Here is a 121,742-nt window from a genome sequence, read left to right on the forward strand (position 1 = left end):
TCGGCCGCCGCCATCCTCCGTCCTCCGCGTCGACCGTCGTCGTCCTTAGCCCTCCACGCCTGTCATCGTCGTCGCTAGTGCCGACTGCGTCGCCTGCCGTCGCGCCGCAATCCGCCCACGTCGCGCCGCTGTTCCCGACCGCGGTGCTGCAGGCCGCCGCCGTCGCCGCTGCTCACCGTGCCAGCCAGCGACGCCATCGACTCCGGTCATCATCGCCGTCGCCCGGCCTCCGGTCGCCATCGCAGTCGCTTGTGCCAGTCGTTGGCCCTCGTCGTCGTTGTGCCACGTCGCCTCACCTCTCTCGCCGCGCCGTGCTGCATGTCGTTCGGCTGCCTAGCCCTGCTGCCATCCGCCGCTACCGGAGCTCGCCGCTGCTATTAGAGCTCGCCGCCACCGGCCAGCGAAGCCGTCGGTCTCTGATCCCTGTTGCTGTGCCGTTCTGCCGTGAGAGAAGGAGAAAGCAAGCACCGGGAGGAAGGAAAGAAAGAAAAAGAACAGAAAGTAAGGAGAAAGAAGAGGAAGGAAAGAAAGAAAGGAAATAAAAAAGGAAAGGAGGAAGAATGAGATTTTTCAGGATTTCGCCGAATATGTCGTCAGTTCGTGATTCACGCAGCGAGGGTAATGCCTTTGTAATCCCTAGATGCTTAGCGGTAGCTTGGCGGTTAAATTTGCCATTGGACGCGAGAGTGGAAGCTTGACTATCTAGCCACGAGAGTAAATTTGAAGGCTGGCAAGGAGTGGAGTCAGTTCTGGCTTTGTGTTTTATAGCGACGGTCGTAGGTCTCGTCGATATTGTTCTAGTGGCGCGATCTTTTTCGATTTGCAGAAACGATTTAGGAGAAAGTTCAAAGCAGTGTACTATCTAGTAGGTTTTTCCTCAACGCAGTAACTAAATTATCGGTTTTTGACCTACTTAGAGTAAGATGTCGCCTAAGTCGTAAATGCAAGGTTGTAGAAAATTCCCTGAAGATGCTTCAGTTGCAATCCCTTGCTATCGTTGGTTAAGCGGAACGAGCGTTACGGCTCGATCAGCAAGCAACCTCGGGTGTTAGTTGAATTCCTAAGAAAAAGGTAGAATCGGGATTTTGGGGTTCGGCTAGAGAGAAGTTCCGACATCCAACGTTTAGTCATGTGGTCGTTTGGGACAACTTCTAAGTACGATCCTGTTTCTCAGGTTTTGGAAGCGTAGGTGCTAGCGGTGTAAAACCGACTTCTTGCCATGGTTAAGGCAAGTGCATTTCAAACCCATGATTGCTTTGCTTTGACCCGTTCTATTACCTGCCTTTCTTCCACTAGCTTCCTACGGCATTATTGGCTTCCTACCCATCTTTGCCATTTGCACCCACCATTGACCGTCGCTGAAGAACACTGCTTCCGCCGGATCTGATGGAGGCGGTAGAGGACACCTACGTGGAGGCCGCGATCCTATGGCTGGCGCAAACCATCCTGACGAGCCTCTTTGCTGGCAAGCTGGAGGCGTGGCTTCGCCAAGTTGGGCTCGCCGACGACACCGAGAAGCTCAAGTATGAGATCGAGAGGGTCGAGACGGTGGTTGCTGCTGGGAAGGGGAGGGCGACCGGGAACAAGCTGCTGGCCCGATGTCTCTGCCGTCTCAAGGAGCTGATGTATGATGCTGACGACGTGGTCGACGAGCTCGACTACTACAGGCTCAAACACCAGGTCGAAGGAGGTATATATACATCGATCCTTGCCTTGTGATATAATAAACGTACGCGCCTCGCACCACGGTATTAATTTCCCTTTTCTTGGTGCAGATCCGACTGCTTGTGCTACTGAGCCCGAAAGCACGGACGGACATGGAGCAGAGCAAGCAGATGGATCGAGGTATAATCCGGACACGATGAGTAGCAGCGGTGGCAAAAAACGATCCAAGGCGTGGGGAGAATTCCGTATCACAGAAGAGGTCGACGGAAAGCCAGCGAAAGCAGAGTGTATCCACTGCCACACAGTGGTTAGATGCGAGACTAGTAAAGGGACATCAGTCCTGCACAATCATCTCAAGAGTGACAGTTGCAAGAGAAAACGTGCAGCGATCGAACAAACGCCGAACCCAAGGTACTACTTAGCTTGACGATCCATGCAGAATTCATATCCTTGTATTGCCGCAGCACAAAAATAATGAACTTGCAATGTTTTTATTCCAACGAAGGACCCCAGCACAATACATCCATGCACAAACATCACTCATCTCGCATACACCGTTCAGTGCGCTCAAACCTAAACACAATCTCAACCAATTACACTTGTTAACAATTACTCATCACAACAGCTAGATCATCCCCATCATCTCACGTCCAAAAAGCAGCACGAAAACAACACCTTAGGATATGCGTAAAAGTTTTTTCCCCCTATAAAAGCAATAGAATTTTTTTATTTAAACTATGCCAGCCAATGCTGCTCTGAATTTCGGTTATGAACTTTTAATAACCAGCCAACGATCATTTTCCTCCTGTAGTGCCGGTGATGGTGCACAAAATGGGGCCACTGTTTCGATTCATGATTCAGACAGCAGAAAAAGAAAGAGAATTGATGAGGCGTCAGCACACAACACGGCAGCTAACAAAAACCCCAGGAACAAGGCCGAATTCTGCAATAGAATCGAACAAACGACTAATCAGTTAAAAGAGGCTATCAGTGAGGTTCAGAAGCTATATGGATCAGACTCCGTTGCAAGTACGAATGTCTGTAAGAACACAGCTGCAGATCCGCGCCGAAGAACATCAAGTCTTGTTCAACGCAAAATGTATGGGAGACTTGCTGAGAAGGACTCCATCATGAAGCTGATGACAGAAGACAAATCTGACAGTGTACTTGTTTTGCCTATTGTAGGCATTGGAGGAATCGGGAAGACAGCTCTTGCTCAACAAATATACAATGACCCAACTGTGAAAAGCCAGTTTGACCACAGGATATGGGCTTGGGTGTCTAACAATGTAGATGAAGTGAGACTCACAAGGGAGATGTTAGACTTTGTTTCTAAAGAAAAGCATGAAGGAATAAGCAGCTTGGCCAAACTTCAGGAGATCTTGGAGAGTCATGTCACATCAAATAGGTTTCTACTTATTTTGGATGATGTCTGGGGCACCATGGATGAGCACACATGGAACAAACTGTTGGCTCCATTGAAGTCTGACAATGCGAAGGGCAATGTGATTATTGTGACCACTAGACAAATATCTATTGCAAAAAGAATAGGCACAGTTGAACCGATTAAGTTAGGTGGTTTACAGGATGATGATTTCTGGTTATTATTTAGAGCATGTGCATTTGGTGATGACAAATACGAAGGACATCCAAGTCTAAACATCATCTGTCGGCAAATAGCAAAGAAGTTACAGGGTTACCCATTAGCAGCAGAAACTGCAGGGATGCTATTAAGAGAGCATCTTACCATTGACCATTGGAGTAACATTCTAAAGAATGAAAACTGGAAATCCCTAAAACTCAATGGAGGCATCATGCCTGCTTTGAAGCTCAGCTATGATTACCTACCTCACCAGTTACAACATTGCTTCAGGTATTGTTGTCTGTTCCCCAAGGATCATCACTTTGGTGGAGCGGAGTTAGTCCGAATTTGGATTTCACAAGGATTTGTGGATGGTAGCCGTACCAGTAAAAGTCTAGAGGACACAGGGAATGACTATTTGGCTCATTTGGTGAACTCAAGCTTCTTTGAGCAAGTCAAATGTTACCGGCATTCTCAGGAATGCTTTATCATGCATGGTCTTCTGCATGATTTAGCATGGCAGGTTTCAAGAGCTGAATTCGGGACTATAGATGGCTGCGACCGTGAAGAAATCTTACCAACTGTGCGCCATCTATCAATAGTTACTGATTCTGCTTTTTCTCATGAAAAAATGGAAGAAAAGCCGCTGCAGGTTGAATCTGTGAGAAAGCTGAGGTCCTTGATAGTAATTGGCAATTATGACCCGTCTTTTTTCAGATACTTCCAGAATATGTTCAAACAAGCAGAAAATTTACGTTTGCTGCAAATCTCTGCAACTTATGTTGATTTTGTTTCTTTCCTGCACAATTTGGAATATCGTACCCATCTTCGCTACCTAAAACTTGAGAACAAAGGGAGCGGCGAAGCTTTGCCAATATCTCTGAGCAAGTTTTACCATCTTGAAGTATTAGATACTGGACACCCAACTATAGTTCATGGTATGAATGATCTTGTCAGCATGAGGTATCTTGTTGTGACAAAGAGAGCATACTCTTCTGTTACTAGTGTTGGTGAAATGAGCAATCATCAAGATGTGCTGAATATCACGGATCAAAATTCTAGCTGCTCTGAGATAACACAACTTCAATCCATGAACAAGCTTGTACAACTTGGTGTGTTTCAACTCGAAAATGTCAGTAGTGCCGAGGCTTATGGGCCAAAACTTAGAGATAAACAACACTTGCAAAAGCTGCACTTGTTTTGGAACGATACTTTGTCACAGGATGGATATGCTAGTGACACAAGCTTTGAACCTTTTGGGGACATAGAAACAGAAGAGGACAGATCGCCAATTGATGATATTAACAATGACCAAAGTTCTGAACCTTCTGCAGACACAGCAAGAGAGGTGCTTGAGGGCCTTGAACCACATCGCAACCTAAAGCATCTACAGATTTCTGGGTACAGCGGTGCTACCTCCCCAGGTTGGCTTGGTACTTCAGTTTCCTGTTTGCAGACGCTTCATCTCGAGGATTGTGGAGAATGGCAAATACTTCCATCTCTGGGAAGGCTATCGTTTCTTACAAAATTGAAGTTAAGGAAAATGCAGAAAGTAACAGAACTATCGATTCCTTCACTGGAGGGGCTGGTGCTGATTGAAATGCCACAGTTAGAGAGATGTTCCTGCAATTCCGTGAGGGATTTCAACTCTGCTTTAAGGATACTGAAAATCCAGAGATGCCGTGTACTGAAGGCCTTTCCCCTCTTCGAGAGCTGCAAGGAACACAAAATCGAGAAGAAATCATGGTTGTCCCATCTTAGCGAGCTTACCATCCATGATTGTCCTCATTTAACGATATCAAATCCTCTACCACCTTCAAGTAGCGGTTGTAAATTATCCATCGCGAGAGTTTCAACACTTCCAACGATGAAGGGATCATCCAATGGAAAATTGATAATTGGAGCGGACTCTTACGATGGAGAATTTGATAAGGATTCCGATGGACTGACAAACCTGGACGACAAAATTGTGTCATTCCATAATCTGAGGGACCTGACTCGCTTGCAAATAGCAGGGTGTCAAAATCTATCGTCTATTTCACTCGAAGGTTTCAGGCAACTCATCAGCTTAAGGAGTTTGGAAATAGTCAACTGCAGAAAACTTTTCTCTTTAGTTGTTCTGGCAGAGCATACCCATGAATACATGGCAGACGCAAATTTCATTGCCCTCCCATCTCTCAAGCATCTCAGTATTGATTCATGTGGAATAACCGGGATGTGGCTAACTGTGATACTAAAACATGTATCACGATTAGAGGAGTTGCATTTAGATAATCTGAATATATCAGGGCTATTGATAGAAGGAAAAGAGAGTGGTTTATCACATCTTGAGGAATTGAGTATTATTCGTTGTAGATCGCTCACCGCGCTAGAGGGTTTGGATTCCTGCACAGTACTGGAGGGATTGAATATTTATGATTGTGATTCGCTCACCGCGCTAGAGGGCTTGAATTGCTGCACAGCACTAGAGCAATTGGATATTAGTGGTTGTAATTCTCTCACCGCGCTAGAGGGTTTGGGTTCCTGCACAGCACTGGAGAGATTGTATATTTATGATTGTGATTCGCTCACCGTGCTAAAGGGCTTGGATTCCTGCACAGCACTGGAGGAATTGGATATTGGTAGTTGTAATTCGCTCACCGCGCTAGAGGGCTTGCAATCCCTCCTAAAAAAACTACAAATATGGGAGAACCAAAGTTTGAAATGTCTACAGCTGGATTCCTGCACAGTTCTGGAGGAATTGGGTATTAGTGGTTGTAATTCTCTCACCACGCTAGAGGGCTTGGATTCCTGCACAACACTGGAAGAGATTAAGATTAATAAATGTGGATCTCTCACCGCGCTAGAGGGCTTGGATTCCTGCACAGCACTAGAGAGATTGTGTATTTATGATTGTGATTCGCTCACCGCGCTAGAGGGCTTGCAATCCCGTCTAAAAAAACTACAAATATGGGACAACCAAAGTTTGAAATGTCTACAACTGGATTCCTGCACAGCACTGGAGGAATTGGATATTAATGGTTGTAATTCGCTCACCGCGCTAGAGGGCTTGCAATCCCTTGGCGGTCTCAGGTATTTGAAATTATCGGTCTGCCCTGGTTTACCTCAATGTTTGGAGCATCTGTCAAGGCAGGGCTATGAGCTGTACCCTCAACTGGAAAGGCTTCAGATCGATGACTACTCTTTCCTTACTAAGTCATTCTGCAAGCACCTCACTTCCCTCCAACGCCTACAATTCAACGCTTTGTTCAGCCAAGTTACGAAACTAACAGATGAGCAGGAGAGTGCGCTTCGGCTCCTCACGTCCCTCCAGGAGCTCGATTTTTGGAATTGCCGGGGTTTAGCAGATCTTCCTGTGGGTCTCCACAGCCTTCCCTCCCTCAAGAGGTTGAAGATCTCCAATTGTGGGAGTATCTCAAGACTGCCACAAATGGGCCTCCCACCTACGCTGGAAGAGTTGGATGTTAGCTGGTGCAGCGATGAGCTATCTGAGCAATGCAGAAAGCTAGCAACAAGCAAGCTAAAGGTCAAAATTGATTACTGATTACAGGGTGGTACATGAACTGATTACTGGGTGGCTTGTTAAGCACACGTTTCTACCTGAGCAGCAGGTATGCTTCTACCGTTGATCATATTATCTTCGGGCTTTGCATATCCTCAGTGAGGTTAAAGCAAGAGAGAGCGCTTCAGCTCCTCACGTCCCTGCAAGAGCTCCGATTTGAGTGTTGCTACAAACTCGCAGATCTTCCCGCGGGTCTGCACAGCCTTGCCTCCCTCAAGAGGTTGAAGATCGTAAATTGCCGGAGTATCGCAAGACTGCCACAAATGGGCCTCCCACCTACGCTGGAAGAGTTGGATGTTAGCTGGTGCAGCGATGAGCTAACTGAGCAATGCAGGATGCTAGCAAGCAAGCTAAAGGTCAAAATTAACGGGAAATATGTGTGTATATATATATATATATATTGAGCAATTTTGATTGGTTGATTGATGTACCATAGCATGCATTACTCTTGCGTTAGTGAGCCGTGGCCGAGTATATGGCAACGAGCGAATCGGAGTTATCGTATGTGCGTCTCAACGCCCTTCGCAGAGAGGAGTCCAGAAGAGCGCACGGACGCATGCAAGGCGCGGACTCACTTAGCATAGGCTTGTGTTACGATCTAACATAGATGTGTGGATATATATGGAGATAATTCGAGATTGAGTTCACTGGAACCTCGCCGCCACTCCGCCGGCCAAACCGGTTCGATCCTAACAATATTCTTACCTCTTATCCAAGCCAATTCCCCTGTTTTAACAGAATGTAACCTTGCTCCCTAAGCCATTATGGGATGCTCATTTTGCCACCCACTCAGAGCCCATATAAACTGAGTTGGGCTTATGGTCCTGTTTGAATCTCCTTTGCTTTGACACGCGTGAAGCTGCTTCCACCTCCTTTTCCCCTGGTCTTGCTGCTCACTGGTAGCCTCCTTCAGGCTCACGACAGCTTGCTACAGGAGCTACACGATTCTCCCCGAATGCTGAGATTCTTCCTGCTTAGCTGTTTGTAACACCCCGGGGACCAAAACAAGCTCGGAGGGTCACTTAGGCCAACCTACAAAATCTGCCGAAAGCTAAGGGAAAAATTTTAGCAGCACCTCCCCTAAAAGTGGAGGTATAACAGGCAACAACACCAGACAGAACAGATATAGAATATCACACTAGCAAAATAAAGATCCTGGCAACGAGGTACAAGCCTCGACCAAACAACTGAACCACCATCAAACTCATTATATACATTACAGAGCAAAAGACAATATCTAACAGGGCATCAAGAGAGAAGGTAAACATGCAGGCGACGTGTAGCTACCCACCCCGCAAGCGATTGACACCTCAAAAGGGACCTGGAAAGAAAGCACGGGTGAGATTCGAAAATCTCAGCAAGTGAAAGGTACTTTGCAAAAGCTATTAGCCACAGATGAATGTGCTAACAATTCTAAATAGAAACTAGTAATGAAACAGACCGCCAACACTAGGAGAAACAATTATGACTAAGCAAGTCCAACGATAACATTAATCATTTAACATTCGGTTGGTATAAGCCTTCAGAGCTGCATATATATCTATATACAAGCTAATTAAAGGAAATAAGATTTGATGCAAATAACCCATTGAATGTCATAAGAAGACATAACCATGCACATGACATGCTCTCCCCACCCTTACCCCTCCTCGGGTAACGTAAGGGTGTGCACCGTACCCCTTCTCGGGTAACATACGGTACTGTACCGGTACAGTCGCGGCCAGAAGACGGCGACAAACTTCCAATGCATGAGATGAATATGTATGACGTGCTTCAAGCATACTATCATAACTCCCGGAATATGCTTGAGACTTCGAAATAAAACATTGCATTAAACAATAATGAACAACTGCATAATGGCATATCGTGCTTACTGCACTTCATAAATCCATCATCGAGTAAACTTCTGGAAACATAAACAACATAGTAACCATCTCATAATCAGTTATTCAGATTAGATGAATGCATTGTAATTAAGGAATGTGGGCAATCCAATAAGAGGTTAAAGCGTAGCCATTCACTACAATCACTTGCCTTTACCAACGATGAAGCCGGGCACTAGTCGTGACGTGAGGTCGCACCACCTGAACAAACACACCATTAATACAAAGATGCCACAACGACGAAAAAGAAGAGGACGCACGCTAATACGCCAAAAGCACCTAAACCAATTACCGAAAAGGAATAACGTCAACGCCATCGGTACGCCTATATTTCGGAAAACTATACAGAAAACTGTATCACATGAAATGATATACTATTTCCAATTCAGAGTCGAACCAAAGCTCTCACTAATTAGACTTTGCTCCGATGAACGAAAAGAATACTTCGACTCGGATATCGTATCTTCGAATCAATAACAATTATCGAAACGAAACAGACTATTGATCACATGAAATAATACGACAGGAATTGATTGATTTGATTTAATCCAACCACAAACGTCCAGAAATTACCGAGAAATCACCTGCGAAGGATTGACGATGAATCCGACGAAAAACCGAAAATTTCCAAAAAATTTTCCTCTTTTTTTTTTCTTCTTCTCTTTTTTTTTTCTTCTTTCTTTTCTCCTTTTTCCCTTCTCTTTCCTGGCTTCTCTCCCGCGCTGCTCTGCTTGTTTTCTCTCTCTCAGCTGCTAGCACAGAGGCACGGCGGCCGGCTTGCTTGCCTGCACGGCAGCACGACGGCGCATGGCCACGGCAGCGGCAGCGGCGGCCCGGCGCACGGCTCCGAGAGCGGCAGCAGCGCGATGCGCAGGCGCAGAGCACGGCGACAGCAGGGGCCGGAGCGACGGCGCACGGCAGCGGCGCGCGCACGCAGCAGCGGTGGCGGCGCGCAGGCCGGCGACGGCAGGACAGCGAGCAGCACACACAGCGCACAACGGAGAGAGAGAGAGAAAAAAACGCGAGCACAAGAAGTGTCTGGATGGATCGAGCGATCCATCCGATACTTATCTTCCCGTTTTTTTTTTATTTTATTTTTTAAACAACGAACGGTCTAAATTGATTGAGCTCGCTACGGGTCTCACAGTGCCCGGAACGAACATATGAATAGCAAAATGGGTTCGTCTCGACAAGATGAACGCAACCACGGTCTCCGATCGTCCATACGAGCAACGGATCAAAAAGTCCAATTTTGTCAACTCTCTCTTCTTTTTTCTCAAAATAAATTGGTATTACACTGTTGCAGCGCGAGCCAACTAAGCGACCCAACTGAGCAAATTCTAGCAAGCAGCTAAAGGTCAAAATTGACGGGAAATATTGTAGTCTCGTCCTCCGTTAAAAAACCCAAAAATAGGGCTATTCTACCGGAACAAATGGAAAAAAAGGAAACATAAAAACCAAAAAGTGTGTAACTTCCTGCGTACATTTAAAAAATAGCTAAAAATTCACTTCTTTTAAAAAATCTAATTATTTAAACTAACATAAAATCAAAAAATATATGTTTTAAATATATGTTATTTAAACTAACATAAGTCTAGATCATCCCTTAAAAATGGGCTTTTCCATCTTAAAATAAATCTAATTATACTTTGTCATTGCTATTATGCTTCTTCTCCTAACAAGTTTATAGGTTATGAGGGATGATAGCAAGAGTCCGGGATTGTGCCAGTTTATATATACCGGCAGAGCATCAACCTCCATGAAGGCAGCATACATCACAAGCACGCTCTAGTATCTAGAAGAAATGGACTTCCTGGTTGCCCTCATGAAGATCGTCGACCTGATTTCCCAGGCCCTCGGCAACGTGGAGAAGCTGCCGGCGGCCCTGATCACGAGCGGCATCATCGTCCAAGCCGTGGCAGCGCTCGCACTCTCCATCTTCAAGGCTCCCGGAGGTATTTTTCTGCACCACGGCAAGGCGCCCTTCTACCTGTACTACAGCATTCTCATCGCCGTGGTGATCTTCGGGTTCGTGGAGGCGTCTGTCGGCTTTTGGGTGTCCGGTGACCTGATCCGCCGCTGCGCCGTCGGGAAGACATGTAATACCGAATTTTTGAAAGAGAAAAAAAAAGTTTTGACCAAAAAGTTGACTTTTGATCTGTTACTCGTATGGACGATCGGAGACCGTGGTTGCGTTCATCTCGTCGAGACGAACTCATTTTGCTATTCATATGTCCGTTCCGGGCACTTTGTGACCCGTAACAAGTCCAATATATTTAGACCGTTCGTTGTTTAAAAATAAAAAATAAAAAAAAGATAAGTACCGGATGGATCGGCCCTCAACCCGATCCATCCAGACTCTTCTCGCATACGCCGCTCGCGCTCTCTCTCTCTCTCTCTCTCTCCCCCCGTCGCCACGCCGTGCTGTCTCCACCGGCTCGCCGCGCCTCTGCGCCGCGTGCCTGCGCCGTCGCGCGCCTGTGAGCCAGGCACCGCTGCAGTCCGCCGCGCCGGCCGCTCGCTGGTGCCGTGCGACGCCGTCGCCGCTGCTGTGCGCGCCGCTGCCACTCGCCGCCGTGCGCCGCTGCGCTGCTGCTACTCGCCGGCGCCACCGCCTGCTGTGCAAGCCGGCGCCGTGCCTCTGTGCTAGCCGCTATGCGAGGAAGCAAGCAGCCGGCCGGGAGAGAAGACAGGAAGAAGAAGCCAGGAAAGAGAAAAGAAGAAAGGAGAAAAGAAAAGAGAAGAAAAAAGAAAAAGGGGAAAGTTGAAAATTTTGTAATTTTGTTGGATTTGTCGTCAATCCTTCGAAGGTGGTGCGACCTCACGTCACGACTAGTGCCCGGCTTCATCATCGGTAAAGGCAAGTGATTGTAGCGAATGGCTACGCTTTAACCTCTTATTGGGTTGCCTACTTCTTTAATTACAATGCATTTATCTAATCTGAATAACTGATTATGAGCTGGTTACTATGTTGTTTACGTTTCCAAGAGTTTACTCGATGATTGATTTATGAAGTGCAGTAAGCACGATATGCCATTCTGCAGTTGTTCATTATTGTTTTATGCAATGTTTTTTTTGAAGTCTCAAGCATATTCCGGGAGTTATGTTAGTTATGCTTGAAGCACGTCATACATATACATCTCATGCATTGGAAGTTTGTCGTCGTCTTCTGGCCGCGACCGTACCGGTACAGCACTGTATGTCACCCGAGGAGGGGTACGGTGCACACCCTTACGTTACCCGAGGAGGGGTAAGGGTGAGGAGAGCATGTCATGTGCATGGTTATGTCTTCTTATGAAATTCAATGGGTTATTCGCATCAAATCTTATTTCCTTTAGTTAGCTTGTATATACATATATATACGGCTCTGAAGGCTTATACCAACCGAATGTTAAAATGATTAATGTTATCGTTGGACTTGCTTAGTCATAATTGTTTCTCCTAGTGTTGGCGGTCTGTTTCATTACTAGTTTCTATTTAGAATTGTTAGCACATTCAACTGTGGCTAAATAGCTTTTTGTTAAAGTACCTTTCTCTTGCTGAGATTTTCGAATCTCATCCGTGCTTTCTTTCCAGGTTCCTTTTGAGGTGTCAATCGCTTGCAGGATGGGTAGCTACACGTCGCCTGCGCGTTCACCTTCTCTCTTGGGCTAAACTCGATGTCCTGTTAGATATTGTCTTTTGCCCTGTAATGTATATAGTGAGTTTGATGGTGGTTCAGTTGTTTGGTCGAGGCTTGTACCTCGTTTGCTAGGATCTTTATTTTGCTAGTGTGATATTCTATATCTGTTCTGTCTGATTTGTTGTTGCCTGTTATACCTCCACTTTCAGGGGAGGTGCTGCTGAAATTTTTCCCTCAGCTTTCGGCAGATTTTGTAGGTTGGCTTAAGTGACCTTCCGGGCTTGTTTTGGTCCCCGGGGTGTTACAGTTGGTATCAGAGCCTAGGCTTTAGGTCCTAGGTAATTAAATTCTAAAACTGACACACGTGCACCTGTAGGATGGGTTTGGTTATATTTTCATCGCATGCGCCTGTTTACATATGTCTGTATGCTGATTTGTTCCTTAAGTGTTGTTGTTGAATGCTGAGCTTTTGGGTGTGATTTGTAGATGCCGCCAAAGGTTCGTGGTCGTCGATCTGGTCGTGGAGGGCGGGGAGGATGTGGTCGCACGACGGCGCCAGGGGGTGGCGATGCGCGGTCGGTGGCTGAGTCGTCCGTGCCAGAGGGAGGAGGTCAGGTTGACCTGGTTGCTGCCATTAGAGAGATGCAAGAGGTGGTGATGAGGACGCTTGGGCAGGGCCAGGGTCAGGCTGCGGGCGCTGGTCGCACCGCTATGGCGCCCAGGACTGCTGCCGCTAGGCGTGGCAGTGGCATGATGCTGCGAGACTGGGTCGGGTTGAAGCTCGACAGCTTCGATGGGTCTGGCAGTCCAATCCAGGCAGCGGATTGGTTGGCCTATATGGTGAAGCAAGTTGAGGCTTTTGAGGTGGGGATGCAGGGCAGTGTGCGTTTTGTGACTCAGCTGCTGAAGGGAGAGGCTTAGATTTGCTGGGATAGTGTGTTGGCTTCCAGGTCCGTGGTATTGGGCAGTCCTTCTTGGGAGGAGTTTGCTCGCCAGTACGAGAGACGGTTCTACCCTGCCGCTTTCCTCGACAAGATGCATATCAAGCTGGAACAGTTCACTCAGGACATGAGGTCAGTGATAGAGTATGATTTTTGCTGGTCATGCTGGTCTTCCTGTGCAGGAAATTGATCAGGCCGTGGTGGTTAACTCACTGCGTGGCCTTATCTCTAGTTGCAAGGTCTGTCCAGGTTGTCTTGTATTCTTAGTTGATGAGGAGTTCGTTGTGAATCTGGTGGTGATTCCCTTGGAGCCATTCGATGTCATTCTTGGCATAGACTGGCTATCTCAGTACCGGGCAGTGATCGATTGTTCATGGAAGACCATCACCTTGAAGACGCCGTCTGGACGAGAGGTGATCTTTCAGGGGAGTGCTATCCAGCACACTCTCTCGTTCCTGTGCTGAATGTTTCCAGATCGTAAGATGTTGAAATCTGGGATTCTTTGGTCGTTGGTGCAGAAGTAGAGGTGCACTTGGAGAATATCCCAGTTGTTTGTCAGTACCCTGATATTTTTCCTAGTGAACTTCCAGGATTGCCACCTGAGTGGGAAGCAATGTGTCGCATTGAGCTAGTCCCTAGTACGAGGCCGATCTATAAGACCCCGTACCGGATGGCTCCAGTTGAGCAAGTGGAGTTGAAGAAGCAGCTAGATGAGCTCCTGGCTAAGGGCTTTGTTAGGCCGAGCACATCTCCTTGGGCTGCTCCGGTCTTATTTGTGGAAAAGAAGGATGGCACCAAGAGGCTTTGTGTGGACTATCGGACGCTTAATCAAGTCACCATTAAGAACAAATATCCTATACCTCGCATTGATGTTCTCTTTGATCAGTTGAAAGGTGCTAAGGTATTCTCAAAAATTGATCTGCAGTAGGGTTACCATCAATTGCGGATCAGAGAGGAGGATATTGAGAAGACGGCTTTCAGCACGAGGTATGGACATTTCGAGTTTGTAGTTATGTCCTTTGGACTAACGAATGCTCCTGCTGCTTTTATGGAGGCAATGAACAGGATGTTTCATGAGTACCTTGATGTCTTTGTGGTGGTTTTCATCGATGATATCCTTGTCTATTCGAAGACTAAGGAGGAGCACGCTGTGCATCTTGGCTTGGTATTGGATACTCTTCAGAAGAACAAGTTTTATGCAAAACTCAAGAAGTGTGCTTTTTGGTTATCCGAAGTGGGTTTCCTTGGGCATGTTATCAATGAGAATGGTATCACCGTTGACCCAAAGAATGTTGCATCAGTGGTCAAATGGCGGAGGCCGGTCAGTGTGACTGTGGTCAGAAGTTTCCTTGGGCTTGCAGGCTATTATCGGCGTTTCGTGCAAGATTTCTCCATCATTGCTAAGCCAATGACCAGGCTCACTCAGAAGGGGTTCCTTTTACTTCGACTGATGAGTGTGAGGCATGCTTCCAAATGTTAAAGAATAAGTTGGTTAATGCACCTATTCTTTCTTTGCCAGTGAGTGGCAAGCACTACACCGTGTACATAGATGCTTCCCGGATTGGTTTGGGTTGTGTGCTGATGCAGGAGGGCCGTGTCATTGCTTATGCTTCCAGGCAGTTGAAGTCTCATCAGCAGAATTATCCCACTCATGATCTTGAATTAGCTGCGGTTGTCTTTGCATTGAAAACTTGGAGGCACTACCTTTATGGGGAGTCATGCGGCATCTTTACCGATCATAAGAGTCTCAAGTACATCTTCACTCAGCGAGAGCTGAATTTGAGGCAACGTAGATGGCTAGAGTTAATAAAGGACTATGATCTGGCGATTCAGTACCATCCAGGCAAGGCTAATGTGGTGGCCGATGCTTTAAGCAGGACAGGTGTCCCTAGTACGGTGATGTCTTTGATCTCAGAGTTTGAGCGGATGCAGATATCTTTCTGTTTCGCCGGTGTTGCGCAAGAGGAGACACAAATGATCATTCAGACTGCCATATCCGAGCGTGTTCGTGAGGCTCAGCAGCATGATCGGCTCCTTTCTAGTGTAAAGAAGAGGATCTCAGAGGGCCGGTCCCGAGAGTTCAGTTTAGACGAGGATGGTGTAGTTCGTTTCAGAGGCCGTCTTTGTGTGCCCCAGAAGTCCGAGGTGAAGGCAAATATCCTTCATGAGGCTCACCGGACGCCATACTCTGTGCATCCGGGTGAGACTAAGATGTACCGTGATTTGAAGCAGCTCTTTTGGTGGAAGCGTATGAGGGTTGACATTGCTAAGTATGTTGCTTCTTGTGGTGTGTGCCAGCAGGTGAAGGCCGAGCATAAGCGGCCTGCCGGTTTGTTGCAGCCTTTACCAGTTCCCGAGTGGAAATGGGAGTGTGTCGCAATGGACTTTGTGATTGGCTTGCCTCGCTCTCCTCGTGGTCGAGACGCTATATGGATTGTCTTGGACAGGCTACTAAGTCCGCGCACTTTATTCCCATGAAGACGACTAACTCTGCGCAGGATTTGGCTCTCTTGTATATTAGGGAAGTGGTTAGATTGCATGGAGTGCCAAAGTCGATTGTTTCGGATCGGGACTCCAAGTTTGTATCTCACTTTTGGCAGAGCTTGCAGAGTGCTTTGGGCACGAAGCTCACTCTTAGCACAGCTTTCCACCCTCAGACGGACGGTCAGTCAGAGCGGACAATCCAGACACTAGAGGATATGTTGCGTGCCTGCGTTTTGTCTTGGAAGGGCAGTTGGGAGGACCATCTAGCTTTAGTTGAGTTTGCTTACAACAACAGCTTTCAAGCAAGTATCAAGATGGCTCCTTTCGAGGATTTATATGGTCAAAAGTGTGTTTCTCCTCTTTGTTGGAATGCGGTGGGCGAGAAATCTTTGCTTGGTCCAGACTTTGTTCAGCAGACCTCAGAAAAGGTGCAGGAGATTCGCTAGAATCTGTTGGCTGCGCAGAGCCGATAGAAGAGCTATGCTGATATTCGACGTCGTGATCTGGAGTTTGCTGTTGGAGATCTCGTGCTTCTCAGGGTATCGCCGATCAGGGGCATTGTTCGCTTTGGTACCACCGGGAAGCTCAGCCCGCGGTACATTGGTCCGTTTCCGATTGTGACTCGTGTTGGTAGTTTGGCCTATCGTCTGGAGTTGCCGGACTCGATGAGGGGAGTGCATAATGTGTTCCATGTTTCTATGCTACGAAAATATCTCCACGACCCTGAGCATAAGATCGATTTGGAGTCTATCACGGTGGAACAAGATCTCACCGTGGAGTGTCATCCGGTGTGCATCTTGGACTCATCTGAGCGAGTCATGCGGAGGAGGACCATCAAGTATGTGAAGGTCCTTTGGTCAAATCAGACTGAATGTGAGGCAACATGGGAACTTGAGGATCAAGTAAGTATCCCGAGCTCTTCGGAGCTGGTGAGTATTGTTGCTTATCATCGTTTATGTTTTGTTGCCCTCTCTTATCGTAGAATCGGAGTGGCAGAATTCGGGGACGAATTCCTCTAATGGGGGGGGGGGGGAATGTAATACCGAATTTTTGAAAGAGAAAAAAAAAGTTTTGACCAAAAAGTTGACTTTTGATCCGTTACTCGTATGGATGATCGGAGACCGTGGTTGCGTTCATCTCGTCAAGACGAACCCATTTTGCTATTCATATGTCCGTTCCGGGCACTTTGTGACCCGTAGCAAGCCCAATATATTGAGACCGTTCGTTGTTTAAAAATAAAAAATAAAAAAGGATAAGTACCGGATGGATCGGCCCTCAACCCGATCCATCCAAACTCTTCTCGCGTACGCTGCTCTCTCTCTCTCCCCCCCCCCCCCCCCGTCGCCACGCCGTGCTGTCTCCGCCAGCTCGCCGCGCCTCTGCGCCGAATGCCTGCGCCGTCGCGCGCTTGCGAGCTGGGCACCGCTGCCGTCCGCACCGCCGGCCGCTCGCCCCTCGCCGGTGCCGTGCGACACCGTCGCCGCTGCTGTGCGCGCCGCTGCCACTCGCCGCCGTGCGCCGCTGCGCTGCTGCTGCTGCTCGCCGGCGCCACCGCCTGCCATGCAAGCCGGCGCTGTGCCTCTGTGCTAGCCGCTGTGCGAGGAAGCAAGCAGCCGGCCGGGAGAGAAGCCAGGAAAGAGAAAAGAAGAAAGGAGAAAAGAAAAGAGAAGAAAAAAGAAAAAGGGAAAAGTTGGAAAAGTTGGAAATTTCGTAATTTTGTCGGATTCGTCGTCAATCCTTCGAAGGTGGTGCGACCTCACGTCACGACTAGTGCCCGGCTTCATCGTTGGTAAAGGCAAGTGATTGTAGCGAATGACTACGCTTTAACCTCTTATTAGGTTGCCTACATTCTTTAATTACAATGCATTCATCTAATCTTAATTACAATAACTGTGGCTAAATAGCCTTCGGGATGGACCTTCTGGGCTTGTTTTGGTCCCCGGGGTGTTACAGTACAATCATGTGGATTTTGATCTTACCAATAGTCCTTGTGGCTGGGCTTGGAGGCTTTGGCATCCTGAAATAGTAGTTAGTCGCAACCACAGTTGCATGTTGTATTCCGTTTCAGTTTTACTTACCAATTTCTCATACTGTTGCGAGCATAAGGTTTCAAGTGTTTCTCCAGGACAATTGTAGTGTGGTCTGTATGTGAGGTTTGGATTATTACGCTGTAATAATTATTCAAGAGAAAAATATTTTGCTTCAGATGTGGTGTGTAGCGATTTGGAGCACGAGGGAGGCGCGGGCGAGGGGAAGCTGGCCTAGGTGGCCGAGGAATATCATGGCCACCCGGAGCAGGCCAATGGGCACGGACGCGGCCAGGAGTAGCACGACGGTGCGCCGGAGTGCGGCGCGGAGGAGGTCCGTTCGCCCCGCGATGAACGCCTGGCCGCAGACGGGGTCCATCCCGAAGGCGAGGCCTGAGAGAACGGAGTAGCCGGTGATGTTGGCGAGAAGCCGAGCGCGAGGGAGCCGCCGACGAGGGGAAGCTGGCCGAGGAATACCATGGACACCAGGGAGCGCAGGTAGAACAGGATCCCGGATCCGCCGCCGCCCCCGCAGATCCGCCGCCGTCGCCCGTGCTGGGACCAGAGCAAGACGTATTCCATGAGAGCTTGCAGTGGTAGCGCCTCTTTGGATGTCCCGAATCCACTGCTGGTCATGAAGAGCTTGCGCGACCGTTCGAGTTCGAATAACGCGGGTGGTGACCAACGCGTATAGCGCAAGCACGAGGGCTTGGATTGATTTCCGACCAAACCAATTGTCCAACCAGAAGAGGGCACGGTCGCCACTGCCAAGGTGGTGCACTTAGACGGAGGCGTTGAAGAGAGCATGAATCTTCAGGTAATTTTTCTGCTGATGTGAAGCAGTTATGTTAGTGGTAGTTCGGTATGCATTCAGAAGTATAGTTAGTACACGCGTATGAGAGCTATAACAATGCACTTTGGAGTTTGGAGATTGGAACTCCAGCTGCCATGTTATAAACGTACCAGAGCACCATGTTGTGACTGGTTGAACTCGTATCTCTCTGCCGTCAGAGATCAGGGAGAACTAATCAACAAACAGCTAGTTTGTGCATAAATCTGAACAAGCGAGCGTGCAATCTGTTGTGCCGTAGCTGATTACTACTGCTTCTCTTCGTCCTGATACGAGTGATGCGGCCTCTCTCCAAATTATGCCATCTTGCACGTTATTACTTCACAGTTTGCTCCGGATTCGGTTTCTGCGTGATGGAAGATCAGGACAACTAATCACTAATCCTGCTGCTACCAGTGCTTTGCTTATCATTTATTATTGCTGCACTTTGCGTGAGTGACTATGCTCTTTTTTGACCTTCGTAGGTTCTATTTGGACAAGAGGGGCAAACCCGGATGACATTGCTCGGGTTCGGTTCGGTTTAAGCCAGGACATGCTCAGGTCGCTCTCGCTTACTTCAGACTTTCTGTTGGCTTCACTATCATATTCATCTCCATGTGTCCTGCACTGCAAAACGCTAAATGCCAACCGTTCGGGTTGGGTTTGTTCTTCGGATTGGGCCTACTTCCCTTTGACATCCATATCTGGAGATCGATCTTGACGACGACGGCAGAAACTGTCGCATCAGCTCATTCGTTATTTTCTTAATTAGCGCCCCGGGACCTTGCGTGTCTCCATTTGAGAGAAAAGGCAACTTCGTAGAAAACGCAATCCAATATGTGAGAGACCCGGGAATCAGGAATGGTTTTGGTCTTCGGATTTTCGGACTCAGCGTCGCTGTTCGCGTCCTAGTTCCTCTGAAAATGATGTATTTACAAGTGATCAAATTTAAAGTGTCTTTGAATTTAATGCAAAAATTAGACAACGGGCATGGTTGAATGTCTTAAAAATGGGCTTTTCCATCTTAAAATAAATATAATTATACTTTGTCATTGCTATTATGCTTCTTCCCTTTAACAAATTTATAGGTTATGAGGGATGATAGCAAGAGTCCGGGTTCGGTTTCTGCGTGACGGAGAGAACAGGACAACTAATCACTAATCCTCTTGCTGCCAGTGTTTTGCTTATAATATATTATTGCTGCACTTGCGTGTGTGACTATGCTCTTTTTTCACTAAGTGGGGCAAACCCGGTTACCCGGACGACATTGCTCGGGTTCGGTTCGGTTTAAGCCAGGAGATGGCCAGGTCGCTATCTCTTGGTTCAGACTTTTAGTTGCGTTCACTATTCATATTCGTCTCCATGTGTCATATTCAATGCAAAACGCTACTAGATGCCAGTACCTCGGGTTCGGTTCGGTTTGTTCTTCGGATTGGGCCAGTCATATATATACATCCACCTCCATGAAGGCAGCAGCCCCCTACCTCTCCCACCACCATTTTCCAAGCTCAAACCAAACCAGTTCTCTGATACACCACAAGCACGCTCTAGTATCTACCAGAAATGAACTTCCTGACTGCCCTCATGAAGATAGTCGACCTGATCTCCCAGGCCCTCGGCAACGTGGAGAAGCTGCCGGCGGCCCTGATCACGAGCGGAATCGTCCAAGCCGTGGCAGCGCTCGCACTCTCCATCTTCAAGGCTCCCGGAGGTATTTTTCTGCACCACGGCAAGGCGCCCTTCTACCTATACTACAGCATTCTCATCGCCGTGGTGATCTTCGGGTTCGTGGAGGCGTCTGTCGGCTTTTGGGTGTCCGGTGACCTGGTCCGCCGCTGCGCCGTCGGGAAGACAATCATGTGGATTTCGATCTTACCAATAGTCCTTGTGGCTGGGCTTGGAGGCTTTGGCACTCTGAAATAGTAGTTAGTCGCAGCCACAGTTGCATGTTGTATTCTGAATTCAGTTCCACTTACTAATTTCTCATACTGTTGTGAGTGTAAAGCAAAACACAGTTGTACTGTGCGAGCATGAGGTTTCAGGTGTTTCTTCCACTTGCAGTGTGGTCTGTAAGTCAGGATTGGGTTATTATGCTGTAATAATTATTCAAGAGAAAAATATTTTGCTTCAGATGTGGTGTGCCTTGTGTTTGCCTCTCTCTCGTCACAAATGCTGCACTGGTCTCTTCTACAAGAGCATAAAAAAGAATTTGTTCTATCTTGGCTCAATCATATTTTACCTATCAAGCTCTGAATCATATCCGAATGGGCTTATTTCCTTTTATATACTACACAAATCATATCGCTTGCAAGCAGAGGTAAGTTACACACCTGCGTTTTATCATCCACCAATTATTTTAGCCCTCCAAAAAATCTCAAGGTGAACTGAATTAGGCTTTGGTTGTTATTGTTGCTACTTGTTAGTACTTTCTAACGAGTGCATATACTTACGAAGGCTGACAGAGGTGGTTCACACATGGATCGAGCTCAGAGAGATGCACATCATCGTTCGGTTTCGGTTTCGGTTTCGGTTTCAGAACAGGGAACAAAGACGTCTTAATCGCTCAAATCTGTCTTCTAATACTAGTACGTGTTTACTCCTTTTACTATTCCCGCAGTTGCCTTTGCCTTGAACTTTGATAGGGAGTTCTCCAAGAGCGTTTTTGACAAAATTGATCGGGTTCGGTTTCGGTTTGGGTGGAAAGTGCCTATCGCTGTTGTAATATGTGTTCGCTTCACTTTTTTGACGAAATTGTTCGCAGGCTTGGGGGTTTGGTCATCAGCCTCTGTTGCCTGTATTAATTTTGCATCGTGTTGTGATGGCATACCGAAGTTCAGTTGTTTTTTTAGAGAGAACGAAGTTCATTTGTTGCTGTGATGTGAGGTTGAGGTTTCATGCGTTTCCACTTGTCTGAGGCCATTCAAGAGAATTTTATTGGATTCTGGTGTGGTTTGATATATGAATCGATGTGGATTGTCTTGTGTTTTCGTGTTTCAAGTCAGAAATGCTGTATTTGTCCCTCCTACGAGCATAAAGAAGGCATCAGTTGTACTTTTGACTACCCTTGTTTTACGTCGTGCTCAGAATTATGACTGAAACAGATGAACGAGGTAATCGAGAACAACAAAGAATTTCTCTTTATAAGAGGGGGGAAACATATCGCTTGCAAGCTGAGGTAGGCTTGCCGATAAAAACTTTCGATACGGAGCTCGGATGCGGTTTCGGTTTCGGATTAAAGATGTCTTAATCGGTTCGTCGTCTTTGTCACTTGACTGATGCATGCATCTGCCTCTGTTTGACTACAGAGGTTGGTGTGAAAAGGTTGCCAGAACCGTGATAACAGCGTTCGGGTTTTGGTTAAGTCTCGGTTTCTCAGTCATTATACGCGTCCTAGTTCCCTTAATTTTTGAAAGTTATGGTATTTCCATGAACGAAATGTCGTGTCCAACAAAAGAAAGGATACAAGGTATCTATCTCAACTCTCAGAGGACTAATTTAAGAAACCCAACAAAAAGAGCAAATGTTAAGGGCGCATCTATACAAAGCAATTACTAGCGTGCAAAAGTTTTTTTAAAAAAAAATAACTACAAGCCTGCTAGTAGCATAATTCGCAGAATGAAGGAGATCATTTAGGTCTCCGAGTCACATCAATCGGTCGCGCTCAGAGTTGTGCGCGCAACCACGAAGATGAAGTGAAGAAATCACTTCGGGTTCGGGAAACCGAGATGCTCGGTTTTCCGATTAACCGTGCTCGGATAATCGGTTGTCTAATTGTCTTAAGCACACGCCAAAGTGAAGGAGGCATGTTAAAAAAAATCAGCTGCCTGCATATAAAGTGCCTGCACTCCCCTACCTCTCGTATCACCATCGTAGCGTTGAGAGCCGCTCCTCTGACACACCAGCAGAGATACAAGAGATGGAGTTCCTGGCTGTCCTCATCAACATGGTGAGCTTAATCTCAGAGGGCTGCCGCAACGTGGAGAAGCTGCCGGCAGCTCTGACCTCGAGCGGAGTTGTCCAAGCTGCGGCGGCGCTCTCACTCGTCATCTACAAGTCTCCGCCAGGTATCTTCCTCGACCATGGCAAGGCGCCCTTATACTTATATTACGGCATTCTCGTTGCCGTAATTATCTTTGGATTTATAGAGGCATCTGCGGGTTTCTATGTGTCCGGCGACCTGACTGACCGGCGCCGGCGCGCCATCAGTATGACGATCCTGTAGGTTTCTATTTTACCCATTGTCCTTGTGGCTGGGCTTGGAGGCTTTGTCATCGTGAAATAGTATTAGTTAGTTGTAGGCTTGTAGCCACTGTTGTAGACGTGTATCAAAATTCAGTTGTGTTGTGTGAGTGACCATGAGATGCTTCTTTCTCTTGTAGTCTGGTCTTTATCTGATGTTCAGGTTATTATGTTGTAATGTAACTATTAAATGAGAAAGAAAATTTTTGGGTTCTAATGTGGTTTGTCTTGTATTTTTACATCCCTGTTTAATAATAAATCGGTTATATTTTTGTCCATTGTTTACTTCTCCCGCTGAAAATCAAGGCTGAAGCAGAGCAAAGGAGATAATTTAGAACAATAGACGTGCTATAAGTAAAGAATACATCAGTGTCGGATAATTACACCAACCGCGAAGCACGATAATTACAGAAATCAGCCAGAGAAACACACACAAAAGCTTGACTTCCTCTTCCATTTTGCGGAGCAAGACATATCTTTTCATTCAGGTTCAGAAAACAGAGCCAGAAAAAATTCGAAACTCGAAAGGCTGATTATTTGGCTGATTATTTTTCTTTTTCTTGTCAACAGAAGGATACATATACACCTGAAGATAGAATGTGCTTTTTCATAACAACTTGGTTCAAATAAGATTATCCAAACTAGCGCATCAACTTGTGTGAGTGTGTGACTGCACAGACTAGAAATTTAGCTTACGGCTGAATTATAGATATTTGTGTTAATAACGGTTGTATGCTAAGATACATCAGCTATTTATATTTAAATATTAGAATGTAAAATATAAATATAATTTTTGTTCATAATATTGTTTTAATTTTTTAATATTTGATTACACGCATATTTAATTGACATATTTTAATTGATTTGAAAAAGTGTGTTGATTGCTAGCGTAACTAAGTTAGAGTTTGCTGACGTAACCTTGTTGGACAAACGGTATCTACAACCAAAAAAATAATAAGGAAAGGCAAGTCACGAATTAGTCTTGGGACTGGACTCTATGATTTATTTTTTTAATTTTCTATATTGTTTCGTCTGTTTGTTGATCCATAGTTACAGTTAGTTAATCAATCAATTCGACGGTCGGATGTTTTGCTTTTTTATAGAAATGTTTATGATTTTCTTAGGATTAATATGAAGATATCAAAAAGAGCCTCTAATTAGTAAATATAAGATTTGATTGTTGACCATCAAAAATGCTCTGTGATAACGATAATGCGCCACACTCTCGCTTCTCAGCCTCTGATATGATAAACAGACAAGACCAATTTGATGAGATTGAACCTAATTATACCTGGTTCTGTCAAGAATCGGGATGGACCAGCGAGTAGGCTGCTAGTTTTTTAAGATCTCAATACGCGAGCCTGAGATGGTCCCAATATGTGGTTAGTTTGATTTTGTACTGATCATCTTAAGAAACCACTAATGCATGTAATTTAGCATGACAGGTTGCTGTATTGTGTTGAACTACTGGTACGTAATCATGGACGAGTTTGTTGATGGAATTGACGGACATCCTCAGACCATTTCGTCGCATCGCCATTTAATCAACAACCATTTGGGTGATGCTTCTCATAAAAATATTTCATCTGTATTAGTACTAACTAGTCGATAAATTCGTGCACTTGTACGAGCTAGTAATTTTGTGCTCGGTCAATCAGTTGTCTTGTTGTCGCACACGCCAAAGTGAAGTAGGAATCAGCAGTTAATTAAAACGCGAGAGCACATGCTTTCGAAGGCTGACAACAGCAGTGTTCTGTGTCTCAGACTTGTGCGTGCAACCACGACGGGAAACCGTGATGCTCAGTTTTCGGTTCGGTTCGGTTTCGGGAAACCAAAGTGAAGTAGTCAGCCACGTCCAGTGCCTTATATATGCAGCAGCGCGTGTTCATCCCCGGAAGCAAAACAACCAGAGCTCCCCACCTCTCCCATCACCGTTCTCCAAGCTCAAATCGAGAGCCGCTGCTCTGACACACTAGCAGAGATACAAGTGATGGAGCTCCTGGCTGTCCTCATCAGCATGGTGCGCTTGATCTCAGAGGCCTGCCGCAACGGGGAGAAGCTGCCGGCGGCTCTGATCTTGAGCGGAGTCGTCCAAGCTGCAGCGGCGCTAGCACTCGCCATTTTCAAGGCTCCGGGAGGTATCTTTCTTGACTATGGTAAGGCGCCTTTCTACTTATATTACGGTATTCTCGTTGCCATAATTATCTTTGGATTCATGGAGGCGTCTACAGGATTCTATGTGTCAGGCAACCTAACTGATCGGCGCTCCATCGGTATGACGATCATGTGGGTTTCTATTTTACCCATTGTCCTTGTGGCTGGGCTTGGAGGCTTTGTCATCGTGAAATAGTAGTAGTTAGTCGTAGGCTAGTAGCCACTGTTGTATGTTATATGTATTGAATATTGATTTCACATACTTATTATGAACGTGTACCGAAATTCAGTTGTGCTTTGTGAGTGACCATGAGATGCTTCTTTCTCTTGTAATATGGTCTCTATCTGAGGTATAGGTTACTATTTTGTAATGTTACTATTAAATGAGAAAGTTTTTTCTTGGGTTCTAATGTGATTTGTCTTGTATGTTTACATCTCTTTTCACTAATGGATCAGTTATAATTTCGTCCATTGTTTACTTCTCCCGCTGAAAATCAGGGCCGAAGCAGAGCAAAGGAGATAATTTAGAACAATTGACGTGCTATAAGGAAAGAATACATCAGTGTCGGATAATTACACCAACCGCTTCGAGCACGATAATTACAGAAATCAGTCAGAGAAACACACACAAAAGCTTGACTTCCTCTCTTCCATTTTGCAGAGCAAGACACATCTTTCCATTCAGGTTCAGAAAGCAGAGCCAGAAAAAATTCGAAACTCGAAAGGCTGATTATTTTTCTTTTTCTTGAAGAATTGAAGATAGGATGTGCTTTTCATAACAAATTGGTTCAAATAAGATTATCCAAATTTAATTGTTGACCATGCAAATATGCTCTGTGACAACAATAATGCACCACTCTCGCTTCTCAGCCTCTGATATGATAAACAGACCAGACCAATATGATGAGATTGAACCAAATTATATCTGGTTCTGTCAAGAATTGGGATGAACCAGCGAGCAGGCTGCTAGTTTTTGTAGATCTCAATACGCGAGCCACAGATGGTACCTGTATGTGGAGCTAGCTGGTTAGTTTGAATATCTACTGATCATCTTAAGAAGAGACTAATGCATGTAATTCAGCATGACAGGCTGCTGTGTTGTGTTGAATTACTGGTATGTAATTATGGACGAGTTTGTTAATGGAATTGAAGTACATCCTCAGAACATTTCGTCGCATCGCCATTTGCGCAAATCAACAACCATTTGGATGACGCTTCTCGCAAAAATATTTCATCTGTGTTAGTACTAACTAGTCGATCGATCAACCCATGCACTGGTACGAGCTGGTAATTTTTTAGAGATACGTTAATGCTGAAATTTTGCAAAAATGTTACTCGCATGTTCAATATTTAGGATATGGGAAAGTAGAATTTTTGTAATGATACTTTATGGTTTGCCATACAGAAATCGGAATTGGCAGCACAAAACGCAGTTGCTTCCGCTGATGGATGTTCGTGTGGTGTGTACGATCAGATACACGCGTACAACGGTGCAACGATTCAGAAAAAAGGGCCGAGGCCTGCCGATAAAAACTTTCCATATCCTTCCACGTGGCGATCGATGCCTAGCCGGGGTGCGGTTTCGGTTTCGGATTAAAGGTGTCTTAATCAGTTCATCATCTTTGTTACTTGACTGATGCACGCATCTGCCTCCGTTTAACTACAGAGGTTGTTGATGTGAAAAGTTGCCAGAACAGTGATAGCAGCGTTCGGGTCGTTATACGCGTCCTTAAAGCGCGAGAGCACATGCTTTCGAAGGCTGACAACAGCAGTGTTCTGCGTCTCAGATTTGTGCGCGCAACCACGACGGGGCCGTCAATCGGTCGCGCTCAGAATTTTGCTCGGTTTTCCCTTCGGGTTCGGGAAACCGAGATGCTCGGTTTTCATGTCGGGTTCGGGAGCCCGAGATGATCGTTTTTCCGGTTTCCCGTGCTCGGTTGTCTTAAGCACACGCCAAAGTCAGAGTGTTGTCTGAAGCAAATCAGTGCCGGAGCAGAGCAAAAGAGATTTAGAATAATAGACGTGCTGTAACGAAAGAATACATCAGTGTAGGATAATCACACCAACCGTCTGAAGCACGATAATTACAGAAATCAGCCAGAGAAAACACAGATAGCATCATAGATAAGCAGGTAGAATGCAAGAGTTGGGCTTGAGCCGCACAACTCGTGATCGCCGTGGCAGGTGGGCAATATGGCATGGCTCAGGTATTTATACCACCAACAGAACAAACCTATGCGACTATGATTGATCTAATTCGTTAGGAAAACGATGACTTATGACAGCGACAAGTGACACCAACAAAACTATGAATCAGCATGGTAGGTTACAGGAGCAGGCTAGGCTATGCAGATTGCAGTCACAACAGCAGGAAGGTAAAGGCAGGTATATACGAAAGAAACAGAAATTTAAAGTTAGATCGTCATTTTCTTATTTTATACTTATAAAATATTTGCTAAAAAATACTTTAATGAGTCTACCCGTGCTATTTGCTTATGTCACTTGCTAGTTAGAACAATAGATGTGCTATAGGGAAATAATGCATCGGTCTATTTATTTTTTATCTTATCTAAAATCAAACTATGGTATCATCTCTGACGTATCATATTTTTTAATTTTAAATTTATAATTGATATTATCGCACCTAATATTTATATTTTTTTACAATCCACGTGCACTTTTGCTAGTACTTAGAATAGTCCTGATCGGGCGGTTGTACAATTGTATTGCATGCACTTCGATACCATCCGAACGTCTGATCGCAGGTCGACCGGCTCAGTTCCAGGTCGACTAGGCCCAACTTAGCTTAACTCGTCATTTGAATGGGCTGGGCCAATGGACATAATTCGCTTTGGCTGGTAAACCCCACTCCCTTCCCCTCCCCTTCCAGTCGACCCCCCTTCTCTCTTCGACGCCACGACGACGCGGCCCTCTCAGTCGTGGACATACCCGTGCAGCAACATGTATACTTGGCATTGCTGCTCGCGGGCTCCACGTTCCATTATTGGCTTCCTACCCATCTTCGCCATCTGCTTCCTCCAGCGACCACCGCTGAAGAACACTGCTTCCTCCGGATCTGATGGAGGCGGTAGAGGACACCTACGTGGAGGCCGCGATCCTATGGCTGGCGCAAACCATCCTGGCGAGCCTCCTTGCTGGCAAGCTGGAGGCGTGGCTTCGCCAAGTTGGGCTCGCCGACGACACCGAGAAGCTCAGGTATGAGATCCTGAGGGTCGAGACGGTGGTTGCTGCTGGGAAGGGGAGGGCGACCGGGAACAAGCTGCTGGCCCGATGTCTCTGCCGTCTCAAGGAGCTGATGTATGATGCTGACGACGTGGTCGACGAGCTCGACTACTACAGGCTCAAACACCAGGTCGAAGGAGGTATATATACATCGATCCTTGCCTTGTGATACAAAAAACGCACGCGCCTCGCACCACGGTATTAATTTCCCTTTTCTTGGTGCAGATCCGACTGCTTGTGCTACTGAGCCCGAAAGCACGGACGGACTTCAGCAGCAGCAGGTCGAAAGAGGTAGTGTGTGTGTGTGTGTATAGATAGATAGATCCTTGTGGTAATAAACACGCCACGCACCACGGCCTTAGTTTCCCATGTTCTTTGCTGCAGTTACGCTTGCTCGCGCTATCGAGCCCGAAGGCACGGTTGGAGATGGATCGAGGGACAACGCTGGTACATCGAGTAGGAGCGACCGCAAAAAACGGTCCAAGGCATGGAAAGACTTTATTGTTGTTACAGAAGACGCTGACGGAAAGCCAAAGACAGCGCAGTGTATCCACTGCGACGCAAAGCTTGGATGCGACCCTCGTAACGGGACATCAGTTTTGCGCAATCATTCCAAGAGTGACAGTTGCAAGAGAAAACGTGCAGCAAGTGAACAACCGTCAAACCCTTCATTTTCCTCCTGTAGTGCCGGTGATGGTGCACAAAATGGGGCCACTGTTTCGATTCATGATTCAGACAGCAGAAAAAGAAAGAGAATTGATGAGGCGTCAGCACACAACACGGCAGCTAACAAAAACCCCTGGAACAAGGCCGAATTCTGCAATAGAATCGAACAAACGACCAATCAGTTAAAAGAGGCTATCAGTGAGGTTCAGAAGCTATATGGATCAGACTCCGTTGCAAGTACGAATGTCTGTAAGAACACAGCTGCAGATCCGCGCCGAAGAACATCAAGTCTTGTTCAACGCAAAATGTATGGGAGACTTGCTGAGAAGGACTCCATCATGAAGCTGATGACAGAAGACAAATCTGACAGTGTACTTGTTTTGCCTATTGTAGGCATTGGAGGAATCGGGAAGACAGCTCTTGCTCAACACATATACAATGACCCAACTGTGAAAAGCCAGTTTGACCACAGGATATGGGTTTGGGTGTCTAACAGTGTAGATGAAGTGAGACTCGCAAGGGAGATGTTAGACTTTGTTTCTGAAGAAAAGCATGAAGGAATAAGCAGCTTGGCCAAACTTCAGGAGATCTTGCAGAGTCATGTCACATCAAATAGGTTTCTACTTATTTTGGATGATGTCTGGGGCAACATGGATGAGCACACATGGAGCAAACTGTTGGCTCCATTGAAGTCTGACAATGCGAAGGGCAATGTCATTATTGTGACCACTAGACAAATATCTATTGCAAAAAGAATAGGCACAGTTGAACCGATTAAGTTAGATGGTTTACAGGATTATAATTTCTGGTTATTATTTAGAGCATGTGCATTTGGTGATGACAAATACGAAGGACATCCAAGTCTAAACATCATCGGTTGGCAAATAGCAAAGAAGTTACAGGGTAACCCATTAGCAGCAGAAACTGCAGGGATGCTATTAAGAGAGCATCTTATCATTGACCATTGGAGTAACATTCTAAAGAATGAAAACTGGAAATCCCTAAAACTCAATGGAGGCATCATGCCTGCTTTGAAGCTTAGCTATGATTACCTACCTGACCACTTACAACATTGCTTCAGGTATTGTTGTCTGTTCCCCAAGGATCATCACTTTGGTGGAGTGGAGTTAGTCCGAATTTGGATTTCACAAGGATTTGTGGATAGTAGCCATACCAGTAAAAGTTTAGAGGACACAGGGAATAACTATTTGGCTGATTTGATGGACTCGAGCTTGTTTGAGCAAGTCAAATGTAAGCGGCATTCTCAGGAATGCTTTGTCATGCATGGTCTTATGCATGATTTAGCTTGGAAGGTTTCAAGAGCTGAATTTGGGACTATAGATGGCTGGGACTGTGAAGAAATCTTACCAACTGTGCGCCATCTATCAATAGTTACTGATTCTGCTTTTTCTCATGAAAAAATGGAAGAAAATCCGCTGCAGGTTGAATCTGTGAGAAAGCTGAGGTCCTTGATATTAATTGGCAATTATGACCCGTCTTTTTTCAGATACTTCCAGAATATGTTCAAACAAGCAGAAAATTTACGTTTGCTGCAAATCTCTGCAACTTCTGTTGATTTTGTTTCTTTCCTGCACAATTTGGAATGTCGTACCCATCTTCGCTACCTGAAACTTGAGAACAAATGGATTGGTGAAGATTTGTCGATACCTATGAGCAAGTTTTACCATCTTGAAGTATTAGATGCTGGACACCCAACTATAGTTCATGGTATGATTGATCTTGTCAGCATGAGGTATCTTCTTGTGACAAAGGGAGCACGCTCTTCTATTACTAGTGTTGGTGAAATGAGCAATCATCAAGATGTGCCGAATTTCACGGATCAAAATTCTAGCTGCTCTGAGATAACACAACTTCAATCCATGAACAAGCTTGTACAACTTGGTGTGTTTCAACTCGAAAATGTCAGTAGTGCCGAGGCTTATGGGCCAAAACTGAGAGATAAACAACACTTGCAAAAGCTTCACTTGTCTTGGAACGATACTTTGTCACAGGATGGATATGATAGTCGAAGTTCTGGACAATTTGTTGACACAGCGAAAGAGGTTCTTGAGGGTCTTGAACCACATCGCAACCTAAAGCATCTACAGATTTCTGGGTACAGCAGTGCTACCTCCCCAGTTTGGCTTGGTACTTCAGTTTACTGTTTGCAGACGCTTCATCTCGAGGATTGTGGAGAATGGCAAATACTTCCCTCTCTGGGAAGGCTATCGTTTCTTACAAAATTGAAGTTAAGGAAAATGCAGAAAGTAACAGAACTATCGATTCCTTCACTGGAGGAGCTGGTGCTGATTGAAATGCCACAGTTGGAGAGATGTTCCTGCAATTCCGTGAGGGACTTGAACTCTAGTTTAAGGATACTGAAGATTAAGAGATGCAGTGAACTGAAGGTCTTTCCTCTCTTCGAGAGCTGCGAGAAACTCAAAATCGAGAAGAAGTCATGGTTGTCCCATCTTACGAAGCTTACCATCCGTGATTGTCCTCGTTTAACGATATCAAATCCTCTACCACCTTCAAGTAGCGGTTGTAAATTGTCCATCGCGAGAGTTTCGACACTTCCAACGATGGAGGGATCATCCAATGGAGAATTGATAATTAAAGACGATTCCGATTCCGATCCATGTTTTCCATGTGATGAGGATTCCGATGGGCTGACAAACCTGGACGACAAAATTGTGTCATTCCATAATCTGAGGGACCTGACTCGCTTGCAAATAGCAGGGTGTGAAAATCTATCGTCTATTTCACTCGAAGGTTTCAGGCAACTCGTCAGCTTAAAGAGTTTGGAAATAGTCTGCTGCACAAAACTTTTCTCTTCAGTTGTTCTGCCAGAGCATACCCATGAATACATGGCAGACGCAAATTTCATCGCCCTCCCATCTCTCAAGCATCTCAGGATTGATTCATGTGGAATAACCGGGAAGTGGCTAACTGTGATACTAAAACATGTACCACGATTAGAGGAGTTGCATTTAAAGAATCTGAATGTATCAGGGCTATTGATAGAAGGGAAAGAGAGTGGTTTATCACATCTTGAGAAATTGAGTATTGTTTGTTGTAGATCGCTCACCGCGCTTGAGGGCTTGGATTCCTGCACAACACTGGAGAAATTGAATATTGTTAGTTGTGCATCTCTCACCGCACTAGAGGGCTTGGATTCCTGCACAGCACTGAAGGAATTGAATATTGAGGGTTGTCATTCGCTCACCGCGCTAGAGGGCTTGCAATCCCGCCTAAAAAAATTACAAATATTGGGCAACCAAAGTTTGAAATGTCTACAGCTGGATTTCTGCACAGCACTGGAGGAATTTAAAATTGTTGGTTGTAGATCTCTCACCGCACTAGAGGGCTTGGATTCCTGCACAGCACTGAAGGAATTGAATATTGAGGGTTGTTATTCGCTCACCGCGCTAGAGGGCTTGCAATCCCGCCTAAAAAAACTACAAATATGGGACAGCCAAAGTTTGAAATGTCTACAGCTGGATTCCTGCACAGTACTGGAGGAATTTAAAATTGTTGGTTGTAGATCTCTCACCGCACTAGAGGGCTTGGATTCCTGCACAGCACTGAAGGAATTGAATATTGAGGGTTGTCATTCGCTCACCGCGCTAGAGGGCTTGCAATCCCGCCTAAAAAAATTACAAATATTGAGCAACCAAAGTTTGAAATGTCTACAGCTGGATTCCTGCACAGCACTGGAGGAATTTAAAATTGTTGGTTGTAGATCTCTCACCGCACTAGAGGGCTTGGATTCCTGCACAGCACTGAAGGAATTGAATATTGAGGGTTGTCATTCGCTCACCGCGCTAGAGGGCTTGCAATCTCGCCTAAAAAAACTACAAATATGGGGCAGCCAAAGTTTGAAATGTCTACAGCTGGATTCCTGCACAGCACTGGAGGAATTTAAAATTGTTGGTTGTAGATCTCTCACCGTACTAGAGGGCTTGGATTCCTGCACAGCACTGAAGGAATTGAATATTGAGGGTTGTCATTCGCTCACCGCGCTAGAGGGCTTGCAATCCCGCCTAAAAAAACTACAAATATGGGGCAGCCAAAGTTTGAAATGTCTACAGCTGGATTCCTGCACAGCACTGGAGGAATTTAAAATTGTTGGTTGTAGATCTCTCACCGTACTAGAGGGCTTGGATTCCTGCACAGCACTGAAGGAATTGAATATTAAGGGTTGTCATTCGCTCACCGCGCTAGAGGGCTTGCAATCCCGCCTAAAAAAATTACAAATATTAGGCAACCAAAGTTTGAAATGTCTACAGCTGGATTCCTGCACAGCACTGGAGGAATTTAAAATTGTTGGTTGTAGATCTCTCACCGCACTAGAGGGCTTGGATTCCTGCACAGCACTTAAGGAATTGAATATTGAGGGTTGGCATTCGCTCACCGCGCCAGAGGGCTTGCAATCCCGCCTAAAAAAACTACAAATATGGGACAACCAAAGTTTGAAATGTCTACAGCTGGATTCCTGCACAGCACTGGAGGAATTTAAAATTGTTGATTGTAGATCTCTCACCGCACTAGAGGGCTTGGATTCCTGCAGAGCACTGAAAGAATTGAATATTGAGGGTTGTCATTCGCTCACCGCGCTAGAGGGCTTACAATCCCGCCTAAAAAAATTACAAATATTGGGCAACCAAAGTTTGAAATGTCTACAGCTGGATTCCTGCACAGCACTAGAGGAATTGGATATTAATAGGTGTAATTCGCTCACCGCGCTAGATGGCTTGCAATCCCTCGGCGGTCTCAGGTATTTGAAATTATCCGTCTGCCCTGGTTTACCTCAATGTTTTGAGCATCTGTCAATACAGGGCTATGAGCTGTACCCTCAACTGGAAAGGCTTCAGATCGATGGCCCCTCTTTCCTTACCAAGTCATTCTGCAAGCACCTCACTTCCCTCCAACGCCTACAATTCAACGCTTTGCTCAGCCAAGTTACGAAACTAACAGATGAGCAGGAGAGTGCGCTTCGTCTCCTCACGTCCCTCCAGGAGCTCGATTTTTGGAGTTGCCGGGGTCTAGCAGATCTTCCTGTGGGTCTCCACAGCCTTCCCTCCCTCAAGAGGTTGAAGATCTCCAATTGTAGGAGTATCTCAAGACTGCCACAAATGGGCCTCCCACCTACGCTGGAAGAGTTGGATGTTAGCTGGTGCAGCGATGAGCTATCTGAGCAATGCAGAAAGCTAGCAACAAGCAAGCTAAAGGTCAAAATTGGTTACTTATTACAGGGCGGTACGTGAACTGATTACTGGGTGGCTTGTTCAGCACACGTTTCTACCTGAGCAGCAGGTATGCTTCTACCGTTGATCATATTATCTTCGGGCTTTGCATATCCTCAGTGAGGTTAAAGCACGCAGTCTCCTTGCAGGCGTTCAAGCTTCTGTACATACCAGTGCTGCAGTGGCGTTGAGAAAATTTGTGTGCTATCATGTTCAACGAGGTAACTGTTTTGCTGTCACAAGACTGAAAAGACTCTATCTCGTTCAAAGGGATGATTATCGCTTATTTCGTTGACTACAGAAGGGACTCCGAGATATATCTGAAGATACATTGTGCTTTTCATAAACAAAATTTGGTGTAAATAAGCGTATTCAAAATTTTCATGCTAACCATGCAAAATGCTCTGCAACTACAACAAGGTACTCTCCAATTCTCAGCCTTAATTTGAGATTAATTATTGTGGATTAATGATTGTGGATCACTCACCGCGCTAGAGGGCTTGCAATCCCTCGGCGGTCTCAGGTCTTTGGTGGTATCCGGCTGCCGTTTTTTACAGCTCCAAATTGAGAATTGCTACAAACTCACAGATCTTCCTGTGAGACTGCTAACGTGCGATCTCTCAACACTGGTTGATAATCACTTTCGTAGTATGCGATTGCTTGCCACAAATGGGCCTCCACCTACGCTGGAAAAGCTGGATGTTATCTGTTGCAGCGATGAGCTAACCGAGCAATGCAGAAAGCTAGCAACAAGCAAGCTAAAGGTCAGAATTGATGACAAGGAATATGTTGTGAATCGTTGAGCACACGTTTCTACTAGCACGTCAGATTACATTGTATTGCTTTCCAAGGTATGTTGCTACCATATCATGTTATCTTCAGGGTTTACATATCCTCCATGTCATGGTAAAGTAAGCATTACAGAAGCCAGATTCTTAGAATACGGTTAGTGGCGTGTCAGTATTTGAAGGAGGTGGTCAGGGAGTGTTTTACCCAGATTTATGAGTGACGGCCTAGTCGGAGGATTGGAGCGCCTTAGCATCTCCTGTTTTCACCTATGTCAATCTTTTTTATGTTTTTTTTTTTGTGTGCATCTTAACTATGCAGAAATCGGGAGTGTTCTCAATATAATTATATCACCTTATGTAATTGTCTGAGTTCAATAAAAACTTCCTTTATCGAAAAATGCTAAAGTAAGCAATCTCTTTGCAGGCATTCAAGCTACTGTACATTCTATTGCTACATCGTCTGTCTTCCGGATCAATACAAGTATCATACAATTAGCTGTTCAAGAAGGTGTTCACACAACACACAACCCTGTTTCTCCTGGATCACCTGTTGCAAGGCTTATGTTTGCCGGACAAGAGGCCAAAGGAGTGGTTCTTTTTACTCAGAAGCATCAAAAACTGAATTTCTCGTGCCAGATTCTGCGCGGATTTTGTTTCACTTCTGAGCCTCGTCCTCACGTGGTCGTGTTGCTGATTTACGGTTGCCGTGCTTTGTTATAAACTTGTTGGGATTCCCGAAAGCTCAGAGTATTTGTGTGCTATCATGTCCAACGAGGTAACTGTTTTTCTGTCATATAAACTGAAAGCAGTATCCTTTATTCATCTTACCTCGCGAATTCAAAACCCAAAAGGCTGATTATTTTTCTTTTTCTCGACTACAGAAGGGAATATAAGATATATCTGAAGATACAATGTGCTTTTATTTCGAATCATGCAAAAATGTTCTGCAACTACAATACTGCACTCCAGCTCTCATCCTCTGATGTGATAAACAGTCGAGACCAATATGATGGGATTGAGCCAACTCATACCTCGCTGTCATAAATCAAGATGGGCTAGCGAGCAGACAGCTAGTCTGTGCATAAATTTGAGTATGCAGCCTGCGACGCACTGTGTTACTGCCGATTGATTTTCATTATTCTGTCTGGGCCTTTTGAAGGCAAACATGTCGCACCTTTGATTGTCATTGAATTCAGGTAATTTTTCTGCTGATGTGAAGCAGTTCTGTAAGTGGTAGTTTCAAAAACTCAAGGTCTTGTGGTGTTAGCAAAACAGCATGGGCAACTGTTGATATCGAAGGGTAGAATTTTCACACAACAAGCAACACCACTGGTACAAATAGATAAAATGAACACAGATCTGGATGGTCGCTAACATTTATCTGACGTATGCATCTCAAAAAAGCTGATATAACTCTCATCACACCAATAGTCATCACCGGACCAAGATAATGTCTTGCTACTTATAATACCACAACATCGTCAAGGACATAAAAAAGGTGCAACATAACAGCTGTACTATGAAGAACACAGAGACAAGAGCACCTTCATATCAGAAGGCCAGATCAACTAATACAAACGCCCCGGTAACTTCCACCACCTGCTTATATATACATGGTCCAGCTCTGCTACCAGATTACCCACAAAACCATTCCGTTATCTATACCAAGTCTGTGCTACCAGATTACCCACAAAGCCATTCCGTTATCAAAACTAACTAGTCAACTAAACCCCAAGCAGGCACACACGTCTCAGAAACAACTTACAAAATACTTACAGCTTCCTCTAGCTCTACTCGAATCACCCAAGGCCAACAAGAACTCACATCATCCAAGTACTCAAATATTACTGTTAAAATAACCTCCCCTACACCAAAGAATGAGCATTGCCAGCTCCCGAGGCACTGTCCCCTGAGCTCCCCGACTCAGAACCTGTATAAGGCAAATAGTAAACAGTGTAAAAGTTCCGGATCATGAAGAAGTTGGAATTTTTAAAGTACAAATAGGTGGCTTGATCATACCGGTGGACGATGAGCCGCTGCCGGAACCACCAGAGCCACTGGCAACCTCAGCATCCTTCTCAATCTCCATTGATTGGTAAGTGGCTGTTGGCATCTCATCTCCAATATCTATATATTCATCCACCTGCTCGGCCATTGTGGTACTCTTCACAGGGTTCTCACTCTCCTGTGAACAAGAAAACAAACAAACCAACATGAGAACCAAATTCGCACATCCACTAGCTGCAACCAAGAACAACGCCTGCTGGTCCTATTGCCATTACCGCATCATCATTGTCAACCAATGTAGGCACAGTGCCATTCACTGGCACAATACTGTCCTCAGCAACAACTGCATCCGTTATATCAGCAATGCCACCATTCGTCATCGCAGCCCGTTGGCTCTTCTTGAGCGCTTTGTTGCAGTTGGTGACGAATCGATCAAGCTCCCACTGTGTCTCGACATCCATCTCATCAATATCCAGCTCAATCTCATCCCCAAGCATCTCTGGATTGCTGTTCCTCTTCCGTACAATCTGCAGCACATTATGCATCTTCTCTTCGGGCAAGCTCTCTAGCCCCAGCCTCAGCATGTCCTTCTCCTCCAGGCTCATCTCCCTCTTGTTAGGCTCCCTCGCCTTCGGCTTCCGCATCTTCATGTTCCCAGTCCTCGGCTTCACCTTTGCCTCAACCGCCGGTGGCGGCAATTCCACTGGTACTGGCCTCGGCGGCTCAAGGCGCTTACACTCTTCCTCGAACCAAGCGACCGCCGCTTTGTACATCTTCTCGAAGTACGCGAGGAGGGCGCCTGCGAAGGTGTGGACCTCGTGCCCGGCCGGGTTGTACCGCAGCGCGTTGGAGAAGATGAGCCGGACGTCGGCGGCGAAGGCGTCAAGAGAGGGGTACCTCCCGGCGGCGAGGTTCTCCTTCACCGTGCCGAGATCCATGGGGCTCTTGATGACGGTGTGGTAGTCGTGGAGCCCGAGGCGGTCGACCTCCACTGGGGCGTTGAACCACACGCTTCGCTTGTCCTTCCGCAGCTTCGTCAGGATCTGCCCGCACCTCTTCCGCATCGCCCCCTGAAGTTTCGCCGGAGGCGGGGGATGGTCCCGGAGCGGCGACCCATGGCGCTTCGGCTGGCTCTGCTGCTGCCACGTGTCGATGCGGGAGAGGAGGGCGCGGACCTGGCCGAGCTCGCCGCTGAGGCGGTCCCGGAGCGCGCAAGCCTCGCGGTGGCCCATGGAACCTGTCCGGAAGGTCACGTAGCTGGCCGGCGGCGAGGTCACCGACGTCGGCTTCCACCCGTCGGCGCGTGGGAGGCGGTGGTTGAGGTTAGGGTTGGGGGGTATGGTCGCGAGCGGGGTGCGGGTCTCCCCCCAATTGTTGTGGTGCTGGTGGGCCCCGCTCCGGTCGGCGAGGAGGGCGGAGGCCATCGCCAGCGAGGGTTTCGCGTGCTCGAATGGTGGGCTCGCGATTTGGATCCGAGCCCCGAGAGAAAGAGAGAGAGAGAGAGAGCAGGGGAGGGGAGGAGGGGAAGGGGATTTTTCGTGGCGGGTGGATTTATCTGGACCATTGCTGTGGAGAATGGACGGTTGGGATAGGTTGATATGCTTTCGGCTGCGGGAATCGTCGACGTGACCGTGGACGCTTGGTTGACGGGTCGTTGGAGGTCACTGACATGTGGGGCTGTCACCTCAGTGAGCAGGAGCAGGTAGATGCAACGGTTGGTGGCATGTGTAACCGCTAATGTGCAGATTTGCGAGCTGATTGGCGTTTTCGCGGGAACTTGGGCTTGCGCGATTCCCGCGTTCAGCGATTACGCTCCATCTTGTTCCTATCCTAGAAATAAATCACAGTAAAACTAGCAGCCAGTATGCATTTGATTGTCAGGTACTGGGCATCCATGAATTCACATCTCCAGTACTGAGCTTTTGGCATCCATGAATGGTACGTTTGGTCACAGGACAAGGTTTGATAGGCTTTAACTATACATGTTTTGTTGAATAGGATAATTTGATTTCTTGTTTGCTAGTATGAATATGGTGATTTAATTTCTTGTTTAGTTAGATGAATTTAGCTAAAAGTTTGTAAGACTCGGTTATCATATATTTAATTTTTTAATCAAAAATATAATCATATGAGATCTTACTTTATTGATTTAATTACAATGAATATAATAATATAATCAGATCGTAATTCAGATAAATAGTTTAGAAAATAATATTATTTAAAGTGTACTAACAAAAAATATATTTAATCTAATCAAACAGAATATGTCACATCAACAGAGATAAAACTCATCTAGCTCCGTCCAATAGTTTTTAACAAATAGACTCATCTAACATCTGAAAAGAAAATTTCTTTTAGATGATCATCTCATCTAACTTACCTTTCAACCAAACGTCTCACAAAGCTAGATAACCATCGCGCATTCAAAATATCTCCAACCAAACCCACCCGAATTCACATCTCGATAGACCGATACACCGTGCATGTGAGCGCCATGCTGGCATCGCATATTTTTGTTGCTTTCGGATCTGAGCAAAGCGTGCGTACCAGAAGAACGCAGCATCTTGTGTGGAGGGAGCCGCCATGCGGCCTTTCTGTTCAAAAAGCTTGCGCCGTTCTGCACTGCACAGTACAACGGCCGAGATCGGCCGAGGTGAAACGCCACAGCGATCGATGAACAGAAGCATTGAAGGCTTGAAGCAAGCGTGCAGCAGGCCTCAGGCGCGACGACGTGAGCGGGATGCGTCACGCACATTAGGGTTTTTATCCGCGGACACGCGAGTAATCTGTGCTCATTGCAGTCTCTAGATCCAACGGTGCAGTTCGTTAGTGCCACGGCGGACGAAATGGTTAGGGGAGCTAGCCTGTGCGCCCGGTGCATGAGTTTGGACCGGCCGAAATCACGCAAGGGACCAGATATGCCCTCAATTTTCAACATCTCAAAACAAAACTAGCTCTACCATTTTCAAAAGTTCAACAAAAATATTTAAAATGATATTGATGGTCAAAGTTCAAAAATATTAACCGCACGTAATTGGAAACATCACTCTTTTATAACCGGAGGGAGTACTTATGTAAAAGTATAGACTGAGAACCATTTTATTTGGCTATTAATATGCCATGAACGAAGAACAACGTTACATGTTCAAGCTTGTAGTACTACTCGAGACCACAATTCCGTTTATACCTGCAAGTTTAATACGCACGCATAACGTCAACACCGCAGTTCATGCATCCCTTCATCTAAAACCACATCGAGAGCATGACAATACACATATCATACTAGCAAATTAACTTGCTACCGAAGCACGCGCGCCGATCGTGTAGAGCTCCGGCCGCCTCTGCCTGGCTAGGCGAGTATGGCCGGCTTCTCGCCGTACGCCATCGAGTTGCCGGCTATGGGGCGCCTCTCGCCGTGCACCGAGGACCTGCCGGTCTCCCTGGTAGCGCGGCTCGAATTTTGGCGAGGAGCCTTCGCATGCAGCAGCGCGTAAGATGACAGCTCCGCCACGGCCGCCTCCTTCTCGTCCTCGGCTATCGTGTCCAGCATCCTCGGGAGCGCACGGCGGCGCCTGACGATCGACGACAGCTGCGACGGCGCGACCTCGATGGCGAACCGGGCAATGAGCTGAGCCTTAGCCATGATCAGCGTGAGCAAGCTCTGTACAGCAACCTGCAAAAAATCTGTTGCTCGCTGAACAGGCTAAGGCTAGCTCAGGTACATCATGTACATGGACATGGAAGTAGCTCGCTTATGGCAGGCTATTTGGGGGGTTTATATAGGGGTTGTTTGGTTTAGAGCGTGTTTGGTTTTAAGCCTCAATGTAACAAGCTAAAATTTGGCTCTGCCAAAAACTTCTGATCTTTATTTAAATGAAACCTAAATTTTAACTGACAAAAAAAAATTGACTGGCCAAAAATTTGCTTGACAAAGCCAGGTCCTTTCCCAGGCCAGCAAATTGGCCGGCCGAGGTGCCCAGCCGGCCAAAGGCAATCCATGTGTGACGTGGTGAACTCTAATAGGTCACACGGGTTCTAAAATTTTAGGATCAACAAGTTTCAAACCATTTTATCTTCTAAATCGTACATCCAATTTATGATATTTTTACACCATAATATTTCTTATAATTAGATCTACAAAACAAGATCTCAGATGAATATATTTTGATGAAAAATATTTTTATTGACAAATAAGATCTACATGTCATACCAAAAATTTGATCAGATTTTAGCATAGTTGCAATTCAAACTCCATTTTTCTCTCTAATTTTAGCACATATTACAAATTTGGCTTGGTCATGAATCAAACGCTATTTTAACGGCTAAAATTTAGCACTACCCTAATTTGGCTTAAACTCTTTCCTTATCAATTTTTTTTGCTTGATCTGTTAAGACAAAAACCAAATAGACCCTTAAACACAAATTTATCATGGGAAGACCAAGCCAAACTTTGACATGTCAACCATCAGGACCACCAATTTTGATGCCAAGGTTTTGGCCAACATTGGCCTCCAAAATGAACTAGGTGCCGCAGTGTTATTTTGTGCCAAAATGGCCTACAGGGTAGAGATAATTGTCAATTGTATCCCTTCATGCTGATACAGTGGTCTGGCGAGGTATCCCCATGGGGAGGGCAATCACGTCAGGCCGAGCAGGGCCCCTTTCAAGTCCTTTTGGAGATTAATTGCAAGGGGTTGCACTGTCCTTGGGGATTTGGACGCGCCGGTTGCGTACACGTTATTTTCCAACAGATTGCTCAAATCTTCTGAAAGTCTAGAACTTGGTGTCCATGCTGAAATAGAGGACTGAAGAATTCCACTGTTTTTTGGAAATATTTGGAGTTGAAGCCAACACTCATGGTGAGCAAGGATTTGTGTTGCAAAGTTTGAAAGAGTCCCTAGTTAATGGACTTCGGTGCACTTGTGATGTTGGGAGATCCAATGGTCAATAGATCTTACAAAAGTTTTAAGAGGTTCATCCATAGAACGGTCAGTTTCATCTTCAGGCATGTTTTCGAAAAACTTCCATCTTCAGGCAGATGGAGGTTGGCACACGGAGCAAGAAAATTGTTGGGCAACACGGAGGAGAAGCAATTGAAGATTGGGACACCATGATCACATGCATGGACCTTTGGAAAAAATTGCATGAACAAATTTCTGACATCTAATCATGGATTTTTTTTTCTACTTCACATCTCTTCCCGTCCACATGAAAAATTGTGGAACCTGTTAATCCAGAATGAGTAAAAAAGTAATTGTCATTTCGAAGAACAGTACATGCATACTTTCGGTGATGGTACATTTGGTTGGTGGCCAATTGGCGTTCAGGGATCAGGATGAGCCGGGAACCCATGATCATACGTTAGAGAGCAGTAGATTGTAATTCAGAAACCACAGAATGATGACATGGAACGCCAGTAGGTGCACAGTGTGAAAAAAAATCGGCAAAATCCGGTTCTTATGCACCGGAAGAAAAAAAAAAGCTTGAGCTGTCACGAATAGTGATCAGTCGATTTCAGTAGCTGTTGCTAGAAGCCCTTCGCCCTCAGAAACACGCCATGATCATGCTCCCGGACTTGGAAGTCCCAACTGAGACCTGACTCCCTCTTCGCTTGGTCGCTTGGTGCGGCGATAACGCATCCAAATACACAATTGATTCGTCTATCTTTCAACACAAGTATAAGCAACACATCTCTCTCTCTCTCTCTCTCTCTCTCTCTCTCTCTCTCTCTCTCTCTCTCTCTCTCTCTCAGTCCATTTCAAGCCAGTCCTTTGCCCTCTGCAGGCAGAAACTCAAGCTTGCTCGAGCTATTGTAAGTTATCAGCGGTAATCTCAATTTATGTATTAGGAAACTAACTTCTTAAGATCGTCCAACACAGTATCCTTATAGTATATTGGAAACCAACTTCTTAAGATCGTCATGGTAAATCGCCAGAATCTGCATGATACTTATCCTATTGTCTGAAAAAAAAATCAAATTATTACGACTCTTCCTTCAACCCCGAAGAGTCGCAGTTGTGAATAAGGACATGTTTTTTATTGTAACGAGTTGTACTGAAGCATATGCTTGCCCGTAGAGTTAGTTTCAGTATTCCTCTACGTCCATTTCAAGCCTATGCTTGCCGTCTGCAGGAAGAAATAGGTTGGTTCAAACGCTTCCTTCTATCACAGCTAAAGCTCTGGCAAATTGTTTAAACAAATTCTAGTGAAACTGGAAGTCCGTGTAGAAAAAGATGACACGTGAGATTCTGCAAGCCTCGAGTAACAGGCAACAATAACGACATAGCAGTCACTCATACTTCAAACTATCATGCGTTTAAATTACAGTGTTCATCACAAAGACGCCATCTTTTTTTATAAAGACGGCCTCGTAGCTCGTGTTTCCTGATTTACCACACCCATCTTATGCTTACAAATATACATACATAACGACTCCCACAGAGACTCAATGTTTAATGACAAGTTTAATAGGGCACACACCACAAGCACTACTAACACAAGCCTCATGCCAAGGAGACGCAAGGAAAGTTTCTCCTATGCTGCCTTCCTCGAGCGATCAGTGGAATGGTCAGCGTACTCGCAGGGTTTCCCAGTTCCCACACCTTGATTGTAATCTTAGGGCAAATGCTCATCTGGTTTAGAGCCTAGAGATGAGCAGAGGAACAGAGATGGGGCTCTCCTCGCCCATGGCAGGGTGGCACATCTCTAGCATGTCCAGTTCCCTGAACCGCTCCAGAACCCGCATCTTGCACTCCTCAGCTGCCATCAGACCAGTGGAGAAGGCTCCGTGCACCGTGCCAGTGTACTTGATACTTGTAGCCTCCCCTGCGAAGAAGAGATTGTCCACAGGGATGCGCAGCTTCTCATACAGGTCACGAGGTTTGTCCACCCCATCAAAGGTGTAGGAACCAAGTGTGTTCTCGTCCGAGCCCCAGTGTGAAACTAGGTAATTTATCTGCAGTAGAATTTGAGCAACATGACTGAGAAATGGCATAGCAAGATTCTTGAAAATGGTATTTGGGATTAGTGCCGACAAACTAACCGGCTCAGCTGCATTGGGAAGGATCTTCTTCAACTGGGAGAATGCAAATTGGGCAGCAGCCTCATCTGACATCTTTTCAATGTCACGAGCAAGGCGGCCAGCAGGCATGTAAACAAGAACAGGGTGGCCTGTTGCCTTGTGAAGGTTGAGGAAATAGCTGCAGCCATATGTGCTGGAGGAAACAACCCCAAGGAACTCCACGTTAGGCCAGAAAACCTGGCTGAAGTGAAGAACAATTTTGTTCTCAACTCCAACTGAAAGTTCTCTAATTGCTTCTTCCTTCCACTCTGGCAATCTCGGCTCAAATTTAATGGTGTTTGCTTTCAGAACACCCAAGGGAACAGCGATTACTGCAGCATCAGCAACAAACGTTTTACCACTGCTTACAGTAACCTCCACCCTGTTCCTGTGGCGAACAATTTCAACAACCCTAAAGAAATGAACTTGGATCAGTACTGAAGGAATGGCGGATGAAACTACAACTGTTGCTTAACAAATGGAAAAGAAAAGCATATATATGCATACCTATGGCCAAGACGTATATCTAAGCCTTTTGCCAGAGTATTTATAACCGGACGATATCCACGAACCATGAGGCCATGGCCACCTGGAAGCAGTACCTCCTGCAGCCCATAACACATAATACAGTCAATACATAAGGCACAACAATTTCATCATGTGCAAGTACCACTCCAGCTAGTAAGGGAAAAGAAACCTACCTGGTCCCAGCCCTGTAACGAGATTGAATCTGCGTCGGTGGCAAACCAACCCTCCATACGGCACAAATACCACTGTAGAATTTCATGGGCAATCCCTTCTTGCCTGTTGTAAACAAATGGAAAACTAAATTAAGTTGACAGGTATGCTTGTGTTAACCGCTGCACAAAGGCAGAAATCAGATGGTACAAACCTCAAATGTGGATTTCTCTCCATAACGATTGCGATGGCTTTTGCAATAGACATATCACCATTGATTTGTTCCCTTAATTTGCCAGTCTGCGCATATAAGTTTATGGAAAAATCAAATGCCAAGAATATATTACCTATAATGAACAAGCACCCTTAATTGAAAGAAGGGAATACCTCTTCCAGTATAGTCTCAAACACCTTCCCAATCTTTTCAACCAACTCTTGTGGAACTTGATGCCCATTAGTGTCATATAGTGCATAACTGAAAGGCAGCGGAACATGTTAGCTGGACATTATTGAGTTCCATCATCTCTCAGCGTACAAAACAGCCTGGTTGCAAAGTTTTACCTCTCTAGATCATGATCAAACAGCACGGAATCATCTCCACTTGTCCGATACAACGGAAGTCCAAGCCTTGAAATGATTGGAGCTAAGGGATTTTCTTCACAGACACCGTGAAGCCTGATGTATAGAAAAAGGTGAAGAGAAAAACGTTCATAACACTCCTTCAAGATACAGTTTTGGTCAAACATAGTTAACGCATTCTAAACAAAAGAATAAACTGACCAAGATGCTCCCAAATCGACAGGAAACCCGAAAGAGTAGTCAGTGTGAACTCTGCCGCCTATCCTATCACGAGATTCCAAAAGCATAACCTGGAAGGCATCACAACATTTGAAATGCATCGGAAGGGTATCATTGCATCACATCAGGACGACTATAAATAACTCTATACAATACCTCAAAGGACGCATTTCTGAGTGCATCAGCTGCAGCAAGCCCTGCAAATCCACCACCAATAACAATAGCGGACGGTGTGTGTGGCTTTCTTCTAACATTTTCACCGTATGAGCCTAACATAAAGAAAAATAGAATGTTTAACCTCAATTAAGGTGACAAATGGAACTAAAACATGTTCAAGAGTACATGCTTATTTATGTTTATCGCATTGAAAAGGGGAAATAAGTTACAGATATGTTTCTAGTCAAATCCATGATGCCAGTACTAACTCATGAAATACCAGCATATGGACACATAAACCAGAAGTAAAAAAAGGTGGATAATTTCTATTTTTACGACTATATCCATAAGAAACTTACTGAAACTTCCACATGTCTGTTACTTCTACAATCATTGGATGACATAAGAAAACTGTTCAAGTTTAATCTTCACAGATTTTTTATGCAGTTGGGTGGTTGCTTGTTGAGGTAACCAAGTTAATGTATCTGGAGGGATTTAGGCGTTTAAAGTCAAGACAGATAGTTTGCTCCGATGCGGCATAAAGAGGACTTTTCTACCTCCAAATGATAAAAGACCAGTTCATACAGAAGTAACATAAAGAAGCCTACCAAGTGGTGAAATTGCCGATATCTCCTGTTCTTTTCACATCAACCCTCCTCTACCCCCCTCCACCATGGAGGGTTAGTAGTGAGGCATGTTCCCCTGTCTCAGAACAATGATGGTGAGGTAAGACAGGACAATTTAAGATCTTCGTTGATCCTTCCCAACAACTGAATTGAGTGAAACCTAGATAATGTGCTTGGTTTGAATTAACTGTGGATACTCTGACATGAAAAGAGAGAACACTCTTGTCTCTTTCTATTTTCACAGCATAGACACTAAAGAATTTCCGCGCATGGACAGGACACAAGGTTATTACTCGGTACACTGAACAACTGAACTAATGGGAAGAGGCACAACATGTTTTTGTGGCTGCTGTTTGTCTTAGTACTGCTTGGTAGGATGCTAGTAGAAAACTTTAAGCGATAAAGTCTCTACAGGATATGCTTCAGGAAAATAAAAAAGCAGCCAAACTTTAATGGTCACAAAGCATCTCCAACAGGCACACTGAAACGCACTAAGACACAAAAAGTAAACATCCCCATATGTGTGTGTGTTACAATGGCAGGCAAAAGCATTTCATACCACGGATAGATACATGCAAATTGCAGTATTGGAAGATAATGAACATTGGACAACTACATCCACTAGTAACTATTATCATAGAAAAATCTGCTTATGCCCGCATGCATAACAATAATATGGATCATGCATGCATGGAATGATGCAAGGCACTGAAAACGATAGCACGGCACTTAGCGGCATATATGCTTCTTCAGTAATCAGATTTCAGGGAATTAATATATGATATATATTTCAAATATCATTTATATTTCAAATATCAAGACTGAATCTGCGCAACAGTATTAGGCTCGTCTGAACGATTTTACACTTTACTGATTACTCTCCTCGGTACAAAAAAAAAAAGGCACAAGAGTTCAAAACTCCACATGGACTTGTTCTTGTCATGAGCAAGTAGGTCAAATCCTATAAGCTTCCAAGTGGTCGGTCCCCTCTTGCGTGAGGTGTTGGTATAACAAGTGTAAATAGCTGATTTCTTTGTTTTTTCCTTCCTACCGCCGACAAAGGAATATGGGGCTTGATGGCTGATGGCTCTTTCATCGGGCCCATGCGGCACCGCCCAACAACCATAAGAAGCTTGAATTTTTTTGTTATCAAAAGGAAGTTTTTTGTAACCAAGATCAAAAGCAAGTTGGAGGTGGCCAAAGCAAGTAACAGGTGGAAAATTTCAAAATTTTCACAACTTTGCGTTGATAAAGGGCATAAGCTCCCCCAAGCGAATACCGAATCAACAGCAATAATAAAGATACGTAAAGATAGAACAACGGATCCCAAAATAATCTCAAGAGGGAAAATACAGCTAAAGTCTGCATATCATATCAAAAAGGAAAATGTTGCACTTGAATCGCTTTAAAACGACTGTATAATTCACATGGATATAAGATATATTTTGATCTTACCAACAAAAATTAAAATTGGAAGAAAAATCGATCTGTGAACTATATGCACGTAAACCCGAAATTCGAAAGGCTCCCGGAGAAGAACTAAGAAACTTACTGTTGTTCGCCATCTGTGCAGCTCTGTTCTTCTCCTTCACAGTTACTACTGGAATTAGAATTGGACGGATTTAACAACTGAGGGGAGAAATGCAGCAGGAAGATGAGAAGGCAGGCGACGTAGTGGTTCGAGTTCGAGTTGAGTCCCAGGTTCACGAAACAGTTCATGCAGCCGTGCAGCCGGATCGCTGCAGCCCTCCTGGGAATTCAGGGTCTCCCGCTCTCGCGATCTCACACCAGCTTCCGGTATCCCCGCGATCCCATGAACTTTTTAGCCAATTCGATTGCAGAGCAGAGGCCAACTTCCGCGGGGTAGCACTGCAAAATCAGATATATTTATTCGTAAAAAAATATCCTCTTTCCGTTCCTTTTACAGAAGAGAAATCCGGCACCAAATCGAAAGATGCCCGGCGATTTGGGAGGGGAAAGAACAGAAGGCTTGTTCCTCTGAAGCAATCTGGCCAAAGCAAATACCAAAATCGCCACGAAATCCGGGGAACCGACACCGAATCCCGCACCACAAGCCACTAAATCGCGCAAGGCGATCAAACAATCCAGGCAGCTCGGGCCCAGAAAAAAACAAAAAGGGCCCGTCCTTTCCCCTCCCAGACCAAGCCAAGATCGCACGCAAAGTTGAAGCCCCTCTGGAAAATCGTGACACCCACCTCGAAATCTCGCTCAAGGCCGACCAATCGGATCGAGAAACCGCGGGAGACTTGTCGGGAGTTTGAAGACGATATTTTTTTACCGGATTTTTGGGGATTTGGAGGTGGATTTACGGGGCAACGGAGGGGGGAGCCCTGCTGCTTCCCTGCTGCTTCCTGGCGTTTGGGGGGATCTTTTTGTGTTTGGGTGGGCTGATGCTCCGATGGCACGCATTTATAGCTCGTTCGGGGGAAGAGGTCCCGTGCACCACCTGGTCACCTTACCCGCCATGTCGTGCGTGCCGCGTTGGGTCAGATTTGGACGGCGGTGATCCATGAGGCGGTTGTCCAAGTGTTGCAGACCACATGCGAAGGATATTTAAGAATTTTCGTATCTTTTTTTTTTCGAAAATTCTGCTGTCAAGAGGCGTAGGTCACTGCTAAACTTTGTACGGTGAATCGTCGGAACCCGCAAACGGCAGCAAATGCCGAAGCTCCCATTTCGGCCGGAGAAAGAAAATTGCGAGGGACACGACAAGAGCCAACAGCCTGATTGAGCTGCAACGGCAACTGCAACGCAAGATTAAACGTCTATTTATTTACGTTTAAATTATACTTTATTAGTTTTATGATCCGCACGTCGTATACTCAGTTTTCTAATTAACTTTATTATACTTATAGGTAATAATTTATTAGTCATAATTTTTATAATAATCCACACTTAACTAATTTTAGATGTGACAAATTTAATACGAACCAAACAAGCCCTAAAAAAATACACGTACAAATCGATCGAACCAGCGGGGGGGACTAGCAGATTCTTACGGATTAGTTTGCGCTTGGTCCACCAAAAATGTAATTTAATCCTACTACTACTCGTAATTAACCTCGTGCTAGTAATCGGCGACGGCGACGGCGAACGCAAAGATCAACCCACGCAGGCACACGGCGACGGAGAAAGACACGCGTGTGATAGTCTTGGTCAGCTGGTATCAACAACCGTACTGTTCGTGCTCACAAGCACGACAGCCTTTCACCACCACCACACACGACACCATCGCATCGTTCTCAGCATACGCGCGCGTCCATTGGTATTTGGAGCACGAGGAAGTGCTGCGGCAGACGATGGCCTCTTTCGTATCGTTTTCTGAGGGGCTATGCATGTCGATTTCGATAACGTGCAAGCACAAATAATTAATCCTGAATTTCACGCATCTAGTATATAGTTAGAGGATGTCCTTACTAATATGTTGTGATACTACTATCATATATATGAACATGTTTATTTGGAGGGTTGTTGTGTGTATTCTCCAGGGAAATACGTACGTCAGTCTATCCGAATATAGTACGACAAGATGAAAAATATCTGGTCACGTCGAGAGCTGTTATTTGGCGGGTTTGCCGTCATTTTCCGGCCGTCTCCTTGCAGACACAAGGACGAGGCACAGCCAGTCAGCCACAGGGGTAGTACTGGCGACGTGTTGCCACTTTACGATCGAGCCGGTTAAACGAGCCAATCAGTGAGACAGTGAAATGAAAAGGACCATGAACTGCTGCTGCAGCTAACACGTCACATTTCTCTCCGGGCCAGTGAGTGAGTGAGAGAATGATGAAGCTCGTGCCCTGTCATGTGCTTGTCGCGAGGCACTGGCTGCTGCTTTCAGCTTTCGCAAAAGGAACCTTAATTTTTGGATCAAACTCATGTAAATTAAATTCAGCTGATTGAGGGTGTGGTTTTACGTTTATACCATATAAATTCGAGTTCTCTTCAACACGAATAGATAGGAAGTTGTACTTTCGTTATTAAAAAAAGCTGATTTACCAATCCAGTCTATACAAATATAGCTCGCACGGAGAAGATTAAACGAGAAGCTGGCGGTGTCCAGTTGCTGGGGCGCACGACGCTAGCTATCTCGACCAGCCGAATCGATTGAATAGCATGAAAGGGCTACACATCGAGCCGTGAACAGGCTATTCGCCTATTCTTTTTTGCACGCCTAGCTGCAGGGCATCTACTGCTATTTCCGTCAACGTCAAGTAGAGTAGTAATTTGAAGCAGCTCCTGCTGTCCAGGATCGGATGGCTCGGAAGCACACATCGTCAACATCCTCTCATGGAGGTAGGAGGAGCTAGCGTGTACGAGCGAGAGCCGTGCGCAGCGACGCCGGTGGTTGGCCCGGCCCGACAGCGCCGAGTGCGTGTGCGCCCCCACGCGGTCCTCACGACTCAAGCACGCACGGCACGGCACGGCATGCAGCCGCGTTCTCGGAGGACGCCGGGACTCTGCGCGCCTTCCAAAGTCCAACCTCTAGCAAGTGGTGATCTTCCGCGGCACGCCGGCAACCGACCGTGATCTCGTGACTCACACATCACATGCGGCAGCGGGTGCGGGAAGACGCGGAAAGCGTGGGATTTCGACGGGAAGCGCCGTGACCGATCGATGCTGCCACCGGCGCTTGTGTGGCTGCCTTGGAACCGGCCATGCATAATCCTTGCAGGCGTACAGGCAAGTAGAACAGTGGAGCACATGCTGCGCGTGTTAAAAACTGTCGCGATCGCACAGCACACAGCTAGCACATCTCCTACGAATAGTCATATGCATCCATATACACTTGTTGATACTACTACTGTAAGAGCGTGCGTGCCGAATTTTGAACTAACGTATTGTGCGGTCATGACGAATGCTGGTCATGTTCTGTGCAGCATTGGTGTCATGATCGTAGAAGATGAAGTTGGGTGCATGCATACATGACCAAAATGTAGCGTCCAAACCTTTCGGAATGTGGAATCCATTACCCAACTCATACCAGGATGAGGCCGAAAAGATTGAGACACGCATGTGGCGCCTCCAGCGGCTGCATCAGCGGATCAGCCCACCTACCGACCGCTATAGCTTCAGACTGCAGATATAAATCATATAATCAGTCTGTAAAGCTATCGACCATAGATAAACAAAACGCGGTTGTACTTGCAAGAAAACGAGCACCTTACGAGACACATGGCTAGGCTCTGTTTGAGATAGTTATAGTAGGAACTATAAACTATATCAAACAGGCTAAGTTTATACTGGTTTTTAAAAAACTGATAAGTTAGTTTCCGATAAAAATAAACTAAAAGTTGACAAAATAACTGAAATTAGTTTTTCTGAAAAGTTGTGTGCTAAGAATCTAAAAATTAAACCCACACGCTAACAGCTTTTCTCAACAACCATAAACAGCTTTTTTTTTAAATAACTTTTCAATAAAAATCTATAAATTTCAGTTGTACCAAACAGTACCTAAAACACAAAGTTTGCTTCGGACCGGGGAAAAATTAAAGGCACGATCTGGAAACATCTCATGGTCTAACTAACACGCTAAAGATCATGACCAAGAAGATTTGGTCCTGTTTGTTCTAACAGGATGAAACAAGACTATCAATTGATCGATGTATCTCATGTACCAGTAATATTTCTATAAGATTGCTGTTAACCGCAGTAAGATCAGCAACAACGGCAATCGAGAGTACAAACTATGACAGTGACCAATCTTCAATATCCACTTCTCACAACGGTTTGCAGCACAACTTGATAAGCTGTGTTTACAGATGAATCCAATTGAGCAGAATTTGTTCATGACTTGGAGGGTAAATAGAGAGAAAAGGTTGGGATCTGTTAACAGTAGGCTAACTTAAAAAGAAACAAAAAAGAGACAAATGTGGCACTTCGGCATCTATGTAGTGCGGAACATTTACATCTAGCTTACACAGGACCTTATAGTATACAAAGTACGCAACGAACAGCAAGACACATGTTTGCAGCTTAAAAGAATGCATCTACACTCACCCAAAGACCCAAACTGCGCATGAGGTAACGATTTTACATCAGTCACCTGGGGTCAAAATTATGTGATAGCGCAGGTGCAAATGTAGGCAAGAGGAACATAATGAACAGACTTAGACCTTGAAAAGTTAACCATCTGAACGCAATTTGGCAAAGTAAATTAGTCTAATGTGCATCAGGGACTATTATATAAGCACTTCTAGGTAAAGTGAAATAGTTTACGTGAAATCAAAGGTGCATGCCTTCTAACCTAACAGATAATGCTAATGCTCATGTACATGGAACCCACCCAAATCAACTTACTACGCAAAAGTAGCAAGCGGTTGCTTATTTTTCATCTGTCGTCAGTACACACACAGGTCCAAGGGTTCAAAACAGAGAAACATGTTAGCAATGAACAGCTACAAGATAATAAACATGAAAAATATGAAACGGAAGTTAAAATAGTCCATTTGTTTAGGTCTTGTTTCATTTATTTAAATGAACAGTTCACTCGGGAGGCATGGAGATGATTTTTTTTTAAATAAAAAAATGCTAGAAGGCACTTCCACCTACTTGCCGTATATGTATGTAGGAGATAAGGTGAACCTAGACACTTAAACACCAATTAAACCTACGTAAAGAGTTATGAATGTTCCAATCAAACAGGATATAACAGAAGAAATACATGAAATAGATGTGAATATTGATAGCTGAACAGTGGGAAACACCAAAAGATGTCTTAATTATTTCTTCTCTTTTTGATCCAGGCAGGTGTTAGAAACTGGTCCACAGAAAAAGCAGGGCATAACACATCCTAGCATGCGAATGGGACCTACTGGCAACAAGAAAAGGACCACAACAGGCCTCTCATGGTGTCATGCCTTACAGGTGTAATAGGAAAGCAAACCATGATAAAAATGTGGTCATCAAGGGCTGAATAATACGAAGACGAACCAATTATAAACTCCTGTAGTGCTATCTTCAATCAAGCGCAACAAACAAGTGGAACCAAAAAGTAGCACTGCACAGTATGCAACAACAGATGTATGGGAAAATATTGAAAATTCGACCACATTCAGAGTACCCAATTCAAACTAAACCACGACATAGTGACAAAGCATTTTGTGCCATACCAGAAAGAACTCGAAACAGGTTGCACGATCGCATCTAAGTTAACACAATCATACAAGCTTGTAGTCTAAACAAAGAAATCTGGATAGTATGATCTGATTGGTACCCTATAATACCAAACACATCTAAAATGTCTGCAGACAAAATTGCAGCAACTAGAAAAAAAAAAAGGCTTCTCGATTATATTGCAGACCAATCATATAGTCGAAACTAGGACACATCAAGATGCTGTGACCGCTATTTTCATAACACACAGAGATAGATAGTACGGGAACAAAGTGACTGCAACGAAACTTTATGTTTACATCAATTACATCCTGCAAAAAAGAAAGGTAACATTCTTTTCTACATTATGGTACTAAGTACAAATTATTGATGCCTCACTTCTACGCTGAAACACTGATATGCCAATCGTTTTTTTTTAACGGGAAAACAGTAGGGGAGGCCCCTACTGTGGTAAATATATATTAGAAAAAGAAAAAGGAAACTGTACAGAGAGAGAGAGGGGAAACCCCAAACTTTACAAGGGCAAGAGAGCCCAAACAAGAGGGAGAGAGGGAAGAAAGAAAGCAAAGACCCCCTACGGATATGCCAATCGTGCATGCCAGCCAGTTCCAGATACCAAACTGAGATGGGCCAACCAATTGATAAATCCTGCCCCAGGTGTAATATTCAATCAATTCCAATAAGTGACTGGAATCAAAAGGGTATGGCACCATGATGCATGCTACGGGAGAAGATGACTAGAGAGACTGGAATATTACCACTTGAGGACCGATCAAATATATCGCTCAGTGGACCGAATACAACACTCAACAAAACTTCAGGAAAGTGTAATGTTCTTGCAAGTTTTAAAGATTCTAAACGGCATATACCATGTTAGAATAAGCAGACCTAAGTTTTCTTCACATCACCTCATGAGTAAAGCTAAAGCAAGTTAAATAATCAAAGAAATTCCATCCTATTCCTACACTTGGAATTCGCACATAAGTCACCATGGAGGCATAAATACTATCAAATGTCAATACAAATGTTTCAGCTATTGTTCTATATTGCTGATTGCAGGGAATATATCAACGGTTCAATTTACATCATAGGCCTTTCACTGGAAAATAGCATATATCGAAACAAGAAAGCAATGATCATTGAGAATTTGATAAGCTACACCGCAGGCAACAACATTCAGCGATGTGAAGGAGATGGTTATCCTATAGGGAAAAGTCAAATAAGTTTATAACTAAGACAAAGCAGGAGGTTTTCCCTAAAAAAAAAGATAAAGCAGGAGGTTGAAAATTTGTAATCAAGAAACCTTTCTGACATCGCTAGCCCTGATGGACTCGTTCATTAGTCCTTCATATGTCAATTTTAAATCAAAAGTGATTTTCTGGAGAATGTAACATAATGTTGTCACATCAGGCATTGCTCTATGAGAAGGGCCTTTGGAACAGATGCCATAGTGATTGCTCAGCGCCTCCAAGTTTACACGTACACGATGTTTTTTTCCTGCAAGAGAACAGTAAAACTCCACTTAACTGCATCTACTTATGCTAAAGATATCCCAAACAGCACAAAATATGTAACCAAATTGAGAACTGTGAAAATAATATGGCAAGCCAAAACATGATGAGCTACTTGAACCAAAGTGGTCCCCTCAAAGGCATAGGCATAATCCTGTATAATATTGTGAGCTAATAAAAAGAGGTTGCAGTCTTATAAAGACCTAGATAGTGGGAACTGAGAAACACCAGACCTCGAACTACCCAAAAAGAACTGTTGGAATTGTCTTAAAAAGGTGATAGCAGAAACTATATGATCAAAGAGGAAGAATGATGTCCACCACTAACATTTGCCAGCAAAACTGCAGAATAGCTAAACACTAAATCTGAAAATGTATAGTATTTTGTCCAAGTAAGAGCCCCAGAGTGGTAGAGGACGTACCATCTGATTTCAGTTTGACCAATTTCCTTGCTAAAGAAAGACTGTCAACAAACAGCCAATCTGTGGGAATCTGGGCTGAACAACGATCAAACTCTTGGACAAGAAAAGGGGCATCAAATTGTTTTGCATTATGAGCAACCCACAGAACTGGCTTGCCAGGAGCTTGGCGACTCCGAACATATGCTAGTAGTACTGGAAGTACATCACTGAACCTATGGTAATAAAATTAAGATAACATATAGGGTAAGTGGAATGTTGAGTTAACTGTTAATGAACAGAACATACATCCAATAAATTTTTCATTGCAAAGGTTTAAAACCTTCTTTTGCACAGACATTCAGCAAACAATCACTTACAATAACAACTAATCTTTACTAGCATGGATGTTTGCCAAAAGGAAAAAATCTTGAATGAATAAACTTACTTTCTCACAGAACTGGTTCCATATTCTGGTCTGTGTTGACAGAGTTATGTTGAGGAATGAAGAATTGGGAGTAAATCACCTAACTTCTATGGCTAATTCGTGGTGATATCTTACAAGTTGGATTCAGTAAACAAGACATGCTTCTGATGACCTAATAACACATCAATACTGGATAACAAACAAGGACAAAAGACTGGAAGGCATGTACTTCAGTGTCAAAATGCTTAAACAAGAGTATCTCAAGGGAAAATGTCACAAGATGAATATTTTACAAGAACATACTATATCTTTGAAACAAATCCAAATCATGACATCATCATGAACACAAGAGAGCTACCAAGGACACAAGCAGCGTAATAATTAAACTTGCCTCTAAGAGATTACAATAATTTGCATTAGTTACAAACTACAGGATACAATTCTTTACTCAATTTATTTCAATCTATCACTGCATTCAAGTTACTGAACAGTTATGCTATCCCGTAAAGTATGCTGACTTTCACCTAACAAAAATGCTGAGAGAAAAATACATCTTACAAACTCAAGCACACCAGAATTGCATATGGTATCTAACTGAAAGAAAGTGAAATATTGATAATTTTTTATTAGTTAATTAGTTTCCAAAACAAGCTGCAATTGCAACAGAACTATGCTCAACATCATTGGCAAGAGCAACAAACGAAATGACCTGAATATTGTACCTTTTTTGTGATTTCACAATGACCAGAACAACTTGTGAAGTTCAGAGAATAGCCCCGTAATTAATACTTAACAGATTTTGTAGGCTTATCATCAATATTGCAGTTTTCATACACACATAGTTCCAGACTAATGTGAATGCATAGAAGAGCAACACACCTTGGGATATCAGGCCTGCAGACCAAATCAGTGCTAATGCAATTGACAGCTGAAGCGCGTTTGGGAACATTCCGTTCAGGATTAATGAGAGTCTCAAATGTACAATTCTTTCCTCCAGAAAGGTCACGGAGTGCAAACTCAATAATTCTATTATCCTTATGGAGAAAACCAGTAGTCTCAATATCGAAGACTAGAATAGTTGCAGATTGGTCATGTTCAGAAGTTTGCCGAAGCCACAGAGGCGGAATTGCAGGAATACACGAACCTGAGTCAGTTTTGTGCCAACTAGCTGCCTCTGTAATTTTTGTTTCAAGTGTCTGCATTCCTGTTGTGAAATGTCGTTTCACATAGCTTCTAGGTTCAAGCAATTTTCCAGATGAAAATCCAGCACGTTGCTTGAGAAACCTAACAGGACAACTACTACATGTGTTGTTCCTCAGCAGATTGAAGCGAAGAAGTAGTGACATTTTGCGCAAGATGTGTACTTTGAATCAACACACAAAATGGTTATCCTTTGACTTAGCTGAACTACATCTAACACCTGTACCTGTATATACAAGGATCAATTCATAGTTCTTAGTGAAACTATCATATATATGAGGATGACAAATAATTACAGACTTGGTTTAACATTTAACCAAATATTTTTTTGGAGTGACTGGAAAAGTAACCTTTCAACTCTGATGATCTGAAGTTATAGGTTCAGAGTGAATCAACTGATCAACATCAAGGTATTCATAGCACAACCCAGAAATTCCATTCTTAATGATCAAACGAGAAATATCTCCAAATATCGTAAATGTGTGATTGAATGCAGAATTATGCTGTACCTTATTATAATCCATACTATAGAAGATTGAACAATAACACTCAGCCCATCAACCCTTGAGTCCTCACTAGCATGACACACCTACACAACAAACACCACTCACACATCCAATCCAGCACCCTCTATTTATAGCACTTATCTCATAAAAAGTGGTCATGTTCCCTGAAATTATCTGTTTCGCGCAGCCAGCGTTGGTCCAGAAACGTCTCTGGCCGTATAGTTCCACAAAACCCAGCATCCTCTTTTAGTTACCCTTCTGAACCCATAATCCACTTTCATGGTCCTTTCTCCTTGAAATGCTACACCTTGCGCCCAAAATTAGGCAGCACAAGAAGCAAGCACCCCACACAGAATCTTCCAAAATCCGCTAGCACGGGCACGACCTCTAAAAGCTCACACCTATTTTCCCAAATCACTCGTCCCTAGCTTCGCTCATCATTCTTCTATTGAAGCGCCCCACACGGTCCCCAATCCAACTCGCCACGCGCGCGCGAGCATACGCACATGAGCACGAGGGAGGGGGACGCGAGTGGCGCGCCTAAGAATGCTCGCACGCGCGCGTCAGTGCGCCACCAAAATCCGACGTCGCGGGCATAGACAGCCACGTCCACAGCCTAATAGAGAGGCGGAGGCGGAGCTTACCGGCTACAAGACGCCCACCGGGAACCTGCGCCCCCTTCGCCGTGGTCGCCGCCGCCGATTCCGGCGCCGGAGGTGAGGGGTTTGGATGGACGAGAGTTCAAGGTGGCAGGCGCGCGTGGTGGAGTGGTAACCGTGTGCGGTGCCGTTGCGGGTGGCAGTGCGAGAGAGGGGACGAGGCAAAGGCCTAAGGGCAGTCCCATCACTGCCGTCTATGGGCCGTCATGTCTCGGGCCCGGCCCGGCCCTTCACGGCCCATTTATGTGACGGGCTGAGCCGCCATCGTGCGTCATATTAAGGCTCATAAAGGTACATGGTTCGTGCCGGGCCAGTTCGAGCCTTTTGTCCTCGTGTCATGTTTGGGCTGAGCCGTGCCTGTTGTGCTTAGGCTGGGCCGTGCCTGCATGCCTTGGGCCGGCCCAAAATAGCACGGCCCAAATCCCACCTCTAGATGGGAGGGGTGGGCCAAGTCCTTTGACGTGACGTGGCACTGCGGAGCGGGTCACGGTTGAGCGCTGACTGGTGGGCCCACTGCAGTTGCTGAGTGGCGAAAAATCGCAAGTTCCCTAGTTTCGAGCGGTTGCTCTAGCGTAGGATGGGAACTGAAAATGAGCTACGCCTCTTTGAAAAGATGCACTATTTTTGAGAACGGGTTATTCACAAATTTTATTACTTAGAAGCAACAAAATTTAAAGCTGCAGATGGAATTTGTAATCTTTAGTAACTCGGTTTGATGTTTATTGCAAAAGATTTACATACGAGTAGTGCGGGAATTCCAAAATTTGATTCAGTAGATCAACCGGTTACAGCTTCTGTGTCCCAACTCCCAAGGAATCTTAATTCATCTGGTAACCTCGACATACCATATCTCTAAACGTCTTTTGATCTGTTCCAGAAAAACCTCAGGCTTGTTTTCCCTGAATCCTCGTGCTGGAGAGATAGTAATTTCAGCGAAATTTCTGTTACGTGGCAGCGCTCCCTCATGCACCAAAAGTTTTGTGCCAATTTTTTTTTTTGGAAATCTTTTCGTTTGAATTTGTGCTAAAAGTTTTTGTTGCAAAAGTTAAAAAACAGAACTTCTACAGTTATTTTAATTTGTGTTCTCAATAAAATTATGGGGTGTCAGATCCACTCCGTGATTGGTGCTCGCGGCTGCACCTTCCCCGTTTGCGTGCATGTGTTCGCGCGTTATGGGCCGTATCTTCATCTTTAGCTTGTTTATTTTGTTCGTTTGTTGGGTTGGTTTTTGTATTTTGGCCCAAAATCGTTGTGTTTTTGCCCTAATTCCATACAGATCGGGTTATGAACGAGACTCATCGCTTTGTGTGCAAGTTGGATACCCGTTAAAGCAAGAAGTGGAGGAGGGCGACCACGAAGACTCGTCGGTTTGTGTGCGAATCATTTAGTATTAATCATACTGCTCAGAATTTTGATATCAACTTGCAATTTAATCATCTTTGTAAGAAGCAAGACTCTTAGGTATGTTATTTTAATTGTACATTTTTTATATTACATTATAGCTATGTTTTCTGGATTTATATTATATACTTGTATTTTCGTGTATTCTGAAATTAAAACCACTATATGATCTTTTGTTTCAGCATTCTGGTCAACACATGGTTCGTTCTAAAGTACCTGCAACTTCATTTGATAGAAAAAAGCTTCACTACTTTACAATTCAATTTGTTAACCTTATCAAGTGGCATCCTATTGCTTTGTGTACCAAATATATCAGATGTCATTTTATCTACTATGTATGTTTGTTGTCATATACATTGAGTTATGTACACATATTTTACAAAATAAATTATAGTTTTTCAATTGATTTTTGCAAAAAATAAAATAAAAACTGACTTGAAAACAAAAAAAACAGTCACATTTTCATTTACATGAAACCATCCGCATGACGTGTCACTTTTTCATTGATTTAAAATCCGATGGTAATCACAAAGAAAAATAACTAGCTATCAGGTAGTCATTCCTAAAAAAAAGGTTTGGAAAACAAACCATGGGAAAAGTTTCTGTCACGTCCTGAAATCCGTAATTGTGTGTTTTAATCCTAAAACATGCAATTTTAGCTTTATGTTCCAGTTTGGATCACTGGAGCACCTCACTTTGAATCAATGAGGTGGGAGAAGGAAAAACTAAGAGAAATAAAGGAGCTAGAAGCAAATCTGAACTTTCCTCTAGGTAAATGAGGCCCACTTGGGTGCAAAATATCTCTCTATAGGTGGGCAACAACACTCTCTCTCCTCTTCTAAAAATTGCCCATACGTACTACTCACCCACTCCACCAGGTAAGGCTTTTTGAGGAAGCAAATTGGAGTTGGCTGTCTCTCACTCTCTCTCTTAGGCTCCCTTTTTCCCCTTTAGATCCCTACCTCTGGGAGCAAGATCAAGGTACGTATGTGGTACTCACGTGACCACCAGCTCAAGGATTACTCGTCCATCCAATTCGTTTTCAGTTTCCCCGAAGGAATTCGAGCTGGTTCTGAACTTGTTTGGTGTTCTTTGGGAGAAGCAAGGAAGCAGCAGTTTTTCCTCTCTTCTCCAAGCCACTTTCCGTCGTTTCCTCCTTCAACTGGCGGTCACCAACCTCAGCAAAGGACCTTGGGTGAGTCTGCTAGGCTCCCATGGCAAGTATGCTCATTTTTGGTTGGATAGACCTTGAATCTGAAACTAGGGTGGCAAAGTTCTTAAAGTTCTTCAGTATGGGAACAAATGAGGATTTATGTAGATTTGAGTTAGGAATCATGTTGCTAGGCGGTTGAGCAAAGTCTGACCCTGTACACCCTTCTAGGCATTATTACTTTTGATTTAGAGAGACTCCCAGGTTAGTTTAGCCCAGTTTTTCCTTTCGTAATGGCTGCTGTTCTGGAGCTGTACGAGGCTGATTAACTGTAGCGCCCGAGCACTGTTCACCCGAGCACTCCGGGGGTACTGTTCACCCCGAGCACCAGGGTACTGTTCACCCGACCGCTGGGGGTACTGTTCACACCGAGCACCAGGGTACTGTTCACCCGACCACGGGGGGTACTGTTCACCGAGCACCTGAGCACTGTTCACCCCGAGCACCGTTCACCCCGAGCACCCGAGCTTGGTTCACCCCGAGCACTTCCGGGCACTGTTCACCGAGCACCCCCGAGCACTGTTCATCCGAGTACTCCCGGATACTGTTCACCCCCGAGCACCCGAGCACGGTTCATCCCGGGTACCCGAGCACTGATCACCCCGGTACCCCGAGCACTGTAGCAGTGGTCGCAGGGCGGTTATCAGGTTTTCCTGGAAGCTGGTAGCTTGTAAATTCATAGTTAATTCGTACGAAACTCCAAACTTCATGAGACCAGTTGTGTTGGTTTCGTAGGAATATGAACTACATGTTAAAAATGTTGAAACTCGTTAAATACGTTCTGAGAATTTATCTATTGATTAAATGTGTTTCAGCTTAGTTAAAGCACAAATAGTCAATGCCATGTTCGAAAGTCGTGAGACCACTGGGAAAACTCTTATTTTGCATAGTGTGATCTGGGGAAAATATTGTCATGTATTGTGGAGCATATTTTTCTTATATGGTCGCATTTCATACATGCTCATTACATTGCACGCGTTGCTCTATATAGTGAACGCCGATCCGTCGATCCCGGAGGCCGTGGGCGATCGTGAGGCGTCCCACCTTTCTGATCCAGGGCAGCAAGGCAAGCATCGTTCATATTGCACCATGTCTACTTGAAAATTTAATATGTTATCTACGCTTATGTATACATTGCATGTGTCGGGTACCGAGTTGGGTAGAACCTATGCCGATGCATTATCCCATTTCGGTCACGTGTCATGTGTTGTTCCTAGGAGCCTAGTGGTGTCGTCGCGGTCAAATTTTAGTTCGCTATGCTTAGTGGTACTTAGGCTTTCCGGTAGAAGTCGACGACGGCGTCCACCGTTGTCGCGAGCCTAGGACTTATTACCTGTTCACATTTGTGGTTGTGTTGATGATGAGTCGGTTTGGTGAGTGGTGAGTTGAGACGAGGTGTGGGCGGTGTTAGGGGTGTCATCTGCTCACGAGGAGTCCTCAGGCAGTTCGGGGAGGGAACCCGGACACCGTAGACCGCTTGCACCGGTTAAGCACCGACCGTCGGTGTAGTCGGCTTTAGCACATACCTTACTCACCACATGCTGATATAATGGTAGGCGAGCCGATTACCTTCGCAGACGTGGTCATGTGGGCCTCGTCATAGACGGTGTGAGTCCGGTTTGAGTCCGGGCTTTTAGCGGTATTAATTTGCTCGGGGAGTAGTTCTAATACCGCCGTGCCGAGCTATGGTTGATCCACATGGTTGGGCCTGATTGGGAAAGGTTGTCACGGGTACCCCCTTGTGCGCATCTTAGCTGGTGGCACAAGCCGTATGGTCGCTGTGTCGTGTGGGTCCAGGAGTATCCCCCTGCAGGGTGTATAATCAGTTCGAACTGCCGCGCTCTCGGTCATGAGCATCGCTATCGCTTATCTCCACCGAGCGACCATGTTTTGGTCGTAGAGTTTCGATGTGGGTTGTGGCATGGTTGGATTGGGGTGGTTTGGTCGGTATGTGGTTGGTGTTTTGGTGTGAATGGTTTGCTTTTATACACTTGTTGTTCATATATCTGTTCTGATCAGTTGGTTGGCAGGGTTTGAGTCGGTGGTTGGTTAAGTCAGTTGCTTACACCTAGAGTCTAAGTTGCTTACCGCTTAATGAACTTAAACATGTTTTAATCCTTGCTACAGCTTTAAATGCATGATCCTTGGAGTCGAGAATATATATACTCATACTGTGTAAGACTTGCTAGTACCTTCGTACTAAGGGGTGCTGCCCTTAAGTTGCTTTCAGGTTCGCAGGTTGGCGAGGAAGAGGCTGTGTTCGGCTACTTTGTGCCTGCCAATCAGGGTGGCGGGCAGGAGTAGCACCTTCTACTCCGAACTCCGGCGCTTTTGGTATGGAGCCTAAGGGCATACGGCTCCATACTCTTTTGTTGTATAGGTTTTTTTCTTCCGCTGCATAGTTGTTGTTGTTCCTCTTTTGTTGTAAATTGTGGAAGCAGTTGCATGTTTAATAATGGTAATCCAGTTTAATTATTTGCTCTCTATTAAACTGTGTTGTGATATTTGAGTTGGAAGGCATGTGTTCCGATCCTGGGCACAAAACACGTGCCGGGACTACCGGAATGGTATTCTGGTTAATCGTCGAGGTTGTGATTATGAATAATGATCCTCCTGATGATTAATTAGAATACTATTTGGACAGTTCCTCACAGTTTCTCAAAAAAGTTTTTAGAAATTTTTTCAAAAATAGAAAGATATAGAGGGAAAAAGATTTTTTTTTTTTTAAAAAAAAGAAGGGAGCTGTCGGAAGGGGGGCCGAGTTACTACTGTGGCGCGTGAGCGTATTAGCATGGTCCTAATTTCAGACCAAGCAGCCAAGCGCTGCCTCTTGGCTGCAATAAATCGTTTCGTAGCGGGAGCTGAAAGCAGGTGGTTATCCTGTTCGTTGGTGCATTTCGAGATTCGTGCCATGGAATAGTTTACATTTTTCTTTTCTCTCTCCAGCGCTAGCCGAAAATTATGGCCGTGTGGGCTTGTCCTGTTCGGTAGCACATAATACTGATCGGTCACCGCGTGTCTTGTCCCTTGCGCTGCATGTTCAATCGAACAATTCGGCCCCCTTATCTTGTTTGCGCATCTCTTCACTCGTTCCCGCACCTACATTCCAAAAAAATCCCGCGCCCCCACCCTCCCCCGCCGCCCACCGCTGCAATAAATCCGTGCACCTACGATGTTGCCACCAATCCTCTTCAGTTGAGCTCTGGAGCCGGTGCTCCTCTGAGGTCTGCAAGGAAATCTGTCCTCACTTCACCCCCTTCGCAGTTCAGCCACCTCCATTGATGCGAGCTTCAACTGACGCCCGATGCCGGTATAGGGATCAGATGCCTGTCGCCGGCTAGGAGCCAAACAGCATATTTTCACCAAGCACTGCTTCCATTGATTTGTGCTTCACCTGACGTCTGCTTCCGGTACACGGATAAGATGCGTGTTGCCGGCTTCGAGCCAACCGTAGAGGTGCGTTCTTCCATTCTTCTGATTTCAGCATTTTTCACAGATCCTTACTGTTCATGCCTATGCTTTTCATTTTCCTTAATTTGTTCTTCTCCTCGCCTATTTCACCCCTTTCCCAGTGGATGCCTGGAACAGCTCGAACCCACATTGATGGTGACCCTGAAGAATTAGATGCATATCACTCTGGCAGTTTAACTCCCGGGGGGGTCACCTGACAACGCACATGCCCAATCCTCATCTGCTGCCACTTCGCGCAGCTCTCTTAAGAAGTTTTGCACTATGTTCAGACTTTCAATGACTACAAGAAGGACTTGGTTAGGTCTATTGGCTTTGGTGGAATGCTAGATCTTCCTAGGATTAAGAAGTTAAACATCAAGTTTAGCATGTGGCTCATGCAGAAAGTAGATTGCCAGGCCCGATCCATTCGCATAGATGACAACCGCGTCCTTCGGTTGATCCCCAATGATGTCAGTACTGTATTTGGCATCCCCTGCGGCCCAAAGGATATATTAGGCCCTGATGCCTTCATCACGCAGGAAGCTATAAATTTCCTCCAGAGCAGTATAGGAATGTCTAATAAGCATCCACGTAGTCTGAAAGCAGTAGAGTCTGTTCTGCATTTGGAAATTATTAATACCTCATCTAAGATGCTTGTAGAGGCTTTCAAGGTGGCTTTCGTTGTTTTTGCCATGGGCAATGTCCTCACTCCTTCTGCCAAATATGACTATGTAAATGTTAATTTCTGGGGAGCCTTGAGCCGGTCAGAAGAAATATACCAATTCAATTGGGCTACCCATGTACTGAACGCCCTCGTTGATGCTGCAAGGAAAGTTCAATCTGATCTTGCACGCAAGCGGACAGTCTCCAACATCTCAGGATGCCATATATTCCTTCAGGTAACCTCAATAAAGATACTAGCTACTTCACATTCCAAAGATATTTTGTTGTCCAACAGTTCATAATTTTCCTATATCTTCTCAGGTTCTTTATCTCGACAATTTGGAATTGGGCCCTCTGAAGATGTCGCATGCAAAGCTGCCTCGTATCAAGGAATTCAGTTTTGACATGCTGTCAAAGATGATATCTGCTGATTCATATCGCCAACATGGTTGCCCTGAACCTTGCTTTGGCATAAGCCAGGTGCGTACTTCCATGCACCGTCTTCGTTAGTTTATATTTTACGTTTGCAATTATTTTGCTTGTCTCTCCATTTGTTCCATTGGTTGTAGCTGCGCGATCCCTCCGAGGTATGCTACAAGTGTTTCGGTGTGTCAAGGCCCGATACACAGGCAACAAGGACAGAGGCTATCCCTTCCCTTCAGGACAATGTAGCAAAATCTCCAGAGGTTTAGTCTGCCCAACTGCCTACATCAACCATGCCCCAACTGCCATTACCTGCCTACTCCAACCCATTGTTGACTGATCAGACGGAGCTAATTAACCATATCCGAACCCATTATCCTAAGCTGGTGAATCCATGGTTGCACTAGTTAGATGTATATCATTCCTCTTTTCGTACAACTTATTGGAATTATCTGGACAACTATGTGCAGGAAAGGAGTAAAATGGCTGATATTCTTAAGAGGTTCAATGCACGGTACCTCAATCTCACTGTGACCTACAAGAAGGGTGTCTCTGACCTCATTATCTCCCTAGCTGATTTCATTCTAAACTACATTTCAAAGGAATGTGGGGGACTTGACGCCCCCACGCCTTCCCCGACGTGCGTTGCTAGTGGTGGTGAACCAATAAACGGTCAAGAGTCTTGACTCAATGCTGTGCATAATATCTATTTTTCTACCACCATGAATAATACCATTACCCACTGTAGGGCCGAGGTCTTCATGCACAAAAAATGGAACTGGACAACAACTCGACCAATCAGATACCGAAGGTATGTTCCCCCTTCAGCGGTAAATCACACCTTATGTGTACTCTGCTACCTAACGTATATAAATAATTCCTTTTTTACATGCTTCTACTTAGCTGAGAGTGCTGCTACGCCTCTTCACAAGCATTCACGTTCACTGGATGTTATGCCTAACACATGGACCTCTAGTCCATCTTCATATGGAATCAAGAAGCAACGCAACTGCATGAGTGCTGGTAAATAATTTTCTTTTTCTACACGCAGGTTTTTGCCTTCACACCTACATGTTTGCCCAGCTAAAGAATGTACTTTTACTTGCAGGCGCTGCAACCCATCCTCTTCATGCTGGCCATAAACTTACATACTAGGAAACTTCGACTAGTCGTTTTGTTCCTACCCCGCATAAAGAGACTACTGAACTACCATATACTCCGCGTCGTTTGCTAAAACAAGATTGCACGGTTGCTGTTGTCAATCAGATGTGCAGTGCAGATGAGGTCGAGGATCCTGACGGCAAAATTCTTTTTGGACAACGTTCATCTGAACCAATATGCAAGAAAAAATTGATGCTTGGGGAACAGGCTAGGTCACCATGGAACATGGGGTGCATGCATCCGGATAATGGCTGTGTTGTCCCTCAAAAGTTAGCTTCTTGGGTGTATGCTGCTGCTGACGTATATCTCAAGCGGTAAGCAACTATCCATCCCTAATATATCTTACTAACCAATTCCATGGACTTATATGTCATTGATCCCGTCTTTTCAGGAACTGGGTTATTCACCACTCACCCAAGTACATACAACTTTCTAGTGAGGCCTTTAGGTCTCAGTTGGTAGGCTCGAACCCTATGGGTTTTGAGTTGTGTGACATACTCATCCGCCGCTTTACCCAGCTCGATGCAGACATGCGCGCTAATTCTTGGAAATGTCGCTGGAGGCATTTCTTTGAATCTGATTTCTATGTGAGTTCACTTTGATCAAATTGCTTTTTTATTGCCTTCCATCTTCACATCTCTCTGAAAAGTGGTCCTCTTCTTGTACGTATTCTGCAAAGTCTTTTGCGTTAGCTGGGTACGACCTGCTGAATGTCCTCTCTGTTAGGGAGCAATTCATTGGAGCAAATGTTCCCTACAACCTATCTGCTTGCCGGATGATAAGTGCTGTAATCAGCAAACTTTTGTACCACATTGCCCCAACAATCTGGCCCATCCAATTTTGCTCATCTTATCCCTTTTTTGTAGATGCTGGTCCCTGCATGTATCAATCAAGTGTGGTGTTGTTTCTCCTTTGACATGTGGAACAAAGTCATATATGTGCTTGACCCCTGTGGCCCGAATCCTCACACTGCTTTGAAGAGGCATGCTGCACAAAGGATTCTCGATGCTTTGTGCAAATGCATATCCGCGTTCTTTGATAACTGGCAACCTGACCCCAATGCATGGCAGGTGCATTTCCCAGTTCTCAACATTGAGTCCTGCAATGTGTAAGTATGCCATGCTATGCCCCCACCCCCCCCCTCTCTAATTTAACGCAATGCAGTAACCACTGAATATTTTCTCTGTCTTAGTGTGCACTGTGGTGTCTGCATGCTACATTGTGCCCGGAATTTCAAAGGCGATGCTTTGGCAATGCCATTGAAATTGGTAATACTACACTTCTTCTCAGTTCTATATGTTCTTTCTGCCATTACATTCTTTATTAGTATATTCGATTTTTATCCTTTTCAGGGTCAAATCCCTTCCTTGCGGAATGCCCTTCTCTGTGAAGCGCTGACTATTTCTGGGAACAATGTCGCCATTCCACTTCCCCTTAAAACTATCATTGCCAACTCTGTGTACTAGGTGTTCTTGCTCAACTATGCAATCTAATGGACGACCTGTACACGTTTACATTTTGGTTGTGTCAATTTTCAACGATACAATTCTTTTAGTGACGCTGATGCTTTTTGTTTTCCCGATTTACTGTTGCACCCTGCGTTTGTTCTTCGCAATGTCGCACCACAGCCGCAACATCCAAATTGGCTTTTCTGTAAACGTACTGTAAGGATTCACATTTTGTGCCAACCTTTCTGCTGGCCTGACATGCTGTATTTTTTCTGTTATATATACGCTACTTTTGACTTTGCAGAAGTGTAAATGTATTGTTACGACCTGTATTTAACAAGAATCTTCATCCATCATCTTCCTCCCTGCTAGCCGCTATTCCCTGGCACAATGGTTGCCACCACTGCATGACTCCACCTCAAATGCAAATTTCTTAATATTTTACTTATTGGATGCCTCTTCCTCCCATCATACAGAAGCGCAATGCATATTGTGCGCCAGTCACGATGGTTTCAATCATGCATGCACATTCATCAGCGATCAACACTACCAGCATATGGACATATTGCTCCATTCTATTGATGCTTATATCAAGTTCTTTCAGCATTAGGTACCCATATTCATTGCGCATATTCTTCACAAAAGCACAAGACAACCAGTGGTTCCACCATGATTCAGGTCATTTTCAGCCCAACATGTTTACTACGAATATACACATATGCCATCCTTATGCACAAAATGACTACCAGTTCTAGACCATGGCCCTAACAGCCCAAAATACTCTTCACTACTAACGACCACCAAAATAGGCCATTCAGTTCTAACCATCAACACGTCAAGTCCACACACATGACGGAAGGAAGGTGCCCACTATTCCACTGTATATTGAGTAGTTTATACATCCAATATTTCCATGCTTTTTCCGCGTACTCCTGAAATTTTAGCCACAACATTGTTATGCCTTTGGTACTGGTGCTAACTGAACATCATTTAATCACCATCAATGCAAACCTGATCTATGCCATAGTGAAGTGTCTGTCCATCGAAATGCCGTGCATAGTGGAATATGTGCAGTGCAGAATCAGCCCTGCAGAATAGAGCATGTAAGTTAAACGGGCACACCACTCCTCATTATTAACACAGTAATACACTTACTTAGTTGATGATGGTTCATTCATGCTGCACATGTACTTCACCTCCCAATCCGCCGTCTCTATGTCCCATTCACTGAAGTGTTGCTCCTTGCACGCCTTGAAACCTCCGTGCAATATTTCAACGTATTTCTTGTGCTTTTGCTCCACCTCAGTCGCTTCCCATGTGCTCATTACCGGATCAATGATGGTTAGCCGTCTATTTCCTACATCCCAAAAGTAGCAGACCCATCTACCTGCTGGAACAATAAACTGGGACATGCTCCATCCATTCAGCGTGTGTCCCTAGTGTCAATGCAACTGATCATCTAATTGTTAATTCTTACCAGTTCATAATCTTTTGGATCATAGCCCAACCCGGCTGCTATAAACATTGCCTTCACCTTGTCCGAGTTGAGGTAGTCGCCTTGGATCAACACCTGGACCTACACACAAATCAAACACGTCAGTTACAACTCAGCCTACGGTACTTATACAATTATGTTCGAAGGAAACTAGCAATTACCCCCCATTCTGGTGGAATGAAGTGACGACTTCTTTTCACCACCTGGTACTTATACAATTCATGGTCTTCCCTCTCCAGAATACGGAAAATCAGCGAGCACACGTCATTTCCGATGCGGCCACCAATGCTCATCTCAGCTTTTAGCCGCTCGCCCTTTATCCGTGTCTCCATACTGGAGCGCGTGTGAGCTATCCACTCTCTGCATAAGGACGCAACATATATTTTTCTTAGTGCAATTGAGGCAGTCGGTGCTCAAGAAAGTATCACGTCTCACCGCTTCAATTCAATTGATGTACAGTTCATGACCCAATCATATACTTCATGTGCCGCTTCTGCTATAACCTGAATTCTATTACGTCCAAATGGGAAAGGTGGTTCCTCCGCAACCCCACGCTTCTTGCGTTGTCTCTTAATGTTACATTCCTTCCGTACTCTAGTCCTTTTAAACAATGCTTTCTTATTATGGCCCATCCCAGAGGTACCTACAATTAACAAGGCTTACCATTTATCAGTTTCTGTCAACAATGCGACAATCACAAACCTGGTCCTTCTTATTTCTTTCATACCTGCATACCCATACCCAATATGTACATTCACTGCACTGCCAACTGCATTATTGAAAAATCCTATCGATTTTATCATCCACGGTACTATCAAACTGTTGTCCCTTATGCTTCGTGGCAGCGGTGCCTCTGCCGTACCCAAGTTATCTCCTGTGCAAAATATACTCAAAATGGCCACATTTAGTCACCATAAACTACCTGATGGCAAACTATGCTTCAGATTTTTTAAGCCCATTTAACTTACCTGCTCTCTTGATTTGTTCGTCATAACCCATTAGAACCTTCGTCTTCTTCTTCGGTTGGACCTCACCTTCGGCACCAGTACATTCATGAGCGCATTCGAAAGTTGCCCGTGCTTCACTCCCACCTATCGTTACAAATTACACGTTTCTCAATCATATAAATACCGTTTTTGCACTTCATGCTCCTACTCCACAAATATTTATATTACCTCGCTTACGGCGCACCGCGCATACCTTGTACCGCATCCCTTGTTCATTCCTTCGATTTCCCCTTCCAACCCTACCAGGGTCTCCCACACCTGCCCACACATTAAATACATCTTATTGTTCTAACTAATTATAAGTTTTAACTCATGCCTTCATGATGAATTATGCCTTACCAATTCCCAACCACGGATACATACATACCTGCTGCATCATTGTCTCCTGATATACCAATGTCAACTTTAGCACCACACCTAGTTGGTGCCACTGACGATGAAACATTTTGCTCAGTCCCTACCTTGTTTGCACCTGTACTGCAAGTCTGCCCAAATATTTCCTTAACTAACTCATGACGTCTCATGTCCAGTTGTGTTGTCAAATTTCTCAACAGCGAATTGTCTCTCTGCTCTAGCAATGCCATTACTTCTGCTCTATCGGCCATGTTCATCATCTTCGCTGAATCCGCTGGCCCACCCCCTTCACCTGCCCCTCTACATGCATCTGGTACATTCTTCTCCTTACCCTGACTTCGTGTCACCGCATCCCTTCTTCTCTGCATGCAACAATTCCCACAAAACCTATAATTGCCTAGCCATCCTAGCCAAATGCTAACCTTACACGACATTTTCGTATAACTTACCTTTATTTGACCAAAAGTTGCAGCTGCTCCACCGCCCTAATTCGACTTATCCATCCTTATCAACTCTCGAAGCTTCTCCGTTGTGTACCCTGCTATGCGTGGGAGGGTATTTGCAGGCACAGAATATACTCCAAATTCCAAGCAGTCCAAGTACAAGATCTGCACAGAAAATAAAATAAACTCCTCTTTATTTCTCACTCAACAAATTCATTCAATTATTAATTCCTAAGCTACAGCAGGGATGTCTCCTATCCATGTACCTGTAAGAAAATCAAGCAACCTCCTAGGAGCACACTACCAGCACCTGCTCTCAGATCAGCTTGGATTTTTGTTGCTGAGCTGCTCAGTGTTCGTAGTATGAATTATGCCCAATTGGTCATGCGCAACTTCTCTGGAACTGAGCAAGCATTGAGTAGTTCTTTGCAGATCGTAGCTCCACCACGGTTGTTTGCCCACAACATATAACCGAATGAAACCAAAACAGCCGCCACCCGGAATGCATTCTTCTCCTCCGAATTGAGTCCACTCTTATTTCTTAGGTTCTCAAGAACGCCTCTGACACTGCTAATGTTCAGTACATGAACTCCCAACAACTGCTTCACCTTATGCTCAACTAAACCTGAATGCACATTGCTAACCAACTCTCTTCCACTGATAATTCCTAGGACCCTATTGATGTCTTCCTCCCTAATAGCTGCGAAACTGTTGTCACCTAGCTGTAGTTTCATGTCCTCTGGCCTTAATCTACGCAACAACCACAGTGAGAAACCACGATCTACAACCTTGATGCTCGGCGGACTCATCAATCCACCTAGACCTACCTCGCGTAGCAATCCAATTTTTTCCCCATCTAAACCCTGCAACTCATCATGCACTGTCCTAGGGCTCATGCAACTATACAGTACTACCGGTACCTTTAGCGAAGGGAAAGGAATTGGAGAGTCTTGCCCTGCTTCTCGCCGGCCTCCACCTCCTCGATCTGTCCAACAACTACCACCAGAGTCCTCTCTTGAAGCCCGGCTCAACCTACGAGAGCGGCGCACGGAGCCCATCCCGAAGCCTGCAAGGGGATGCAAGTTTCAGCTGTAGCGACCTTGATTGCGGTGGAACCTTACGGCTACTCCAACGAATCCACGATGCTTACCAGCCTCTGCCCCAGCCATCTCAATCTTCACTTTACGGCAACTCCGCGAATGGCTCCCTCAATCTCCCCTTTACCACAACCTTGGTTGGGGGAGAAGGCGCACTGCTCTCATTTAATGCATGTTGTCCTGCCCGTATGACTTGGGCAGTCAGTTCGAGTACATTGCACCTCCATACACATCTTTTCACAGTTGCACTGTCTCAAGTCTCAAATTTTGAACTAGTTCCATCTCGCTTTCCCTCCCATTGGCACACATGCATTTTGCACCAGGGTACGCCCCTCCTCATTCAGCCTGGACCAATAGGGTCCAATGCCTACGCGCGACCCATTGCAAAGACCTCAGGTGCTGCGACAACAAACCACATGGTGCTGTTGACAAATTATACATATTTCACGTCTCGTTCAAAATATCACCTGCCTCACATTCAAATTTTGCCATCCGTCTCAGATTCGATTATTGCGCACCTTACCAGCCAAGCAACAGCCCCACGACACAAATTTCATTTTGCCTTCCAGATACAGCAAAATAACATTTTACTTATACCTCAAAAGACATCCAAACATTCGTACAAATTGATATGGCCAGCACAGATTCTTCAGCCATACACAAAATAAACCTGACCTACATTGGTGTTACAGCACCATAGAAAACAAAAAAAAATTATGATACTCTACATTATTCCAGCATCACATCATTTCACGGATCTTTGTCGCTGCACTTTGGAGCCTTTTCTGACACTGCTGCTTCGTGTGCCCCGTCAGTCGGCATCCGCTGCATGTAACTGCACGTTTTGGTTCCATTTTTGCACAACCTCTATCCTTTCGCCCTTTATTTGCACCGCCTAGCTCGTACCCTGGCTTATCACGTTTTGATGATGGCATTCCTCTGCCACGTTTCTTCGCCGGGGCTTTCAATTGAGACAATGCAAAGAAGTTAGAAGAGCTGCACTCATCCTCATCATTGACACCACCATTGTAGCCCCCCACAGACCCAACCATGCTATTCAATTTCTCCTTCCCTTTATCTGTATCTTCCTGGCTGCCATTTGCCTTCGCCATGGCTGTTGCTTGTTCCTCCAATGTTAGTAAATCTTTGGTTCCATCAATTGCTGCCAATCTCTTTTTCCCCTCACTGATTATCTTCATTAACTCCTCATATCTTTTCCCATTGCAGTCTCCCATCTGCACCAATTCGAGAGCACCAATGTATACCGAACAATGTCAAAATGTCTGTGACCGGATTGCAGGACTGTCTTTCTGATACAATGCCAGGTGAGGAGGCAATATGTCCCTTGCATCTTTACTCCACCTCTTCAATATATGCACACTCGGGATCTCCATGATATCTAGCTTAAGCATCACCTGCATTTCATATGTCCACAAAATTCACTCACACGCCTTGTTAACCACATCAATCAATTTCAATATATGAACAAACTATTGCAATACCTTGATTATGTGGCAACAAAGTAGGCCCATGTGCTCTGTCATTTCGCAATCACACTGGTACTTGTTCCCACCTTCGGTGATTTTTACAGAGAATCTGCCGTGCATCCAGCTTGATCTTCCTTGCTCTTTACAATGCACAACTGTATAATTCAATCCGGGTTGCACATCCTCTACCCGATAGTACCCAGCTTCAAATATTTGTTCATTTACCACTTCCATCATAGCAGGGCTGTATATTGTCATTGCATGCCGCTCAATCTCATTGTTAAACCGTGGTTTCTTGTTGCCCTGCAAATAAACCAATATGCCACATTTCAGACCAACAAAGAATTCTATTGAATGTCACATTATACATTTACATCTGCAACCTTACCAGCTTACTACGCCTCTCTTGGAAGTCTTCTTGCTCATCTCGATCAGCAACTAACTTCAGGTATTGAGTAACAAAGTGGTGCATTGGTGATCCGGGTGGCACATAACCTTTCATCATATGATTCATGCTCTCGCTACGCTGAGTACTGGTTTGCTTGGCGCAGAAAACATCCTTGAAGAATGCTTTTGCCCACTTGTGCCTCTCATTGTAAATCCTCTGCAGAAATGGATGCTCTACCACTCCATACTCACCTAACACCCGATGCCAAGCAAGCTCAAACTCTTCGATGCTCATCATTGCATTCAGAATCTTGTGTAACTCGGCCTTGAAAGGGCTATTCTTGCTGTAAATTGGTCCTAACTTTTCCTTTGCTAGGCGAAGCACGTGCCACTTGCACCACCTATGCACCGCTCCCTTCCACTCTGACGCTAATGCCACCTCCATAGCTCGTGCCTGATCTGCATGTTCATTCCAAAAATGTTAGTATACCAGCTAATGCCTGTCCCAGCACACTACTGTTAAAAATCAAACAACTACACATAATACCTGTCAACACAGTTACTGGTTCCTTCCCACCCATCATATTAACAAACTCACGGAAAATCCACTTGAAACTATCTATTGTCTCTGACCTCATTAATACTGCCCCCAAACAACACGCTCTGGAAGTGATTGTTCACCCCCACAAACATTCCAAACGGCATGCCGTAGAGGTTTGTCTTGTACGTCGTGTTGAATGTGACCACATCGCCAAAATGTGCATACTGCATTTTACATCTACCATTTGTCCACATCATAGTACGTATTGATCCATCAACATCAAAGTCAACCTTGTATTTGAACTCTGGGTCCTTATCCCTGATCTTCATAAAGACCTCCATAGTTTTTATCACATCATTATCAGCAGTCTCCCTTGCAAGCTCTCCACAGAGGGTCTTCAGCTTCCGCTTCGTGAAAGGTGTTTTCTGAACTGAACCAAACATGCTCGCCATAATCGAATAAACCTTAGTAAGGCTGACATTGTTCTGTCGGAGGTATTTAATAATATCCCTGGTGTAGTTGTCCAGGTGCTTGTGGGAAGGCCAATGCCTCTTCTCCCCGCAGGTCTCCGTCATTTTGTGGTTGTGCTCAGCTACAAAATGGCGGATGTACCAGCCATGGTCATCTGTGCGCCGTAGACGCATCATTGCCTTGCAACCACAAAGTACATAGTTCTTCGTCCCAGCGGCCGGACGCCCCTGCATTGTGACAACACAACCAAAATGACAACACAATCTTCTATGAAATCAAGCACTGCATGATGTTCAGGACTATAAATACCTGGCACATGCACGTAATCTCTTTCATAAGGTGGTACCCTTCATCATTGGTTTTGCTGCTGTTGTACCTAATCCCAAAACCCTTCTCCCAGGAATATAGATTGTAGAAATCGAATGCCTCATCGAGTGAATCAAACACCATGCCTTCCTCTGGCTGGATAATGCACAATCCTCTCCTCTGCTCGAAAGACTTCAGAGCCTCCTCCATTGCAATCACGCGTCCAATGGCTGGTGTCCTTTCATTCGGCCCGCTGACACAACGACGCCTACAATTCGCCCAGTACGAAGACTTCAGCTTCAGTAGCCGCAAAATACATGGCTGATGGCCGTCACCCAGGAACACACCGCACACAGCACGCCACTCAACTAAGATCTAGTAATCAGCTAATGATCCTCAGAAACCCTTTAATTCTACTTCCTATACCATACTTGACCAATCAGGACGGAACGTACACACAAATGCTCGTCGGCAAAACACATCGCGATAGCTTATACATACTAATTTTCCCGATGGTTCAAGGAATGCGCGCAACTGATGAATCAAGGGACGCGTACCTTCTGACATAGCCCCGATGACTACCACTGTCGCCGACAACCTCCCGCTGGTATCTCGTGCCGCCACCAGTACTGCAAGAGTAAGATCCACTTGACCTCGTTGCCGAAGCTGCCTCCTCCGCTCCTGCATGGACGCCTGCGCCCCCAGTTTCCTCCATCCTTGCACCTGCGCAGCAACAATCTTTGCCAACTCGCCGCCCTATCGCAGAGAGGTACCTGACCAGTGCCGTTCCTCACCTCATCGTCTGCTCGCTCTAATCTCCGATGAACATTGCAAGCTGCCGGCGACCAGCTGCTCCCTTTTGGGTTTCTTTTTTGGCACGGATAAGATTTGATTCTTTAACGCTCCCTGCTCCTACCTCCAATGTGGTTACCCGGTCCCCCATGTACACAAGGACATAATCCCCCCACTTTTGTTCCAAAGGGCAAGCCCATCTCCCAATACTGCCCTTTGGAACACTTTGCTGACCGGACGATCGAACATCACGTACCCTATTCCTAGGCCTCCTAACCTATTTCCCGTTTTCCCCACGCATTCAGAAAAATCTTTCCTTCATCCCTTTCTCTCTCCGCATTAAATGCATGTGCCAATCTCCAAGGGTCAATCGATGGCCACGATAAAACCCTGAGCTCAGGGCCCCCTGCAAAAATCCACGTTCCTCTTGGCTGTGACTTTTCAGTTTTTAGCAACTGAAAATTTCTTGCACTCGTCTCTTTCCTACGTGATGATGCAACCTTCCCGAGGTGTCGTGTTCGTTCTGTAATCTGTATACGCAAGTCTGCTTGTCCACGTCCACTGCTGTGTCGTAGCTGCCGTCAGGATCCCACGTGGGCCGAGCCTTTCTTCTGAATAATACATGCACACTTTTTTTTTTGTTGCGAAATGCACACTTAAACGAGCAGACAATACTTACGGTTAAAGTAATCGCATCATCCAATCTGACATCTGACAGTCTCCAAATCGAGATGTGAAAGGAATACTAGGCAGAATCTTTCTTTCCAAACAAAAAAAAAAAACTTGGCAGAATCTTTGCCGCCCATGATGCATCGTTGTATCATAGTTATCTGTCCTACAGCAATCCACAAAGTTCTATGTAGAATCTCTTATCTCTGTATACTAGCTTGCTTCTTGTAACCATGCGAGAACAGAATCGGGAAACCGCTCAGGTAACCAAATTATGCGCTCGTCCAATGAACAAGCTGAAACTTGCTCTGCAGACCACAGTTGATTTTTAATTAGTGTAAACAACAAATATATACTCACGCGTGCCACATGATTTTGCCTACTTGGCATATTAGAGAGCAAGATGTCTGTGAAAAATATTAGACAAACACATCAAATTTATTGTTTCTAGTTCTCATAATTAAGCTAGATCAATCAGGATCTCTATGTCTCGCCCCAGAGGCGACTTGGGGGCTCCTCATCGCCGCCTCTATGCTCCCTGACCGACAAGGTCATCATGGCCAAGGTTGATCGACGACAGACCCCCTCTCTCTCCATGCCCCCTCCTCCTCCTCCCTACCTCCCCTCCCCTCCCTCCCCGGTCCCTGTTGTTCATTGTGCTTGTTCCGGGCTGATCCGTCAGATTGGTCGATGTCCCGGTCGGATCTGCGTTGTTCTTTGTCGGATCTACCCTTCCCGATCGAATCCGCGTGGTAGCCTGCACGCTTGCTATGGTGGTGGGTTGTGGGCTCTGTGCAGTCCTTTGGATGCTAACTGTGGGTTGGTCACCGTCCTGCCGGCTCTGCCATCGGCTTGGCCGCTACCTAGTAGTCCTGGTCAAGCCTCAGTCGGTTATGGTGCACCGTGCAGGTGGCTTTGCTCGCCTGTGCTGGTTTTCCACGCGGTGGACGTCCGTTATTTGTTGCAACATTGCAACTATGGTGTACACCGTTGTGGATGGTGGATGTGTTGCTCGGGCTGTCATGCCTTTGTGATGTGTGTTGCTCTCTTGTATGAGTTTGATTTGGTCGACCTGTCGAGCCTTTGGGTTCTTGGTTGTTCCATCGTAGAGGGGGTTTATGGGCGGAAGTCCTGGCTGGTGCTATGCCATTACCGTTAGCAGTGACGCCCGCGAGCGTCATTACCTCCCTAGAGGCGCCATGTTGAAGCTTCCCTCTGGGATCTCTTCAGGTGAATGCGTCGTTTCAGAGAATCCCTCTTCTCATGTCGTCACATCTGGCATATCTTCTTATAGGGCACACCATCCTACGTTGTTTGTTTGCCTCTTTTTCTGATCCTCTCCTGTTCATCGGGGCTCTCCTACACCTTCGGCGCTTTGTGGCAGTGACAATGTTTCGACATCCTAGGACCCCATCTGGAGCTTGTGGGTTGGCGTGGGAGCTGTCAACCGATCTGATCGGGCGTGGGAGCTAGGCTCTGCCTGTTGAGTTGTTGGTTTATTCTGATTGAGGTGCTAGTTGGGTTTTGTTACCGCGTTGCATTGTTTGTTTTAAGTGCCGTTTCTGTGGTTGCCAGGTTGTATACTGCTTAGCTAAACCTTATCGTTCGGTTATTTAGGGGGTCTAGAGTTTCTTTCTTTCATTCTTCTTTATCTTACGTGTGAGCTGGACTCCACAGCTTATAGTGTGGTGCTTGTTAAGGTTTTTAGGCTCGATTGTCCTTATAAATTGGGCCATTATCTTTTTAATAAATACCACGCAGCTTTCTTCGGTGTTCGAGAAAAAAAATCAGGCTCTCAAGTTGAGACACAACAGCTGAAATACTTTTATGTTATCACTCGGACTGAACATAAGATTCCATGCATGCGCTTGGATGCTGCAGAAAAGAATTGTGCTGTTCACTGACAATTAGCAGAAATGACACTGCAAAATGACAGGAATCTGATGCTGTTATGTACCAGAGAGAAGGGCAGAACTCAAAGATTAAGTTGGCCTCCACATACCTGCATCGTGCTGTTGATTTTCTAGTGGTATTGCAGCCTCTCCAGGCCAAATAGCTGCAACAGGCAGTGCAGGGACCAAAACATCATGCTAGAGTATTACGCACTGCCAGCCTGAATATCTGATTACCGTCAGAATGAGAATTACTGTATTACTGCGCAACATTTGATGGGCAATTCTGAGATTGACCTTCTTGGTAACCTTCAAGAAAGGAGCGCATCCTCTCGTTGCAACTTTGCAACACAGATAATATAGAGCAGATATCACGCTCCCATTCTGTAAAAAGACACTTCATATTCACAATATAGAAAATGTTTAATTGCATTTTGATATCAGAACCTGGTTTTATTGAACGGATCTTATCGCACCTTAATTTTTTTTTCCTGTAAATAGCAGCCACTTGAATCATGTCTCTGACTCTAAGGCAGTAGCGTTCATTCAGCTATCCATACATGGCACGCCCACATGTAAACATGCTGCTGCTTCGTCAGAAGTTCAGAACTCTGCACTCACGGGCGCATAGGAGTGACAGCACCGGATCAAACCATCTGTGCCTTCAAATACACGCACCACGCGACCCTGCTCCACGCGACCCTGCTCCAAGTCTCGCGCCGCCGTCGCAGCCTCGACCGCTCCCCTTACGCTCTCTCTGTGAGTCCTCCCACAGTCCCACTGATCCTCCCGTGCAAAAATTCGCACCTCATTTCCTTCAGATCAGTTCGCCTGGTTCCTGCACTTGCATGCGTTTTTCTTATCGCGCGATCCTGTACAGGGATGAGATCCTTTTCCCTCTCCGAGTAGTTGGGATCACTTCGGTCTTTATAGTGCTTATTCATATGTGATATCTCGAAATACTGCGAGATCACCAGTCTGATTCATTGAATCATTCTGCAGTTGATGTCTCATTACTTGGGTCCTATGTTTCTGTTGTTTTCCTTTGTATCTTTCTTGATTTATCTGTCTCAAACTATTTGGCGATCTCCACTTTTTCTTGCTATTTCTCATCAGTTCTCCAAAGAACAGCTGTTGATGGAAATCGGAATCTGTTCTACTAGCGGATCAGAATCTGTTTGTACTGTTCGATGAACTGGGCACTGACTGTAAAAATTATTTGCGCAGAGACATCAGAGATGGAGCTGATCACAAATGTCTCCGAGTACGAGAAGCTCGCAAAGGAGAGGCTGCCGAAGATGGTGTACGACTACTACGCATCCGGCGCAGAAGATCAGTGGACTCTCAAGGAGAACAGGGAGGCCTTCTCCAGAATTCTGTAAGCAAAGCTACCTTCCAAAATAGTTGGTTTCAGCGGTATTCGCTTGGTAGCACACTGCTGCATCAACTGTGCTATCAAAATATATTGCATCCTTGAAAACTTCTACTGAAACTTTTGCGTAAACTTCTCCTTACTTTTTGTGAATTATTAGCTGCTGATGTGCATTATTAGTTGTTCTACTGAAACTTTTGCGTAAACTTCTCCTTACTTTTCTACTGAAACTTTTGCGTAAACTTGTGGAGTTTACGCAAAAGTTTCAGTAGAAGTTTTCAAGGATGCAATATATTTTGATATCTAATTGGAACTGTCAGATGAAGAGAAAAACCTTGTTTATTATTAAATATTTAGAGAAAGGTTAGGATAAGACCCAGAGACACCTCCAAACCTTGTGGAAAATGCACAATTCCATGTTGCAACTGATCTAAGGTAGTTCAAACCTAGTATTAGTGTAAGACTGTAAGTGGAATAGCTTGCCTCTGATTAAAATAAGGAAATGGTAAGAAAAGTCGGCCAATAACATTGTGTAGAGGACAATAGATCAGATGAGTCTTGTGACATGCGGTCTGGATGGTCAAAGCAGATGACAATTTCATTATGAACTCTCAGTGTCAGATAAGACACACGACATCAATAATGCGTGTACATGTGAGAAATATGTCCTCTCACGGGGTTCAGATCTTTGGCGATATGTCTGAACTCTGAATTTTTATGCAGATGATGTGGCAGTGGCATGTTTATAGTAAAATGAAATATCTCTCCAAGAATTGTTACTCATTAACTTCTCTAACCATCCGGTGGTCATGCACAACAAGAACAGTGATTAGTTGTTGACAAAACAAGCATTGAGAAAAATTCGTACTTCACTCCAATCCAAGTTTAAGAAAAGGAGTTGTTGCACGTGACAATCTTAATATGCACGAAATGTTATCATTCCCTCTTTTCTTCTCGAGGAACCTCATCTATCCTTACATGGCAAATGATTATAGGTTTCGACCACGCATACTGATTGACGTCTCCCGTATCGACATGGCCACAAATGTCTTGGGCTTCAACATTTCCATGCCTATTATGATTGCTCCCTCAGCCATGCAGAAAATGGCTCATCCTGAAGGTTCAGATAAATGTGCAATTATCAATTTTATCCATTTTCCAAAACAAATTTCTCATGGAGAAATTTATCTGGAATGCAGGAGAACTTGCTACTGCAAGAGCAGCAGCCTCTGCAGGAACAATAATGGTTTGAAAGATCACAACATCTTGTGACATCTTTGCTATCACCCAAAAACTAATCCAGCGTGCCGATGCTATGACTGATCGTTATTCTTTTTTTCAGACATTGTCCTCATGGTCTACTTCTAGCGTTGAAGAGGTTAACTCAGTAGGGCCAGGGATACGTTTCTTCCAGCTTTATGTATGCATTGTCTGAACTTAACCTATAAGAAGCATTGTTTCTGTTCTGTTCTTCAGTCTGACCTTAACATGTATTGTCAGGTCTACAAGGACAGGAATATAGTACGGCAACTCGTCAAAAGGGCTGAAATGTCTGGCTTTAAGGCTATTGCACTCACTGTTGACACTCCAAGGCTTGGCCGCAGGGAAGCTGATATAAAAAACAGGTGCTAATCTAACAACTGAATCCAGCATGTCGTACAGATGAATTGTTCATTGTTTCTATTAGGGGTTTTACAAACTGCAGTACATACTTTGATACCATGCAGGTTCACCTTACCACCACATCTGGTGTTGAAAAACTTTGAAGCGCTGGATCTTGGCACGATGGACAAGGTTATCTGAAAACTGAGCTAGTCACAGGGCCTTAAAAATGAATATATTTCTTCAGGCTTTCTTACCAAATCTTTTGTGATGTATCAGACAAATGATTCTGGCCTTGCTTCCTATGTTTCTAGTCAAGTTGACCGCTCTCTTTCCTGGAAGGTATGTTCTGTACATCTTGGTGACATCTTGAGTTTCATGCACCGACCAGTAAACTTTAACATGAATGGAGAAGTGTCTTATTCTGCTTACACTTCGAATGTTTTATGTGGTAATCAAATACTGATGACCAGTGATGCACAATACAGGACGTCAAGTGGCTACAGACAATTACCTCGTTGCCAATCTTAGTGAAAGGGGTCATGACTGCAGAAGACAGTAAGTGTTCACTATCAGTCTGCAATGCATTGTCATATCGGTTTTTGTTATGGTCTGTTATCACATGAAACATCTGCAATGCAGCTAGGCTTGCAATTGAATATGGTGCTTCTGGTATCATCGTGTCCAATCACGGCGCCCGCCAGCTAGATTATGTTCCTGCAACCATCAGCTGCCTGGAAGAGGTACCGTGTCCATGTGAACTTTTTTCTAAACTTACATTCTTCACCTGTGTTCAATGGCTCCGTGAGTCAGTGGCATATAACTAATCCATCTGTACTTAACTGAACCTCCGGAAAAGTCAGTGAAAATACTCCTTGCACTTCCATGCGTTCTTAGTTTTTTACTAAACTCGTCGAGTAAAGTACAGGCAGTTTCACTGTAATTAACTGTCTTTTCGGAAAAGCTATTGAAAACTTCCTTGGACTTACATGCATTCTGAGTTCCTGACTGAAAATGTCGAGTAAATTCAGGTCGTCAGGGAAGCGAAAGGTCGCCTGCCGGTGTTCCTCGACGGCGGCGTCCGCCGCGGCACGGACGTGTTCAAGGCCCTGGCATTGGGAGCTTCAGGAGTATTCGTAAGCGCGCGCACTCGCAAACTGCTGTCCACGCATGCAAGCACCTGATTCAGTCTCACAAAGTTCTCCACGTCGCGACTCGGCCTTGCAGATTGGGCGGCCGGTGCTGTTCTCGCTGGCCGTGGACGGCGAGGCCGGCGTGCGGAAGGTGCTGCAGATGCTGAGGGACGAGCTGGAGCTCACCATGGCGCTCAGCGGCTGCACGTCGCTGGGGGAGATCACGCGCAACCACGTCGTCACCGACAGCGACAGGATCCGCCGCTCGCGGCTGTAGAGTTTGCAGTTCAGCTCAGCCGGATGCATGATCGATCGAACTGTCCTGAACTGAAGGTGTACGTTGATTAGCCGGCCGATTCAAGATACTGCCTCGTAGCTCTTGTGCGCCCATTTGTTGTCAGGCAAATAAGGAGGGTACGTGTGTGTGGCTCTGTACGTCCTTTTTTTTTACACGAGAATAACTCGACTTTTATTGAAAGTGAATAAAAGTACGAACAAACAGCAGCATTCACAACCAAAACAAAAAAGAAGAAAAAAGAAAATAGCTGGGGACGCCATCGTACAAGATAACAGCCATGACAGATAGCAGGAAGCTAGGCCGGCAGCAAATAAAGAAACTAAGAGCAGCTAACATACAAGCCTCAGTTAAAAATAGAGCAGCTAAACATAACAGAGAAGAAGAAGTCTCCAGACTTCACCATAACAGCTAAACTGCTAGAGAGGAAGACAAGAGTCAGCAGCTCCACCAAAACAGCCAAACATCATGGACGAATGAAGTTAGGGAACCACTGCAAACCAAAATCAGCTCTCCAAAGCCTTTCAGCCTTCTTCTCCCAGTCAGCGCCCCAAGGGGAAAAAACACATCCTGACCTTGTTCTGAACCTTCAGATTTGATGAGAGTTACACTGATGCTGAGTCCATATGAGATCTTTCCCTTGGGCTCGGTGAAGAACACCCCACAAGCAGCAGAAAAGATCACAGACGCAAACCAACCCAGCTAAGCACTCTACCACCACACAAAGGCACCATGCCATTACAGATTCAAGAGCCCAGCACTCTACCAACTTCTGAAGCTGCAGCGAGCTTAGAAACAAGGACACCAGAAGCATAGATCGAGCACAAAAGCTAGCACAGGCTGACATAGCACAAGCTGACCTGGCCATAAGGACCACATATACACAGAAGCAGACCAAGCCAAGACCCACACTTTACAACTCCACCACGTCCGACTGGGTGATAGAGTTTGGTTGGAAGTCATAGCACCACGCCGTGAGATGGTCCAATGCCGGCAGAAGCAGCTCCTTGTCGCTCTCCTTGAGCAAGATTCTCCAATATTGCAAGTAAGAAATACTTTTGAGAGGAATATCAATCGGCTTGTTGGGAAAACCCTTTTGATCGCCATCTTGTTTCTAGTTCACCACAGCGACCAACTCAGACCTGCAAAAAAGAAGAGACACATATTTACGAGCAAATTCAGATTCTTTATCAAATGTCCAGAAGCAAGGTCATCAAGAGTCCTGGGTTGGTCTGCCCACCCAAAACACTCTCTTATCACACTCCATGTGAAGTTGGCAAGGGCACACTATAAAAAGATGTGATCCACCGTTTCCTTTCTCCCGCACAGGCAACATAACTCACTCCCTTTCCAGCCTCTTCGTTTTAATGCGGATGCAGTTTGGAGTCTATCATTGAACATCTGCCAAAGGAAAATCTTGATCTTCTGAGGAACTTTGCATCCCCATATCACCCCACTAATCTTGCTTCTAACCCCTCCGTTAAGAATGAAGCGGTACAAGGATTTAGTGAAGAAATTCCTCAATTTCTCTAGCGCCCAGTGGACTTCATCGTCCAAACTATCCAGATGAACTGAGGACATCAGATACTTCAACTCCTCATAGCTCCGTAGCTCTGAGGGTGATAAGGCTCTTCTAAAGGTGATGTCGAACGTGTCAGCCTCGAAGCAGTCAGCCACCTTGGCCGAAGAGTCAGTTACCATTCTGAAAAGCTCCGGGAACTGAATCTTAAGGGGGGGTATCCTGTATCCAGGTGTCAGCCCAAAACCTAATCTCCGTGCCGTTGTGCACCTTGTAAACCCACCACCAGTGAAAAAAGTGTTTGACTTTGTGCATCCCTTGCCAGAATTGCGAGGAACCTTTACTTTTAGAGTTAAAGAAATCTCCATCCCTCATGTATTTCACTTTGAGAAGCCAGCACCAAATCACATCTTCGCCCTTTAAGATTTCCCAAATCCATTTCACCATTAGGCAGTTATTCATAACCTGAGTGTTCATGACACCTAGACCTCCCTGGTCTTTTGGTCTGCAGGCGGCCTCCCATTTAATCATATGGTATCTAAATTTGTCCTGGGCACCCCTCCAGAAGAACTTGGCTCTAATCGAGTCCATCTTACCGTGAGTACCAGCAGGGAGGAGATAAAAGCCCATGTTGTACATGGGGAGGTTGCTCAGGCATGTGTTGGTCAGGATGAGTCTTCCACCTGAAGACATGTTTTTCCCTTTCCAAGGGTCAAGCCGTTTCTGAAGTTTTTGCACTACCAGGACAAAGGCAGCTATACCAAGACGCTGCTCGTCGATATGGATGCCCAAGTACTTGATGGGAAGGATCCCTAATTTGCAATTGAGTATATTAGCGTACTTCTCTTTAGTTTCTTGATCGACTCCAAAGATAAAAACCTCGCTTTTATGAAAGTTGATTTTCAAACCCGACAACCACTCGAAGCAGTACAAGATGATCTTTAAGTTTAGAATGCTGGTCTCCGAGCAGTCAGTCATGATCACCGTGTCGTATGCGTATTGAACATGGGTGATTCCCTCAGAGATAAAATGGTCCAACAGACCTGAGATTAGTCCTCTTTCCAAGGCCTTACTCAACAAAGTACCCAAGACCTCCGCCACAATGTTAAAAAGGAGTGGGGATAACGGGTCCCCTTGTCGCAGACCTTGATAAGTTTTGAAATACGGCCCCCTTTGGCTATTCACATTGACACAAACCTGTCCTCTTTGGATGGTTTGCATCACCCAATTTATTCACTTTTCTGGTACCCTCTCGTCGTCATGATTTCCTTGAGGAAGCTCCACCGGACCTTGTCGTAAGCTTTTTCAAAGTCAATCTTGAGAAGGATGCCTTGCTTTTTCGAACGTCCTTCGCGCTGTTGTTGTACCGCATATCGTATTGCTGATATTAGGTTTACTTTAAAATCCTATAAATTTATATCCGAATTCCGTACAAACAAACCGTGCAAGACAAACTAGGTCTCAGTTGTATCTGCAATCTCATGAAACCTTTGCAAAAGTGCAGCTAGAATTTCTGTTGAATGTGGGGCGGCTGGTATCATTATATCCAACTACGCACCAGCTAGACTATGTTTTTGAACAGCACCGGCAGGACAACTGCATGTGATATATATATATATATATATATATATATATATATATATATATATATATATATATATATATATATATATATATATATAGGGCGCTGCTATTCTTAGCGCTGCGTTAAGAATAGTTATTTAGCGCCCCGGTCTACTCGCGTCCCGATCATAGTAGGGCTCCCGAGATCACTCTGACACCATACAAATATTGTCCGCAACCGTAAAATTGATGCCAGCAACCGTAAAAATAAGGTGTTAGTCTAGATTCAACACCTCCAACCGTAAAACACAAAAGCCCGCAACCGTAAAAACCCAGTGTTGTCCAGATTCATAACCGTTAAATTAACAACCTTTTTCTGCTTAACAAATTTGGGTTGTACATGGATTTTGTTGTTGGCTCAGGCACACCTGTAACCATAAAAACGTATCCATGTGACCATAAAATAATTAGAGTAAAAAATTCAGTGTTGGTCCAGATTTATAACAAATAAAACACATCCATGTAACCATAAAATAATTATGGTATAAACACATAGTTGTAATCATAAAAACGCATCCATGCAACCATGAAATAATTATGGTAAAAACCAGTGTTGGTCCAAATTCATAACCATAAAAACGCATCCATGCGACCATGAAATAATTATGATAAAAACCAAGTGTTGATCCAGAATCATAACAATAAAAACGCACCCATGTAACTATAAAATAATTATGATAAAAATACATTGTTGTAACCATAAAAACGCATCCATGCAACCATGCGTTTTCTGTTTATGACTGAGGCACAGCTATAACCATAAAAATGCATCCATGTAACCATAAAAGAATTAGTGTCTTCTCGATTTTATGGTGGTGAGTCATTGGCCGTTAAAAATTATCAATTAAAACCGTAAAAGTGTAAGAATAATATGGTATGGTGGTTACAATAACTAGATGCATTACGGTTGCAATAACTAATGCATTACGGTTGCGGACCGGGCTGGTGAGCAACGTGTCTGATGGAGGGGAGGTTACATATGTACAGTCGTAATGAATAAGAATTTACTTATAGGAGATGATGCGATTAATGGTAACATCCGATCGTAAAATAAGGAACAGATATATAGTTAAAATAACAATTGAATTACGGTTGCGGGTTAGGTGCCTGGTTGGTAGGCAGGGTGGTTCAGGCCTGATCAGGGTCGGAGGGGTGGTGTGGCCGGGGTGTTGAATAACTATTTTTAGCGTAGGGAGTAGAATAGAGAATATATATATATATACTCTCTCTATATTTTTTAAAGAACTAACTGTCTGTTATATTAATTAGAAGGAGAGCGTGACGAGCAGACTTAAAAAAACATAACTCGACATGAAAAACCAGGAACCCCAGACTATGTTAACCCATCACAGGCATGATTTACATGTTTTTCCCCTAAACATTTTTCTCTTTAAAATTCAGGTTGTCAGAGAAGCAAAGAGGCGACGAGCTTGAGGCCATCATGGCGCTGAACTGCTGCGCGTCGCTGAAGGAGCATCATCCGCGAGGCCGCGACCACGTTTCCACTGAGACTGACAAGATCCGTCGCTCTCGGTTGTAGGCCAAGCTTTGCTGTTGGACACTGAAACTCCTGCGCTGTTGAACTTGAATCGAATCGAGTTGCCATGACATACATGAGTGTATGGGTTCAGAGATTCAGTAGTAATTCGTGGTGGCGATTTGTAGGCTTGTTTTTCTTGAATTCAATCTTCTGTACAGGCGTTCTGCATCAGTTGAACGGAAGGGAAGATTTCTTGTACAGGCATTCTACATCAATTGGAGAGAAGGGAAAATTTAAAGTGTGTGCGGACATAATGTTTATTAGAAACAGTTTATTTATATTGAGATTCGTGCTAAAGTGATAGATGAAAAGAAGTATATGATATACGAGGAAATCAACAAATAAATGAATATCAGATAAGAGAAATAAACCGTGCATGCGCAACACATTTTGAAGTTGCATTTGCCTCCGTTGGACCATTGCCTGAATCAGGAGTTCAGAAAACTCGAAACTCGATGTAAAAACCGAAGATTTCTGAACTGGTGAATGCACATAAGGTTGCTAAAGGTACGAAGATAGCTGCACCGTACGTGCGTGCACAAGCAGCACAACAATGTGAATCGCTGGTACCGCGACGACCCGGCTCCGCTTCAAGCGGCAGTTGACAAAGTCGACAACAATCCTAATCCCCCCTCGTGACCGTTGGATCTTCTGTGCTCCGAGATCTCCACCGTCGATCCTTTCCTATTTCCCCCTACCCTAGTTCCCTTTCCCTTCTCGTCTTCCACGGTTCCACCCCGAAAGCACCGGAAGAGCAGAGCAACGCTAGAGTGGGGAACTGCTCTCTCTGCGATCGCGAGGTCTCTCAAAATGGTAATCTCGTGCCCGGTTTTTCGTTTCCTCCACTATTTTTGCTCAGATTCGTGACGTGTTTTCTGCCCTTTGTGTCGAGAATCGCGATTTGGTGGGCAAGAACTTATGGGGATCCAGATCTTTTGGTGGATTTATTTACCCTAGAATCCGGATTAGAAGTAGAAATAGGCGCCAGAATTCTGAGAAAATCCGTTAGATGTTTGATTTGTTCCGTTATTTGAATTGCAGATGCAGTTGTCCTGCATGGTTTCGAAAGTGCTTCCGATTATTATTTCCCCTTTTCTCACCGCATCTGTGTGGTTTGTTCAGGTGCTGCTGCAACCAGATCGGTTCCTGAGCGAGCTGACGAGCATGTACGAGCGGAGCACGGAGAAGGGCTCCGTGTGGGTCACCATGAAGCGATGTGAGTGCTCTACTTGTTTCTCTCTGTGGTGATTTGTAGATTTGAGTGGTTGGAGAATCGAGGTATTGACTTGGTGCAAATTGTTTGATGTGGGCAGCGTCGCTCAAGGGCAAGGCGCAGTTGCAGAAGATGGAGAAGAAGGGACAGGAGGTGGAGTACCGGTGCCTCGTCCGCGCATCCGATGGCAAGAAGAGCATCTCCACCTCGGTACTGTGACTGCGCTTATGTTGCTTCTAAGTTATGAGATATGTTTCGGATATGATTGCTGGTTTTGTGCATGCTGCATAGTGGTCACTACTGGGCAGTTTGCTAGCATTCATTGCTAATTCTGCCTCTGCAGTTGCAACAAGTATGAATATAAGATCAGACATTTTCATTTATCGTTGCCTATGAGCTAAAACGTCATGGATACAGATTATGGACATATGGCAATATTACATTTTACTGTGTGTTCTGTGAAATGGAAGGTAGGGATGTTGGAAGTAGATAGAAACCCTACAAGTTAAGTAAATCGAAACAGTGCCCTTAATATCTAGAGAACATAGGACGATTACCCGAGTGAGTCAGGGGCATGGGCCATGGGGTATAGCACATTACTGCAGCACAGAGCAGTATGAGCAACGTCTCTTGTGTTGCATGGTGGTAAGTTGATAGAAACTACAGGATCTGCTTCTTACTGTTAGAATCCATAGGGCATCTTAGTAATAATTGATGTCTTATGCATTTGTGTTTTTTTTTTCAAAATTGTACTTCTGAAATACAATAGCATAAACATTGTTTGCCTTCTAATATCTCTACTGTTGTACGTCATGTAAGCACGAGTGCATGGCATGTGCAAGCAACAGGAGGCTTGTCATTGATCCCTTGCCCCGAATACAGAGCTAGTCACTTGGTGTGAATGAGACTTGTTAGAGCAATGCAATATGCTTACCAATTATATCTGCACTTATTTTCTAGGTTTTGTGAACCACTATCTTATTATCACATGCTTTTGTGCTCCCACGTAGTGTCTCTTTCATCAAGTGTTGAGAGCTTCAGATATCCCACTAGTAAGTCCTATGTTTAAAGAATGAAACTCATTTGCTTGCTCTCATGCTCTGTCCAAGTCTCAATTGCATCAAGTGGTGAGGGCTGTCATTAATTTTTTCATGTTGAATTTGGATATAATATTTATCCAGGTGCTTAAATCTTAATATTCACCCCCAAACACCTAATGATACCTTCCCATCGGTGAGGGTATAGCATTGATTGGCATGCATGCGTATTTTGTTTAGTCTCTTCCCTGAACTGTTAGTGGCACCTTTTCTCATGAAATTGAGACATGGCATGTTCAGAATTCCAAGAACTAGGTTTTGGCGTTTTGACAAGCATTTAATTTCCCTTTTACCTTGTAGTTGGTGATGTGATGATGTAGGCATTCCATATCTAAGGGCCCACGGCTAAGAAAGTTAGTGCTTGTGTCTGTGATCTTTACATGCTCCATGCCCATGTAGAACGTAGAAACAGGATCACACAAGTGCATAAAGTATCCTGGTAACACAAATTTAGTATGCAGTTGTTTTTTCTTCTATTCGTTGCTGATATCTATTTGTCGTTGCTATATGAAATTTATGCGCACACATCAATTAGGGCAATTCCTTGACCAAATGCTTCACTACAACAGCTGAATAAGTTTGTCTATTTAGGAATTGAGGGGACCGATAATATTTGCTGAGATGTTGGCAGTGCAAAAATTTTATGCAATGTTTGCAAAGCGCAGTCATTTGCAATTATTTTTTTGTTGTTGTTTCGTGATGTTTATCTAAGGTGATTCATTAGGAATTTTTTTCACTTATCTCATTCCAGAAGTACTTCCTGACTTGTTCAAGTTTTTCAAGTTCATGTAAGCGCAGTCGGATACTTGTTTATTCTCCTGTCATTTGCTTAGCTTTTTCGAGCAGTTCGTGTAACTTACTGTATCTTAATTTTCCATGTTCTCCAGCTCTCTCTGAAGGAGTACCTGAAATTCCAAGCTTCATACGCAACAGTTCTTAAGGCCCATATGCATGCCTTGAAGAAAAGGGAGAGGAAAGACAGAAAGAAGGCTGCTGAGGCTGAGAAGGTACCTGAGAACGCACCCAAGAAACAGAAGAAAGCGTCTTCAAAGAAGTCCTCAGGGTCCAAGTCGTGAGTAATAACCAGGATACACTGTGCCTTCTTTTTTCTACAGCCAGACTAATCTGAGTTTCGTCAAGATCTTATCATCCGTTTTACTCGTATTCATGTCTGGGAGGTGAAGCCTGTGAATACCTACCTATATAGAGCTGTGCATCGATTCTAACATTTTTGAAGCAGCGTTTTGATCTAAATGTGTGTTTTTATCTGATCGGCATCAAAGAGAAGACGTGCCCTTTGAACTGCAAGGATCTGATCTTAAATTCTGGTGCAATTTGCTATGGTTCATTGATATGGACAGAATTTTCCTGAATGTGATACCAAATCTGCAATGCTGAAGAACCTTTGCGAATTTTCCAGCACAGTACCGGTCTCTGGAGTATATTTTTAAAATTTGTTTATGAAAGTATACAAAATTGCTTATGAGTTTGAACTAATTTACTTTTTCGAAATTTCCTTGCCACAAAATTGTTCTCAATTTTTTTATTAAAAATATGTAGCGGCTAGATTTAATATTGTATTTAAATAGTTCTAATTTGTTCACAAAATTTATTGAATACTTAATCTGAATTATCTTAACTTATTTCTTAAATTGCTCATGGATCTATTCTAATTTACTTATAATTTTTTACAAATTTGTTTACATAACTGCATTTAAAAAACAAACAAACAAACAAACAAATTACTTATTAAATGTTTTCTCTGTTTTTGGTGGTTTACAAATAAGTGTTGCAAGTTTAGACTGAAAAATCCAAAAATAAAATAAAATGCTTACGTTTTGACTTTTTTACAAAAAATATATATACATGCTATAAATTAAAGCATGCACGTAATTTTTAGATGTGTTCGGAATTAAAATAACCCGAAACAACGCAGGCGAGCACTGATCACTCACTGATCCGTCATCACCAAACGCTGTCCTACGAGCGCACCACCACCCACACCCGATCCCACCGTCTCCACCCACCCCTCAAGATCTCATCTTTTTTCCGCTTCCTCTCCCACCAATTTCGAAAGAATCAACCAATCCCACCACCCGCGGCGGGCTCGCGACGATGAGAGGCCTCCTCGCGTGCGCCACCCTCGTCCGCCGCGCCGCCTCGGGCGGCGCCTCCGCGCCCGCGCGCGTTCGCCACCTGGCGGGCGCGGCGGAGGCGGCGGAGGCCGAGCTCAAGAAGACGGCGCTCTACGACTTCCACGTCGCGCACGGCGGCAAGATGGTGCCCTTCGCGGGGTGGAGCATGCCCATCCAGTACAAGGACTCCATCATGGACTCCACCGTCAACTGCCGCACCAACGGCAGCCTCTTCGACGTCGCCCACATGTGCGGCCTCAGCCTCAAGGGACGCCAGGCCATCCCCTTCCTCGAGTCCCTCGTCATCGCCGACGTCGCGGGGCTCAAGGACGGGACCGGCACGCTCACAGTATTCACCAACGAGCGCGGCGGCGCCATCGATGACTCCGTCGTCACCAAGGTCACCGACCAGCACATCTACCTCGTCGTCAACGCTGGGTGCAGGGACAAGGACCTCGCCCACATCGGGGAGCACATGGAGGCCTTCAACAAGAAGGGCGGTGACGTCACGTGGCACATCCACGATGAGCGCTCGCTGCTCGCATTGCAGGTCAGTGCAGTTTGTTGGCCTCCTGCACCTGCTGGTGTTCCTGTTTTGGTTAATTGATGGCTGCGGATGGATATTTCAATACTTTGGAGGGATTTATGTACTTATTTCTAGAACTAAGAAATGCAGCGTTTAGGATATTGGGATGTACTGATGATTGAGTGATAGCAAGACAGAAGCGTGTGCATGATTTTTGCCGTTTGATTAAAAAAAAACGTGAAGGTTTTTTAATGTGCAGGATCACAGGATAAAAGCAGAGGCTTGTTTGACACAGTGCAGTTTTAATCTAGTATTGTCTATGATTTGTATCACTGGATGCAGATTGTTTTTCAGAAAAATGACTTTTGTGCTTGGTGTTGCAGCTGTGGCATATATATATAGGTTTTTTCTTTTCTTTTCAGTATGTTCCCAGTGATGCCATGGCCTATGAGTGACAGGGTGGTAAATTGTGTTTGCAGTTTGTCAGGGAATTCTGTGATAGTTTGTGGTGTTTGAACTTTTGTGAGTATCAAGTCTGGTGAGTTTTTTTATATAGAATATGGTGTTTTTCAATAACCCACCTGAGTGACAGCATCATATTAGTTTAGTTTGTAAACCAGAAATTTGATTTTGATGGTATGTTGATGGCAAAACGTAAAATTTTACGATTTACATGTAGGTGTTTGGTGGGATTTTTGTATGATTGATAAATATGGTTTCAGATTGATGAATCATAAGAGAGACGTTGGTGTCAGTTAGTTGTGTCCACTACCTTATTTATGGACTCAAGCTCTGGTGCACGCTTGCTAAGTCAATTTTTGAGGTAGCTGTTGAGCAGGTTTGCATGTCTTGTTCTTGGTTGGTGGAAGTAAATCTTCTTCCCGTGATCTTACTTTGATGTTCCAGAAATGCCTAGAGTGAATTGTCAAAACATCTAACTTGGAAATGCTACGGAATTATGAATACAATGTACAGCCTGGTTCACAATGAACCCTTCTTTTATTCAAAGATTCAGCAAATTACTGCCTTATATTAATTAGTCGAAGGAAAACAATGTACAAACAAGAGAAGAGAACAAGAACTGACAAGGCAAATTACAGATTCATGAACTCTTTTGGCAACTCAATTCATGATGCACTATTTCTTCAGAAGGGAGCAGGATACATGTTTGCACAGATCTATAATCATGGACAGTTGCACTTGCAGTCTGTATGATCTGTACTTACTATTTTCCTGCTAGATTGCTGGGGAAGAAGTCTCCCTACATACTAAATCTTCCTCAGCAATTTTCATGCGCTTTTACTGGATTGATCAATTTTCACTTTAATTGCTAGAGACATAACTTGTTCATTGATAGAGACATAACTTGTTCCTTGATATAAGCAGGGTCCTCTTGCTGCACCAACTCTCCAGTTGCTGACAAAAGAAGATTTGAGCAAAATGTACTTCAGTGACTTCAAAATGATTGACATCAATGGATATGCATGCTTTCTCACGAGAACTGGGTATACTTTGATCCTTTACTTCCATTGTTTAAATAATCCACACCTCATATGATTCCGATCCTTCCTTTAAATCTAGACGAAGTCCTTAAGAGCCTAAGTACTAACTTCATTACATTGATTAGCCATCGCACTTCCGTCGTACATAAAGAAAATATATATCATTTCCTATATATTCCAGCATGCCAAAGTGATGTACTTTGGTGATTATTGCTGAACCAACTGTAGGACAGTCGATCAAATGCCATCTTATTTTATTTTTTGAAAATTCTTCTGTATACAATTTTACACCCACTAGTATGTGTTTTTCCATGTTTTATTGGCATGGCTGTTCAATTTGATCTTTCCAACATCCATAGTTATTTCTGATGGGTTTATATTTTTTGGATAATGACTAATGAGGAGTGACCCCATATTTGTTTCGGAATTGAGTGATGGTTCAATACTCTTAAGGATGCATTATTTCTTATTTCAGTTACACTGGTGAAGATGGCTTTGAAATCTCTGTTCCATCAGAGAATGCAGTTGATCTTGCAAAGGGCATCCTAGAGAAATCTGAAGGCAAGGTGAGGTTGACTGGCTTGGGCGCCCGTGACAGTCTCCGCCTGGAGGCTGGCCTGTGCCTGTACGGCAACGACATGGAGCAACACATCACCCCAGTTGAGGCTGGCCTCTCATGGGCAATAGGCAAGAGGAGGAGAGCGGAAGGTGGTTTCTTGGGTGCAGATGTGATCCTCAAGCAGCTTCAGGAAGGCCCAAAGATCAGGCGTGTCGGCATGATCACGCAAGGACCACCTGCACGGAGTCACAGCGAGATCGTGAGCAACTCGGGGGAGAACATTGGTGAGGTGACCAGTGGAGGGTTCAGCCCGTGCTTGAAGAAGAACATCGCCATGGGCTACGTGAAATCAGGTTTGCACAAAGCTGGGACAGAGTTCAAGGTGGTTGTCCGTGGGAAGTCCTACGACGCCATCATCACCAAGATGCCCTTTGTGCCGACCAAGTACTACAAGCCCTCATAGATTGTACAAACGGATGTTCCTTCGGCTACAATTTTCTCTTGCAACTCTCTTGTCGCGGCTTGTCCATGACAGGCTGCTGCAACTGTAACTCCTGTAAGACTCCTCCTTACAGCTTGACATTTTATCTCTGCCCGTCTAATAATGTTTTCTTTTCCCAAAAGCAAAGCGTGTGCCTGTGTTTGGAACCTCGTGTGTATTGCATTTGCCGATGATCATATTTGTGGGTTGGTTCCAGAACGCTGAAGTTCTGCTGTTGATTGTGCTTGCTCTTGATATGTTCACAGCTCGAGATGCCGACTTTGCATTTTACCTGTTTCCTGTCCTTGCCAACTTCTGGCCTTCGAAACAGTTGCTTAACACAAGTGTACTCCAATCGGTCATCTCGCTTCTTGTTCACCGGCTTCCTTCGAGGTCGAAGTATCTCGGAGCTTTTTTTTTTGGTATGTGTGAAGCCGAATGTATCTCGGAGAATTTCGTCTAGGCCACAGACAGACATTCTCCAAACATGCTACAAATGAAAGACTGACGCCATCGGTCCTTAAAAAAAAAAATTATTTTTCGTCCATCAACTATTATTACGGTTTAATTTTTGTCTTTAATTTTAATATCAGGAATATTTCGTTCTCTAACATTTAAAACCGTCTAGAACTCGTCTCTCGACCTATTTTAAAGTGGTTTTGCACACATAACGTTGCTGACTTGCATCCCGCGTTACCTGACCATGCGGATTTAGTCTCTCCCACATTAGGATCTACTTGTCAGCCTCTTCTTCTTCCCTCCATCCTCTCATTTCCCTCTTATTTCTATGGTTGCAATCGCCATGAGGCCTAGACACCCACGCCGTATGTTCGAGCTCGTGGTGCTGCTACTATCGTCGCCCGAGCCGTCTCTACTGCCACCCGTTGGAGCAGAGGACTGGAGGCCCTTGCTACCCCACTACTACCCGTGTAGGAAGACAAAGGGGGAGGCAAAAGCTCGGTTGCCGCTTAGGTCTGCGCCCCAGCCAAGATCGGTCACCTGCCTCCATCGCCGAAGAAGAGGGTCAGAGCCCCTACTGCGCCGAGGTCCTGGCCGCTGAGCCAAGCGCGCACCCAAGGCCCTCGTTCCTTCCCTTGCCTTCCCTCTGCTCAGAACAGAAGCCACCACCCTGCTTCTTCTTCTACACCTCCGGCCACCATTGCCACTCCCTCCCCGATGCTCCGTTACCCCCAACTGAGCACATTGTCATGCTCCTGGTAACTCATCGGTCCCGTTTTTGCCCTTCCCCGAGCCCAATTTTGGCTGAAGCCAAGATACCCAAATCGACCTGCCACCATCGTAGAGCTCAATTTCTTCTCGTCGGTAAGGGTTTTATCCAATTCCCCTCTTCTCCACTATCTCCTAGGCTCTATCTAGCTTGTTGCATCTCCAATTTATGCCCTCATTCATCGAGCTGCATCAGTGTCGTGTCTCCACCTCCCTTGCCGACGGCACGCCACCGCGAGCTCAACCCCAGCAGGGATTGATCCCCAATCCATTTACTCGTGCACCACAAAATCCAGCTTTAGCTCAAACCGAGCCCAATTGAACTCGATCCCTTTCCTTTGCTACGGCCACGTCGGACACCTGGCGGGCTTCGCCGGCGTTGCTACCCTTTCTTTCTCCAATCCACTCTGAATACACCATCTAGTAAAATCTACCTTGCTCCCTATATCTTCAATTTGAGCCCTAGCTCACCAAATAGCTCCCATGTCGGGCCACCTCTCTCTCTGCCTCTGCGCATCATCGCTGGCCCATCTTCGGCAACCACGCACGCTCTTCCCACCTCCATGTGCGTCACCTTGCCCTAGATATGCCCTAATTCGGAGCAATTGAGCTCGAGTGCCTTCCCCTGCCGAATGGCCGCTGGTGGCCGAAAAAAAAGGCACAGCCACCACCAACCTTCATCAACCACTCACGAGCCCATACAAGCCGCTCACTCTCTTCCCCTTGCTTTCCTCTTCTTTGACGATGGAGGCGGGAGGTCGGTCTTAGCCGGAGCACAGACCTGAGTGACGGTCGGTCTCGGCCGGGGCATAGACTCGAGCGACGACCGGGCTTCTACCTCCCCCCTCCATCTTCCTCCACGTGTAGCAACAGGGTAGCAAGAGCCTCTGACCATCTTCTCCAGTGGGCGACAACAGAGACAGCTCGGGCAGCGACAATAGTAGCACCACGATGAGGGGTCACATTAGCCGGCGCCACCAGATCACGGCGGCGGTGACAAAACAATGAAAATAGGAGGGAAAAGGAGAGTGAGAGAAGAAGAAGAGCCTTACAGGTGAGCCCCAATATGAGAGAGACTAAGTCAGCATAGTCAGACCACACAGGATGAAAGTCAGCAGCGCCAGTGTGCAAAACCACCCTGAAACAGATCGAGATATGAGTTCAGAATGGTTTTAAATGTTAAGGGACCAAAGATTTTTGGTATTGGAGTTGAAAGATGAAAATTAAATAGCGTTAGTTGACGGATGAAAATTAGACTTTTGCCAAAAACAAATATTGAAGCCATCACTCTCAATATGGATTCCCATAAGGCCTTTGACTCCATGCGCTTGATGCAAAAAGCAAATGACTTCGACAACTAGGCATACCCCAGTTCCCTTTAACCCTCAACCCCTTTCGCCCCACCTGTTCATCATTGCTGCGAATGTCCACTTGAATAGCCACGCTCCATAGGTGCTTCTCTCTCTCTCTCTCTCCTGCCACCTTTGATCTGCGGTGCTACCTCCATGCACTCCGCTATAGAGTTCAGGTTCCTGGACATGTTGATGACCACCAACTTGTGAACGTTCAGGAGCCCATACGCAACAAATTACAAGATGCTTATCTAATGGTCACCGTGTGAGATAGATATGAATCTTTAAGCAAAATAAACAATATATGTATAACAATTCTTTTATTATATATCATGTTCGTCAATTTATACATTATTTGGTTCGGCACTGACAATTTTAAGATCACATGACCTCTTATATTTGTACAAGGTAGAGTTAATTATTGAATGTAAGGATCGACCTTCCATCGCCGATTGGAGAAGGGCCGGTGGCGAGAGCTTGGGGTTGCAGATGGGACAGTTGGCTCCACACATGCCCCTATCATCGTAACACTACAAAGTGCTAGGCCATCCATACTCCATCCGATGCGAGGGGCGAAACACCCTCGCTACCAAAGCTCTCCGTTGCCCGATTCTCGTTGACTGTCGCAGCGGTTGTGCCCCCCCCACCGGTCCTCTTCCTTTCTCTCCCCTCCCCTCCCCTCCCCTTCCCTTCTTTTTTCTTTTCAGGTGTTTCTTTTGCACGGCGGTCGTGGTTCTGGCTAGGCTCCGCTCGAACACCCCGGTCTGGTCGCCTGTGGTCCAGATCTGCGTGTTGCCGAATGTAGATCGGGGAGGCTTCCGACCGAGCGGTGCGAATGGCGCTGGTCATGCAGCTTCGTGGAGTTCCCATTCGCAGTGGCGTGCGCCGCCTTGCACCTACCGAGCGTCGCTGGTGCGTTCCCAATGTAGCAAGCCGTGGCCACGACGCAATGGGTGCCATGGATCCCTTCATCTCCGTGCTGCTCAATGTTTTGTCGGTGCTGCTCTTTGACGACAGCTGACGGCCTCGGGGGCAGGCTCATGGGCACCACCGCCGTTGCCGCCTGGACGACGGCTGGTAGCTCTGCGCGGCATAGCACAGTTGTCCAGCGCATGGCCATCGGCACGACACCCGGATTCGGGTCCACGACGTTGCGACGTGGTGACTCAGCGATTTTCGTGTGGCCATGACCGGATCTGGATTGTTCCAGTGGCAATGCTACCATCAGCGGTGGTCGCCCCTCCTTCCCCTATTTTGGTCGGTGTCCGGTGGTGGCAGCACCGTGCCGGTCCCAGCTTCTGGCATTTGTGTTGCTCCTCCCCTTGCCCGGCCTCCTCCTCTTCTGCATGTTTAGGTTTGTGGGAAGCTTCCTGATGCTGGGATGGCTGTGGGACGACACGATTATGAGGTGACAGTGTCCAGTCGTAGTGGCACCATGCCGTTCCCGGCTCCTGGCGTTTGCGTTGCTCCTCCCCTTGCCTAACCTCCTCCTCTTCTACAGGTTGGGCCCGTGGGGAGTTTCGAGATGCTGGGATGTCTTTGGGATGGCACAGTTGCGAGGAGGCGACGTTGCTGCTGATATGGTTTTGGCCTTGCATGGGTTGGTCGTGCGTGAGGGACGGGAGGTGAGAGATGATGGCGAAAGCTTTGTCTGGTCTTTGACTGGCATCGATGACGGCGACGCCCTCGGGCACCGTTCTCCTCCTTGGAGGCGTTGTCATGGTGTTTCCCCACTCTTCTCGCTGGAGTCTCTAGGTGAAAATCTTGTTCTGATAACCGGACGAGTGACAACGATGACTCGACATCGCGTCCTCCTTGAAGGTGTCGCTCTGGAGATCCTTTTTTGTGCCACGGTGTCCGTCAGCTTCTTTTATAGGTTTGCGCCTACGTCCTCGATTCATAGCGGCTTTTCTTTCTGAATTGACCCTTCTCGATGGTGATTTGGTCCAATGCGCGCTCCTCCGAAGCGACATGCTGCCGACTTGTGTGGCAAAGAGGTGCGGTGTGGGAGTAGGACTTTGCCGACCAAGTTGCGGTGTGGGTGCAGGGCTTCGCCGACCTGAGTTGTGATGGAGACAGTTGTTTGGTTAGTTAGCGCGTGAGTTGAGTTGGGTTAGACTTGTCTAGTGTTTTGTTGTGCCTTTTGGTGTTGGCATCGTTCTGTTTGTGTTGAGGTCGTTTTGTGGTCTCAGGGTTGTCAGTTGTTAAGGTTTTTGAACCCATTTTTTCTCATAAATGAGACCAACTCTCTTCTTTTATAATAACATCGACATCGTTGGTTCCATCCTTTCAAAAAGAATCCATACCCCATCCCTTGGTGGTGGTCGTGCTACGAGTGGTGAGTGGTGCTGGGATCGGTGCGGCGGCATGGTGCCGGATCCAAACGAAAGTGTATTGGCTTAATGCTATAGCAGCGGCGGCATCCTTATCTGTGGAGGCGGCCTTTTCTCAAGGTGGCAATCCGCATTGTGGCTGTCAGGTTAGGCATAGTGGCTGGGATCCACGCGGCAACCATTGTGGGTGCTTGTGACCGATGGTGGTTTGGCATCTCGTGGGGCATATCGACGCATGCTCCTGATGCTCCGTGTCACTCACATCACCGACGAGATACAGCTGGGATCTGGTGCAGCTGCATGAGCGCCTTCATGCTGTACGTAGCCACCACGTCACGGTTTCAAAGGCGATGACATGTGCGGGCCTCCGGCCGAAAGCCTTGCTAGGCTTTCTAGTGGCGTCGGCGTTGTTTTCCTCTTTGGAGACGTTGCTATAGTGCCCCTGCTTCCCCACCCTCGGTGGGTTCACCAGGTGAATACCCAGATCTCTTGTCGGATCGGTATTTACAGCGTCTCTACATTTTATCCTCCTTGAAGGCGTTGCTTTGGAGTTCCTGCCCATGTTGTTGGGGCTCGCTTGAAGAGAAGATGCTCAACCGAAGTTCAGAGGTTCGCCGATCGGGTCATCGGTTGGTCATGCTAGATGGTCGCTATCATTATTTGATGGTAACGATTGGCTATGTATATGGCTCAGTCACCGAAGGCTATGCTAGATTGTGGATGCTTATGTCGTTCAACCCCTAGTGTTTGCATCCTATTTGCGAGAGGACATAGGTTGTTAGGAGTTTTTAAGATACTCTCAATCCGTGGTGGCAATATATGCTGGTATTTTTATCCCTCTTTGAGCAGTGCAAATAGCGTCAAGTAAGCATTTATGTTTTGCAGCGGAGGGTAGTTTGAGCTGTAGGTTTGAGTTCGATACTCGATGTTGCTTTGTTAACACTCAGTTTTAGCCTTTTTCTCATTTATTTCTTTTTTACTTTTTTCTCATATAATGACTTGGTGCATCGTCATTTTGCGGGCTACATTCATCTCCAAATAAGCTTTGTCGGTCTTAAAAAATTCGATCCTCCGGTGGTGCCACGTTTAGTTGCAGTTTTGGGTCGCTCGTACTGATTCTTGAATTCTGAACTCGTTGCCTTATGCCAGATCACATTACAGCCGATGCAGCCTGATTACCACCGATCTTCTTCTGCTTCGACACCTCCATCCACGCAATCATGAAGGATCAGTAGGTCAGCAAGTGGAGGTGCATTTTCTGACAGATGCCTGCCAGGCACAAGGGATCGGTCCCAGGCAAAAATTTCATGGGAACTCGGAATGTCGCATACGACGATCCCGGCGGATGTCCGCTCCGGCGTCCGTCGGCCACAAGACAAGGCACGGTACGACTCTTGGCGGAGCGTGGTCGTGGGGGAGGCAGTGGACAACACGGCGGGCAACGGTGAGTGGACCGAGGTTAGGCGTCGAAGACCGCCGCATTCAAGAGGGGCTCACGCCTCTACGGCCAGCCGCCCCAGTGCATTGAAGACGGAGAGTGAGATCCCTCGGTGGCTGCAGGGCCGCTGCTTCAAGTGTCTCGGCCTGGGGCACCAGAAGGCTGCTTGCAGAGGGGAGACAAGGTGCTTCAACTGCTGGTTTCCTGGGCACATCGCCAGATCCTGCAAGGAAGGAGTAGGTCCGGAGAAGGCAGCTGGAAGGATGGGGCAACCATTGCAGCAGAGGCAGCGGCCAGGTGCGACGGTGTTGCAACGGGAGGTGCAGCAGGATCCGCCACGTAAAGCAGAGGAGGTGTTGAAGAGGCGCCAAGATCCACTGCGCCAAGGAGACAAGGGTCAGCAAGAAGCTCTTGGCAAGAAGACGTGCGACACACACCCGACGGCGCAGGGGAAGGTGGCCGGGCATCAGATATGCGCGGCGGAGCAGTCCGAGTTCGTGGAGGAGTATCGCGTCGGCGACCCCGGCTACCGTCCGGCAAGGGGTCGCTGTGTTCTCTCCTGGACTAGGGGGATGGAGCGCAACGAACGCTGGCTCGGGGAGCACGCGCTCCTCGCGTCGGTTCTCATGGGCCGACCACCGGTTTCTCCTGGTGAACTACTGGAGGCCATCGAGCACAGCACTGGCGTCCTCGCACGCGACGTCCGCGTGGAGGTGACACGCACGGAGGATTTCCTCGTCTCCTTCCGCAACACAAGAGACAAGAACGCGGTGTTCAGGCGATCGCACGAGCTCCTCTGCAACGATGTGCCAATCTCCTTCAAGCTCTGGAGCAGGCGGAGCTGGGCCACCAGTTCTGAACTGATGTTCTTCACCAAGATCGCCTTCGACGGCCTTCCAGTCCATGCGTGGGAAGAGGAAGCGATGCACAAGCTCGTCAACGTCCTTGGCGGCCGGCTGGTCGCGCTGGTGCCGGCAGACGACGCGCGGTGTTTGGAGGCTTTTGCGTGGTTCAAGGACCCTGCAGGCCTCCCGCACCGCTACGACGTTGAGATCCCGGAGCGAGCGGGCGCAGCTGGCTCCTGGCGCGAGAGTTCTTCCTCGGCTCTGCCGCCGGCGCCAAGACGGGTGCCAACCCTCGTCTACCCCGTCATCATACATGTGGAAGAAGTGATCGAACCTACGCCGCTGCACATCGCGCGCCGTCTGCCTGATGACCACGACGGTGACGTCGTTCCACGTCGGAACGCGTTCTCGTGTTGGGTGGGGCGGTACGATGGCTCTGGTCCATGGGGGACGGAGCAAGGAGGGGGCCATGTCTTCGGGGGCGCTAGCGGCTCGGCGGGGGGCTTGGACCGCCGCTCGCACCGTTCTCTGCCCGGAGCTGAGGATCGTGAGCAGGAATCTCTTCAGGGAGGCGCTCGCGGTACAGTCGTGGAGACGGCCACCAGGGAGACTAGGTCCGGTTCCGCGGCGTCGGCGCAACCCGGCAAGCAGCCGGACGACCTGGCGTTGGTCCTTGCGACCCAGTTCCATGGGGCGGCGACCTGGGAGGTGGGTTTGGCTTCAGCTAAGGCTGCCGACCGACCTGAGGATCTGGCGTGCCAGGGGCGGCGACCTCCATGGCGCTGCCGGCGACGGAAACGGCCTGGGGGGGAGTTTGGTTTTCGCCGCAGGCAGCGACGGCGCGAACGACGACGCTGGCCGCAGAATACGTTGATGATGCCATGTTCCAAGAAGACCTGGCCGCGGGCCTTGACTTCCAGGAGCTCAGAACCAAACTCACCGGCGGTGAGCTCACCGAGGAAGAACAAGCGGGCGGGGGCGGCCGTGACGGCCGGGCGCGGGAGGGCGCCTTTGCGCCGGCCGAACGCCGCCTGACCCAGGAGTCCGTGGACACGGTGCTGGTGGACCAACTGGAGTTCGCGCGGCCCGAGGTCGCCGCGACATTAACTCGCCCTGCGACAGCCCCAGACCTCTGCAAGCCGGGTCTACCGCGTTATGCGATGGCAACAGTGGCAAAAAAGCTGCCCTTTGCGGATCAGCCGCAGGATTCGCGACCAGCTGCCGAGGAGGAGAGAGCTGCGACCGCATTGAAGGCAAAGGAGCACGCCGCGCCGGGAACAGTGCCCTCGGGAGCACTGGGCGGGAGCTCGGCTTCCAAATCGCCAGCCGGTGGGCTCATAGTCTACGGCCGAAGGCCAAATAAGACGGTGCCCAAGCGCCCATCTCGCGTGGAGGCCCAAGCAAATGTTGACTCCCACGACCAGGCCTCGGAGACCGGTCCGGCTAGCTTCACGCTGGGTCTCACACAGGCAGAAGCCCACCAGAATGCGACGAGCCAGGAGACAGTAGTTGAGGCGGCCCAACAACGGGCGCTGGTGACCCCATCCACTTCGGCCCCCAAGATCCAGGACTTCATCCAATCCATCTCGCTGTCGCCACCAGCGTCTATCCTAGGGCGACCACCGCCAGCGTCGATGCTGGCGACCAGATCCTGGCGCCGCAACACCATTCCGGGCGATTTCACCCCATGGCGAAGTCCGCGAATCTCGCTGCAAGGAAGCGGGGCTCACAAGCACGTCATCTCCAAAGCTCAGAAGGTCATTATGAAGAAGTTGGGGATTGTGGAGGAGGAAGAGGAGGCAGACCAGGAGGCGGTGCGGCGGTACATCGGCCTCTTCGACCATCCGCTATCGCCGCAGCACTTGGAGGCGATGGCCAGCCTGCTCGACGTCGACATCTCCCTGCGCGCCCAGCAGTTGCCAGAGGAGCTAGCTCGTGCAGCAGCGGCACCAATTGCTTCGCCAGCCTGATTCTGGCCAGGGCATTGGTAAGAGTAGAAGTCTTTCGTTGTTACCATGTCGGGTTTTAATGTACTGATTTGGAATGTGAGGGGGCTGAACAATCCTGCTAAGAGAGCCCTAGTTAAGGAGTCAGTTTTATCCTCTAAAGCTTCTATTGTGTGTTTTCAAGAGTCTAAATTGGATGTGGTCGATGCGGGCATAGTGTATCAACTCTGTGGCCCTGGTTTTGATGCTTTTGCCGCACTTCCGGCAGAACACACCAGAGGCGGTGTAATTGTAGCTTGGAAACCAGAGCTTTTCAGGGGCATGGAGGTGCATTTGGGCCAATGGTCGATTTCTGTCAAAATTGAGTGGCTGCAGGGAGTAAGATCCTGGTTTATCTCATCGGTGTATGGGCCACAGAGTGACGAGGACAAATTACTTTTCTTGGAGGAGATGACGGAGATCAAGAACATTTGCCAGGGAGAATGGATGATAGCTGGAGACTTCAACTTAATTGCTGCCGCGGCGGACAAGAATAACACAAGGATCAACAGACGGTTGATGAGTGCTTTCCGTAACAAAATCAATGAATTAGAGCTCAAGGAGTTGTATATGTTTGGGAGGAGATACACATGGAGCAACGAGCAGAGAAGAACAACTATGGTGAAGCTTGATAGGGTGTTGGTAACGCCACAATGGGAGGATGCGTTCCCGGGGTCCTTTCTGCAAGCCTTAAGCACCTCAGGATCAGATCACTGCCCACTCCTTCTCACTTGTGGTGACATCTACAAGACGAAGAGGAGGTTCAGATTTGAGAGTTACTGGACAAAGCTTGAAGGATTCACTGACGTGGTTAAGCAAGCCTGGCAACAAGCGGTGGACAGCGAGGACCCATACATAATTCTGTATGTCAAGATGGCAAGATTGTGCACGTGTCTAACCAAATGGGGCCAGAAGAAGATAAGCGGGTTCAGATTACAAATTCAGGTGGCAAATGAGATTATTCTCAGATTGGACGTGACGCAGGAGATGAGGGAGCTGTCAGAGGAAGAGAGGAGGCTGAGGGCTGTCCTGAAAGGAAGATGCTTGGCTTTGGCATCCTTGGAAAGAATCAGAATAAGGCAGCGAGCCCGCATTAAAGCCCTGAGGGAAGGCGATGCAAACACTTCCTATTTTCACATGAAAGTAAATGCACGAAGACGGAAACTTTTCATCCCCATGCTTGAGCACGAAGGACAGATTGCTTCAACACAGCAAGACCTGCAAGATATGACCAGATGCTACTTTCAGGAGGTAATGGGCACGGCGGTGGCAAACAGTAAGCGTATTCGGCTTCAGCAACTGCAGCTCGACACAGCCAACTTGCATGACTTGGATGTTGAGTTCTCAGAAGAGGAGGTTTGGCAAGCAATCAAGAGCATGCCGAATGAGAAGGCGCCGGGGCCCGATGGGTTCACGGGGCTCTTCTACCAGTCATGTTGGTCCATCATCAGAGTAGAAGTGTTGGCGGCAATGTCTAAACTGCACAGTGGGAACTCTCAGAATTTGGAATATTTGAACACGGCTGCAATCACCCTCTTGCCAAAGAAGGAAGCTCCAACCTTGCTCAAGGATTACCGCCCGATAAGCCTCATTCATAGCTTCGCTAAACTAGCAACCAAAGTCATGGCCCTGAGGCTGGCGCCAAGAATGGGGGACCTAGTGTCTCACACACAGTCAGCTTTCATAAGAGGGCGATCCATACATGAGAATTTTATCTTTGTGAAGGGACTCGCACAACAGTTCCACCGCAGCAGGAGGTCTATGATTCTGTTCAAGATTGACATTACCAAAGCTTTTGACACGGTCTCGTGGGGGTTCTTGATGGAGATGCTAATTTACAGAGGTTTTGGGCCCAGATGGCGAAGCTAGGTGGCAGCAATACTACAAACGGCGGAGACAAGTGTGGTACTGAACGGGGCTGATTGCGCCCCCTTCAAACCTGCTAGGGGATTGCGACAAGGAGACCCGCTATCGCCGTTGCTGTTTGTTCTTGTCATAGATGTGCTACATGCCCTATTTGCAAAGGCGGAGAGGGAGGGCATCATTGCCAAGATGATGTCCAGGAGGAGGTTGCCCAATATATCCTTGTACGCCGACGATGCAGTCATTTTCTTCCAACCAAACCAGCAGGAAGCAACAGCAGTTAAAAGCATCCTCGATCTGTTTGGTGCAGCAACAGGTTTGAAGACAAACCTCACCAAGAGCACGATCTCCCCAATCAGATGTGGCGATGACCAGATTCAGGAGGTGTACGAGGTCCTAGGGTGCAAGGTCGACTTCTTCCCAATTACATACCTGGGACTCCCGCTGTCCATGCGTAAGCCCACCAAAGCAGAAATCCAACCAATTTTGGATCGTCTCTCCAAGAAAGTGGCGGGATGGAAACCAAAGTTGCTGACTCCTGACGGCCGTCTACGCCTCATCAAATCTGTACTCATGGCTCTTCCTGTGCATTTCCTTTCGGTCATGGAACTACCCAAGTGGGTGCTGAAAGAGATAAACCGAAAATGCCGAGGGTTCCTTTGGAAGGGGCAGGAAGAGGTGAATGGAGGACACTGTTTGGTTGCCTGGAAAGGGGTTTGTGCGCCTCTGGAATGTGGGGGGTTGGGCATCAAGGACTTGGAACTCTTTGGCCAGGCCTTGCGCTTGAAATGGTTGATGAAAAAGGTGGAGCAGAAAGGAAGACCATGGACTCTAATCAATTTGCAGACTCCACAGAACTTACAGGCTATGATGAGCAGTTCGACTTCCTTCCAAGTAGGCGACGGCAATGACATCAATTTCTGGCATGCGAGCTGGCTGCCGGGAGGAAGTATCGAAACACAGTGGCCAGTGTTGGCATCCTTTGCTGCTCGCAAAACCACAACTGTGGCTAGGGGGCTGGTGGCGAATAAATGGGTGAGGGACTTGCAGGGCAGCCTTTCCCTTCAGGCCCTGGGTGAGTACTTCCAAGTTTGGGATGAGGTGCAACAGATCAACCTCCAACCAGGGTCACCCGATGAGGTTCTTTGGAAACTCGAGTCCAACGCTCTTTTTTCGGTGGCGTCGGCTTACAATCTGTTTTTCATGGCAAGAACTAGGTCCAGATCAGCGGACCTGGTGTGGCTGACAAGGGCGCCGTCGAGAGTTAAATTCTTCATGTGGCTGGCCACCAAGGGGAGATGCTTAACTGCAGATAATCTACAAAAGAGAGGATGGCCGCATGAATCACGATGCTCTTTGTGCCAAGTGGATGAGGAGGACTGCACACATCTCTTTGTCCAATGCTTCTACACGAATCAGGTCTGGGCAAGGATCAAGTCTTGGATCAATGAGGGCTTTCCAATACCGGCAGAGCTACGTCTTGACTTGGTGGACTGGTGGTCGGCAGCCAGACTCTGTTTTCGGGCAAGCTACAGGAAGGCGTTCGACACTCTCTGCATGTTGGTGTGTTGGCTGACTTGGAAAGAGCGCAACACCCGAATTTTCACTCAGCAACAAAAAACAGCAGATCAGCTCTTTGACGACATTCGCGATGAAATCGCGATCTGGAGAGAGGCCGGAGTCTTCAAAATCTGTACAGAGTAGTCCTTTAGCTTCTTCTTGCTGTACAGAGTAGTCCTGGGGGTTCGCCCTCCTGGGGCTTTCGACTTTTTCATGTCGTTGATTTGTAACCTGTAACTCCCTCCAATCTTAATGAAATTTGGTCGGCCAATCTTTCGGCCGACCCGGCAAAAAAAAAAAATTCATGCAGCAGCAGAATCCTCACAGTACTAGGCTAACGGGCAAGTGATTTTACTTTACCTTGCTGTAAAATTTTACGATCGACTGCTTGCTGCGGCAGTATTTACGTCATGCAGGTGCAGTGCAGTGCAGTTTCTTCAGAGAGAACGGCCTGCGTTTTATTGCCCACAGTTAGTTATGTCAGTAACCTGCCGAGTGCCGAGCGATGGATACTGCAATGCAGTCACTAATCATACGAAATTACTAGTAGTAGTAGTTTTCTGTGTCCTAGCTTATTCGTCGCATTCAACCTTACCAACAGTTGCACTATCATCTGCATTCTGCAAGACTGAAACCACAATACACTACAACATGCTCCTATACGGTACAATGCAGGCATAATAATCTGCCAATTTCCTGACATACTGCCAATCACGATTTGCCTTTGTAATTTCAAAAACATTAGCAACTACTAGTACTACTATTTTGGCTCGGTAGTCTGCAAAAACATTGCAAAAGAAAATCAGAATATGCATTCCTCATTCCTCTACGTTCACCAAGGACGAGTATACCTGGGCAAATTTGGGATTTTAGACAACAGACACCGTCGTATTTGAGAAAATAGACAACATGTTGACGTATTTATAAATTTAGCATCCGTATTCGGAACCTCAAACACCGAAAACTGACTTTCGGTAACTCAGAATCCGAAAATAGCCCGGCCCCATAATTTTCGGCAACTCAGTTGCCGAATACGGCACTGTTCATCGTATTCGGCAACTCAGTTGCCGAAAACACTGTAAACAGTGCCGAGTTGCCGAATACGGCCTCTGCGAGCCGGCGGCCGGAAGCTACAGGAAAGAAGCTAGCAAGCAAAAATAGTCCATAAAAATGCATGTTTTTTATTTAATTCACGATTTTTTTAAAAAATACAAAAATAGTCCAAAAATTCTAAATGTTTTCATGATCAAACTAGAGATCACCAACAACCTATTTTAATTAGTTTGGTCCAAAAAGTATGAGCCAATATTTAATTAGAATTCTCCAAATAAATCAACTTTTATAAATTCTAGCAATATTTAATGCCTCAAATAATTTCTAAAAAATCTAGAAAAATTCACTAATATTGTTATAATGTGATATACTAATTTATAAAAATATTTTCATCCCTATGTTATTTGGTGTAAAAGTGAGTTCCTTTGTAATGCTTCGTTTATATGCATTTTTATCATTTCATGTGATATTCTCTTTTTAATTCAATTTGAATAAAAATAATACAACATGCACAAAATTTTGGTTCTCATATTAATATTAAGCCTTTGTAATGCTCCATTTTTTTTATCATTTCATGCCATATTAAAGCATTTATAGAATTTTTTTATTCAAATTGAATTAAAAAGATAATATGGCATGAAATGATAAAAAAAATATAAATGGAGCATTACAAAGGCTTAATATTAATATGAGAACCAAAATTTTATGCATGTTGCATTATTTTTATTCAAATTAAATTAAAAAGAGAATATCACATGAAATGATAAAAATGCATATAAACGAAGCATTACAAAGGAACTCACTTTTACACCAAATAACATAGGGATGGAAATATTTTTATAAATTAGTATATCACATTATAACAATATTAGTGAATTTTTCTAGATTTTTTAGAAATTATTTGAGCATTAAATATTGCTAGAATTTATAAAAGTTGATTTATTTGGAGAATTATAATTAAATATTGGCTCATACTTTTTGGACCAAACTAATTAAAATGGGTTGTTGGTGATCTCTAGTTTGATCATGAAAACATTTAGAATTTTTGGACTATTTTTGTATTTTCAAAAAAAATCGTGAATTAAATAAAAAACATGCATTTTTATGGACTATTTTTGCTTGCTAGCTTCTTTCCTGTAGCTTTCGGCCGCCGGCGCATGCAGAGGCCGTATTCGGCAACTCAGTTGCCGAATACGGCACTGTTCACCGTATTCGGCAACTCAGTTGCCGAATACGGCACTGTTTACGGTGTTTTCGGTAACTGAGTTGCTGAATACGGTGAACAGTGTCGTATTCGGCAACTGAGTTGCCGAAAATTGTGGGGCCGGGCTATTTTTGGACTCTGAGTTACCGAAAGTCAGTTTTCGGTGTTTGAGGTTCCGAATACGGATGCTAAATTTGTAAATACGTCAACATGTTGTCTATTTTCTCAAGTACGACGGTGTCTGTTGTCTAAAATCCCAAATTTGCCGTATACCTGTACTTACCTGACCGGTGCTCATGACGACCACATCTTCCTCGGTCCCTCAAAAGGCAGAGGCACATCACACAATGTGAAAGTACACAACAACATCAAAACTTTTACTGCAATACAGCAAAAGAAAAACAAGAGGAACATTTTGCACTGTCCATTATTACACTGAGAAAACAGTGTTTTTCTTTCGAAAATGAAGGTCGGTGAAAGGAGAACATGAAAGCTTGCTCCAACTGTCCTTTTGAGATGCTCTTTCTGCAGACTGCAAGCCAGAGCCAGACTTGCAATGGAGTAGATCTGTCGGTGTCCCTTGGGCGCACTTATGATCAGCTTTTCAAGTTTCAGAAATTGCCAATACTATAGCTAGCACAAGACGATGGCAATGCATGCATCGTTGTCTGTACTATCTTCTGCTCCTTTAATTGATCTTAGGTCTTCAAGAGAACTGCCTCTGTGCTGTTCCTCAAAAACCATTTGCTACATTAGCCAAAGCTTGAGCTCCTGTTATACTAGCAATTTTGATGCATGTTGCTAGCTATATATATGGAAGAAACAAAGGGAAAAGTAACAAGAAATTATGTTATAAAAAGCATGAAAGTAGGGAGAACTGCCCTCAAAATAATGCTACTGTGAACTGTCATATCTTGAGAATAAGAATCTTGTCAGGAGTACTCTTTTGAGTCCCACCCTTGTAATGACTAGAAAAATTATGTACTGTAAAGCTGAATTATAAGGAGGGACACTTGCAAATGAATCATGGTACTAGGACGCAGCTTTGCCAAGAATCATGCTACTTGCACATTTTTTTTTCGAGTCACTATCTATTTTTAAAAAAGTACAAAGAACTCCATCACAATGAAATTTTAAGAATAGAAAACTTGCATACGAGGTTTGCAATGTGCCAGCATGAAATCAAGAATGGCATGAACATCATCTCAAAAGAAGCGAAACAAATCATAAAACTAACCTTTGAAACCTTTCATGTTAGAAATCCAATCAAACAAAATCCCAAGAAGGATCAGTACGTATATGCAAGCAGAATGGCTCTAAGTAACGTTAGTACTCCCTCCTTCTCAATTTACAGTGTGTATAAACCTTGTCTCTGAGATAAGGCACTCAAGTTAAAATGCCGGAGCTCCCGTGTCCATTGCTGCATGGCCTCGCACGACGCGGCATGCAGCTCTTCGTTCCCTGTACCCTCACGTCAGTTATGCTTCGCGCGCTACAGTGTCGCGCTCGTGCTCCCGAGTTCCTGCTTCCATTTCAGCACCCGCATTCCTGCAGCTAGAGGGCGCGGTACGAGTGCAAATTCAGCACGCATGTGTGGTCGCATCTAGGAAGTCTAGGATGAGGATATGCGCAAGAGCAAGCTCGTTCGTATCCTCTGCACTTGGGATATGGCCATTTACGGAGGTAGTGACTGCCAAGAGGAATAGTCTCAACAGGCTTGCTGGTACCTTGATAACCAAGACAATGAATTCGGTTATAAAGATCATAACCGTGCGTATCTCTTGAACTATGCGTGCGTATCTTGCTAGATGGCTGGCAGATGATCTTGGTACCCCTATTTTTATCCAGCAGGATAATACTAAGACGCATGTTGCAGTAGATGACGTCGAGTTTTGTAGTGCAGCATCGGCAGATGATTTTGACATAAGATTGATGTGCCAACCGCCCAACTCCCCCGATCTCAATATGCTCGACCTTGATTATTTTGCGGCCATTCAGACCATGTTTCAAAAGTCCTCTCCACCTAGTGTTGAAGACATTATCGCCAAAGTAACTAAAGCCTATAACGAGTATCCAATTGATAGGAGTAACCGTATTTTTCTAACTCGCCAAGTTATAAATTGGGAAGGAGGGAGTATAAAGGTGCAAGAAAAATCAGTGCATGTGATTCTGCAAACTCTAGCATAGTGTTAACACCAAAAGTCACAAACCTGCAATGCAGGTAATTGACATGGAAAGAAGTGTTAACAGTAACAACAATGAGAAACCCTTACGTAAGGTGAAGCGACGGCGTGATATTGGCACGGCTCAATCAAAGAGTGGAGCCCCTCGCCTTGGGAGCACAAACTTTCTGATTGAACCGCTCCAATATCCCGTTCCTGATGGTAGCGAATAAGCCCAGCATTCTTACCACATAGAAACGCCGAACAAAGGAGAGAACCAAAAGAAAGGCGCAATAGCAACACACAACCTTCCTGCCTACTAATTAGGAACGAGAATTGGAGAAGTAACTAAAACTCGCTTGGGGATAGCTGAGAAAGCAGCAGGCAAGGCACTGTTATGTTTCATGCTGGAGGAGGTGAAAGAAGAGGGAGAGCAGGACGGGGAGAAGGCGTGGGCTTCTTTAAGAAGCCTCGTTGGAGGCGATGCAAGAGAGAGAGAGAGATGGAGCGAGCAATGCACGTTGCTACGTGACATTCATGGGTACATATAGGGAAGAGGGAGAGAGAGAGAGAGAGAGAGAGAGAGAGAGAGAGAGAAGCAGTACGTGTCTACGTGAGTGAATGCGCCAACAACCAGACAAAGAGGAGGTTGGGGAATTCAAGTGCCACATTGAAAAGGTGAGTCTGAGTTACACTACGAGATGCCTCGACCTCGAGCGACAGAGATATGGAGCCGGCCGGAGGCATTGAAGAAGGATTCGACTGATTCCAATCGGCAGTAGCAAGGCAGAGAGACAGAGCGGTGTGGGGGAGGGTAGGTTGAATGCACTGCAGTAGCTTGCCATCCCCAACGGCCTGCAGGCATGGCATGGATGTTTGGCTTGGTTGCACCCTTCCCTCTCTCCCTTCCTCCCTCTCTCTCACAGTCTCACACACCACACACGTCGTCGCCGTCGCCGGTCGAGACCACCGGCGAGTGCAAATATGTAACGCCATGATGAGCCTATTGATGACTGGTTGAGACGAGGGACAGGCGTATGCAGTGCCTTGACGAAACGATCGATCGAGTCCCGTGTGATGCATGGCTGATGCGCCGTTGCGGTAAGACAAGCTTCCAAGCAACCCGGCCGGCCGGTTCGTGACGACGCTGACGGTAGCTCCGAGCGGCTGCAAACCTGCAACCATTGGCCTTCTTGCGGCTGACCTGCAAGCACTAAACGTACACGTACTTTAATCGAAAACTTCCTGCATACAAATGTCATCTATCGATCGGTTTAGTATATTGTACATAGTAAGTTTAGGTTGACAAAATTAGCGAGAGGTAGCGTCACGCAAGATTGTCACGGACGAGGCGTATGAACTCAAATCTGTACGCATGCATACGCGCGATGCTTGCTTCAAACTAGCCGCATCTACTTCCATTCCGTTGCGTCTTGTAGAAGATGGGTCACATAATCACGTTGCAGCTAGCTAATTCATTAAGCAGCAGGCCATATTCCGATGAACGATTTGTGTTAGCTAACATCTACGGGTTCTGCAAGGCCAGCTTTTCTCTGTGTGTTCGGTCCTAATGTTACACGCAGGATGTGTGTTGGTGTTCCTCTCTCTCTCTCTCTCTCTCTCTCTCTCTCTCTCTCTCTCTCTCCCGGATGTGTGTTGGTGTTGCTCTTGTTGATGGCTAGATTGATCTGTTTGTTTTTTGGTTTTTTGGACAGCTGACAACACATGGGACAGTCAGAATGGACATACGTACAACTACAACTGCTACGAATATGGGTCATGAATGCACATGGAACCGTGCACAAATGTATGCGTATTACATCGATGTATGCAGTACTTTTCACTGTTCTGCTTTAAGAATTGGGATGGCTCATTGCGTGCCGGAGATTTGCTCCTAACTAATCGCCGAAAAAGAAAAATACGGCTTGCAACCGTCGCCCTGCTGATCCAAGGGCGAGCAGGCAGTACTGGCGACGAACAGTAGTTGGTCGTCGTCGTCCTCACCGTCACTCGCACGGTCACACCGTCAAGAGGTATCTGACGGGCCGATGCCCGATGCTGCGGCGAGTCAATAGGCGTGCATGGCTCAGAGGATTCTGCCCCGTTTTCCCTCCAAGATCGAAGAGTGAACGTAAATGTTGATTTTTCCCTTCTTTTTTTCGACCAGCAAACCGGAGCATCCGTCCATCTAGTCTCATAGGTTAAACGCCTACTCCCTACAAGATTTGGCAAGGGGTCAATTATGCACTGTTGTAGTTTTTACTGGGCCACAGTTTTTCTGTTGAACCCCAGAGCATCCCAAATCCCTGAAAAGACAGAACATTTCCAAACAAGCTTGGCCTTGGACATTACTGAAAACTTGACCAAGCGAGACCACGAACATCACAGACATGGGGTTCCTCCTAAGGCTTACAAAATTGTTTGGTTCGAAAACCGGAACCCGGCAGTAACTAGAAATTCACGATTATTATGAAAATTGATTGAAATTCGGCGAGAATTCGAACAAATTTATTTGATCAAATTTATGAATCTGGGATAAAACTAGACCGAGTCGAATCAGCGGTAACCGAGCGAATTACACCGAATACCGAGCGCATTCGCCGGTTTATCAATCTATTTTCTTGCATTTTTCGCATTGACCAAACTGAACGAATTAGTCAATAACCGGTTGAATTTTCCGATTTACCGAGCTCATTATTTGAATTTCTATGAAGTTTAAGAAAAATCACAAAAAATACAGAAAAAATAGAAACAAATATAGCATGAGATTTCCTATGTTTTGTTTAATCATACAATCTACTCCACACATATATCATACATAGGGGGGAAATTTGTAAAAAAATCTGGAAATTTTTTGTCACGACCTTTGTTAAATTTTGGACATTTTTATGGAAACATATAGATATTAATAGCAATACGAGCATTACCATATAATTATTTCATCAAATATATGCATACATTACGTAAGTGGCACATTAAATTAACAAATATGTTGATAACCGATCGAATTTTGTAGAAATGCGCTCTGTCCCCATGCGCTCGCTTTTGCCTCCGCAAATCGCGATAACCGCTGAAATGCGGTCGGTAACCGCCCAATGCGGACCGAAATTCTCGCTTCGACCATCGAATTTCCTCGGCTTCGCGGCGGATCTGGCCGGGCTCGCAGGGGTCGTGTGGGTTTGACTGTTGTCGGACGCGAGAGGAATTGACGAAGACGATAAGGACCTCCTATCCTTATCTCATAGAGCTGGATCGAAACGGACCGTTTGCACTGTGCATTCGGCCTATTTTGATCTTTTCACTTTTTCAGCCTTTTTCCAATCTACCATATTTGAGCACGTATTTCCTGATGCAAACGATTTTTTTTATTTTTTTCACAGATAGTCTTATAGTTGTCTCTAGTTTTTATATGATTTTTTTTATTTTTTTCAAATCCCATTTGAATTTTTAAATTCAAATTTGAAAACCAATTGACTTGTGAATTCAGTGGGGAGTGAATTTTTGAACCCTAGTTCCTCCTAGTCATTAGCGGATTTTTTTTATTTTAGCTCTTTTTAAACTAATATTTTAAAAACAGCACGCTAGATACTAAATTTTCAGAAACTAGTTCCTTAGTTTTTAAAAATTTAATATCTCACATGCTGTTTTTAAAATATTAGTTAAAAAGACTAAAATAAAAAAAATTCCGCCATTAGCCATCCGGACCATAAGAGCCAAAAATAAATGCTGCAACAGTATATCGGTCCCAACGTCCACCAGGAGAGGCAATGGCGACGCTACAACGCCAAGAACCAGGATTCCCAGCAGGCTCCACACAGCCTTCGTCCTGACACCCCCTCGCCCCTGCCAGGACGAGCAACCACCATCCAGGCTCTGCGATCAGCAACAGAATCTTGACGCAGTAATGGCACCGGCGACAGAAGGCCCTCGTGCCGGTGAGCTTTTCCACCAGTGGCCGCTGTCGGTAGCGCCTGCCAATAAAACGGCAACAGCGACCAGATTCAATGGTACACTGAGATCTAGATTGACTTCGTTACAGCAACAGCAGTAACCAGTAAACCACAGAGAGATGAGCATGAGGAAACTTCTGTAAAATACTGGCCGTTTTCACGGTCAGTTACTTGATTTAAAAGATGTATATGTTAAGGACACCTGATAGGTATTTAGTAGTAGAGTGCAATCTTTTGCAATGAGGAAACCAGAATATACACAGTTGCTTGACAAGTCTTATTTACAAGAGGCATTACTAGGGATGCAATGGTGGATCGACCCGATTGTTGTGGTGGCACCTAGAGCAGGCCAAAGGTGTTCTCGCCACTGTAAGTCATGTAGAGGAATCCGTCCTCGTCCTTGTTCTCTTCATATATCGCAGACATCAGAGCAGCTGCGAAACAGGAGGCAAACGAATGAGTAAGAATAAGGATCAAGTGGCCATTCAACCAGTCATACTCTTTAGGAAGAAAAACCAGTGTCATAAAATTGTTGTTGCTGTATTTATTTTCCAGACCTGTTGGCGGAAGAGTGTCCTTCACAAAGATGAAAATCGCCTTCTCAGCACTGAGCTTGATCCGCTTCCGAACAACATACACAAATTGTCCGACAGTAAGATCAGCGGGGACAAGGTACCTGCAAAGTAATGGGAATCAGTGACCTATTATGGCTGGCATGGCACATGACGATTTGATTTGGGCATTACTGCTTACCTGCACACATAAAAACATTTTTTTTATCTATAATATTACTGGAGGCTCTTTCATGTCAAGGGTAAACTGAAACCACCAACTGCTTTTGGACCATATAGATGTGGACTCTACAGTAAATACATGTTTAAGTTTAACTAGGCACAACCTGTTAAAAGTAGTGTTGTCAATGTGTTCCTAGTAACAAACAATTTCCAACGACACCATAGGTCATGATTTAGCATTTGAAACAATTGCAATAAATATGCGCACGAAGAACCACAAGCAATACTATTGCATCAATTATTGGCATTGGAAATGTCCAAGATAATGTGAAACGGATGGCATCAACTACAACTAGTTATCATCAGAATAAGGACCCAGCAGCATTAAATTCATAAACGATTTAAGATGGAGATAAGCCTTGCTATAGCTGTATAGCAAAATTTTAGGGAGTACGAATATAGCGGTAATGGTTCTTAGAAAGGTCGATAACTGACTTTTTCTTGTCGATGTCAGGAATATCACTCCTCTCAGCCTTCTCAACAATCACCTACATTACATAAATTGTAATAAATTAGAGCAAAGTAATAATGATGAAAGAAGCAGCATATACAGGAGGGTCAAAACTTACAGGAATTCTATCAGGGTACTTCTCTCTGATACGGCTAGCCTCAGCCTGCCTCCTCTCTTTAATACAAGGCAAAAAAGGTTAGAGTTCAGTTATCTACACTGAATAAAAAGCTGAATCGTCTTTAGAAAAAAGTTATAGAACAAGGCTGTGGTAGATTGAGAACTTGGAAATCAGAGCCAGATTATAGACTTGTCATTGTACAAAGAGAACTCTAAGTAACAGAGTCGTCGCATGTTGCCAAGTGCTAATTATTTTATCTGCTTCTAAAGAAAAATACAACTACCATTATTATCCAAGTCAAGAAAAATACAACTACCATTATTATCCAAGTCAAGAAAACTACAACCACCATTATTATCCAAGTCAAGAAGGAAACACATGTCAATCAACTGATTTTAACTAATTGACCTATGTACAGCAGTACAACCATTAAATGCAGTAATAGTTAATCTAGAAAGGAACAACTTAGCATAAGAAAAGAGCAAAGTCTAATTGTCCTGTAATTTATAAGGGGCATGAGCACATTGTCAACCATCAGGACCCTTTCAATACAGAATACAGATTCAGAAGGACAAACACAACTTCCCACTAAAGGGCTCTAGATCATCAAAGCCATGTGCATATATGACTTTCTTTTTTAGTTGAAAAGTATATTGTGTGATTCAATATGAAATTCCAAATCTATGATCCTCCAGAGAAGGAATCACTTTAGAAAAACCTCATAAAAGAAACACAATAATCAGCTTATAGTTTCAGATTAGCTGCCCAACTTCTATCATTTACAACTACTGAATATCACTATCTTGCATAAATGACAGAAAATTCAGTCAAACACACAAGTGCAGGCAAGTATTACTGCTACCAATCAAGATCAGCCATATAATCTCACGATAATCACAAGCTCCTTGCAAATTTTTTTTGACCAAAAACAGGAGGGGGGGCCCCTACTGAGCTCCTCGCAAATTGGCACAAGATTTGCATGATTTAACCAGCAGTTGCTAGCTTTTGGACAGACGTCACGTCACCACACCCCAGAACCCCAAATTATATAGGTAACTGCACGATCATGAATTCTTACAAGTTACAAATCTAAGCAACGATACAGTTAACTGATCTTCCTGAATTTCTATCAATCCGCAAAATTACTCCTAAAATTTGTACTACAGCCAATCGTCGAAACCCCCAACAATCAGCGCATATCGAAGCATCCCTACAGAATCACAAAATTAAGATGGGCATAGGAACATTAGACGAACCGAGGGGGTGCTCCAGCTTGAACGAGCTCTTGGCCATCATGCTCCCTTCCTGCATGCAAACACCAAGCAAACCCAAAATTAACTTCCCGAAAGAAAAAAACCACACATCAATCGAACCGATCGGGCAAAAGCTAATAGCCAATCGAGCAAATCCTTACGAGTTGGGTCGGATTGCGTAGGGGTGCGACAGGATCGGATGAAGACTAAGAGCAGATCTCGGCCCTGGAGTTCACCAAAACCAAAAACACGAAACACACACCCAATCGATTAGAGAAAGCCCCCGATCGGCGAGAACCTGGGCCAATCGATGGAGGAGTAGAGATGAAACGCACGGGACTTGCCGGATTTGGCTGGATTGGGTCGGTCGAGGAGGGCTTCTGCTGTTGCCAAGGAAGCGGCGGAGAGACGGATAGGTGGGTATGGGAAAGGATGGGGATTGGAATTGGTTAAGGAAGGCTACACGCGCACGAAACGTAATGCGCAGGAAACTTGATTTATAGTAGAAAACAAGGCTGCTTTCCGCACAAGAAAACCTCTCGGGCTCCAATAATGCAACGTATTGTATACAACTACTGATCAAAGGAAATAAATAATGATATCTTGATCGATAAATTTCTTTAGATACAAATTCGTAATTGATATTTCTATGATTGAGCGAATTTCCCTGCGTTGTATGTACATTTGCAACATTATAACAGTAGATGCTGGCCAAAAATATTTAATTTTAGAATAAATAGTCAACATAATTGTGCAGTCCAGGATTGTAACACTCTGTGTTTGGCATTGTACAATAAATTGAACTTTTTGAATTCGAAACACACTGGAAACAAATTCAAATGATTATAGGCAAAGTGAATAAAGTATACCTCAAATTAAAATTTTGGAATCTGAAAACATGCATAAAATTCACCATTATGCATCTCTGTATTTTCTGGGTTTTATTGGAGTTTTGTTTGCCGATTCAAATTTGAATATAATTTGAATCTCATTTTTTCTTTGAAATGTTTAAACATTTCTTTCCAGAATCATAAACCCCATCGGGCCAGATTCACATCACCCTCAAATTTCCAGCCCAACTAGCCCAGCAAACCTCTCCTCTTCTTTCTCTTTTTCTCAACTTCTATCAAGCCAAGATCCATTTCCCCCTTCTTTCAGCCCATCTTGGCTCAAACCACAACTGACGGTGTCACCTCACTCGTTCAGCCCACCTCAACCTGTCATCATCCCCACGTCATGCGGGACCCACGTCGCCCGGTCTTTGTCTTCCTCCCACAGCGACGCCCATCCAGTTATACCTCCTCTCTTCTCTCCCACCAATCTCTCATCCAGTTGTCCCATCAGCACAGAGCTCGCGTCAACATACCATCATCACGCCCAGGAGCTCACCTGAGGAACCACTGTTGCTGATGACTTCGGAGTTCGGTTGCCATGGCCGGCCCCGTCGAGCTTGCTTTATCCCGTCTTGGTGTTGCACCCCGCAATCCCACGCTCTTGTGACCTACATCATCTCGATGACCAGTGAAAACTGTTGGTAGCCAATATCAGTCAAAGGCATAGCCACCCCGCCGCCCATTTCCACTGGCCACGAGAAATATCTCGCATAGCCGACCTCTTGCGCTAATAAAGATGCATGCGAGCCTCCTCTCCGTCACATAAACACCACCACCGCCCCCTCTCATCTCACAACCACGCCCATTTCCCCAAACCGAGCACATCCTTAGTTTCCTCCCAAGTTCGGTTGCCGCCATTGATCTCCTCCTATGCTGAGCAATTGTTTGCCACCTCCGTTTCTTTAGCTTTCCCATGACCTCCTCTCTCATCATTGACCTCCATCGTAGCACGAGAAAGACCACTCAGCATTGCGACCAGTGGCATCGCCTCCGTCGCTAGCCAATCCTCTCCATTGTTAACCCCCTTCCACTCTCTCCCGTGGCCAGGCAAGCCCTGCGGATCCATCCCCAACCTCTCTGAAACCTCAACACACTCCCCTCTAGACCGTAACACACACTCAGACACTCTTGCACCATAGCCTCCTCCATCGCCGCTTAAAAGCTCACTGTCGCCCACTGTCAGCACCATACCAGTGTGGGGGAGCCATTAACACCTTCATGGCACCTCGTAGCCCATCATCAGCACACACATTTGACCCTAGAGTGCCATCTCCTGTATTTTCATTTTTTACCGCCATTGGCTCCACATCCAGTTCACCGCCACCGCCATTTCAACAAGCTCCTATCCACAAGTACCCCACCACCACCTCCATCTCATGAAGTAGATCACCAACACATGCTTCTTATTGAAGTCCGATGCCGATAAGCCATCACTGACGAGCTCCCCGACGAACCCATGCCTTGGATTTGCCACGGGAGCTCCTGTTCCAGTGACCTCATCTACTCTGAGCATCCACATTGTGGCCACATCAGCAAAAATGCTAACATAGCAAGACTTTTGACCAGTCAACCATGCTTTGTTAGCTCCTGAGTCCAAAGCTCGGGTCCTCCATAGACACATCTTAGTAAACCACCCTAGTCCACAAGTTCGTAGACTGAGCCCACAACACAATAGCCAACCTAGCGAGCCATTGATTGTTGACCATGGCCCCACTAGTCAGTGACTCATCATTTTATGAATTTCCAAAAAAAAATCTTATAAAATCCAAAAATCATTTTTTCGAGGAATATTGTCCCTTTTTCTTTTCATGGAATTAACCTTTTGGTAAATCTTTCGAGAGTCATTTCTCCATTTTTGGACTCCAATTTTAATGATT

The 121,742-nt window shown here is 45.4% G+C and overlaps 15 protein-coding genes and 2 long non-coding RNA genes across 26 annotated transcripts; 9 read left to right on the top strand and 8 right to left on the bottom strand.

Moving 5' to 3' along the window:
* The first annotated feature begins 1,296 nt into the window (after nucleotides 1–1,296).
* Nucleotides 1,297–7,164, top strand: LOC133925007 (putative disease resistance protein RGA4). Its single transcript, XM_062370794.1, has 3 exons — nucleotides 1,297–1,690; nucleotides 1,776–2,076; nucleotides 2,477–7,164. The coding sequence occupies exons 1-3, from the start codon at nucleotides 1,387–1,389 to the stop codon at nucleotides 6,789–6,791; spliced, it is 4,920 nt and encodes a 1,639-aa protein (XP_062226778.1). The 5' UTR covers nucleotides 1,297–1,386; the 3' UTR covers nucleotides 6,792–7,164.
* Nucleotides 7,165–7,926: 762 nt separating this feature from the next.
* LOC133925005 (uncharacterized) lies at nucleotides 7,927–9,657 on the bottom strand. 2 transcript variants are annotated; one of them, XR_009910881.1, is made up of 2 exons: nucleotides 9,277–9,657; nucleotides 7,927–8,893 (listed from the first exon to the last, which is right to left on the bottom strand). It is a non-coding gene; the product is annotated as an uncharacterized LOC133925005 (long non-coding RNA). The 2 variants fall into 2 exon arrangements; XR_009910882.1 differs by having other exon boundaries at nucleotides 9,266–9,657.
* A 9,727-nt stretch (nucleotides 9,658–19,384) lies between these two features.
* On the top strand, nucleotides 19,385–20,648 carry LOC133923661 (uncharacterized). The gene has a single exon (XM_062368950.1). It carries the CDS (start codon nucleotides 20,159–20,161, stop codon nucleotides 20,516–20,518), a length of 360 nt encoding a protein of 119 aa, XP_062224934.1. The 5' UTR covers nucleotides 19,385–20,158; the 3' UTR covers nucleotides 20,519–20,648.
* A 7,345-nt stretch (nucleotides 20,649–27,993) lies between these two features.
* On the top strand, nucleotides 27,994–36,182 carry LOC133925006 (uncharacterized). 5 transcript variants are annotated; one of them, XM_062370791.1, is made up of 8 exons: nucleotides 27,994–28,371; nucleotides 28,457–28,522; nucleotides 28,616–34,213; nucleotides 34,293–34,364; nucleotides 34,445–34,563; nucleotides 34,639–34,994; nucleotides 35,356–35,706; nucleotides 35,813–36,182. In XM_062370791.1, the coding sequence occupies exons 1-3, from the start codon at nucleotides 28,068–28,070 to the stop codon at nucleotides 34,162–34,164; spliced, it is 5,919 nt and encodes a 1,972-aa protein (XP_062226775.1). In that variant the 5' UTR covers nucleotides 27,994–28,067; the 3' UTR covers nucleotides 34,165–34,213; nucleotides 34,293–34,364; nucleotides 34,445–34,563; nucleotides 34,639–34,994; nucleotides 35,356–35,706; nucleotides 35,813–36,182. The 5 variants fall into 5 exon arrangements, with proteins under 5 accessions (XP_062226775.1, XP_062226774.1, XP_062226776.1 ...); XM_062370790.1 differs by having other exon boundaries at nucleotides 34,667–34,994; XM_062370792.1 differs by having other exon boundaries at nucleotides 34,701–34,994.
* A 289-nt stretch (nucleotides 36,183–36,471) lies between these two features.
* Nucleotides 36,472–38,499, bottom strand: LOC133925015 (transcription factor GTE2-like). Its single transcript, XM_062370817.1, has 3 exons — nucleotides 37,214–38,499; nucleotides 36,951–37,116; nucleotides 36,472–36,861 (listed from the first exon to the last, which is right to left on the bottom strand). Exons 1-3 carry the CDS (start codon nucleotides 38,360–38,362, stop codon nucleotides 36,797–36,799), a joined length of 1,380 nt encoding a protein of 459 aa, XP_062226801.1. The 5' UTR covers nucleotides 38,363–38,499; the 3' UTR covers nucleotides 36,472–36,796.
* Nucleotides 38,500–39,784: 1,285 nt separating this feature from the next.
* LOC133923662 (uncharacterized) lies at nucleotides 39,785–40,911 on the bottom strand. The gene has a single exon (XM_062368951.1). It carries the CDS (start codon nucleotides 40,579–40,581, stop codon nucleotides 40,288–40,290), a length of 294 nt encoding a protein of 97 aa, XP_062224935.1. The 5' UTR covers nucleotides 40,582–40,911; the 3' UTR covers nucleotides 39,785–40,287.
* A 2,273-nt stretch (nucleotides 40,912–43,184) lies between these two features.
* On the bottom strand, nucleotides 43,185–47,973 carry LOC133925018 (polyamine oxidase 3). 2 transcript variants are annotated; one of them, XM_062370820.1, is made up of 10 exons: nucleotides 47,809–47,973; nucleotides 45,631–45,743; nucleotides 45,457–45,545; nucleotides 45,238–45,351; nucleotides 45,064–45,151; nucleotides 44,891–44,976; nucleotides 44,700–44,802; nucleotides 44,506–44,603; nucleotides 43,981–44,410; nucleotides 43,185–43,893 (listed from the first exon to the last, which is right to left on the bottom strand). In XM_062370820.1, the coding sequence occupies exons 1-10, from the start codon at nucleotides 47,819–47,821 to the stop codon at nucleotides 43,576–43,578; spliced, it is 1,452 nt and encodes a 483-aa protein (XP_062226804.1). In that variant the 5' UTR covers nucleotides 47,822–47,973; the 3' UTR covers nucleotides 43,185–43,575. The 2 variants fall into 2 exon arrangements, with proteins under 2 accessions (XP_062226804.1, XP_062226805.1); XM_062370821.1 differs by lacking the exon at nucleotides 47,809–47,973 and adding an exon at nucleotides 46,239–46,259.
* A 6,430-nt stretch (nucleotides 47,974–54,403) lies between these two features.
* On the bottom strand, nucleotides 54,404–58,240 carry LOC133925020 (exonuclease DPD1, chloroplastic/mitochondrial-like). The gene is made up of 4 exons (XM_062370822.1): nucleotides 58,076–58,240; nucleotides 56,605–57,151; nucleotides 55,323–55,534; nucleotides 54,404–54,887 (listed from the first exon to the last, which is right to left on the bottom strand). Exons 2-4 carry the CDS (start codon nucleotides 57,069–57,071, stop codon nucleotides 54,685–54,687), a joined length of 882 nt encoding a protein of 293 aa, XP_062226806.1. The 5' UTR covers nucleotides 57,072–57,151; nucleotides 58,076–58,240; the 3' UTR covers nucleotides 54,404–54,684.
* A 5,474-nt stretch (nucleotides 58,241–63,714) lies between these two features.
* On the top strand, nucleotides 63,715–64,679 carry LOC133925022 (uncharacterized). The gene is made up of 3 exons (XR_009910887.1): nucleotides 63,715–64,011; nucleotides 64,054–64,157; nucleotides 64,274–64,679. It is a non-coding gene; the product is annotated as an uncharacterized LOC133925022 (long non-coding RNA).
* Nucleotides 64,680–65,345: 666 nt separating this feature from the next.
* LOC133925021 (uncharacterized) lies at nucleotides 65,346–68,147 on the top strand. 3 transcript variants are annotated; one of them, XM_062370823.1, is made up of 10 exons: nucleotides 65,346–65,623; nucleotides 65,708–65,909; nucleotides 65,986–66,048; nucleotides 66,141–66,260; nucleotides 66,346–66,712; nucleotides 66,790–66,985; nucleotides 67,078–67,185; nucleotides 67,265–67,506; nucleotides 67,591–67,666; nucleotides 67,751–68,146. In XM_062370823.1, exons 5-10 carry the CDS (start codon nucleotides 66,504–66,506, stop codon nucleotides 67,862–67,864), a joined length of 945 nt encoding a protein of 314 aa, XP_062226807.1. In that variant the 5' UTR covers nucleotides 65,346–65,623; nucleotides 65,708–65,909; nucleotides 65,986–66,048; nucleotides 66,141–66,260; nucleotides 66,346–66,503; the 3' UTR covers nucleotides 67,865–68,146. The 3 variants fall into 3 exon arrangements, with proteins under 3 accessions (XP_062226807.1, XP_062226808.1, XP_062226809.1); XM_062370824.1 differs by having other exon boundaries at nucleotides 65,708–66,048; nucleotides 66,393–66,712; XM_062370825.1 differs by lacking the exon at nucleotides 67,078–67,185 and having other exon boundaries at nucleotides 65,708–66,048; nucleotides 67,751–68,147.
* Nucleotides 68,148–69,305: 1,158 nt separating this feature from the next.
* LOC133925622 (uncharacterized) lies at nucleotides 69,306–71,024 on the bottom strand. Its single transcript, XM_062371485.1, has 7 exons — nucleotides 70,716–71,024; nucleotides 70,517–70,606; nucleotides 70,310–70,432; nucleotides 70,069–70,215; nucleotides 69,777–69,984; nucleotides 69,503–69,701; nucleotides 69,306–69,422 (listed from the first exon to the last, which is right to left on the bottom strand). The coding sequence occupies exons 1-7, from the start codon at nucleotides 70,960–70,962 to the stop codon at nucleotides 69,306–69,308; spliced, it is 1,131 nt and encodes a 376-aa protein (XP_062227469.1). The 5' UTR covers nucleotides 70,963–71,024.
* Nucleotides 71,025–72,982: 1,958 nt separating this feature from the next.
* Nucleotides 72,983–76,369, bottom strand: LOC133925623 (protein FAR1-RELATED SEQUENCE 5-like). The gene is made up of 6 exons (XM_062371486.1): nucleotides 75,992–76,369; nucleotides 74,664–75,702; nucleotides 74,118–74,575; nucleotides 73,745–74,032; nucleotides 73,565–73,657; nucleotides 72,983–73,477 (listed from the first exon to the last, which is right to left on the bottom strand). The coding sequence occupies exons 2-6, from the start codon at nucleotides 74,752–74,754 to the stop codon at nucleotides 72,983–72,985; spliced, it is 1,425 nt and encodes a 474-aa protein (XP_062227470.1). The 5' UTR covers nucleotides 74,755–75,702; nucleotides 75,992–76,369.
* A 3,036-nt stretch (nucleotides 76,370–79,405) lies between these two features.
* Nucleotides 79,406–83,393, top strand: LOC133925023 (glycolate oxidase 3). Its single transcript, XM_062370827.1, has 12 exons — nucleotides 79,406–79,546; nucleotides 80,015–80,165; nucleotides 81,155–81,279; nucleotides 81,359–81,405; nucleotides 81,502–81,579; nucleotides 81,660–81,784; nucleotides 81,887–81,953; nucleotides 82,041–82,103; nucleotides 82,250–82,319; nucleotides 82,404–82,504; nucleotides 82,793–82,897; nucleotides 82,989–83,393. The coding sequence occupies exons 2-12, from the start codon at nucleotides 80,026–80,028 to the stop codon at nucleotides 83,169–83,171; spliced, it is 1,104 nt and encodes a 367-aa protein (XP_062226811.1). The 5' UTR covers nucleotides 79,406–79,546; nucleotides 80,015–80,025; the 3' UTR covers nucleotides 83,172–83,393.
* Nucleotides 83,394–88,539: 5,146 nt separating this feature from the next.
* Nucleotides 88,540–91,533, top strand: LOC133925025 (signal recognition particle 14 kDa protein-like). Its single transcript, XM_062370829.1, has 4 exons — nucleotides 88,540–88,684; nucleotides 88,994–89,087; nucleotides 89,185–89,294; nucleotides 91,069–91,533. Exons 1-4 carry the CDS (start codon nucleotides 88,682–88,684, stop codon nucleotides 91,255–91,257), a joined length of 396 nt encoding a protein of 131 aa, XP_062226813.1. The 5' UTR covers nucleotides 88,540–88,681; the 3' UTR covers nucleotides 91,258–91,533.
* A 513-nt stretch (nucleotides 91,534–92,046) lies between these two features.
* Nucleotides 92,047–95,531, top strand: LOC133925024 (aminomethyltransferase, mitochondrial-like). Its single transcript, XM_062370828.1, has 3 exons — nucleotides 92,047–92,866; nucleotides 94,229–94,347; nucleotides 94,820–95,531. Exons 1-3 carry the CDS (start codon nucleotides 92,297–92,299, stop codon nucleotides 95,364–95,366), a joined length of 1,236 nt encoding a protein of 411 aa, XP_062226812.1. The 5' UTR covers nucleotides 92,047–92,296; the 3' UTR covers nucleotides 95,367–95,531.
* Nucleotides 95,532–101,625: 6,094 nt separating this feature from the next.
* Nucleotides 101,626–104,555, top strand: LOC133925624 (uncharacterized). Its single transcript, XM_062371487.1, has 2 exons — nucleotides 101,626–103,608; nucleotides 103,779–104,555. Exons 1-2 carry the CDS (start codon nucleotides 101,998–102,000, stop codon nucleotides 104,547–104,549), a joined length of 2,382 nt encoding a protein of 793 aa, XP_062227471.1. The 5' UTR covers nucleotides 101,626–101,997; the 3' UTR covers nucleotides 104,550–104,555.
* Nucleotides 104,556–116,491: 11,936 nt separating this feature from the next.
* On the bottom strand, nucleotides 116,492–119,467 carry LOC133925026 (autophagy-related protein 8C-like). Of its 2 annotated transcripts, none has more exons than XM_062370830.1 (7): nucleotides 119,308–119,467; nucleotides 119,134–119,197; nucleotides 118,976–119,024; nucleotides 117,720–117,775; nucleotides 117,586–117,638; nucleotides 116,914–117,032; nucleotides 116,492–116,790 (listed from the first exon to the last, which is right to left on the bottom strand). In XM_062370830.1, exons 3-7 carry the CDS (start codon nucleotides 119,013–119,015, stop codon nucleotides 116,696–116,698), a joined length of 363 nt encoding a protein of 120 aa, XP_062226814.1. In that variant the 5' UTR covers nucleotides 119,016–119,024; nucleotides 119,134–119,197; nucleotides 119,308–119,467; the 3' UTR covers nucleotides 116,492–116,695. The 2 variants fall into 2 exon arrangements, with proteins under 2 accessions (XP_062226814.1, XP_062226815.1); XM_062370831.1 differs by having other exon boundaries at nucleotides 119,317–119,455.
* Nucleotides 119,468–121,742: the final 2,275 nt, after the last annotated feature.

This window comes from Phragmites australis, chromosome 7 (assembly GCF_958298935.1).
Source record: "Phragmites australis chromosome 7, lpPhrAust1.1, whole genome shotgun sequence".
In the NCBI taxonomy this organism is placed as follows: Eukaryota; Viridiplantae; Streptophyta; class Magnoliopsida; order Poales; family Poaceae; genus Phragmites; species Phragmites australis.

What these genes read in the sequence shown, in the direction of transcription:
- LOC133925018 (XM_062370820.1), bottom strand. An exon ending in GAGAGAAATCCACATTTGAG is followed by an intron (nt 44,803 to 44,890) that starts GTTTGTACCATC and finishes TGTTTACAACAG; the next exon opens with GCAAGAAGGGATTGCCCATG. An exon ending in GATATACGTCTTGGCCATAG is followed by an intron (nt 44,411 to 44,505) that starts GTATGCATATAT and finishes TCATTTCTTTAG; the next exon opens with GGTTGTTGAAATTGTTCGCC.
- LOC133925006 (XM_062370789.1), top strand. Translation starts at nt 28,068, where the DNA reads ATGGAGGCGGTAGAGGACACCTACGTGGAGGCCGCGATCCTATGGCTG. An exon ending in CAAACACCAGGTCGAAGGAG is followed by an intron (nt 28,372 to 28,456) that starts GTATATATACAT and finishes TTCTTGGTGCAG; the next exon opens with ATCCGACTGCTTGTGCTACT. An exon ending in GCAGCAGCAGGTCGAAAGAG is followed by an intron (nt 28,523 to 28,615) that starts GTAGTGTGTGTG and finishes TCTTTGCTGCAG; the next exon opens with TTACGCTTGCTCGCGCTATC.
- LOC133923661 (XM_062368950.1), top strand. Translation starts at nt 20,159, where the DNA reads ATGAACTTCCTGACTGCCCTCATGAAGATAGTCGACCTGATCTCCCAG.
- LOC133925021 (XM_062370824.1), top strand. Translation starts at nt 66,504, where the DNA reads ATGTGCAGTGCAGATGAGGTCGAGGATCCTGACGGCAAAATTCTTTTT. An exon ending in CTTGCCGGATGATAAGTGCT is followed by an intron (nt 67,186 to 67,264) that starts GTAATCAGCAAA and finishes CCTTTTTTGTAG; the next exon opens with ATGCTGGTCCCTGCATGTAT. An exon ending in AACATTGAGTCCTGCAATGT is followed by an intron (nt 67,507 to 67,590) that starts GTAAGTATGCCA and finishes TCTCTGTCTTAG; the next exon opens with TGTGCACTGTGGTGTCTGCA.
- LOC133925624 (XM_062371487.1), top strand. Translation starts at nt 101,998, where the DNA reads ATGGGGCAACCATTGCAGCAGAGGCAGCGGCCAGGTGCGACGGTGTTG. An exon ending in CTTTGCGCCGGCCGAACGCC is followed by an intron (nt 103,609 to 103,778) that starts GCCTGACCCAGG and finishes TTTGCGGATCAG; the next exon opens with CCGCAGGATTCGCGACCAGC.
- LOC133925026 (XM_062370830.1), bottom strand. Translation starts at nt 119,015, where the DNA reads ATGATGGCCAAGAGCTCGTTCAAGCTGGAGCACCCCCTCG. An exon ending in AGTACCCTGATAGAATTCCT is followed by an intron (nt 117,639 to 117,719) that starts GTAAGTTTTGAC and finishes TATGTAATGTAG; the next exon opens with GTGATTGTTGAGAAGGCTGA. An exon ending in GGACACTCTTCCGCCAACAG is followed by an intron (nt 116,791 to 116,913) that starts GTCTGGAAAATA and finishes CCTGTTTCGCAG; the next exon opens with CTGCTCTGATGTCTGCGATA.
- LOC133925622 (XM_062371485.1), bottom strand. Translation starts at nt 70,962, where the DNA reads ATGATGAACATGGCCGATAGAGCAGAAGTAATGGCATTGCTAGAGCAG. An exon ending in TATTGGGTATGGGTATGCAG is followed by an intron (nt 69,985 to 70,068) that starts GTATGAAAGAAA and finishes TGTTAATTGTAG; the next exon opens with GTACCTCTGGGATGGGCCAT. An exon ending in ACATCAATTGAATTGAAGCG is followed by an intron (nt 69,702 to 69,776) that starts GTGAGACGTGAT and finishes GTCCTTATGCAG; the next exon opens with AGAGTGGATAGCTCACACGC.
- LOC133925025 (XM_062370829.1), top strand. An exon ending in GTGGGTCACCATGAAGCGAT is followed by an intron (nt 89,088 to 89,184) that starts GTGAGTGCTCTA and finishes TGATGTGGGCAG; the next exon opens with CGTCGCTCAAGGGCAAGGCG. An exon ending in AGAAGAGCATCTCCACCTCG is followed by an intron (nt 89,295 to 91,068) that starts GTACTGTGACTG and finishes CATGTTCTCCAG; the next exon opens with CTCTCTCTGAAGGAGTACCT.
- LOC133925024 (XM_062370828.1), top strand. Translation starts at nt 92,297, where the DNA reads ATGAGAGGCCTCCTCGCGTGCGCCACCCTCGTCCGCCGCGCCGCCTCG. An exon ending in GCTCGCTGCTCGCATTGCAG is followed by an intron (nt 92,867 to 94,228) that starts GTCAGTGCAGTT and finishes TGATATAAGCAG; the next exon opens with GGTCCTCTTGCTGCACCAAC. An exon ending in TGCTTTCTCACGAGAACTGG is followed by an intron (nt 94,348 to 94,819) that starts GTATACTTTGAT and finishes TTCTTATTTCAG; the next exon opens with TTACACTGGTGAAGATGGCT.
- LOC133925623 (XM_062371486.1), bottom strand. Translation starts at nt 74,754, where the DNA reads ATGAGGTCAGAGACAATAGATAGTTTCAAGTGGATTTTCCGTGAGTTT. An exon ending in ACCAGTAACTGTGTTGACAG is followed by an intron (nt 74,576 to 74,663) that starts GTATTATGTGTA and finishes ATGAACATGCAG; the next exon opens with ATCAGGCACGAGCTATGGAG. An exon ending in ACATATTGCCTCCTCACCTG is followed by an intron (nt 73,478 to 73,564) that starts GCATTGTATCAG and finishes GAATTGGTGCAG; the next exon opens with ATGGGAGACTGCAATGGGAA.
- LOC133925023 (XM_062370827.1), top strand. Translation starts at nt 80,026, where the DNA reads ATGGAGCTGATCACAAATGTCTCCGAGTACGAGAAGCTCGCAAAGGAG. An exon ending in GAGGCCTTCTCCAGAATTCT is followed by an intron (nt 80,166 to 81,154) that starts GTAAGCAAAGCT and finishes AAATGATTATAG; the next exon opens with GTTTCGACCACGCATACTGA. An exon ending in ACCGCTCTCTTTCCTGGAAG is followed by an intron (nt 82,104 to 82,249) that starts GTATGTTCTGTA and finishes TGCACAATACAG; the next exon opens with GACGTCAAGTGGCTACAGAC.
- LOC133923662 (XM_062368951.1), bottom strand. Translation starts at nt 40,581, where the DNA reads ATGGCTAAGGCTCAGCTCATTGCCCGGTTCGCCATCGAGGTCGCGCCG.
- LOC133925020 (XM_062370822.1), bottom strand. Translation starts at nt 57,071, where the DNA reads ATGTCACTACTTCTTCGCTTCAATCTGCTGAGGAACAACACATGTAGT. An exon ending in TGCAGGCCTGATATCCCAAG is followed by an intron (nt 55,535 to 56,604) that starts GTGTGTTGCTCT and finishes TTATTACCATAG; the next exon opens with GTTCAGTGATGTACTTCCAG. An exon ending in GGTCAAACTGAAATCAGATG is followed by an intron (nt 54,888 to 55,322) that starts GTACGTCCTCTA and finishes GTTCTCTTGCAG; the next exon opens with GAAAAAAACATCGTGTACGT.
- LOC133925007 (XM_062370794.1), top strand. Translation starts at nt 1,387, where the DNA reads ATGGAGGCGGTAGAGGACACCTACGTGGAGGCCGCGATCCTATGGCTG. An exon ending in CAAACACCAGGTCGAAGGAG is followed by an intron (nt 1,691 to 1,775) that starts GTATATATACAT and finishes TTCTTGGTGCAG; the next exon opens with ATCCGACTGCTTGTGCTACT. An exon ending in GAACAAACGCCGAACCCAAG is followed by an intron (nt 2,077 to 2,476) that starts GTACTACTTAGC and finishes TTCCTCCTGTAG; the next exon opens with TGCCGGTGATGGTGCACAAA.
- LOC133925015 (XM_062370817.1), bottom strand. Translation starts at nt 38,362, where the DNA reads ATGGCCTCCGCCCTCCTCGCCGACCGGAGCGGGGCCCACCAGCACCAC. An exon ending in TGGTTGACAATGATGATGCG is followed by an intron (nt 37,117 to 37,213) that starts GTAATGGCAATA and finishes TCTTGTTCACAG; the next exon opens with GAGAGTGAGAACCCTGTGAA. An exon ending in CAGCGGCTCATCGTCCACCG is followed by an intron (nt 36,862 to 36,950) that starts GTATGATCAAGC and finishes TGCCTTATACAG; the next exon opens with GTTCTGAGTCGGGGAGCTCA.